The sequence below is a fragment of the Mobula hypostoma genome, chromosome 4 (assembly GCF_963921235.1).
Source record: "Mobula hypostoma chromosome 4, sMobHyp1.1, whole genome shotgun sequence".
Taxonomy (NCBI): domain Eukaryota; kingdom Metazoa; phylum Chordata; class Chondrichthyes; order Myliobatiformes; family Myliobatidae; genus Mobula; species Mobula hypostoma.
This window is the reverse complement of record NC_086100.1, coordinates 112,298,860-112,420,755: the sequence shown is the minus strand read 5'-3', so window position 1 is coordinate 112,420,755 and position 121,896 is coordinate 112,298,860. Positions and strand designations below refer to the sequence as shown.

Sequence of the window (121,896 nt, the reverse complement as noted above, 5' to 3'; positions counted from 1 at the left end):
TTTTCAGTAGACCCAGAGAAGTTAAAGCAGCTGTATTTGCACAGGGTTTCGGATATCACATGGTGAACCTGATTGCTTAAGGAGGCTCTGGCAGTATCTGCTGGCTAATTTTATCCACATTGCAAGAAAACTAATACAAAGGATGTCACAAGGGAAGTTTTGATATTTTTGTCAAAGTTAAAACAGAAAAAAAGTTAAAGCATATTTTGTCATAAATGGAGAAGGTTGACAGGTTCTAAAGTCAAATGTAGCATACTAGGAAAAAACAGGAACCTCAAACACAGTTTAAAGATTTTCCTACTCAGTGAACACAGCTGAAAAAGTTAACTACTGAAGTGAAAAATTTACTTTCATATTGGAAGGGATCACAGAATACACAACAGAAACTAAGGGTGTGTTAGAAATCACTGGAAGCCATATTTTGAATCCTTCAAGTGAAACACATTGATTGTGGGTCTGTCCATTTCATTCTGTTAATTAAGGCTGGCCATTATTAATTGTATTCCTAACCTGCATTTAAGACCTTTGGGAGCACTATTCAGAAAAGGCAGCAATTGATGGAATCACTGCCTTTCAGGAAATGCATATGTTACTACCATTTTGTAGTTACATTTTACCCCCATTTCTTAAACAAGAGACTTACTGTTGAATGTATTAGGAATCAAAAAATCATCTTGTGATTATCAGAACCAATTGGAACACCACCAAAGGATGATGTTTGAGGTGCCTAAACCTAAAAATTTTGAGATGGGACTTCAAAGGAGATTAATTTTGCTCTTTTTCCTTCAAGTTTTTAAAATTTGTCACAACCAGCCATGTAATTAAAAAAAAACTGACATGGAAAATGGTGTTGAAAGTATTCTGAGCCAAATTAAACAAAACACCACATTTCTACTGCCAAGATTTCCTGGTTCCACATAGTGGAAAGAAAAGGCTGAACTTAGGTTCAGAGTTGAGTGGTCCAGTCATCTGCTCTTCACTAATTAGATTTATGCTGGGACTAAGAGAACACACTTCGAATGATTTTAAAAAAATGTATAACATCAATTAAGGGTTAGGACAGTGACATTTTTCACTACAGCAGGAAGAATATTTCCTTGGAGGGGTGGCATCAGAAACCACGAGTCTTCAGAAGGTATTTATTAAACAGATTACTCATTTAGCTTGGTACCAAGAACCTTGGTGCAAATGACCAAACATTGATTTGTTCAATGTTTGCACGAACTATTTAATAATATGTGCAGTATTTAAATTATTAAAGTTGTTCAATAATAATAAATTATTTATAGAGAACTTTTCATACAGACAATGTAGTTCAAAGTGCTTTACAATGGAATAAGATGCAAACATGAAAATAAAAGACAAAGATGTTAGTTAAGAGCAAAGGTTAAATAAACAGGTTTTGGGCTGGCGTTTAAAAGTATCAACTGAGTCTGAATTCCTTATAGTTTTAGGTATTGAATTTCGACGTTTTGGTGCATAGTCCATAATTGAACAAAAGAATAACTACACTCATTCTATTTCTGGTGTTCCCACAACTGATGGATTCACTTTAAGGACTCTATATCGTTACTTCATGCTTTTGTTATTTATTGCTATTTATTTATATTTGTGTTTGCACCGTTCGTTGTTCATTGATCCTATTTACAGTTACTGTTCTGTAGATTAGCTAATTGTGTCTGCAAGAAAAATAATCTCAGGGTTGTATGTGGTGACATGCATGTACTCTGATAATAAATTTTACTTTGAACTTTATTTCAACAAATAGATAAATCTAGTCTATTTGATACAAAGACATGAGTTAGTTTTTCACCATCATTATGTGACAGACACAGACGTACCTTTACAATATTTCCTAAGTTGCTGCTCAGGTCACATTCATTATGTGGGATTTAAATTTCAGATCTGAATCCAGGAAAACACCCAGGCTTATTCCTTCTGATTGTACAAGGGGAGCCAAGTTCCCAAGTTTATCAATAAGTTTATCTCTTTTGGCTTTGGGACCAACCAAAAGTATTCCCCCATTTTAATTTTACTTCCCATTCTGATATGTCTATTCATGGCCTCCTCTACTGCTACGGTGAGGCCACACTCAGGTTGGAGGAGCAACACCTTATATTCTGTCTGGGTAGCCTCCAACCTGATGGCATGAACATCGATTTCTCGAACTTCACTTCATCTCTTTACCTGCCCATCACCTCCCTCTAATGCTTCTCCCCCTTCTCTTTCTTCCATAGCCTTCTGTTCTCTCCTATCAGATTTCCCCTTCTCCAGCCCTGTATCTCTCTCAATAAACAACTTCCCAAGATCTTTACTTCACCTCTCTCACCCTCCAGGTTTCACCTAGCACCAACTACCCTGTATTTCTTCCTCCCTTCCTACCACCTACTTGCTTTGATTTCTCATCTTTTTTTCTCTAGTTCTAATGAAGGGTCTCAGCCCGAAACATTGACTGTTTACTCTTTTCCATTGATGCTGTCTGGCCTGCTGAGTTCCTCCAGCATTTTGTGAGTGCTTTATTTTAGTTTTATCTTCATTTGGTTTTAGGAAATTATTGCTCATCTGGTTGTTTTTTTGCAGCCAGACCATAAGTCGGAGAAGATGGGGTGTTATCATCATCAGATTTAAACATGATAAACAATTGTGTGTCATCTGCCTAACTCTGGAAATCAAAGTCTATGCTCTCTAATGATGTCTTCTGAAGGGACAATGTATAAGGAAGAGAGTAGGAGCCAAGACAGCTTCCCTGAGCAACACCAAAAGACACATCAAATCTCTTAGAAAATTGGTCTCCAGACAGACAAATGAAAAAAACTAATTAAGGGCACAGCCAGAGAGGCCAACCCAGTTCTCAAGACAATCTGGAATGTTGTGGTCAATTGTGTCAAAGGCAGCACTTAGATCTAGGAGAATTAGAATCGAGACTCTACTGGCATCTGCACTGAGCTTAAGGCTGCTGACAATTTTGGTAACGGCGCGCACTGCTTGCTCTAAAACCTGACTGAAATTTTCTAGGAAATGTTGTTCTCATTCAGAAAGTCGGTTGAAAATGACTTTCTTAAGAATCTTGCCCAGGAAGGGAAGACTCCATATAGGCCTGTACCTCACTATCAAGGTTTGGATTTCAGGTTCACAATTGATTAGAACAATTCACTGGTTCACAAAACAAAACAAAGACAACTGCAACAATTGGTGGTGTATTTAAAAAGAGGCAGAGGCATACACTCCAAAAAGCTTACAAGTTCATTATTGCCATTAAGAGCAAGAAATATCTTTAAGAATAGTCACATTAAAAAACAGAATTTAAGTTTCTCTTTTTTTTGGACAGTGATCAAAGCACATTTTAAAGCAATTATACCTGTATATTTCACTCTAAATCCAACTTTACATTTATTTTGTCATTATTAATATATTAATTCATGAGTATATTATAATAAAGAGAATTTGATGTCACAATGCCCTTTTCAACGAGTGATCATTAGAATGAGTTAAGCAACAATATTTAGCTCTGCTGAAACTGGAACGATGGAAGGCAATTGAGCACAGAGTATTTCATCATCAGCAATGACTTTAGTAAGAATCTATACATGCTCTAAAGGATATTTAAGAGTGATGGAAATGATCAAATGTGAATATGCCAACAGTTCTGATGGACAAGGTTATAGAAATAAAAGTGCATTAAAATATCCTTGGGACGTAATGAACAAACTGCATTCAGATTCAGGTAACAGAATTTACAGCAAGTACCTGCAACATCCCAACAAGATCATGCTGGTATTTGGGTACAAACCAATTTTCCTCATAGTTTGCTACATCACACTCATCCTTCTGTTCCTGTCCTATACACATCTTTCACTACTTCCCCAAGCATTTATTGAAGTTTCTTTTCATGGGTTTTCCAAGCTGTAGCTTCCAGTGTTCTGCTGCATTACAGAATTGGTTTTACATTCATTTATTTCATACCCACTGTGATTTTTTTCCATCACACTTTGGGGAATGCAGAATATACATGAGGTTTAACACGGATACCCTTACAGGGCAGCTGCCTACATTCCAGAAGACAGTCAAGGTAAAAGGACCACCAACATGCCTAAAAAGCTGTAAATGTTTTGGAGGACTACATAAAGGACTTTGACTTACAGTTGATGAACAAAACATTTTTAGAATACAATTTCCTTACAAAATTCCCAGTTCTATATTTAACTTCTCAATAAACAAACTGAAGAACAAATTTTGTTTGGGAAATATCTTGTGCACATTGTAACATGCCAGAGATAAGGAATAGAATAATATTCTCAAGTACTCCAGGTCAGATTTTGCAGATGAAAGGTAAAAGCCTTTGTGTTAAACAAGGTGCCACCTTTTTAATTCCACAACTGTTCTCTACAGTACACTGGCATGATTTCTAATCCATTTCTTAAGCAAGATATACTAATGGCTTCTCTAAGTGAGAACGTTATTTTATATTAAGGACAGTTGTCTGTTGTGCTTCCTACTAGAAAAGGGCATATTTTAACATTATGTAATTGAATTTTCGCAGGACTCCTGCAGCCAGCACAAAAAAGTGGAAAATCAGAGTCATCTTTGAATCCATGTTTAAGGACAACAGCACAATATGTTAACCCATTAAACTATTAACCTTGGTGACTTTCTAGGCATAGTACATTTAATTACAATACTTAAAGTTCAGAAACTGAATACAAGATAAATTATAATATTGTGTGTTAGTTGCACAAGGCCAAGGCTGAATTGTTACCCTACTGATTCTGTACTAGGAGACCAAAATGGATTGCCAGCTTGTGGAATTCATAATTCTTGTGAATTCTATAAAACATGGATGAAGTTATTAGTAGTTATGCTTTAAAGTAAAACAATTCTAGCTAAATGTCTCCTGGTACCTGTCACATAATAACAAAAATCTCCTACTACCTTATCTATTTTATTAGATTAAAAAGTGTCAGAAGATGGAAAAAATCAATGGATTTAACAAAATGAAATATCTATAATTTGGAATATTGGAATGATCTTCATTGAAGAAAAAGTATAAAGCAAATTGGAGAAATAATACTTGAAATATTCAACAGATCAAGCAGCATCTACGGAGACGGAGGAACAAAGCTAGAACTTCAGGTTGATGACATTTCAGTAGTATTCTCCAGGCCACCATGTTGGATTGCTAGATCTGTTTCTTTCACCACGGAGATGTCTGAATGGCTGATTATTTCATTGTTTCAGATTTCTAACAACTACTGTATTTTGCTTTTTGATAGTTCGGAGAAATATCTGTGAACATTCAACCATGAATAATTTCCAATATAAAGAACAATAGAACATTAGAGAAGGCTTATTTTTGTAAACTAACGTAGCTGCTAAATAATAAGTTTAATCCAGTGTCACTGCTATTCCTTGTAAAACTACAGCAACAATGACTCCTAGCAATGAATACCTACCCACATGCATCATGTAGCTAGAAAGTTTCACCAAGTAAACCGTGTCACATTTCCCTTTACCACACACTTTAATCAACACCAAAGGTAATGGCTTAAAATTTTCATTCATAAGATGAAAGTTTACAAGAATTGCACTTAATTATAAATTGTATGTGCGAGCACAATACAAAGCAGCTATGTTGCTTTGCACTATGTCGAGTCAGAGCACTAGTTAACAAAAAACAAAAGTCCCATGAAAATCGAAAAACATTTTTATAGTGTCTTAAAATTTTGGTTTAAACCAATCCACGTTACCTGGCAAGGACACTATCTACCTTGCTGATTAGCATCTGTTGTTTTCACATCACTAGGAGAGAGTTCTAGAACTGGGTTTACAAAACCAGCATATTCAGAATTCCCATTATCATCCACCTCAGCACTGACAAAATCATTCTCCCATTCTAGTCCGGTTGAATCATCTGATGCAGACAAGGGATTGCTTCCAGGTCTATGAGTGCTGTGCCTCATGGCTGCTTGGAGAATATCTTCCTCTGTTCGAGAACGTTCTCTCATTGGAATCATTCTGTTAATTCCTTGAATCATTTACAAAAGGACACATACATTAGGTTTAACATATGGAGTAGTATAATACGACAATTAAGAACCAGTTTTGCTGTACAACAGTACATTGAGAATAATTTTCTACCATTTGTACAAATGGAAAAACTCAGTTTTAATATTTTATAAAATTAAAAAACCATCATCTATACACCACATAATCTGAAGCATCTAACATTAGCAGAGTAATAAAGACATTTAGAGAGTATAATCAAACAAGTGTATTTGGAGAAAGAAATAAAATATTAGGTTAGGTGATCAAACGCTTCGTCAAAGTTTAAAGAATAAGATAGGTTGGAGGGAAATGAGGAGATAATCCCCATTTATAGCTTCAGCATCTTTGGATGTGACTGCCAAAAAAGATGGGCTAAAGTAACCAGTGGTGCAGTGCAGACCAATATTAGAGCAAGGTAGTTGCTTAAAGGATTGCACGAGGGAGGAGCAAGGCCATGGGAGGATTTATTGGGTTGGAATTCTACATGGGCCAGATCAAACCTGTCCTCACATCCATCCTGCACATTTTAATTACTGAGGCCTTCAGGGTTAATGGACGTGGTTTGAATTCCCATTCTCCATTCCCTAATCCCAGTGGATCAACTTTATGATGACTAACATATCATTGAAGAGCTAAGAACATGAGCAGTAGGTTCTTTGAATGGATCAGCAGAACACTCCTTTCCTTCTTTTACTACCAGTCCTACTTTCTTTTACTACCAATTTCCATAAACCAGCAAATAAGACAATTAGGCAGGAGCTGGAGAGGGTCACAGAGTTACTCTAGCCTACCCTACCATTCAATAAGATCCTGATTCGTCTGTCCCATCTCATCTCCATGCCAGCTCCCTGGAGCCCTCAATTCACCAAACCTTCAAATATTTATCCATGTCCTCTTTATGACTGAGGAAAGCATGGGGGTGCAAATTCCTGGGTTTCACAACCCTCCGTGAGAAGAATTTTCTACTCAGTTCAGTTTTAATTTTGCAAGCATCTTCCACTTGTAATCTACCACCATCTGAAACTGTTTAGCGGCAATAAAATTTAACAATGCATGGTGTGGGCACAGTATAAATCAAGAACCTTGTCATCCAAAAGAGAATGGGTATGCACCCATTCTACAGGCAACACTTCCCTGTAATTAAGCTTTAACCTCAACTGGCAGTGGCATCTTCTATCCTGTTGCCTGGAGTTTATTTTACTTTTGGGTGGTACTGTGGCAAACAAAAAAACTTTTTATTTTAAAAAAGAAAGGTTAAAAAGAAATACCAAGCACTACAAAATGTTTTTAATTGTTTAAGATACTCCCAGACATTTAGTACCAGTAACTGCTTTGTTGGCAGGTAGCTTGGGGGCAATGTGGTGCCAGCTGCCATAGCCATTCTATGATTGTCTGTATTGAGGCTTTCCCTGTGCTGCAGCCTGTAGCATTATGTTGCTGGCATCAGTTTCCCAGTATGATCAAAGCTACTTGTGGAGAGAAAATACAAAACTGCCTGGCTCAGGGTAAACAGGCAGCAATTTCAGGCTGACAGAAGGTTTATCCTATTATTTAGCCCTTATGACAAAACTAAAAGAACAAAAATGATAAAATGAGAGGGTAGGCTCCTATCATGAATTAAACATAGAAACATAGAAAATAGGTGCAGGAGTAGGCCATTCGGCCCTTCGAGCCTGCACCGCCATTTATTATGATCATGGCTGATCATCCAACTCAGAACCCCGCCCCAGCCTTCCCTCCATACCCCCTGACCCCCGTAGCCACAAGGGCCATATCTAACTCCCTCTCAAATATAGCCAATGAACTGGCCTCAACTGTTTCCTGTGGCAGAGAATTCCACAGATTCACCACTCTCTGTGTGAAGAAGTTTTTCCTAATCTCGGTCCTAAAAGGCTTCCCCTCTATCCTCAAACTGTGGCCCCTCGTTTTGGACTTCCCCAACATCGGGAACAATCTTCCTGCATCTAGCCTGTCCAATCTCTTTAGGATCTTATACGTTTCAATCAGATCCCCCCTCAATCTTCTAAATTCCAACCAGTACAAGCCCAGTTCATCCAGTCTTTCTTCATATGAAAGTCCTGCCATCCCAGGAATCAATCTGGTGAACCTTCTTTGTACTCCCTCTATGGCAAGGATGTCTTTCCTCAGATTAGGGGACCAAAACTGCACACAATACTCCAGGTGTGGTCTCACCAAGGCCTTGTACAACTGCAGTAGTACCTCCCTGTTCCTGTACTCGAATCCTCTCGCTATAAATGCCAGCATACCATTCGCCTTTTTCACCGCCTGCTGTACCTGCATGCCCACTTTCAATGACTGGTGTATAATGACACCCAGGTCTCGTTGCACCTCCCCTTTTCTCAATCGGCCACCATTCAGGTAATAATCTGTTTTCCTATTTTTGCCACCAAAGTGGATAACTTCACATTTATCCACATTAAATTGCATCTGCCATGAATTTGCCCACTCACCCAACCTATCCAAGTCACCCTGCATCCTCTTAGCATCCTCCTCACAGCTAACACTGCCACCCAGCTTCGTGTCATCCGCAAACTTGGAGATGCTGCATTTAATTCCCTCATCCAAGTCATTAATATGTATTGTAAACAACTGGGGTCACAGCACTGAGCGTTGCGGTACCCCACTAATCACCGCCTGCCATTCTGAAAAGGTCCCGTTTATTCCCACTCTTTGCTTCCTGTCTGCTAACCAATTCTCCACCCACACCAATACCTTACCCCCAATACCGTGTGCTTTAAGTTTGCACACTAATCTCCTGTGTGGGACCTTGTCAAAAGCCTTTTGAAAATCCAAATATACCACATCCACTGGTTCTCCCCTATCCACTCTACTGGTTACATCCTCAAAAAATTCTATGAGATTCGTCAGACATGATTTTCCTTTCACAATTGTCACATTAATTCTATGAGATTCATCAGACATGATTTTCCTTTCACAATTGTCACATTAACAGCCAGAATTGGTATTATAATCGGTAAAAAAAAAATGTGAGGGTGTAGTGATAGAATTAACTTCACTTTTGTTAATTTCCAATTATTTTGGGGGAAAAAGCATTGCAAGGTCCATGGCATTTTAAGAATTGTTTCTTATTCTGAAACTAACTTGTAAAGCATTCTAACCAGGTCAGTGCACAAGGCAGCAATTATTACGTGGAACAGCAATAGCTTTTATTTCCCTTCCTTTATAATGACGTGCCTGCATAGAACACTAATTTAATGTAATTTTGTATAATGATGCAGACATTTTTATTATTTAGAAATAGAAGTACATGGTTAATTTGTTCTTTGATATAATTGGCAGTGTTTTCTCTCAAATTTTACAGCACAGATTTGATCAACGTGAAGATTTATGATCAACAAAGAACGATACTTGTGAAACTCTTCCATATGACAAATGTTTCACTCATTACATATGTACTGCTAAACTGCTTTGGCAACTGCTTTGAAGAGCAGAGTATCTATGATGGAGAGACGATAAGGTGAAATACCATCTTGTCCCAAGTTATATTGTAGGATTTTTGCTTATCATAACTCTGGAATCTCTTTCTGCCATGGTACTAACATGGCATTAGAAATGTTCCGGCTTGACCTGATGTATAAGCACACAGAATCTAGTGCAGCTGAATGAGATGGCAATGTAGTGAGGCAGGAACAGTGAAAGCTCTACTTCTCCTCAGGAAGTCTGAGACAATTCAGGAGAGAAGAAGAAAGAGAAGTATTTTCAATTTAAGGTCTCTCCAACAAGCTCACTATGAGGGAGAGTTGGTTAAAACCTGACACACCAGAGGATGAAGTGAAACACTAGTCCTCAGATACTGGCCACAACTATGTTTCTGGAAGTGTGGAATCACTGGCAATGCGCACTGCAGCTCAGGCAGTATGTCATTGTGATCACTCCAGAAGGGGAAAAAAAGCATTAAATTGCAACTTATTTTGCTATTGAAGGATTATGGCCTTTCATGAATGGAGTATATTAGTAGGGAGGCTTGAGCATAGTAGTAGCTGTCTTGGCAGAGTCAGGGTTGAATTCTAGGATGACATCCAGCAGGCACTCACATTGGATAGAAACTGGTAGCAGCCCAATTCCATGCAAATTCTGTTTTGGCAGGTATAAAATATTTGTGAATGTAGAACATGGATGCCTTGCTGTAACTTGGAGCGGTAGTGAATATATCACTGCACATTATCCTTTTATTGAAATTTGGAAAAAAATGTGTATTCTGCAATTGACACATTCCTTCCTCTCAAATTTCAAGTAATTTCTGGCCAGAATATGTATTGACGAGGAGTAAAAATGCATCAAGTTTTAATTTGGATAACAAGCTGCATTGTCTCCCTGCATTAGTTCCATCACAGGACTTTCACTGACAGGAAATGCACCTTAATCAGAGATTTTTTTTGCATGCACAACAATTAATCATTTTGGGTTCTCAAATCAGTGTTAATTCAGTGAAAGAAGATAAAGTTTAAAATCATAAAGATTATAAATTATCACATCGCATGGATATAAATGGGAAGGGGTGGAAACTTGTCTTCAGTCACCCATGGTGTCTGCTCAAGGTGGTAGTGGATGAGATTTCACTCCACTTTCAAGTCAGTTTCATTGAAGTAAATGGAACTGAACTTCACTCAACTGCCTGTTTCTGGAAAGTGTAGGGAATGTGTGGAGAGTGTTAAATGCTCTCCACCACCTTTTGGCACTGAGTGCCAGATTCTACTACTCCTTTGGTTAAAGGAGGTCTTGGATCTCCTTTCATCTGGCCATCAATTAATTTATAGCAATGGCATTTAGTTATTTTACCTTGTTGCTAAGTAGGTCTTCTATTCACCATCTCTCAGCCACAGTTAATACATTTCCATTAAATTTATACCCAAGACTTCTTAGTTCCAGTAAAAATAATTCTGAGCTAGACTGTCTCTCCTTATAAACAACATTTTCCGGTAACAGAAACATTGTCATAAATCTCCTGTTTTCTCCTTATTCTTATCACATACTTCCTGCAGTATGATTTTACCATGAATTCCGTTGTTTGATGTGTTCTTCCCAAATGCACTATTGCGCATATCCCTTGATTCAACTTCACTTTCTTCTTTTATGTTACTCCAATCAATCCACTGATGTCTTTCCGTAGCTCATAACTTTGTTCTTCATTATAGTTGTCAATGCCTATGTGATCTAGTCACTTATTTAGCTTCGAGATTTATAAAAAAGTGTAAAATATGATATGCTGTTCATATTTTAAAGGATGAGAACTTATGTAAGCTTAGACAAGTTTTATTACAACAAATTTTACTCAAATGTCAGATTCCCATCTTCTGCTTAGTGAACCACTTGAAGCTAAGAATAAAAGATTAACAAATCATAATAGCGTTACCTTCTTCATCCTCCCACTCGAGGTCTAGTGATGTACTGTCATCATTTGTTGATTTGGTTTTCGTTGTTAGGTCACAGCTGCTTTCAGTGTTTGGCGTTAGGAGAGTAGGCTCTGCAAAGACTCCTAGCATGAAGGCAAGAACAATTCTTAATGAATACACAAAGAATTGACTTTCAGAAATAGAGCTTCTTGGTCAACCTAAATACTATTCCACCCCTATGACACAAACATTATTCTATGTTTAAGTTTATTAAGGCAATAAACATGATGATTTTACAACCACTCTCTCCCCGAGAAAAGTGTTTTGTATTCCACAAAGCAAGCCTGTTCTCTATAAATGCTGGCTGACCTACAGAGCTTTACCAACACTCATTTGACATTTTGCCTGCTTAGTATGATGAGGTGCTCTTATAAGATGATATTAAGTAGCTTATTAATTTCCCTTAAAATTAAAGGAAAAGTTGTATTCTGATAAGAGTTTAGCTCTGTAATATAAAAAGGAAGATAGCGGATAGAGGTTTACAGGCTAAGATATGGTTTGCTGTTAGTAATCCTCAAGGGCCAGTTTTATTTCATAGTTTTTGGTGCGATTTTGCCATGTGCAACTATTTAACTATTTCCCAACACTGAAGCACCAAGTAAAAGGAAGGTATGTATGTTTAATTTTATAACACAGCTATAAATGTTTAATTTTAAATTCATACACTCTGTTGCCCCCTACGTCAATGATTTGATTTAAAGAGCAGTTCTTACACCATGCTTTGCGTCAAAATCGGGCACAATCATACGGTTGAAAACACATTTTAAGCCCAAAATGCTGCATTAATAAGATCTAAGCGGTTCTTGAACTCAACAGAAAATGTAATTTAAATCTATTCCAGTCGAATCATTCATACATCTTAACACCTATTAATATATACAACAGCATCCAAAATATTTGTGGTTGCAGTACAAATACTCCAGTATTCATTAGTACCATCAGTAAATAATTAAGACGAGATAGGTTTTCTACATCTATATCTGGCATAAAAATTCAAGCACTGAATATTGACACCATGCAATGAAGAGGGAAAGATGTCCTGGTTTGCCAGCAGAATATAGCATTCCAAGGTATCACCTTTCAGATGTTACTGAGCCTTTATGAACCTCAATGGGGGGGGGGGGAAACTATCACTCAAAGAGGAACAAGCTGTTATTCATATTTAACACTTTAATCACCATCACTAGACAAATACAGTAAATTTGCAAGAATTTTGTTGAATGTATAACAGAATCAGAGTAATACAGCATTGAAAAAGGCCCTTTGGCCCAATTGTCTATGCTAACCATGATGCCCACCAAACAGTTGGTCTATTTTTGGCCCATATCCCTCTATCCACATACGAGGGGGATTGATAAGTTCATGGCCTAAGGTAGGATGAGTCAATTTTAGAAAACCTAGCACATTTATTTTTCAATGCATTTACACACTTAGTCCAGCGGTTGTGGAGCATACGGATCCCTTCTTTGTAGGAGTCGGTGTTATACAGCTCTCGTTACATGCACGTGCAGTTCAACTCTGAGTGATAATGCAGAAAGTTTGAAGTTAATAACTCATCTCCTTCTACCTTAGGCCATGAACGTATCCATCACCCCTGCTGTGGACCACTTTCTGGAGGTCCAAGGCGCCGACTTCTATAAAGAAGGGATCCGTATGCTCCACGACCGCTGGACTAAGTGTGTAAATGTAGGAGGGGACTATGTTGAAAAATAAATGTGTTAGGTTTTCTAAAATTGACTCCTTCTACCTTAGGTCACAAACTTATCAATCACCCCTCGTACTTACCTCAATTGTTTGTAAAATGTTGTCAATCAACTACTTGTGGTAGCTCATTCCATGTATGCACCATCTTTGGTTGATGGAGTTGCCCGTCAGATTTCTTTCAAATCTTTCACCTCTCACCTTAAATTGAAGCCCTCCAGTTTTAATTCTCATTCCATGGGGGAAGAAAAACACTAGGTACATTCATTCCATCCATTCTCATGATATTAAGGTCATATCTTAATCTCCTAGTTTTCCAAGGAATAAAGTCCTACCCTGGCCATTCTCTCCATACAATACAGATCCTTAATTTGTGGCATCCTCGTAAATCTTCTTAGCACTCTTTCCAGCTTAATGATGTCTTTCCTTAAACAGGGTGACCAGAACTGTACACAATACATCGAGTGCAGTCTTACTAATATCTAGTACAACTGTGACATTGTGACATAGTGCCCTACACATATACTCAATGCCCTGATGTAGGCCAGTTTGCCAAACACTTTCTTCACTACCCTCTCTGTGATGTCACTTTCAATGAACTATGTACTTGTAACTCCCAGGTCCCTCTGCTCTGCAGCATTCCCCAGAGCCTGATGCTTCACTGTACAGTTGTACACTAGTCTGACTTTCCAAATGCAACACTTTATCCAAATTGAAAACCACTTGCAAATACACTCAGTCCTGAGATACCAAGCAAGGTCATTTGATTCCAAATTGATTATTCCAGAAAGTCTCTTTGGTGCTTTCCACTCCCTCCCCTCCCCTTTCCCTTCCCCCTTTCCCAACCACAAGTCCCCTCGCCCCACCCTCTTCCCAGTCTCAGTCCACAATAGAGACCCATATTAGAACCAGGGTTATCATCACTCTTGAAACTTGTTTTTTTTGCAGCAGCGGCACAATGCAATGCATAAATTACTACAGTACTGTGCAAATGTTTGGGGCACTCTAGCTATATAAATGTGCCTAAGACTTTTGCACAGGACTGTACCTCTAAACAGGGTTTCTCAACCCGGGTTCTGTGGAGCCCTAGGTTCAGTGAGAGGTCACTAGGAGCTCTGTGAGAGATCATGATAAAATAAACACCATTTTTTGAATTTCACATATTTAGCCCAGTTAACAATTTCAGTCTAGTATGACAGTCCGCAGTTGGACTGTGATTATTCTCAGTTTTTAAACGTGAGAGAGAAGAGGGCATTGGTAGTTGGTGAGTGCTGTATTGCACGGAGGAGAGGACGGTAGATTGATAATTGGTGAGTGCTGTATTACATGGAGGGGAAGACGGTAGGCTGATACTTGGTGAGCGATGTATTACATGGAGGGGAGAACAGTAGACTGATAATTGGTGAGCACTGTATTGCATGGTGAGGATGGTAGGCTGATAATTGGTGAGTGTTGTATTACACGGAGGGGAGGATAGTAGGCTGATGAGAGAGAGAAGTGTGTTTTCTGAGCATTGAATGGACTCGCCCAACTTGGGCTGTGAAGCCAGCCTCTCCCTCCCGAATTACCACCCCCAACTTCCCCTTATGCGCCACTGACTGACTTAGGGGAGCGAACAGTCTCTGCTGGTGGAGTAGAAAACTGGAGGGAAATTTTCATTCTAAAGACGGTCCAGTGTGGCGATTTTTGAAGAGGAGATGTGAGATGGAAGAGGAGGATTCCAGGCCTAGGCCAATGGACAATTCTAATAAGGTTAATGATGAAGAATTACAATCTTCTGAGTCATTTCACAGAAGAAGCACAACAATGGACACAAAGACAGTCCATTTTTTAAAATAAAACCAAAAAAGTTTATTTACACAACAAATGCACATGTAGCGTTCTCAGTAATATTAACTGTAATGTTAACTGTTAACTGCTAATTATAAAACGGCTTCTCTGAAGTGTTATAATGACCTGGCTTCTTTGTAAGATTAACTATGAGGTACTGTTCTCTGTAGCTGAAATGTTTGGGTTATAGTTAAAGATAACGGAGGAACTACCCAATGGAAGCTATGTTATTCTATCTGTATGTGTGGGAACCTGGGTCAGTGCACGGGCTTTTCGGGAGGAGAACCGAAGAGGAAGGACGTGCTGGACACGCTCTGGTCGACCACCATGGTTGGTCCCAGGCGGCGGGTCGAGGAGGTCGAATGGTGGAACGAAGACCTGTTAATTGAGCTCCAATGGTTGTGTACGAAGTGGTTGAACTCTGATAAGTTTGGCGCCTTTTACTTTCCTTTTATATTGTATCTCTGTTAACTACCTAGTTCCAGTAAAATATATAAAGTGTAATCTGTAAATCGTACATCGTGTGCTGTCTGATATTTGATGTGTGAGTTTGTACCAGGGTGCATTACACAGCAACTACGCAACTGTGAGACACGGTTTTGGCGGGCGGACGGGGTTTCCCCTAGACAAACACGAGCCGATAGCCCTGAGCCTTACACACAAAGTGCAAACATTAAGTATTTACAAGACAGTGAATAAATTCAAATTCAAATATGATTACCACTGTCTATGAAACAGTCAATTCCCTGGGGGGAGGTACTCCCACTGCATTTATTGTGATCACATGCTCTCTCTCCAAGGACAGCAGGCACGAACAAATGCTTAGAACAGTGGCAGGCAGTCCGCCCTGTCAGAGCACTCGAATTTCTGTCTCCTAGACCTGTGACTGGTCTTCTTGGCCAGGCCCAGGCGCAAGCCTACCTATAGATTCTCCTCGTGGCCCACCCCTCTTCCATACTGGGTGCCCGTATATAAGAAGCGCGGAGCTGAAATGCAACCAAAACCTGAGCAGCAGCCCCTTCAGATACCCAAACAGGGGCTGCAACCTCACACTCCATATAAGCAAGACAGACCGACTCCTCCCGACCACAGAATGGACAGGTGGATGGGTGTCAGTATCTGTTGTACTGTACTGCCTGTGCAACACCTTCCATCCCAGATCCCCAGTGTACAGGGAAAGGACTCCGTGCATAATGAGATTTCAGCTGGGGACCTCCTTCACTGCCAGATCGTAAAACAGACCGTCAAGGTGAGTCTGGTCAGCAGACGAAGGCAAGGAAGTGACAAGTGTGCAAGAGCAGCCCATACAAGAAACGCTTTGGAGTGTCATGGAAGGCACAGTGGGAATCCTCGCGAGACAACTCATGTTAAGTGAGACCCTCTCCCACGTGGCATCCTGAAGCCTGAATCTGACAATAAACTTCCAGCCCATCATGTGGTGGTGTAGCTAGAAACTCTCCGCTTCCCTGAGTCCCCTCGACACCCACCGTGATTGGATAGGGACCAGTCCCCCTCGCAGCTACAGTGCCATCCCCCACCAGCGCAGGAGCACCAGTCTGGGAGAGACTAGACCCATACCCTCAACAGCACTTGGCAAAAGCGAGGCAGTTCCCCAAGGTGACGTGACTAATGCTGCTGTGTCCCCGGCGGAGAAAGCGCGTTGCCAGTGCATGCAAGCTCGGAGGGTGGTCACTATACAGGTATCTCTGCAGGGTCATGAGGCGGAGAGCTGCCAGCTGGGTGCGTGCACACACCAATGACTGACCGCCCTCCGCCATCGGAACACTCAGGACTGTAGCCAAGACCCACTGCCTCCTGTTGCCCCAGAGGAAGTCTACCAGCCTCTTCTGGGTCCTGGAGACAAAAGCAGTGGGCGGGAATAAAGTAATCCACCAGTATCATATCTTTACAATGAAAGCTACTTATCAGTGGGTTTTACATGGACTGGTGATCCAAATTGTCCTATTTCATTGTGCCCAGTCTGTGGCAAACAACTTACAAGTGTAGCAATGGCTCCAGCAAAATAGAAAAAAAAGCAGTTAACTACAAATCATAGCCATATGACACACAACAGTGCTGATTATTTTAAAAGACTATTGGAATCTCAAAAAACTATTAAAACTTTTGAAAATAAAGTCACGTCAGTAAAAAGACTCAGGAAGCAAGTTATTTAGTAGCTGTAAGTCCAGCTCACGAGAATGTTTAAAAAATTGTGTGAAAACCTGGACAAAAAGCTCACTAACCTCCTGCCACATACAGAAATCCGCTGGCTTAGCAGAGGAAGAATTCTCTTTCTTTCTTTCTTTTTAAATCTTTTTATTGAGTAAGTATACAAAAAAGGTAAGCCATATAAACATTAATACAATGTTAAAGTATAATAAAATTCCAAAAGATAACAATACCAAAAAGAAAATACTACAAACAATGTAATTTAAGCATAAGAAACCAAGATAACATAATAGTATACTAGATTTTATATATATCAATGGAAAAAAAGAAAAAAAAAAACCCCAAAAAAAAACCCACCGTGCAACTAACTAAAAGCAAAGCAAAGCAATGGGCTAACTTGAAACCAAACAGAGTTAAACTTAAAATCACGTCCTCAATCCCGACCTCCATTAAAACAGTGAAAAAAAAAACAAGAAGGGTAAATATTACATTAAATGAAAATATCGAATAAAAGGTCCCCAAATCTGTTCAAATTTAAATGAAGAATCATAAAGGTTACTTCTAATTTTCTCCAGATTCAAACATAAAATCGTCTGAGAAAACCAAAAAAAGGTAGTTGGAGCATTAAGCTCTTTCCAATGTTGTAAAATACATCTTTTCGCCATTAAAGTAAGAAATGCAATCATTCTACGGGCTGAAGGGGAAAGATTACTAGAAATTTTAGGTAGTCCAAAGATAGCAGTAATAGGGTGAGGAGAGATATCTATATTTAATACCTTAGAAATAATATTGAAAATATCTCTCCAAAAAGTTTCCAAAGTAGGGCAAGACCAAAACATATGAGTTAAAGAGGCTATCTGCCCCGAACATCTATCACAGAAAGGATTAATATGCGAGTAAAAACGCGCTAACTTATCTTTGGACATATGTGCTCTATGCACCACTTTAAATTGAATTAGGGAATGTTTAGCACAAATAGAGGAAGTATTAACTAATTGTAAAATCTGCCCCCAATCATCCACAGAAATGGTAAGCCCCAATTCCTGTTCCCAATCTACCCTAATCTTATCAAATGGAGCTTTCCTGAGTTTCATAATAATATTATAAATCATAGCCGATGCACCTTTCTGACATGGATTAAGGTTAATTATCGAATCTAAAATATATATAGGAGGAAGCATTGGAAAGGAAGGAAGTATAGTACTTAGAAAATTTCTAACTTGTAAATATCTAAAAAAATGTATTCTTGATAGGTTATATTTATTAGATAATTGTTCAAAAGACATAAGGGAACCATCTAAAAATAAATCCAAAAACCGTAAAATACCCTTAGTCTTCCAAGTTTGAAAAGCGCGATCCGTAAAAGAGGGAGGAAAAAATATGTTACCTAAAATAGGAATCGCTAACCCGAATTGATTAAGATCAAAAAATTTTCTGAATTGAAACCAAATACGCAAAGCATATTTAACGATCGGGTTAGAGACCTGCTTAAGGCGTTTCGAATCAAAAGGAAGAGATGAACCTAAAATAGAACCAAGTGTATAACCCTGAACAGATTGTAATTCCAATGCTACCCATTTAGGAATAGATAGTATATCCCGGTCAAGTAACCAAAATTTCATATGTCGAATATTAATAGCCCAATAATAAAATCTAAAGTTAGGTAATGCTAAACCTCCATCTCTCTTAGCTTTCTGTAAATGTATTTTACCCAGTCTCGGATTCTTATTCTGCCAAATAAATGAAGAAATTTTAGAGTCGACTTTATCAAAAAAAGATTTAGGAACGAAAATTGGTAATGCCTGAAACACATATAAAAATTTTGGCAAAAAAAACATCTTAACTGCATTAATACGACCAATCAAAGTTAAATATAAAGGAAACCATTTAGATGAAAGTTGAGTAATATGGTCTATTAATGGTAAAAAGTTAGTCTTAAATAAATCTTTATGTTTACAAGTAATTTTAATCCCAAGATATGAAAGGTAATTATTAATCAATTTAAATGGAAATTTATAATATAAGGGAAGATGTTTATTAATCGGAAAAAGTTCACTCTTACTAAGATTTAATTTATAACCTGAGAAAAGACCAAATTGTGCTAATAACTCTAAAACAGCAGGAATAGATCTCTCAGGATTAGAAATATATAAAAGTAAATCATCAGCATAGAGTGATAATTTATGGGACTTTAATCCCCGAGTTATCCCAGTAATATTTGAAGATTCTCGAATAGCAATTGCAAGAGGTTCTAATGCAATATCAAATAATAGGGGACTAAGAGGACAGCCTTGTCGAGTACCACGAAAGAGAGGAAAAAAAGGTGAGTTTAAAGAGTTAGTACGAACCGAGGCTACAGGGGAGTGATATAACAGTTTAATCCAGGATATAAATTTCAAGCTAAAATTAAACATTTCAAGCACCTTAAATAAATAAGGCCATTCTACTCTATCAAAAGCTTTCTCGGCATCTAAAGAAATAACACACTCAGGAACATTTTGTGAGGGAGTATAAACGATATTTAACAATGTACGAATATTATAAAAAGAGTAACGACCTTTAATAAAACCCGTTTGGTTTTCCGAAATAATAGAAGGAAGTACTTTTTCTAGTCTATTTGCTAATAACTTAGAAAAAACTTTAGAATCAACATTTAATAAAGATATTGGTCTATAAGATGCACATTGAGCAGGGTCTTTATCCTTCTTTAGTATTAAAGAAATTGATGCTCTATTAAAAGATTCCGGAAGTTTACCAAGTTTCAAAGAAGCCTCAAAAACCTTATAGAGCCAAGGAATCAATAAAGAAGCAAAACATTTATAAAATTCAACGGTAAACCCATCAGGGCCAGGAGCTTTCCCCAGATTCATAGAAAAAATAACATTCTTAATCTCATCCATTGTAATGGAAGTATCTAATAAAGAAGACATATCCTGTGAAATCTGAGGGAAGTCTAACTTATCTAAAAAATCATTCATATATTTAGAATCTCGAGGAGACTCTGATTGATATAAAGAAGAATAAAAATCACAAAAGGTTTGATTAATCCCCACATGATCCAATATCAATCGATCATTTTGGTTATAAATCTGATTGATTTGAGATTTAACATAATTAGATTTCAATTGATTAGCCAGCAGCTTGCCAATTTTATCACTGTGAACATAAAAATCACTTCTTGTTTTCTTTAATTGGTTTACAATCGAGGACGAGAGTAGTAAACTGTGTTCCATTTGAAGTTCAGTTCTTTGTTTGTATAGCTCCTCAGAAGGAGCCATAACATATTTCTTATCAATTTCTTTAATCTTGTCCACAATTGCCATCTCCTCCTGCTTCTGTTTCTTCCTCAAAGCAACGGAATACGAAATAATCTGACCCCGAATATAGGCTTTAAAAGTGTCCCAAAGAGTGTTAACCGAAATATCTTCTGTATGGTTAATTATAAAAAAAAGCTCAATCTGTTCATTCATAAAATTAACAAAGTCCGAGTCCTGAAGCAACAGCGAATTAAAACGCCATTGTCTATTGTTTGGTATATTGGCCATAATTTTAATAGAAAGCTTAAGTGGAGCATGATCCGAAATGGTTATAGAATCATAATCACATTTAATCACTGAAGGAATGAGACGAGAATCAATAAAAAAATAATCAATTCTTGAATAGGAATGATGAACATGTGAAAAAAAGGAAAAATCTTTTTCCTGAGGATGCAGAAAACGCCAAATATCCGTCGACCCAGAATCAGAAAGGAAAAAATTAATCAAATTTGCAGATTTATTAGGTAAAGTCCGTAAAGGAGCCGAACGGTCCAAAGCTGGAGATAAACAGGTATTAAGATCTCCGCCCCAAATCAATGAAAACTCGTTCAAATTCGGAAACTGATCAAACAATGATTTATAAAATTCCGGACAATCCATATTAGGAGCATAAACATTAACCAAAACTACTTTTTTATTAAATAGTAAACCACTAACCAATAAAAATCTACCATTCGGATCAGAGATAATATCCTGTTGTATAAAAGTAACTGAGGAATCTATAAAAATAGAGACGCCTCGAATCTTAGCATTGGAGTTCGAATGAAATTGTTGTCCCTTCCAGAATTTGAAAAAACGTAGTCTGTCCCCCCTCCGCACATGGGTCTCTTGTAAAAATAAAATTTGTGCTTTAAGTCTCCGGAACACTTTAAAAACTTTTTTTCTTTTAATAGGATGATTAAGACCATTAGTATTCCAGGAGACAAAATTAATAATAGACTCCATAAATCCTAAAGTCAACCCACGACAAGGAGGATTGACAATAGGCGCGACCCACAAACCCGGAGAGGAAACAGAACATACAAAAGATACCGGGGAAAAGGACGCAACCAGTACTTCAATAATGTATATAGCCCAAAGAAAAACAAACTAAAACGTGAAGCCCCTCCCGCCACCCCCCAGCCCAAGACCCCAAGGCAAAATCTAAAGCAGACCCGCCAGAAAGAAGCAAGCGCTAAAACTACCCCCATGACTTCCGGTATACGCTCCCTAAAAAAAAGGTATAAATATGAAAAGGATCAGCTAATTGTAAAACAGTAAAAAAATAAGTAAAAAAAAGTTAACTCAATTAGAATACACACAGAACAGAACAAAAGCCGGAAAATATATATTAAAAAAAACCCACAATAAACCTCAAACTCATGAATAGACACAGCAACAAAAAAAAATAGGATTATTAACATAAAGTGATTATAAAAAGCAAAACAGAATAAAATTTAAACAAAAACTACAAAATTTAAGGCCGCACAGGAAATACGTAAGATGACAAAAGGGAAGTAACCACCCAGAATCCCCTGGGAAAAGAAAGAAATGACGCAGTTAAAAAGAAAGTTTAGTAGCCATATTAAGAAATCGAAAGTAAACTTTTCTGCCCAAATAGGGCACAGAAAAGTTAAAACCAACCAATTCACAGCCTCCGATCGACGGAGAAAATTAAAAAGAAAGCAATTAAGATGTTGGAGATGAAAGTTGATCCAGATAACTCTGGGCATCCGATGGAGAATCAAAAAAACGAAGGGCTCCATCTGACATGCGAATCCTTAGACGTGCAGGGTACAGCAGCGCTGGTCTTAAATCCATCTTATAGAATTCCGACATCCCGGATCTGTAACGGACCCGTTGGTCCCAGATTGGTTTACTGAAATCTTCCACGAATCGGAACTTAAGATCCGAAAAATCAATGAAACCTTTAGATCGAGCGAATCGAAACAGTCTCTCCTTGTCTTGAAAGTAATGAAAACGTAAGATAACATGCCTAGGTCTATCTGACCTAGACGAGTATGATGGGATTCTGTGAACACGATCCAGTAGCGGTGGTTGGTCAGGAAATACAGTAGGGAATGCATCTTTTAAAAGTTGGGAGAAATATTTCATGGGGTTGTTACCTTCAGCGGCTTCCCTCACGCCAATCATTCGTAAATTCTGCCGTCGCATTCTAGATTCCAAGTCAGAGTTTTTAAAAGTCAAAAAGTCAAGTTTCTTCTTCATTACATTAATTGTTTCTTCGATTTTCCCCATCTTAAGCTCACTTTGTTGCGCGAATTTTTGAAGATCAGATATAGCCGACTGATGTTCCGCAATACATGTTTGCATCTTATCAATTAAATCGACAATTTTCTGGAAATTAGTTGAGATTTCCGTATGAATCAGGTCTTTAACAGGGCCTGCAATTTCCGTACGAATCATCTCCCTAACAGAGGTTGAGATTTCCCTCTGAATTAACTCCGCTATCGCTTTCAAAGTCACCGGTGATTCAGTCGGAGGGAGATCCGTAGCTTTCGGTTTAACCGGAGGTTTACCATCCTTGCCGTCTTTCTCGTTCTTAGACATAGCAGATCTAAGTTCCATCCAGTTGTCGGAGAATTCAGTTTAATTCAAAGTATTGTAAGAGTTGATGCCTTAATGGTTAATTAAAGTATAGCTGACCATAGAGAAAAAAAAACTCAGAGGTAATGGAGCGAGTCAAGAACGCGACTTCACTCCATGAGCGCTACCGGAAGTCTCAGGAAGAATTCTCAACACGGTGTTTGAACTGAAAGGTGAATTACAGGAGTACTTTCAAGAAAATAGTAGGCCAAGATGAAGAATGGCTGCAGAAACTAACTTACTCGTCAAACATTTTTCATCATATGAAGCAATTGAACAAGTCTCTGCAACGCCCTGGAGAAAATGTTTTGACTTCAAGTGACATTGATTCTTGGATTTAAAAGGAAACTGAATCTTTGGAAAAATCATGCTGCAAAAGGAAATCTTGAAATGTCTCCACTGCTTGGGCTTGAGAGTGAGGAAGGATATCAAAAAGTCCCAAGTCTTATTGAAAATCACCTGCACTGCAGAACAAAATTGAACAGCACTTTTCCTCCCTTTCAACACAAGTGTATGACTGGGTGAGGGACCCTTTCTCTGAATCTCCTGCACAGCCTGAGAACTTGACTTTGAGAGATGAAGAACTTTGCGCACTGCACTCTTGATTGTGCATTCAAGATGAGATTTACTGACCTGCCCCGAACAAGTTCTGGCTATCTATGAATGAACTATTCTGTCATTCATAGGAAAGCAATGACCATTTTGCTGCAATTTACAATTTCTAACATGTGACAGCAAGCTTTTTCTTGTTTAACAAGCATCAAGAGCAAAGATAGAAATTGTCTCATTCCAGTTGAAGGTAAAATTTGTGTGCTTATCTCAAGTTCAACCCATAATTGAGAAATTTATTATGTTTGCCTTATGAGTTTTTAAAATTTATGGAAGAGAAAGAAAGAGCAATTTCAAGCAAGGTAAGCTAAGCTTAGCTATCTTTTTTTCAAGAAAGGTCAGCTAAAAATTCATTCTGTACTCAAAAGAACATCAACAATTATTATTATTATATCTACAACTTACTGATCACACTAACATACTGTGAGCTCAAGATATAATAATTTTTATGCAGGGGTTCCCCGAGACCTGAAAATTATTTCGAGGGTTCCTCCAGGGCAAAAAGGTTGAGAAAGGCTGCTCTAAATAATCTTTAATAGGACCTATTCACTTCCTTGCAACCCTTTTACTTTTAATGTAACCCTAAAACCTTCTGGAATTTTTCTTAACCCTGTCTGCGTGATTCATCTCTTACCCTCTTTTTGTGCTCCTGATTTCCCTCAAGTGTACTTTGTATTGACAGAGGGTTTCTCTTGTTCCCAATTGTCTAGACCAGGGCTTCCCAAACTCTTTTATGCCTTGGTCCCCTACCATTAACCGAGGGGTCTGTGGACCCCTGCATGGGAGCCCCTAGTCTAGACCCACATACAGTACACTTCCTTCTACTAACCTCAACATTGCTCATCAGTCAGGGTTCCCTAAATTTGCCAGCTTTTCCCTTCACCTGACAAGACTGGTTGCCTCCAGGATATTTGATATTACACCTTTAAAAGCCTCCCACTTGTCAGTCATCCCTTAACCAGCAAACATCCTCACACAATCAACCTCTGTCAGATCCCACTGAATGTCTCCACAATTGGTCCTGCCTCAGTTTAGAAACTTAATCTGTAGAGTTGTCCATACTAATTTAAAAACTAATAGAATCATGGTCACTGGACTCAACATGCAACCTAAATCACAGCAATTGAACTGGTTTTGCCTCGATACACTGATCTACTTTCAAGTTCAAATGCACATTTAGCCACAGGTAACTAAAATAATTATGCATTAAGAAAAGTATTTGGGAGAATATCTTGCCCTCATCTTCCATCAAGAAAACTTACTGTGTTGGTTCCGGAAAGCTTCCGACTGAGATTTTGCATGCTGCAGATATGTGTCAAAGTCTTCTCCTGTTTCACTGCACAAAGTAGGAGAAAAATTAACAATCCATTAGTCAAGTTCACCACCAGTTTTAAAGACTTTTAGGACTGATTTGAAAAATGACCTCAGTAGTAGTCATGCCAAGCACTGAAGCAAATCTGGAAAGTACAGTCAAACTCCTCATAATTAAATTTGGCTGATTGTCTGCAGTGTTGCCTGCACAACAATGTCATGTACAAGTGCTGTAGCATTCTGTTTCAGTAGCAGAATGCTAAACTTATATAGCATTTATGATCACTTCAATATTTCATTAAAACTAACATCAGTGATATGGTAACACAATGGGGCAGATGTTCTGCTGTTCAAATACAGTACTATTCGACCTTCCTTGGATCACTGCTGTTTCCAAATGGTCCTGGACATCTTCTGCTGAGATGTTGGCTCTCAATGAACTGGTCTGGTCAAATGCAGCAAGGTGGTGCACAACGGAAAAAGCCCTGGAAGAAAGCTATGCCCCCAATACGGTACTGATAGCCAGAAGTTCACCCAGAAGTCTTTTTAAAGTGGTCAATTAACACTAAGTGAATACGGCCAGTTAGGAACCCAAGTAAAAAAATTAATAAGTTAAAAAAACTTAGGGAGCCATACTTAAAAGTCAGGAAATACATTTAAACTAAATCAAATCAAATTAAAAGCTTTTTGAAGATAATTTCTCTTTTGAATAGGGTGACTGTACTGGTGCCAAGATACATGATCGGTGGGTAAGTTTCCCTTGGAAATCAATGGACATTCATACTCCAGTTGGACTCCTCATATGCCAGAGTAGGACACACAGCAGAACTGGTGGTACAGCAGATTTCTGCAAGTACAATAAAAGTGATGGAAGATCTTTCTCAATGTGTTACAAAAATATTTATCATTTAGAGATGGAATAATTGATAGCAGTTTCCATCACATCCTGCAGTAGGTGATGACAGCATTTATAGGATTCAGGTTGTCTGGGGCAGATATTGTCAGTCAAAGTAATGGCTGCCTTCACTATGGCAGCCTCACTTCTCAGAACTGCCATACCACTTGACCCTCAGCCCATTTCAACTAGGCCTCACGGACAGTTCACACCATTGCATGTGCAAATCATTGCTGAGCAGCTGGTGGAGTACTGCACAGGCCGAGTAGATGTCCCTTTGAGCACTCAGAGTGGGGAATGAAGAGTAATGCGACCACATCAGCTCTCTGCAGGGTACTGCTAACACAGTACCACTGTAACACACACAAAGTGCTGGAGGAACTCAGACAGGCAGCACCTATGGAAATGAATAACTAGTTGATGTTTCAGGCAGAGATCTTCCTTCAGGACTGGAAAGGAATGGGGAAGATGCTGGAATAAAAAGGTGGCGAGGGTGGGGGAGGGGAAGGAGGCTAGCTAGAAGGTGATAGATTAAGGCAGGTGGGTAGGAAAGGTAAAGGACTGGAGAGGAAGAATCTGATAGGAGAGGAGAATGGACCATAGGAGAAAGAGAAGGAGTAGGGGACCCAGGGGAAACTAATAGGCAGATAAGAAGAAGCCAGAATGGGGAAAAGAAGAGGGCAAGGGAAGGGACACTTTTTTTTAAACTGCAAGGAGAAATCGATATTGATGCAATCAGGTTGGAGGCTACCTAGACAGAATATAAGGTGTTGCTCCTCCACCTGAGGGGGGCTATGTCGTGGCACAAGAAGGGGCTATGGACCAATATGTCGGAATGGGAATAGGAATTAATATATTTGGCCATCAGGAAATTCTGTTTTTGGCAGATGGAGTCAGGGTGCTCAACTAAGCAGTCCCCCAATTTATGATGGACCTCACCAATATAGAGGAAGCCACATCAGGAGCACCTGATATATTAGACGACCCGCAGCAAATTTGCATGCAAAAAGGACTGGAAGGACTGTTCGGAGCTCTGAATGGCAGGGAGGGAGATTAGCGGGAGACACCAGTGCACAGTGAATAGAAGCATACTTCCTTTGGCCATACCAGAGTTAATTGCTATTGTCTGGGAGTAGTTCTTTACTCTTGGAAGCAACAGTGATAAAATATGAAAACACTTACCAACAGTATTTAAATATCCTGGCATCTCTTTTCACCAGAAAATCTGGTTAAGAATAATCAGTTAACATCATTGATCCAAAAAAAAGGATTTAGCGCTTTCCTGGCATATACAAAGAATAAATTCTTCTCAGGCTTCCGGGTAGGTACCAATTAAAATCGATATCTGTACCCGCTGGAAGCCCGAGAAGGGTTTATTCATCATTGACCAACTTTTTCTCTGAATGACTGCCTTGCCTTCTTTAGTTCCCAAAGGGCATCTGAAAAAGTTGAGCACAACATCATTCTAAGAAAATGAAGTCTATATAACAGAAGTTGGATCTCATGGATGTGCCAAACCTAGATGTTTCAGAAAAAAGGGAAAGAGAAAAGACCCTGGGAAATTCTGGAATCTGTAACCAAAAGATAAAGAGACAGATACTGCAATTAATAAAGATATTCATCGACTCACCTGTTGGAGCTACATGAAGAAGCAGGTTTTAAGTAGCTGGTATTAGGAAAAAGTTGGTGTTCATTACAATGGTTACTTTGACAGTAGGTCATAGATCTCAAAATACTATCATTCATAAATGGAGTATTGGAAAAATGTTTTATTTCAAATGGGTATTATCTTCATTTTGACACAATACAATAAAATATACACAAAACCAATTTAAACCAAAAAGCCTTGATAACTTCCTTGGGAGACTGATCATTTAGACATTATTGTTTTGAGGCTTTTTCAGATTTTTGGCTAGACACTGAGTAGTAAAAACTAAATTTGCTTGATTTTCTTCCAGCTTGGCAAATATGTGTACTTTGCAACAAGATAACAGGAAGAAACCTATCTTCCTTCAATATATATATACACAATATTGAAAAGTGCAATGGGCAAACTGATGCAACAAAAGATTGACAAATTATTGGGACCTGATGTTTCTGTCCCAAGCAGTAATTTTCAAAAGACTCCCGAAGCAAGAATTAATCTCTTTTTGGGTAAAGCACTAGACATTCCATTATTTACACTAGGAAAATAAAACCAATAATTGCAGGCCCTTTAGTTGAAGGTCAGTTGCGGTGACGGACAATCAGTTGAACAAAAGTTACTACTGAGCATCATCAGGAAGTTGCAAAAATTTTTAAATCACGTCCAATGAACTCAGATGAACCTTTTGAGATGATATCAAACAGGACAGATAAAAAAGTATCTAATGGAATTTGTGTGAACTTTGAGAAACTACTTAAAATTGCACAATGAAAGTGGAACTGAGAACAACCTTTACTGGAAGGCAAGAAACAGTGGGGAAAATGAATGTATTTCAATTGGCTGAAAGGTATTTCTTACATTAGTGCCTCGGCTTTTCCCTGACTACACCAAAGACTTGTTGATACCACTGAGTTTGGTAGAATTTCAAAAATGTGATGGGAATGGTGAATGAAATGAAAAAGGAGCACTGACTGATTGAATGGGTGGGGGAAAACTGGTTCAAACTGTAAAAGCACAGAAAATGAAAAATGACCACCGTCATTATATTAAGGATAAGGAGCGAAGACTTATGGATGAGCAGAGAGATTTAGGGGCCCCAAGCAGAGAAATCATAAGAGCAAGTGGATAGACAAAACAAATTCAGAAAGGATAATAGAATACTGATCTATTTCTCAAGGATACTGAAATACTACGATATTATGGTTGCTCAGAGTTCTATTCCGTTCACATGATGTATTCAGTTCCAGGCTCCCCACTTCAAAATATTTATACTGTTCTTGGAATGCATATATCCAACAGCAAAATAGTACCATAGACTAAAAATTCTGACTACTAGACTGGGGTTGTATTTCCTTGATTATTTATACTTTGAGAAGAATGCTGCTAAACCCTCCCAAACTCTCTTTTGAACTAGTAATTATTCTAATACTGGCACCGTTAATGCAGCTTTGTCTTAGCTCAGCCTTGATGGGTGCTTCAATGTACACACAATTACAGGAAGGAACAGATACTTCCGTTATTAATTCAAAAGTGTTGAAGCCAATTTTGAAACTGCTATCACTGTTGGCCAAGATTGGGCAACTCTCTAAAGATTGTTGTTTTTAAATAGCTCAGTTGCTCATTTTCCCAGCTGCCTGCACAACAGAAGGAGGACATACATGACACTGGAAAAGCTTTAATATTAAGGAAGTCTCACCCATTTTGCTGATCAGGGCTTGCAGCAGACTTGGTCTTTTGCTTCATCTTTTGCAGCCTTTGTTGCTGTGGAGGACAAAGACTAATCAGTACATCATCTTTGCAGGCAGAATACTATAGCTTGATTTGCAAACCGGAACCCAGAGGAACAGAAACAAAATATACAATCGTTTACATGTGATTTTACTAATCAATTTTTATTTGGAATAGATTAAATAATAGACAGTTATAAAGGGCACAGAAAAGGTCAAGAAAATTTGAAAGTTTCAAAACAAAATCATTAATTTTCATATTGCACCTTAGAATGAACATACTAAGTAATTCTTCACAGAATGATCCCAAACTTACACAACAACACACACAAAATGCTGGAGGAACTCAGCAGGCCAGGCAGCATCTATGGAAAAGAGTAAACAGTTGACGTTTCGGTCGCGACCCTTCATCAGGACTGGAAAGAAAGAGGAGAAGTCAGATCAAGGTGGGGGAGAGGGTGAAGTAAAGTGCTGGGAAGTTGACTGATGAAAGAGATAAAGGGCTGGAGAAGGAGCACCAGAGGGAGGTGATGGGCAGGTAGGGAGATAAGGTGAGAGAGGGAAACAGGAATGGGGAATGGTGATGGTGGTGGGGGGGGGGGGGGGAGGCAATTACCCAATTACCAGAAGTTCGAGAAATTGACGTTCATGTCATCAGTTTGGAGGCTACCCAGATGGAATATAAGGTGTTGCTCCTCCAACCTGAGCACGGCCTCATCACGGCAGTAGAGGAGGCCATGGACTGACATGTTGGAATGGGAATGGGAATTAGAATTGAAATGGGTGGTTACCAGGAGATCCCGGTTTTTCTGGCAGTCAGAGCATAGGTGCTGAGTGAAGTGGTCTCCCAATCTACGTCGAGTCTCAGCTATGTACAAGAGGCCTCAGTGGGAGCACAAATACAGTAGATGACCCCAACAAAGTCACAGATGAAGTGTCACCTCACTTGGAAGGGCCTTTCAGAGCCCTGTACGGTAGTGAGGGAGATGCAGAGGCAGCCGTGGCACTTGTTCCACTTGCAAGGACAAATACTAGCATGGAGCTCCGTGGGGAGGGATGAGTGGACAAGGGAGTTGTGAAGGAGTGATCCCTGTGGAAAGCGGTATGTGGGGGCGGGGCTGGGGAGGGAAAGATGTGCTCGTGGTGGGATGCTGTTGGACATGGCAGAAGATACAGAGAATTATGTGCTGGACAGGGAAGCTAGTGGGGCAGTAAGGGACACTCCCTCCATGACTTCCTTGTCCACTCAACTTCCCAGCTCTTTACTTTACTCCTTCCTCTTCTCCCTATTTTACCTATCACGTACCACCTTGTGCTTCTTTTTCTCCTTCCCCCCCACCCCCTTCTTACTCTGACTCCTCTTTCTTTCCTGTCCTGATGAAGGGTCTCGGCCCGAAACGTCGACTGTTTATTCACTTCCATAGATGTTGCCTGACCTACTGAGTTCCTCCAGCATTTTGTGTGTTGCTTTGGATTGCCACCATTGGGAGATTTTGTCGTGTTTGTAGCCCAAACTTAATCCAACCTTGCCTTTCTCTTCCTGCATATTACTGTTTTGCGGCTACTTCAGGAATTTATAGCTTCACTTACTCAGGAAACACATAGAGACAGCTTTATGCATCAATCAGAGGAATAAATAGACATAAAACATTGAAATTGTGTTAGTAGGTATTGAATTCTAACTTGCACTATAATCAAAAACATTGTCACTCAGCCCAACAGTGAGATAAGTGGTCAGAAAGTTAGTTGGATGGTAGAATTTAAGGATTTTAGGAGAGTGAGGTGGAAAGGTTAAAGGAAGAATTCTGGAACTTCGAGCCCAGAAGGTTAAAGGAATGTTTTTTTTATAAAGGGGTACAAGAGTGGAAGGTATACAAAGGGCCAGGATTAAAGGAATGCAGAGGTCACAGTCATTTGTAGGGCTGGATGATGTCGCAAGGAGAGGCAAAGCCATGGAGAAGTTTGAACACAAAGATGATACCTTTGTGATACAGGATGCCAACATAATACAGCAAATAACTATATACCAGTATTCTTTATCAGCTGTAATTCCACTTGTGTTACAGTATGTAACATCTAATTTATCATGAATAATGATTTTCAATATTAAGGACTGATTATCAGAAAGTCATGGGTGACGGCAAGACAATGGGTTAAAATAGAGACGGCAGAAAACGTGCATTTTTTTTGTGAACTCGAAGACAGAAACCTAGTGGGACAACATTGGAATGGTACGGAGATAGCAGAAGCATGAATGCGGATACCAGCATACATGAATTGCTGCAGTCAGAGTGCAGGAAGACCAACTTAATTGACAGGGAATATGGTGCAGTAAAGTTCAGTTCAAGGGCTGAACTTAAGAAGTCTGGTTCAGGTAAAATATCTCCAGGGAAGTTGAGTATAGGGTTAGGTTTAGTTGCTTCTTTAAATTTTTTTTTTTTAGGTTCATAAGGATGGTTTTGGGGACAGAGGGAAGAGCTAAGGGGTCAGGTTAGGTTATAGGGACAGGGATGTGGGGGAAATAGAGGTTGGGCCAGAGTCTGTCTCCACTCCACGTTCGATGGCCAGCAATGAGGATGTGCGTCATCCACAGTCGAATGTCAGATGCCAGGCCAGCACAGGATAGATGATGGACCCCCAGGTCAGCAAGCTGCCGGGTGGGTGCCGGAGTAAAAAATTCTGATTAACCATGGGAGTCACAAGTTTGAGGCCTAGTGTTCAAGGTCCCATCGTCTACAAGTGCAGAATTTGAGGGCTAGTACTTAGTGATTGATTCCAAAGATCAAGGCCCAAGGGTCAAATTGGAAGTCTGGATGGCGAAGCCTATTGGCCAGAGCCAACTCTACGAATCCATGAGGAAGTCGAAGACCAAAGCCTGCAGGCCTAAGTCTGAGTCCAATGGAGGCTTGCCATGGAGTTAAAGGACTGAATAGACATGGGTGGGAGGGAGAAACAAGGTTTGTTTCGCTGCCTATTATATTCTGTTGAGCATTGTGGGCGTGCTATGCTGGTACTGGAAAGCGTGGCAAAACTTGTGGGCTGCCCCCAGTACACCCTCTGATATGTTGGTTGTTAACACAAATGACACATTTCGCTGTATGTTTCAATGTACGCATCATAAGTAAAATTGAATCTTGAAGACTTGGTAGTCAGTGAACAAACAATAAATCTTTAATCTGTCCATTGCATAAACCGAGAAACTTGTAGCACATCTAGGACCGGATGTCCCAGATGTACCACACACTTTCAGTCAAGATGGGGCTGAGCTGTGATATCCGATGCAGTGACTCAGACTGTTTATTTCTGTCTTTAATGATTGTTTTGGGGGCAGCACAGGGAGTTAGTTGTCAGATCAACGTTTGGGGACAGGGATGAAAGAGAGGAAGAGGTCAGGGGCAGGAGCAGGTGTTCGAGTCAAAATGGCACCAAACTGCTATGTCTCATGTTGTGGCTCACACTTGGCTGCTTTTTTTAGGTTTGTACAGATGTTTTGGGGACAGCGCGGGGACTTAAGGGGTCAAGTTAGGGCTTATGAATAGGGATGAGTGAGAGTGAAGGGTCAGGGGCAAAAAACTGTTTCCTACGTCAAGGTCAGAACACTCAGTGGTCAAAGGTAAGGCCAGGCTGCAAGCACCGAAGATACCAGTGATCTCCCAAGCCACTGGGATTGGAGGTGTACGTGAGTCTGGACTTCAAGGCCCAAAGCGCTCCACAGACTAGCGTCAACAATGCCAGAGGTCAGTTGGTTGAGGTACAAAGTTCACATCTGACCTGTGAGTCCTGGAGTCAATACCAAAGGGCAAAGCCAAACTGTGAAGTGCACAGCTTGCTGAGGCTGGAGGTAGAGAAATGTTGAAGACCTCAATTGACAAGCTCAGAAGTACAGACCCCAGGCCCAATGCCTGCAAGTCTGAGGAGGCCAAGGATGGCCGGGGGGTGGTGCGGGGCAGGGCAGAGACTTGATTTGCTGCAGCGATTTGTTCTGTGGTTGTTGCTGGTTGTGTTCTGCTGAACATTGTGGAAATGCTTTCTTGGTGCCAAAATGTGTAGTAATAATTCCAGGCTGCCCCACCACATCTTTGGGTGTGTTGGTTGTTATTGCAAACAACACATTTCACTGTACATGTGATAAATGTACAGTAAGCAGCGGAGTGCACAAAGGAGAAAGCCATATTAGATCTACAGGAGCATTAAAGAGGCTGTGGAGCAGAAGTGGAAAGATTCTGTTGACTTAAATAGACAAGAAAAGAAACAGACAGAGACTAAATTTAATTGACTGAAAGCAGTTTCCCTTTGGAAGTTCAGTTCTTTTTCTCTGCTTCCAGTGCATTTCATTATTTGTAGCCTATTAAACTTCAAAATTATCCCCTTAGGTGATTTGCACAGAGGCCGAGAAATTCACTCACACATGAAAATAGACGCTAAAGTGAAGCTGCCTGTGGGATTTGTGCCATCTTTCCCAGGTTTTACTTACACTAGATTTTCACATGCACCCATTGCATAAATCTGTGCACGCGCGACGCCAGTCAATGTTTTCCCCATGATTGCACGAACTGCAATAAATTTTAGGAATTTGAATTCTGCTCATCAGTGAAACTGCCTTGGGCTAATTTATGATGGTATCTTAAAGTGGAGATGTTGACCGTCGACACAATTTGTAATGAAACACTCTCGTTCTCACTGATCATGGGGCCCAACGCACAAGTATTTAAAGATGAGGCATGGCACGTGGAGAGGATGTGACACAGCGCCACTTCCTCCTGAGAGCCCCACTGCCACAGAAACTCACTCAGCAAGTCTGATTCACTCCTTGTAATAATCAAACTGCTGAGTGCATTTGAAGCAGCAAAAAGCAGTTCCAGTACTCTTACAACATTAGCATTTAACCATGAAAAGTGCAGACCTGTATCACAAAAATCAGAACAAATCTAATTACTGCCTAATCTGCTTACTCTTAATTATCCAGGTATTTTTTTTCTATCAGGTGGCAATTATTCACCATGAAACTGCTCACCAATACCCAGCCTGGGTTTCATCATCAACAGTGGACTTTAGACTTCATTGGCTTGGTACAAAAATGAACTAAGGAGTCAAATGCCTGAACTAAGGCTAGAGTGAGCATCTGTGGTATGAAAACAATATTTGACTCAGTGTGGCATCATATACAAGTTGGTTGTGGTTGTCACAGATCAATCGACACAGCTCCAGAATGTGACCAGGCAGCATCTCTAGGAAGAGGTGCAGTCGACGTTTCAGGCCGAGACCCTTTGTCAGGACTAACTGAAGGAAGAGTGAGTAAGGGAGTAAGTGAGTAAGAGTGAGTGAAAATCCCTTACTCACTCTTCCTTCAGTTAGTCCTGACGAAGGGTCTCGGCCTGAAACGTCGACTGCACCTCTTCCTAGAGATGCTGCCTGGCCTGCTGCGTTCACCAGCAACTTTTATGTGTGTTGCCTGAATTTCCAGCATCTGCAGAATTCCTGTTGTTTCCAGAATGTGACTGCAGGACTTACTCAGGAAAGGCCCATCAGCTGCTTTCTGTGAGACGTGGGTATCCACCTGCAATTCCTCTGCAAATGCCTGAATACTGTCTTGCTGCTAAGTACAGGTCGACCTTCACTAATCCGGCACCACTGGGACCTGAGGAGTTCCGGATAAGTGAAAATGTCAAATTACAGAAGGATCACATTAAGCATAATCAGTGCCGGATTATCAAAGGAACCAGATTACAGGTAGTCGGATTAGAGAAGGTCGACTGTAGCAAGTAATATTGGTACCACAGAAGTGCCAAACAATGCTTAATTCAAAGAGGGGAAGATTTTAATTCACCCAACTTGCAAGAACATTATCATTGCCAATCAACATCCTGGGGGGTGTGGTGGGAGGTCATTAAAGACCAGGAACATATTTGAAGCAACTATAATTGGAGTTACGTGGGCAGGTCACAAGTAGAGCATGCTATACGAGTAGCTCATATCACCCCCCAAAGGCTATCCCAGATAAGATAACCCAGTTGATTGTTTTTTCTTGTGTTGGCCCTAACTGCCAAGGGTGACTTCCTTCACTGTAAGTGTGCAACCATTCAACAGCTTGGCTTGTAGATACTGGAGATGTACTATGTAGCAGGAGGACAGGCAGACACAGGAAAGACAAGATTGCTGCAAAATGCACCAATTATTGAGCATCCCTAACTGGCTCTGAGGTGTGAAGAGGGAACATCCTGACCAGCTACAACACCTGTGGTGCGAGAACTCCAACAACATTGTGGGGCAACCTCAAGAGTCAACGAGTGATCAAACTGAAAGGGAAAATGTATGTTCAGCAAAGGATGGTATGTGAGGTGGAGTCACCTTTGTAGGTGTTAAAATATCCAAGGAGACAGTTGCCCTGGTTTTCTTAAGCGGTTCAGAGCAAAGATTTTCCTTGTGATGCGGGTGGGGGGGGGGAGCATTAACAAATTGCTGCCAGTTATTTGGTGCAGTGTGGCACTAGGTATGCAGTGGACTACTATGAATGTGAGACCAGGTCAGAGCTGATTACTATCGGATTAGGTTAAGCTTCTTCAGCATTTTTAGAGCAATGATTTTCATCATCTCCACAAGCAGAAGTGTCCAGCTGGAGTAGTTCAGTCTGCAAGTGTCAGATCTCATCACCAATGCCTTTGAAAATTGTACCCGCTGGCTGTCTTGCTACAGGGTTGGATAGACGTCAGTGTAAGGCTTCTTAGGACACCAGGCCCTCTGCTCCTCCTCATTTGATTTCCACTGTGAAGAAGCTCTAGATTTAGGATCCACTCTTGCTTTTTTTCTCTCTCCTCCTTTGCTGGAGGTTAACTGACCCGTACTTAAGCACACATTCCACCGCCTGTCCCCAAAAGAGGTTTTCAGAAACAATCAGACTACAAAGGTTAGTGCTGCTGATTCCAACAAATTCTGCTGTGAATAACTACCATTCAAAGGGCAGGCCCTTTAACTAGCTCAGGTGATGAGTGTGTTCCCACTATATCGATATTTCATTTCCTATGCATAGCCACAACACACATTATCTGTATATAGATGAAACATAGAATAGCAGTAATTTGGAGTTGTCAGTAGGATGATATTTAGTTAATATTCCATTTTTATTTACATTTAACAATGACTTTTCAGATTTTACTCATTAATGACGTAAAAAGTTAACTAATATTCCATTAGGGTTTGAAGAACACCACCAGACTATGACTATTGAATGCATATGGAAGTGAAGGTATAATTGTGAGTGACAGTATGATCATGCTGCTGTAAATATTTAGTGTTTTGGTGCAGGTGCCACTATAAGTCACAGAAGACTTCTGCTATCCTATGATTCTCGTTTCATAACCTTGACATTGGCTGTAGTCCACACCTACCAATTCCCTCAGTTATGATCTGAACACAATAGAAAGAATGTAACCAGTTTTATGCTGCAATTAGAATTTTAATCTTTGGAATTGGATTAAAATTAAAGCTGTAACAAGGTTGGTTATGTTCTTTCTATTCAGTCCTGATCATAACACTGGATGTCAAGATTATCAATTAAAAATTATAGTTCAGTGACTTAAAGTGGCACCTGGATTATAACACAATTACATTTATGGCAGTACAAATATACCATCAATTTTTTTGTTGGTTCACTAGTACAGGTCTGTATTTTAAGTTCTTCAAATATTCTGACCAGTGGTGGAATGTCAGTGAAATGTTTGTCATTGTAGGTTAATACTTGATTACAATGCAAGTTGAGGCAAAATGGAAGTGACTGTATGCACGTTTGTACATCTACATCACTGAAAAACCTTTAAGTATTGTGGACTAGATATTTAAATCACCTAGCTCATGTTATTTCAAGTGTATGGAGCTGAAATGTAGCGCCTCTCGCATGATGAAGCATTCTGTTCAGATTTTGTGCATGTACCAATGATGTCAGTCTGTTTAATTCAATGCACGTTGATGACCTCCTATAAAGAAAGTAGGTTTTGCAGCTTTGGAGTTGTACATAACGATTAGAAATGAGCACAGCTAGTATTGTTCTGGTGCAATCTAAACAAGATGAGATCTTTGATCACCTTAAAAGCTTATTGTAAAGTGCAGATGTATTAAATATGGTCCAGCAACAAAATATGGGTAAAGGCTTTTTCAGCTGAGAAACCGAACAGGGGCTTCATGCCCTCACCTCCAACAGCTTTTTCTGCTTTGCTGCCCTGGCTGCTTCACGCTGTGCAGCATAAAATGCTTCTTCTTCTATCCTTAACTGTTCCTCTTGTGCAGCTAACTGCATATGAATGAAATAAAAAAAGGGTTAACAAAATGATAAACCTCTCTAGAAAGCACTTGAGCAGTAGTACAAATACAACGCAAAATACATAACATAACCAGAAATTAAAATGAAGGAATAAGACATTTTAATAAATTGGGGGGAAACAAAGTTAAACAAAACAATATCCTAAAATATTGTGAGATATAGCTCATGTCAATTCATAATGCACAAATACATGATTTTTTATTTAGATAAGAACATGGGGATCCATGAAAGAGCACCAATAATCAGATGCAAGATGCAGGCTGGCAGCTTAGGGGAAAGGTCAGAGGCTGAATGCATGAGGGGGAGAGAGAATGCTTTTGAACCCCTGGGGTAGGAAAGTTTCTGAGCCTGGAGGGTCTGAGTTCGATTTAATCAATGGCGGATCAAGTCCAGGGGAGATGATGGGGGTGGGGCAGAACAGAAAGGTCGTCAGGACAGGTGATGGCAACCAAGAGGTGCAAGTGATATCAAGATAAATAATATGATTTATCTTTGTGTCGTTCCAGTCCAGCAAAGCATTAGGTGTATTGTGAATGACCAGTGATTGACACTCCTCATAACAACATTATTTAATTCTCACGCAGTGCTCCGAAAGGAACTCTACAAAGGGGAAGATCCTTTTTTGATGTACATCAAACTGGGAAATTGTTACCATGTTCACTCCAGGATATGTCCATCTTCAATCGTGGAATGTTGAAAGGATGTGATTAAACTTATATGCAAATATGTTGCATTCCTGTTATTTGTTTCACTGGACCTTTTTTTGGCATTTATTTCAAGTATCTACTTGTGGAATAGTTCTTCCTAAACACCTTATTTATTTCTACCTTCCCAATTGTTTTTGCCAAATTATTTTAAATTTAAAAACAAGAGTTGATGTTTGGATCAATTTAATATTAATTGCCTCTGTGATTCAGAAACTTATTTGATCATTGGAATCTTTTTCATAGTGGGGTAAAAACAAACTTTTGCAACCAGTCTCATCGAACTTATCAAGTTTTAGCCTCACTTTATTATGCTGCACCCTCCCAATGTTCCCTTCCACAGTTCAGCAAAACTTTACGGAACTCCAGATGGACAAACCCCTTCTCATATACCACCATTCATTTTGTTTTGAAATCTTTCTCATTCAGTGTAACACAGTATTTTATTTGTTCTTTTCACAGCAGCAATTGAACAGATTTGTCCCCAAGTTCAATGTTTTAACAAATAATCGAACTATCCCTACCTTTTCTTCACCAGCGAGTCAATCACCCTCAAATTTGGCAGGAAATAGAACAGTTGGAAGTGAAACAACATTCACTGTAAATTTCAGGGTCACTCATTATGGCATTGGCTAACACAGGGGTCCCCAACCTTTTTTGCACCGCAGGCCGGCCGGCGGGGGCGGGGGCGTTCAAGTTTAACAGTGCGTGACAGAGAATGAGGAAAGGTGCAGCTGACTCATATCATTTCATATCGCCAAACCATGTTGTTTTCTCGCGGCCCAGTAGCACATCTTTGCGGCCTGGTGGTTGGCGGCTACTGGACTAACAGAGTCTTAATCATAGTGGCTTGCCTTCTAGCATTATTATCCTAACAGGGAACATGTAAAGTTGCATTTAAATATAAAACTAAATAACATCTTACACATTCCTAAATTATATATAATCATTTTAACTTCAATTAATCTAATAACTTCAAAAGATGTTACTGGGGGCAGCTTGCTGGTTGATCAGCAGGAGAACCAATATGCCCAATTTTCCATGGTTACACTCTTCACAATCTAAGTAAGTGGAAGATACCAGACTGCAGTTCATCATGTATTTCTACATTTAACAGAATTTGAATTGAGATTGTTCAACTCTTACAAAATATTAACAGTTATAAAGAAAATGTAAGGATAGAAAATGTTATGTCACAGAGCAATCTAGCATGGACTCACGCCAACAAGCCCTGAGCTCAAGTAAACCAAAGCTGAATTTCAGTAGAGTCCATGTCCTTCTCTAGCAATGAATGGATGGATGGATAATTCAATTTATTTCTTGTCAGGTCAACAAAACCTGGTCTCTCACTTACACTGACAGCAGACATTTCTCAATCAGTTTTAGAATGGTGCTGAAGGATGCACGTGGTTGCTATTCAGCTAACAAATTATACAAAGACAATTTGTTTTCCAATTAAAAGTAGGTAGGACCATTATTATGCCTTATATATTCCCTGGCTTTTATGCAAACTCCAATGTTTCTTGGCTTTAAAGTTCAAAGCAATGAAGAATGGTAAATGGAATATTAGAAAAGATCTGTTATGGATTAAATATACAGCTTACCATAGGTTCTAATACAAATTTTGGCATAAGTATTTTAAAATATATCAAAATTATAAATGTTATATATCTAAATACTCTAATTCCAAAGAGCAATCTAAATCATCTCTATTGTACCTCAGACTGAATCTGTGTGTCCACTGCCACTTGCTTCTGAGTAAGTGCATCATACTGCCTATCGTGAAGGATCTGAACTTCATCTTCACTAATTGGTCTGCAAAAATTGGAACAGCAAAAAATGTGTTGACTGACAGACAGAAACATTGTAGTTGTTGACAAGCAACACAACAAAAACAGAATGCTCATCATAATGTTTGTAAGATTGTGAGTGCATGAAGTTCTTCACTACAAACTCTACAAGCCTCATCCTCAGCCCCACCACCTCCCCCTCCCCTCCCCACAAACCTTTTCTCTTGCTTCCTTGTGACAGGATGTTAGGTTGATGTACTGTGGCTACCACAGAAATTGTTCCTCAAAACCCAACATACCTTATGGGGCCATCTTGACAACATAGGTGTGATGTGTGTAGGCAGCCACTGCCAAGAACCAGAATTTTATCACGTAATTCAGTGCAAAAAAAAATCTTTTTAAAAATTCCCCACAAAAGATTGTTGTTTTTTTTGTATGGACTACCTGACTACATTCTGGCACTATATTGCAGTACTCATTTAATGTCCTCTTCTTTTATGGTACCAACTCCTTACCTCTGGTTGGATCCTGGACTTTCAGTCTGTAAATAACAATTTAAAAAATTCATTAAAAATTCAGTGTTTAAGCAATTATTGGTCATTTTTTACAAGCAGCTTAAATGCTTATATACAAAAATTTTATCTCCACCAAAACACAAGTACCGTAAAGCTTGTAAAGACTTTACTGTGCAGCCTGTAGCATTAACACTTAGGCTGAGTGAAAACTAAAGGTATAAAAACATTTTTATTTATGAATTATTTTACATTAACTAAAGAAAAAATGTCATCCATTATTTTGAAACCTAAATTTATATAGTCCGAATTAACCTAATAACCATGTCATAATTGTACAGAAAAAGATCTTTAGAATGCATAGTTTTACATTCTATATTGTTAACACACCACAGTTGATACATCTATACCCTATTTAGGCATGAGAATGAGGGATTCAACATGCTAGTGAAGTTTACAAACAGCCCATTTCTTGGTCACCAATGATAGACAACCAGTAGAAACAATAATTAACCTATAGAAAAACTTGTTCGTATTATGTTAATTGATCATTATTTTGTTATTCAGGGTACCAAAAAATATTTGCCAATTATCAGAGACCTTCCTCATTTTATATGTATATTTGTAATTACAAATTGAATCAATGAAGGACAGAAGTAATTTTGAAATACAAATCCAAAACATTATCCATAATTAGCAAGATGCTTTAATACACAATTGGTATATTTCTGTTTAAAAAAGACAAACCCCAAACGATTTTCCCATTAAAAAGCACGAGGAACTTACGTTAGGAAATATGGATCACACTACCCCCACCCCCCCAACCTTGCTGATTCCCAAATCACAAAATTTGGCACAATGACAATAGAAGCTCCTTTGCCATTTCACAGGGTCAGATCTTTTGTCTGGCTTCTAGTAATAATCTCAGTTCTGCTGAAAACACATCCATGATACAGTTACACAATGATGGCCTGAAATACAGTTTGTCAGATTTCCCAAGAAAGCTGAAGCAAACCTACCTCATCACTCTCCACCAAATTCTCAAACTGTAAGGAAACAAGAGAGTGTAATTAATTTTGAATGAGTGTCATGTACCACTAAGTGATGCTTTTGCTGATATGTGCAACCCAATTGGAAAAGGGCATCAGACAAGAGAACGGTGAACGTAGAACGACTGAAAAGCTATGGGAGTTTCAGAAAAACATGCAAAAAAGTGTATTTTTGCAACCAATGTTCCTTCCTGATATTTGTGGCTTCAGATTCACTATGATTATAACTTTCACAAGTTTGGAATAGATGTTGTAAGCATTCACTGAAAGTAAGGATGTTACATACATTACACAATGCATTTCTCCATAACCACATCCCCAAAAAATAAATGGGGACATCTATCAAAGACTCTCCAATCTGCTGCTTTAGAATTTGTACAAGGTCTCTCAACAGTGACCTCTAGTGAAGGAAGTTATTACAAACAAGTGATTCTACAAATGCTAGAATTCCAGAGCAACACACAAAAGTGCTGGAGGAACTCAGGTCAGGCAGTATCAAAGGAGGGGAAAAAATGTCAACAGTTCAGACCAAGTCTCAGGATTTTATTACTTCACGTTGGGTACATCTTAAGTACAGGAAAGTGGCTGCTGCACAACTAAGTGCTTGAACCATGTTGATGGGGGTGGCCCCCGCTAATCTCATGGTCATAAAGACATTAATATTGTCTCTGCTGCTGGGGAATCATTCATAACTCTGCTACGATTCGGAGCCTTCATTTGAATCTCCAGGTGTAAATGGTGACAAAGGAGTACTTTGCAATTAAACTTACTTTGAACTTTGAAGATGAAATACAAGGGTAAACTAACAAATAATAAGAGTCCAAAAGTGTAAAAAAAATTTATAAAAGGCAAGAGAGAGGCAAGAGCGGGCATTGGAGTGGTTGAAAATGACATTGGAGAAGTAGTTATGGGAAACAGAAAAAGTTCACATCTATTTTTACAATGGAAGACACCAGCAACATGCCAGAAATTCAAGAGTCGGGGGAGAGATGAGTGCAGTGGCCATTACCAAGGAGGAATTGTTGGGGTAGCTGTGAGGCCTGAAGATGGATAGATCACCTAGACCAGATGGTTCAGAGTTTTGAAAGAGATAGCTGAAGAGACTGTGGAAGCATTTGTAGTGATTTTTCAAGAATCACTGGAGTCAGGGAAAGACCCAAAGGACAGTAAAATTGCTAAAATGACACTGCTATTTAAGGGAGAGAGGGTGGCAAAAAACAGGAACTTATAGGCTGGTGAGTCTGTGGTAGGTAAGAGTTTTGAGTCTGTTATTATGGATGAAGCTTCATAGTAAGAAGCACACAATAAAACAAGATCAGGTCTGCACAGTTTCATGAAGGGGAGATCTTGCCTGACAAATCTGTTATAATTCTTTGACAAGGAACAGGGTAGACAAAGGAGTATGAGTGGATATTATTTACTTGGAATTATGGAAAACTTTTTATAAGCTGCCACAAAATTAAGAGTACTGCTGAAGGGTCTCAGCCTGAAATGTTGACTGTACTCTTTTCCATAGATGCTACCTGGCCTGTTGAGTTGCTCCAGCATTTTGTGTGTGTTGCTTTGGATTTTCAGCATCAGCAGATTTTCTCTTGTTCTAGATAAGAGTCCATTGTGTTAAAGATAAGGTATTAGCTGGAGAGAAAATTGGTTGACTTGCAGGAAGACTTGGACAGGATGGAAGAGTAAGCAAAGAAGTGGCAGATGGAATACTGTGTGGGGGATTGTGGGGTGTGCACTTTTGTAGGAAGAATAAAGGTCTAGATTATTTTCTAAATGGGGAGAAAATTCAGAAATCAGAGGTGTAAAGGGGCTAGGAGTCCTACATAGGGATATCCCCAAGATTAATTTGCAGGATAAGTCACTAGTAAAGAAGACAAATGGTATGTTAGCATTAATTTCAACAGGACTAGGTTGTCTGTAATAAAGAATGTGCTGTCCCTGAGGAGGGTTCAGAGGTGGTTCACAATAACGGTCCCTGGAACGAAAGGTCTGTATTGTATTTTGTGGCATGTTTATTATGCTAACCTTTCACATGAGTTGGGGTGTGGTATGTATTAACTCTAAGTTGGTTTAGTCTACTTGAGAGGGGGGCAAGGCAGGAGTTGATATTTTTTGGTTGACAGCTAATTTAGTTCGTCTTCTTAGTTATGCTAATTGGGACGTTATTGGAACACCAACTAGATCGCTAACTTTGCTTAAATACACTAGTTTGACCACTAGCTTTATTACTTCACTAGTTTGAATGCCAGATTGCTAACCTAGTTTCATTAGTTTTTTTTTTGCAATAAGGTTGTTCATCTTTGCTGGCTTTGTAATAAAGGATCTAAAGTATCTGTTCTGACTTTGGAACTTCGTTATTTTAGAAGCATATCATACAGTATTGATCTCCCGGCTTAGTCTCTCAGGGCTTTTGGTTTGTTTTAAAGTGAACATAACATTTTGTCAACAAAAAACAGGTATACCAAATGAACATCAGATTATGGCAAAGGATTGCCTTGGACCCATTGGTGAAATTGGAATTGTAACACCGAGAACATCATGCTAGAAACAGGAACAGCTTGGGGCAAGAAACAACCTTGTGTTGATTTATGATGTGTATTTGTGGTTTGAACACTGTTGTGAATGGTCAATGCTGCCTGTTCATTGAGGACTATTGCTCGATTGTGTGGTGTTTGCTTGAGGGCATGTTCCATTATTTTATTGAAGCGCCGAAATATTTCAGTTGCCGTCATTCGTTTGAAGGCTGTTTACGCGATCTGGTTTAAGAGCTGAGGATGCCTGGACAGTGTGCTGCCTAAATTTATTGAATCGAGTATTGCCAATGCTGTGAGCAAACAAAGTTAATTGCAAGTGACACAATTCGAAAAAGTAATATGAGTGAATCGAAGCAAGGAACTGACATCAGCGACAGTCACATGGGGGCTGACAAAAGTGAAATTAAACTTACTTTGAAAGTTTTAGCGGGTAGAATTGAAAGTCTTCAAGAGGAATATAAAACAAATGTGAACAAAATTAAAGGCTTAAACCATCAATTAAGGATCTTATCGGAAATAAGGAAAATGCCTTACAATTTAATCTTGATGACTTGATTAATCTCTATGAAGCTGTTGCTAAGCAACATCACATACTGAACTCATTACCTCCCAAGGTTGAGCAAGAAAGACAAAGCCAGTGTTTTTCAAACATATGGCGGGAGGAGAAGATGGCGGCGCGACGCAGCGTGCGTAGCCTCTCCGGTGAAATAATATCGTATTTGTTAAATAGGGGCTGTGCATAATTCTGATTTAATGGAGACAGCCGTGATAGCACGGAGGAACATCTGGAGTAACTTCTGAAATGCCTGGTTCGCTGCTGCTGCTACTGTGCGATCGAGAATCTCCGGAGGGAAGGCCCCAAAATCCTCGGCTTTGCCTGCTGCTGGCGGCCGGGGCTGAGGTTGAAGCTTTCGGCAGAGATGGTGCTCGGTGTCGGCGGGCTGATCGGAGCTCGAAGTTTTTGGATGACTCAGAGTCGGACTGTGGTCGGGTATGGCAGGAAGAGTTTTCTTTCTTCTCCCGTCTACGTGAGAAGTTTCGAGAGACTTTGAACTTTTTTACCGTGATCATGGCCTGTTCTTCATCAAATTAAGGTATTGCTTGCACTGTTGTAACTATATGTTATAACTATATGGTTTTTGTCAGTTTTTCAGTCTTGGTCTGTCCTGTGTTTCTGTGATATCATACCGGAGGAATACTGTATCATTTCTTAATGCATGCATTACTAAATGACAATAAAAGAGGACTGCGTGTCCTCATAACCTAATCTAATCTGGTGCCTTAGTAGTGCACTCATAAAGGATATGAAATAATTGTTGACCCAAACATGTTGCATTGAAGGTCACGTTGCTCCAACAATTGAAAATGTGTCTCACTTTTCATCAGACAATGTTTCTCAAATTCCAAGGCATGTTTTTTGAATACGCATATTGTAGAGACCCAAAGGATGACGTAGATCTGTGTGCCAGTGTATCTAATGTCAGTGTTTGAAGTTCTGCTGTGGGCAGAACACCTTCTGTATCTGATACCTCCTCTGCACATAAATTAGAGGCTGATTTAGCTGCATTAGTGGCAAGCTAACAATTACTGAAGGACAACCATGCACTGGATGTGCAAGAGGAACAGCTATGGAAAAAGGAGCAGCAGTTTAAGTTGCAGGAAGAAATTGCTGCACAGGTGGCCAAATTTAATGTACTAAGAGCTTCAAGTGAGGCGAGTGCTAAAAGTACAGGATAGTCCAATGGTGGGAATTCTTATACTGAAGAGGCACAGAGAAAAACAACGACACTCAATGTCAGAGCTGATAATTAACAGGATCTCGGTTTTGAACTTGGATCAGCTTTGGCAGCAGCAGTTCAAGGCAGTCTTCCCTGAAGCAGTCAGGATGAACAATCTGATTTGTCAAGTGAAGATCACAAGTTCATAGAGATGGTTATAAATTCTGCAAAACTGGTGGATAGCCACTTTCAGATTAGTTCACCGTTGAGAAAGAAGGAGGGTTAACATGCCAAATAATGGGAAGATTGCTGAACAGCAGGTTCTAAATTGAAGGAAGAAGTTTAAGAAGGATTTGTCATTTCACACAGACTACACAGCTTTCATGAAGGATGTCATCTCCAAAGGTTATGCCAAAAGAGTGTCAGCAGAGGATCTGGAATGAAGTGAAGGGAAAATCTGGTCTCTACCATATCATGGTGTTTTTCACCCCAAAAAAGGGAAACGTGATGTTGTGTTTAACCATGGAGTAATTTTTCAAGGAATATCACAATGCTCAGCTTTTACAGGGACCATATCTTATCAGCTCACTGATTGAAATTCTAACCAGATTCAGAAAAGAACCAGTGGTGATCATAGCAGATATTGAATCAATGTTTCATATTGAATCAATGTTTCATCAGGTTAAAGTACCAGCAGAAGATGCTGATTTGCTGAGGTTTATCTGGTGGCTTGATGGTGGTCTCAACTAAGATATGGTGGGCTTTAGAATGGTAGCACATCTCTTTGGAGCAACTTCATCACCGAGCTGTGTGAATTCTGCTCTTAGAAAATGCACAGAAGACAATGAAGAACAGTTCATCCATGAGACGGTGGATAAGGTTTTGCACTGCTTCTGTTAATGATGCCTTGTGCCAGTGTCCTCTGAAGAAGTGGCATCTCTCTGTCATGACCCTGTATCTATTTGTGCTAAAGGTAGCTTTCAATTCACAAAGTGGTTAAGTAACAGACATAGTGCACTATGATATCAGAAGAGCAAAGAGCAAAAGACACAAAAGATTTGGATTTGGATCAAGATATAGCTTCAGTGGAGAGAGTATTGGGTGTGCAATGGTGCATTCAGTCTGATACTTTCAAATTTAAGATTATGATCCAAGATAGACCACTCATCAGAAGGGGAATCCTTTCTACAGTTAGATTCATCTATGAACGTCTAGGAATTCTGAGTCCAGTGGTGCTATCTGCTAAGATGATCCTACAAGATCTATGTAAGAAAGAGATTGGTTGGGATGACACTATACTAACATCAGTTGCTCATGCATGGACAAACTGGCTGGAAGAACTTCGCCAGCTGGAGGAGTTCAAAGTTGTTAGATGTTTGAAACCTGTGGATTTTGGAGAAATTGCTGCTGCACAATTATACCACTTTAAAGACACAAGTGAAGATGGCTATGGAGCAGTGACTTACCTATTTTTGCACAGCATGCCCTCTCAGGTGCACAGTGCTTTCATCATGGCAAAATCTAAGGATAGCTCCGTTGAAGTCAGTTTCCATCCCTTGTATGGAGCTCATTGCTGCTACAATGGCATGCCATATACACACTCTGTGGAGGAAGGATTGCACATGGCAGATCTACCTCTGAACAGTTGCTCCAGACGAACTCATGTTTACACTCATAGGAGCAGACTACTTTCGACCTTTTGAGGTGAAGAGGAGATGGAGTACAGTGAAGAGGTATGGGGTTACATTTACCTGTCTAGCTGTACGAGCTATTCACATTGAAGTGGCATCTTACTTAGACACAGATTCCATTGTTAATGCACTTAAGATGCTTTATAGCAAGACCAGGACAGGTTCATGAACTATGCTCTGATAATTCAACAAACTTTGTTGGAGTTGAGTGTGAGTTGCAAGAAGGAATTGAGAAGAGGAATCATTCATGGATCAGTGATGTCCTTCTTCAAAAAGGAATTAAGTGGATTTTTAACCCCTTGGCTGGTTTACAACATGGAGGAACATGGGAGAGATTGATTAGGTCTGTGCAAAAGGTCCTCAGCTTCTCCATGAAGCTGCAGAATCTTGACGAAATGTCAATTGTACTTTTTTCTATAAATGCTGCCTGGCCTGCTGAGTTCCTCCAGCATTTTGTGTGTGTTGCTTGTATTTCCAGCATCTGCACATTTACTCTTGTTTGTGTTATATTGCTAATATAGTTCTGTTAGATTTTAATCACTACAAGATTGCTTGGCTTTGCTGGTTTCGTAACAAAGGATCGAAGGTACTTTCTTCAACTTTGGAACTTAGCTAATTTAGAAGTGCATTATGCATGTCAATCTCCTGCCTTAGCCTTTCCGTGGTTTTGGTTTGTTTAAAGTAACCGATACAGGATGGGGGGGGGGGCGCGTGGGATTTCATTGAAATTTACCGGATACTGAAAGGCCAGGATACATTTGATATGGAGAGAATGTTTCCATTAATAGCGGAGTCCAGAATCATGGGCACCACCTTATAGTGAAGGACATCCCTTTAAAACTGAGATGAGGAAGAATTTCTTCAGCCAGAGGGTGATGAATCTGTGGAATTCACTGCCACAGAATGCTGTGGAGGTCAAGTCAATGGGTGTTTACAAAGTGGAGATTAATGGGCTTCTGACTTGTAAAGGGGTTACGCGTTACAGGGAGAAAGCAGGACATTGGGGTTGAAAAAAAATCTGTGAACCCTGAATGGCAGACCAGACTCGATGGGCGAAATGGCCTAATTCTGCTCCTATGAATTATGGTCTTATAATTACAAACTGAAATAAATATACTAAATGCCACAAAGAATCTCCCAACTGAAGGTCTTAAATCTAAAGAAAATCCTTGCTAGAATGAAGACTGTATTTGGTCCAGTTATTTTTTCACAGTTCAGTAATATGTGCTTTAACAGAAGTAATTTGTTTTTATGAGACCATGAGACACAAGTACAGATTCTGGTCCACCAATTGAATATGGTTGAGTTATTTTCGCTCATCCCCATTCTCCTGTCTTCCCCGTAACCTTTGACACCCTTACTAACCAAGAACCTGTCATCTCCGCTTTAAACATTACCAATCACATAGTCTGCACAGCTGTCTACAGCAGGGGTTCCAAACCTGGGGTCCATGGCAAAGAAAAGGTTGGGAACGCTGGTCTATAAGCGATGAATTTCAAAGATTCACCACACTCTGGCTAAAGAAATTTAGCCTAATCTCTGTTCTAAAGGAACACCCTTGCATTTCAAGGTTGTGCCATCTGACCCTAGATTACCTGATTTTCGGAAACATTCTCTCCACATTCACTCTATCCTAGGCCTTTCAATATTTCAAGGAGATTTCCCCTTCATTCTTCTAAACTCCAGCAAGTATAGGTCCAGAGCCATCAAACACTCACCACATATTTTTATGGTGATGGCACAGAAAACCATAATGTTACACCATGACACAAAGCTTTCATCCAGAAAGTGGATACATTCCAAAACCATTTATCTAAAGCACAGCCTCATGTTTAGACATGCAGCAAAGCAAACCAAAAGGTACAACAATGAACTGAATATTACTTATAACACAGTTATGGCATACTTATTGCTCCTAACAGCATTATTCACTCGTCATTCCCTCTCCTGGAGTAGTATTGATTATGCAGATGGTAATAAATCATTTTTGAACAGTATTTAAATATTCCACCAGAGCTCTCAGTCAAGAAAGGCCAATTACATACAACTAGGTGATGCGCAATAAACAACATTTCACATACCTCTATAGTAAAGTGCTCTCCAACAGAAGTTGTTCTAAAATACTTTGATCTGGGGAGGAAAATATGTTGTTAACGTTTACTTGAAAACTTCATGACATCTCAAAAAGCAAAAGCATAATGAAAAATGATCAAGAATACAAGAACAACAGACCTTATTCAAAGCTTTCAAGGTGACGACACACACTGTATGTTAGAAAGGCAGCAGAATACACACATTGTATTCTGATTGATGTCTTTCATTTATCAGGAAATAATTTCAGTTGTTTTCTATACTTACCAATAAATTAAAATGGAATCAGTTGGGTGGTAAAATCAAAAAATATATTTTCAGCCTTGATACTTCTAAGTATTGTTTTGAAGCTTTTCTTCACCAGAAATTTTTCTGCATAATTACCACGATCATTGGAAGGAAACTATCAACATTTTAACACCTCATCATGTTTTCAATATTACTTGTAACTTTGGAGTTCTTTTAATGAAGAACAATCATTTCACAGGAGAGCAATGAAGATAGGTAGTATAGTGGCTAGTGCAACGCTTTACAATGCAGGTGACCTGGGTTCAATTCCCGCCGTTGCCAGTAAGGAGTTTGTAGGTTCTCCCTGTGACCGCAAGGGCTTCCTCTAGGTATTCCGGTTTCCTCCCACAAAGATGTACCAGTTGGTCATTGTAAACTGTCCCATGATTAGGCTAGGATTAAATTGGGAGAGTTGCTGGGTGGCGTTCTTTCGAAGGGCCTATACTGCACTGTATATTAATAAACAAAGGTGAAAAAATTGGAGTTGAAAAAGATGGAGAGAATAGTGGAGGAAAGGGATGAAGATGATGAAATGCAGAGTGTTCAGAATTAGTTAGTTATGTTTTTCATCTGTTGCTGTACAACTTTCCCTGTAAAAGACCAACTCATTGTTCCTGCAAAACAGCAAATTTGTAATACATAAGCAAATTAAGAAGTCCTCATTGTAAATAATATTGAAAATGTCTCATTTTAGGTTTCGCTGCATTGATTTCCCACTCCTTCCATGGAGTAACTTCCTAAATAACTCTGTAGATTCCTCTATATTTTCCATATTGATACTGTGTGTGTGTGTATATATATATATATATATATATATATATATATATACACATACATACATACATACATACACACACAACCAGTGCTGATCCCAGTGAGATCAGCTGTGTTACTGAGCAGACAAATGAATGATTGGGAAAAGAGACAGGCCAATGATCACTCATTATCACTCATTATTACACATTGTCCCAGCCATGGCAATACTTATATCACAAGAAGATGGAGGCAATTTTCTCACTGTTACTCTGTATACAAAACCTAGTTCTTTCACCCTCTAACTACTCCCATTCACTCACTGGCCAGACACCCTTGTTTACAAATTATCCATACGGTCACCCAGTTTTCATTAGAAATCCCTGCTTTCAATTTATCAGAGACAGCCCCTACTCAATAAATCATGCAAAGGAATTACATTGCATGATGAGCAGATTTGAGCTTGCTCCCCTAATCCCAAATTCCCCTCAAATTTAATCCGTGCAAGGCCATTGCTGAGATATCTTAACAACTATTTTGTTAGATAGAATGAGATTCCCCACCCCCCAAAAAAAAGTGTTCTTTTCTTTCACCAAAGGAAAAACCAAAGCTTGGCATCAAGCAGAGTTTAGAAGGGAATTAGATTTAGTCAGTAGTTGTTCAAAAATGATTTCTTAGAAGTTGGAAATGCAGCATTAGCATTTTCAAATGTCTGCAAATTGAGAAAGAAGTCAGAGGGGAGGTTGTAAAAACAAATTATACAGTGTGCTTGCATAACGTTTACTATTTATTTGCATGAAGTCTGTGGTGATTTATTTCAGTATTTGAGATTTAACCTAAATGAGGCAGGAGTATTATCTGGTAAACTACAAAAGAAATGGTCTAAATTGATATAGCCAAAACAACATAAACCAGGTATAGTGGATTCTGGTTAATTGGGCCACTGGTTAATCGGGACAGCTGCTGATTAGGGCCAACTCTTAAAGAACAAACACAAACTGAGAAAATTGCCAGAATTCACTTCGTTTATTTGGGACACTATGCCACTTAATTGGGGAAAAAGAATGTCTTCTAACTACGTCAGTTGCGTGGCCGTTAGACACGACACCGTGTTTAGAGCGAACAGTTTTTAAGTAACATTACTTGCGAGTTTGTGTTCAAAAAGCAGTGATTTTTCTCACTGATAGCTGGCGAGTAATAAACAGGAAGAACTGTTTTGCTCGCTGAGGTTTCAAACACTCAAGCTTGGAGATGCTAGAAACAGCTGGAAGTTAAAATTATGATAAATTACAAAATAAATAATGCAGAAAAAAGAACAACAAGGTATTGCTTTTGGACTATTCAGAAATCTGATGGAGGGGAATGTGGGTCTTCAGGTTCCTGTACATCCTCCCAAGGGTAATAATGCGACGCAGGCATGTTGTGGATGGTGAGAATCCTTAGTGATCACGCTACCTTCCTGAGGCACTGTCTCTTGAGCGAGCCAGGGAACCAGTGAGATTGCATCTACGGTAGCCCTGTTGAGGTGGTGGATGAACTGCAGCAGGTCCAGGCCCTTGCTGAGGGAGGAGTTAACTCGAGCCATGACCAACCTCTCAAAGTACTTCTTTACAGCAGATGTGCTATCAGTTGATAGTCCCTGAAGCACCTTGCTACGTTCTTCCAGGGCACCAGTATGATTGCTGCCCTTTTGAAGCAGCGGGAGGTTGAAGATGAACTTTAACACTCCAGCCAGTTGGTTGACACAGGTTTTCAGCATCCTTCCAGGTACACCATCAGGGCCTGATGCTTTGCAAAAGTTCACCTTCTTGAAAGATGTTCTGGTGTAGGCCTCCAAGGCAGAGATCACAGAGTGCCGGATGCTGTAGGAATATGTACAAGTGTTCTGAACTGAAGTCCACGAAGAGAGTCTATCCACTGAACTTAGAGTCTGTGGATCGACTCTCTTTGTGGACCAGTTCAGTACGCTATTTGCTTGCGATTATTGTTTGTCCGATTTGTTTCTTTTTCTCTACACATTGGGTGTTTGACAGTCTTTTTTTTAAAATGGGTTCTTGTGGGTTTCTTTGTTTTGTGGCTGCCTGTTAGGAAACCGATCTCAAGCTTGTATAATATATACATACTTTGATAAAAAAAAATGTACTTTGAACTTTGAAGTGTAGTCTTAAGTCTGATTTATACTTCTGCGTTAACTGGACGCTGTAACCTACGCAAGTGCCCTGCACGCGTTCTGAGCATTTATACTTGTGTGTTGGTGTGTGTGCATCGCTCTGCAATTCGCGCACACACCTGCCCGTGCAAGGCTTCATGGTCATGGTAGTCTTTCTCGGGGTAAACAAGAAGCGAGCATCTTTTTTTCGTAAAAGCGAAATGTGTCCTCCATAATTTTTTTTAGATTATGAAGACACGCAGTCCTCTTTTATTGTCATTTAGTAATGCATGCGTTAAGAAATGATACATTATTTCCTCCGGTGTGATATCATAAAGCACAGGACAGACCAAGACTGAAAAAACTAACAAAACCACATAATTATAACATATAGTTACAACAGTGCAACAATACCATAACTTGATGAAGAAGTCCATGAGCACAGGAAAAAGTTCAGAGTCACTCAGATGTCCCACATCTCACGCAGACAGCAGAAGGAAGAAAAACTCTCCCTGCCATGCCCGACCACAGTCCGACTCTGAGTTGTCCGAAAACTTTGAGCCTCCGATCAGCTCTCTGACACCGAGTACCGAGCATCTATTCGAGCGATTTGACCTTAATCTCGGTCGCCAACAGCAGGCAAAGCCGGGGATTTTGAGGCCTTCCCTCCGGAAGATTCATGATCGCGCAGTAACGACAGCAGTGAACGGGCATTTCAGAAATTTCTCCAGATGTTCCTCTGTGCTTTCACATCTGTCTCCATCAAATCAGAATTGTCCACGGCCCCTATTTAATGGATACAATATCATTTTTCACCGGAGGGCTGTACTCTCTTCCCGCCTCCTAATTTCGGAAGTCTATAAAGCTTTATGGAAAGCATTGCAGCCAGAGTTCCTTCCCTGCCCTTCAGTCGCCCAATGGGAAGCTATTGCAGTGTAGGATAACATACGATGCTACCAAGCGGGCTAATCACAGTTCTTATGGTCTGCGTTGCCACGACGTGTGGTTATATTTTGGGAGAGGTGCGTGTCGCAGCAACGCAGGCTCTCGCATAGGATTCTGTGGCGGATTTGCGGCAACACAGTAGTTACAGCGACACGTTGACGCAGAAGTATAAATCAGGCTTAATTCTGCCTTCAAATCTTGCATAAAAGGCTTTGAACGCATGAGGGAGTGAAGCATACTGTGTAGGAGTGTCGACAAAAATTGACACGAGTTTAATTACTTATGTACACTTTATTAAACTCGCAAACAAATGGCGACATTGTACATATAAGAAAAAATCCCACCCCTAAAACGTAATAACGTACAACGTAACACGTAACACATATGGAAATCTTAACCCATAAAAGTCTGGGTGAATTCTGCCTAATGAAAGTAAGGAGTCCTTACAATTGCCATTCAGGGCCCTGTGTTACAATATTACCTGCAGTCCTCTCAGCACCATATTTCCTAAGGCAATGGAGATGTTCCCTAAACCTCCAGCTACTGCACTCACTCCCTGGATGATCTGGAGTCTCCAGTCTGTCAGCTCTCAAGATTGCTGGTTCTTTTAAACAACATGAAACAACATTATTTGTCTCAGTGTCTGTGTACAGTTCCTCTATAAATGAAGCTGTCCATACCTACATTACAGCAAAACCTCCCAGATAGTATTGAAACCTGGGCTGAAAAGTAGCAAGTAACATATTACTGGCACTGTGTAGCATGGATGACCATTTTTAACAACAGAGTAAAGCCACCTAAACCAGATATTTAGTGGGATTACACTCCAAGTCTACATCCTCAATATACTGGTGATCACCAGTGATCAGAACTCAACTTCGTCAACCACAAGAGTACTGAATGGATACTGTAGGAAGCAAACCATTCACTCATCCCTATAATCTATTCACTAACTATGAAGCATAAATGAAGAGCATGATAGAATATATTCCACCTACCTGGAAAAGGACAACACGGGAAAATTCTACACAATCCAAGGCAAAGGATCCTACTTGTCGCATGCCCAACCATCCTAAACATTCATTCCCTCCACCTTTACACTGTGCTTTCAGTGTGTAATATATAGCAAATGCACCAGTGTTATTCACCCCACCCAATCAACTCTATCCTCAAAAAGGACAAGGTGAACAATGCAATCTGCAGTTTACTTGACAAATTACATACTGTTTTCCTAAATCCTGGAACTCCTGTCCGATAATAGAAGTCCTTCACAAGGGGTTTGCAGTGCTTCACCATAAAACATAGGACCAGAGCTGGGCCATTTGGCCTATCAAAACTGCTGCCACTATCCCATCATGTCTAATTTATTATCCCTCTGAACCATTGTTCGCTCCAAGGTGTTTGCTACTAGTGCACAAAGGAATTTAAATTGTGCACAAAAGGTTGCCTCCCTCTACCTCGATTGACGCCCTGTTAAGTATATGTCATGATTGTATACAATCACATTTCCTTTTCCGATTTCTGATGCACATAGTGTTGACAACGTGGTGTTTGCGATGATTTGTCTGCAGATTTTAAAACAGGCTTATTTATACTGTTTTAATTGAAGATATTATTGATTCACTATTTCAAATTCCAAAGAAGCAGAGGGCACGAAGCACAAAAGGACTACTAGTTCATTTAAGGCAGAATGGCTGAATGGAACAGTAGAAACTGCTACGCTGAAAGCCCATGAGGTCAGGAATGTGCAGCTATGAGAAATTTACGTACTATACAGAAACTGGTATTACCTGCATGTATTGTTGCGATGCACAAGTTGTTGGAGAATTTGCAAGTGGGAAGAAGTGGAGTGATATTTGGAAACTTGACTTTTAAAGTGTCATTTAGCAAGCAAGTCACATATGGACGGTGTGCAAACGCTCCAGCGAGAAAATCCTTCATTACCCACTACAGGCCTGCTACGTATATTTTGTGAAACTGTAGATGAACGAGAATGAAAATGATCAAACCCAGAGGAGACCAAAGTTCTTAATGACAGTGTTTTGCTAGCTGTTAAAATGAATACCTCTATACATAAAATTCAGTGTGCATATGCTGTTGTCACTAGGCAAAAAAAATGCACAGCACAACTTTGTGCACACTGGTCATTACAAATTAGAGGAAACATTGCTCTCAACCACATTCACCTGCCTTCTCCCTGTAACCTTTGACACCCTGGCTAATCAAGAAACTATCTAACCAAGAACCCATCAGTCTCCATTTTAAATATACCCAATGATTTACCCTCCACAGCTGTCTGTGGCAATGAATTCCACAGATTCTCCACCTTCTGGTTAAAGAAGTTCTTCCCAACCTCTGTTCTAAAGGGATGTCCTCCTAATCTGAGGCTGCGCTCCCTAGTCCTAGACTTCCTCACATAGGAAACATCCTCTCCACATCCACTCTATCTAGGCCTTTCAATATTCAATAGGTTTCAATGACATAACCTCTCATTTTTCTAAACTCCACTGAGTACCCACAGGTTAACCCTTTCATCTCTGGGATCATTTTCATGAAACTCCTCTGGACACTCTCCGATGCTGGTACATCTTTTTTTAGACAGGAGGCTCAAAACTGTTCACAATACTCTCGGCGTGGTCTGACCAATGCCTACTTGCTTCTATATTCTAGTCCTTTCAAAATAAATACCAAAATTGTATTTGCCTTCCTTATCACCAACACAACCTGCAAGTTAACCTTTAAGGAATCTGCACAAGGACTCTCAAGTCCCTTTGCTCTTCTGATATGAATTTGCTCCCCATTTCGAAAATAATCTACGCCTTTATTCCTTCTACCCAAGGTCATGACCATACACTTCACTACACTACACTATATTCCATCTGCCACACCTTTGTCCATTTTCCTAATCTGATTCCTTCTGCAGCCTCCCTGCTTCCTCAACACCATCATTGTATTGTCCACAAACTTGGCCTCAAAGCCATCTATTCTGTCGTCCAAATTACTGATATATAACATGAAAAGAAGTGGTCCTAACACGGTCCCTGTGGAACACCACTAGTCACTGGCAGCCAAACAGAAAAGGATACCTTTATTCCCACACTTTGCCTCTTGCCAGTCAGCCAATCTTCTATCCATGCTGATCTCTTTCCTGTTATACCATGGACTCTTGTCTCGTTCAGCAACCTCGTGTGCAGCAGGTCTTCTGAAAATCCAAGTAAACAACATCCACTGACTCTCTTGGCTATCCTGCCTGTTATTTCCTCAAAGAATTCACTTGTCCTTACTGAGACCTCCCTAGCAACCTCTTGTCGAAAACTACTTTGCTGTAATTCTGGGTGGTGACGAGTATGGGGCCGGGGTGTAGAGGCAGTGTGATCTATGGCTTCATGGGCAAAGAACTTCGGGCCCCACTTTTCCCCAGATTGGCAAAAACAGAAGAGATCACTCCAGACTAGAACAAAAAGTGAGTTTTATTAAACAGCTCAATTATTTAAAATTTATTATTAAATATTACGAGATGTCATTGAAGGAATGTGTCTAAACTTTGATGTTATGTACATACTGTAAGGGTTCTGATATCCTGGTGTCAAGAGGCACTGTTTTTACACCTCTGTGGGACAGCTGCAGCTTTTCCTTGGGGCCAAATCAGAGGTTACTGCTGCACGGTATATCATTTCCGTACCAACTTTCTGAAAGAGCAATCCAGCTACTTCAATTCCCCCGCCCTCTCCACAGCCCTGAATATTAGGGTCATAGAGCAAAGAAACAGGCCCTTCCGCCCATCCAACCCATACTGAACTGTTATTCTGCGTCGTCCCATCAACCTGCAACCAGACCATAGCCCTGTCCACCACTTCCACTGACAGCTCGTTTCACACTCACACCACTTGCTGCCAAGTTTCACTTAAATATTTCACTCTTAACCTATAACCTCTAGTTCTAGTCTCACGTCAGTTCAAAAAGCCTGCATTTACCCTATCTATACTTCTCATAATTTTGTGTATCTCCCTTTTTAATATAACAACTGAAATTGCTCAACCACAACCTTGCAATGCATTGCAATCCCTGGCCATTTGCTGCTTAAGTTGATTTTCCTCATGTTACTCTTGGCCATTCTGTCAATCATTTTTAATTCCAGTACCACTTCTTGATCCTTCCAGCAATGCTTCCCCCTGCCCTGCTTCCTGCTAACCACATGGGCAATCTGTAAACTTTATCATGCAACAAAAAGCAGGGTGTCCAACAGATATTTGAGATGACCCGCTACCTTGAATTTCCAGGTGAAAATGAGCAAGCAGAAGTCAAAAATATTTGCCATATATTTCCAACAGTCAAGCTAAAGAAACTTTAAATATGTTTCGGGGTCACTTAGTAATAGGCCTTTCAAGAGCCACCTGCCATGAAAAAAACAACTATACGTCATTTAGTTCAAAATATTTCATTAAAATCTGAAGCTAAATTTAGTGAATTTAATTAAAATGTAGATTTGTTGCTGTCAATGCCAGCCTGCCAATCATTATATTATCAGATTTTCTCAAGCGTATGCTGAGTACATTGGAGTAGGAATGCAATTATAACAGAGCACAACTTCCTTCATCAAGCTTTCTTTTAAGTATTTACATGAAAATTATAGAAATGGCCTGTGCTATTTGAGTTTTGGTAAACTTAGAAAAGGAAGCAATTAAGCACTTGATTATCTGTGAATGTCAAACAAGAGAAAATCTGCGGATGCTGGAAATCCGAGCAACACATACAAAATGCTGGAGAAACTCAGCAGGCCAGGCAGCATCTATGGAAAAAAAGTACAGTCGATGTTTCAGACCACTGAAGGGTGTCCTGCTGAAGGGTTTCGGCCTGAAACGTCGACTGTACTTCTTTCTATAGATGCTGCCTGGCCTGCTGAATTCCTCCAGGATTTTGTGTTGTTACCTGTGTATGTCTGCAGCTAAAGGTTTCAGTCAAGGGCGTTCTACGCTACCAGGAACACTGCAGCCAATCCCACAACAAGCAGATCATTAAGTGCACCAACATTAAAGAGGTTAGTTGACAACTCTGTGGCCTTCACACACCAATATTACTGTAAGCAACCAAGGGGCCTATTGAACATAAAGAGATTGTGAATTGAAGGAAACAAAGTAAATGTTGACATGATGTATTTGAGAGGTTCAATTATCTATTTTTTTCTCTGAAACTCTGTAGTCAAGATTTACAAGTCAACATGTTAAAAAAAAGACATCCTGATCAGAAGCTGTGGGTTTGCAAGTCAGGCTTCTTGTCATCATGACATTTAACTTTAATAACGATGAACTGGTTCACTAAATTGACAAAATCATAGATTTAAACTGAATAGGAAAAAGATGGGTCACGTTCAAAAAAGTACACTTAAATGCAGTGAACTAATTATGGACCTATAACCTATTGAAATTGTACCAAAACAAAAGTTCAGTTGTCACAAGGCAAACAAGAAAGCAGTTAGTGACAAACTCTTGCATTTTGCAGTTTGTGGCTAAGGGTTAGTTAAAACTGTGGCTGCAAGGTCATGCACAAAAAAAGAGAATAGAGAACAACGTAGCTGGGGAGACAGCTTCTGTTAGCCAGAGGAGATACGCACCTTAAAGGACGGCCTGTCAGCCACCATGACGCACCAAGGTGGTGATTAGTCAGCAGAAAATACACATGGTCTGGTCAGTGGATTGACCAGTGAGACGGCTGTGAATGCCTGTTATTAAATTTGTGAGAGTTTTCAGAAGTTATGTCAGAATTGTTGCTAAATTACTGTAATCTCTAAGTTAAATTGATCACAGAATAAGATGTCATCATTAACTAAATCCCTGAGTTGGACACTAACCCTGCTCACAGGTAAACAGTTGATGGCTGTGATAGATCTTAATTACTGTCATCAGTATAATTCTAACCTTGCTCTTCCAAGCTCTGAAGAGGAAAAATCACTGCAATGTCACAAATCATACAAGAGAAAGTCTGCAGAAGCTGGAAATCCAAAGCAATACACACAAAATTCTGGAGGAACTCAGCAGGTCAGGCAGCATCTATGGAAATGAATAGATGGTTGACATTTCAGGCTGAGACCCTTCTTCAGCACAGTCCTGAAGAAGGGTCTTGGCCAAAACATCGAATGTTTATTCATTTCAAGAAAATGGAAATTATAGTCCAGTGAGATTTACTTCAGTGGTTGACAATTTGTTGGAGAAGATCCTGACAGGCAGAATTTATGAGCATTTGGAGAGACATAATCCTATTAGGGATAGTCAGCATGGGTTTGTTAAGATCAGGTTGTGCCTTCCGAACCTGATTGAATTTTTTGAAGATGTGACAAAACACATTGCTGAAGGTAGAGCAGTGGATGCAGTGTATATGGATTTCAGTAAGGCACTTGATAAGGTTCCCAGTGCAAGGCTCATTCAGAAAGTAAGGAGGCATGGGATCCAAGGAGACCTTGCTTTGTGGATCCGGAACTGGCTTGCCCACAGAAGGCAAAGAGGGTTGTAGATGGTTTGTATTCTGCATGGAGGACTGCGACAATGGTGTTCTGTAGGGATCTGTTCTGGGACCCATCCTCTTTGTAATTTTTATAACTGACATGGATGAGGAAATAGAAGGCTGGGTTTGTAAGTTTGTTGATGACACAAAGTTGGGGGTGTTGTGGATAGTCTGGAGGGTTGTCAGAGGTTACAGTGGGACATTGATAGGATGCAGAACTGGGCTGAGAAGTGCCAGATGGAGTTCAACCCAGACAAGTGTCAAGTGGTTCATTTTGGTAGGTCAAACTGAAGATAATATAATATTAATGGTAAGACTTTTGGCAGTATGGAGTATCAGCAAGACCTTAGGGTCTGTGTCTATAGGACACTCAAAGCTGCTGTACAGGTTGACAGTGTTATTAAGAAGGCATATGGTGTGATGGCCTTCATCAACCATGGGATTAAGTTCAAGAGCTGTGAGGTAATGTTAAAGATATAGAAGACCTCAGTTAGACCCCACTTGGAGTGCTGTGTTCAGTTCTGGTCACCTCACTACAGGAAGGATGTGGATGCTATAGAGAGAGTGCCAAGGTGATTTACAAGGACGTTTCCTGAACTGGTGAGCATGCCTTATGAGAATACGTTGAGTGTACTTGGCCTTCTCTCCTTGGAATGATGGAGGATGAGAGGTGACCTGATGGAGGTGTATAAGATGAGAGAAGCATTGATTGTGTGGATAGCCAGAGGCTTTTTCCCAGGGTTGAAATGGCTAACACGAGGGGGTATAGTTTTAAGGTGCTTGGAAGTAGGTATAAGGGGGATGTCAGAGGTAAGTTTTTCCACATAGAGAGTGGTGGGTGTGTGGAATGCACTGCCAGCGATGGTAGTAGAGGCGGATACAACAGGATCTTTTAGGAGACTCTGAGATAGGTACATGGAGCTCAGTAAAACAGAGGGCTATGCAGTAGGAAAATTCTAGGCAGTTTCTAGATTAGGTTACATGGTCAACACAACATTGTGGGCCGAAGGGCCAGTAATGTGCTGTAGATTTATATGTTGTACGTTCTATTTTCATAGATGCTAACTGACCTGCTGAGTTACTCCAGTATTTCGTGTGTGTTGCTTTGCAATGTCACAAATGGTGCTAACTGGTATGCAATGGGCAATGCAATTGTTCTGTATGTGCACTCCCAGAAGATGCTTGATTAATTACTACTTATTGGGTATGTTACAAAACTGGAAGTTTACCAAAAATGTTGTAACCCAACAAACACAACACTAACCTAGGAAGTGAAAGCACGAAACATCGACTAATGGCTATTTTTCAGACTGAAGTAGGTCATGAAGTTCCTCAAATTACTACTAGAATGATTGCCTTAAGTTTGGGGATGGGATGGGTGGGAAGGAGAGGAGTAAGAAGGCACACTGAATCACTTAAAACTTGCAAGTGATACAAACCTTGAAAGTAAAATTACTAAGAGGAAGATGGGAAGAGATCTCAAGGGTACATCGACAGATGAAATGCACGGCAAAAAGGTCTGGCGTGAAGAAAGAAATACTTTCTAATTGTGCAAATTTTAAAGTGGGTGTAATTAGAGACTAGGACGTTCTGGAGGGGCTGAAGAGAAGGGAGTTTACACATTTTATTGAATAGCAGAAAAAGTGAACAGAATAGTTAAACAACATAGAATTTTGCATTTTATAAAGTGAAGCAAAGTATCAAAATCATACTAAACCTATACAACTGACAAGTGTGACCCTGCTGGGAATTATTGCCCAAGAGCAATTCTGATTGAAACACACACCAGTCCTCATTGAGGGATCAGAATGGGAAAGGGTGAGCAGTTTTAAGTTCCTGGGTGTCAATATCTCTGAGGATCTAACTTGGGCCCAACATACTGATGCAGTTACAAAGAAGGCACGACAGTGGCTATATTTCATTAGCAGATTGAGGAGATTGGTATGTCATCAAAGACGCTTGCAAGTTTCTGCCGATGTACCGTGGAGATGATTCTAACTGGCTGCATCGTCATCCGGAATGGGGGAGGGAATGACTGTACAGGAACAAAAAAAGCTGCAGAAAGATGCAAACTTAGTCAGTTCCATCATAGCACCCAGGACATCTTCAATTAAAAAAAGGCGGCATCCATCATTAAGGACCCCCATTATTTAATACATGGTCTTTTGACATTGTTACCATCAGGGAGGACGAACAGGAGGCTGAAGGTACATACTCAATGACTCAGGAACAGTTTCTTCCCCTTTGCCATCTGATTTTTGAATGGACAGTGAACCCATGAACATTACCTCACTACTTTTTTTTTGCACTATTTAACTTAACTATTTAATATATACTTACTGCAATTCACACTTTTTATTATGTATTGCAATGTACCGCTGAATCAGAAACAACACATTTTATGACATATGCCAGTGATATGAAACCTGATTCTGAACAATAGGTAGCTTTAATAGCAAGCATAGCACTATGAGGTTCAAAAGTTGTATGTACATTACTGCTTAGGTGATTCAAAGTTGCAAGACTCATATTTAGTAATTCACTCAAATCATCCTTGCTGGTTATGACAAGTAATCATGATCTTTGCCCTAGGATTTTGTCAAGCTAGGACAAGATGCATGGAATCAGCACCACGCTGATCAATTAAGCTGTGATTCAGCATAAGCTGGTTTAAAAAGGCAACCTCCACAGAAATTGGAAACTAATGTCATACCTGAGTCAAAAATTGTGTTGAACTGAGGAAATTGTTGGAAAAAAAGGAAAGAGGAAGTATCATCTTCCTCACTCCCACCAGGGGGAAAAAAATCCCTAATCAAAAGAGTTGACATGCCATTCAATCACATTATAGCAATGACCAAGGATTGAAAGTAAAATACCTTTTACAGTCTGGAACTCCAAGACAGCAAAACATGTTTTACTTTTAGATCCCAGTAAAATGAAGGGTTCCAATAATATAATATGCACAACACTTAACACACGATTCATTTTATGCCATCATGTAGCCTTGTGTGACCTTTCTCTGAAAGGACAGAAGCAGAAAAGTTCATCATTCTCTTTAGGTTTACTTTCATGTCTCATCCAAATCAATTATAAATTATGAATCTGTCAGAATCACTCTTGGAGGATATCCTGGAAGCTGCTATCACATTGTTTGCAAGAACACTACCAATGCACCACAAGTTATTGAACATTAACTTTCCGATGCTATTAATGATAGGCATTAATTATTTCACTCACAACACCTTAATGAATTTTTAAACATCAGCGAACAAACACTCACTTAAAAGGCACTGATCTGGATTAAAATCACGAACTAAAAGATATAAAAGAAAATAAACAGCTGCTGCTCCTCCTAAACTTTATCAGGGGAATATACTGTAGGGCAAAAGGAGAAAGTAATTTTAAACAGTCTAATTAAATAATTGAAACATCCAGAGAATGTGAGGAGAAACAAAATGAGTAACACTTCAGTATGGAAATAGTGAAGCTATAATGTTACTGCCATTTGCTACTTTTATTACATAAATATCCGGAAGATCAGAAAATCCAAGGAGGTGAAACTGGTTATCCACAGTAGACCACTGGGCCAATGCCAGTGGTATAAATCACTCATCGGCAATTCCTTGCACACAATGCTGTAATATTGCTTCCATTGTCCATAACAAACTCAGGTTTCTGATTTACCACTAAATGTTGGCATAATCCTGATGAAAAGTCTCGACCCAAAACATCGATTGTCCTTCACAGACGCTGTCTGACTCACTAAATTTCTTCATTGCCTTTGTGTTGGTGCAGACTTCCAACATCTGCATCTCGTGTCTCAATTTCATGTCCCTAAAGCTTTTCAATACTCAGAGCCAAGTGTTAAGAATTAATTGGAAATTCATGCATATTGCCATAAATTATCTGTAATAATTGAATTCAATTGACTATTTTTTACACCTTCCACATACATGAGGGAGTGAAAATTTTTACGTTACGGCTCTGTCTAAATGTGCAATGTATAGTAATTTGTAGTAAGTAGTATATACAACATTACAGTCAATATAACATAGTAATGCAATTGTATCGGCATGAATTAATCAGCCTGATGGCCTGTTGGTCCTGGCTTTAATTTCCCAGATGGTAGCAGCTGGAACAGTTTGTAGTTTGGGTGACTCAGATCCCCAGTGATCCTCCAGGCCCTTTTTAAGCAGGCCCTGTCACTGTAAATGTCCTGAATCATGGAAGTTCACATCTACAGATGCGCTGGGCTGTCTGCACCATTCTCTGTAGAGTCCTGCGATTGAGGGAAGTACAGTTCCCATACCAGGCAGTGATGCAGCCAGTCAGAATACTCCCAATTGTGCCCCTGTAGAAAGTCCTTAGGATTTGGGGACTCATGCCAAACTCCTTCAACCATCTGAGGTGAAAGAGGCACTGTTGTGTTTTTTTCACTGCACAGCCTGTATGTACAGACCACGTGAGATCCTAGGTGATGTGTATGCTGAGGAACTTGAAGCTCTCAACCCTGGAACCATTGACGTCAATCGGGGTTAGCTTGTCTCCATTCCTCCTGTAGTCCACAACCAGCTCCTTTGTTTTTGCAACATTGTGGGAAGGGTTGTTCTCTTGACACCACTGCGTAAGGATGATGACTTCCTCTCTGTAGGCTGCCTCGTTATTATTTGAGATAAAACCAATCAATGTAGTATCGTTAGAAATTTAATTAGCAGATTAGAACTGTGGGTGGCAACACAGTCATGGGTATACAGGAAGTAAAGGAGGGGGTTTAGGACACAGCCTTGAGGGGTTCCTGTGTTGAGAATCAGAGGGGCAGAGGTGAGGGAGCCCACTCTTACCACCTACTGGTGATCTGACAGTAAGTCCAGATCAAGCTACACAAGGCAGGGTGAAGGCTGAGGTCTCTGAGCTTCTTGTCAAGCCTGGAGGGAATTATGATGTTGAATGCTTAACTCTAGTCCAAGAACAACATTCTCACATAAGCATCATTTTTCTCCAGATATGTAAGGACAGTGCACAGAGCTGTGGCTATTGCGTCATCTGTTGTGTTGTGTCGGTAGGCGAACTGTAGAGGGTTCAGTGTGGGTGGTAGCATTCAGTCCTTGACCAGCCTCTCAAAGCATTTGCTTATTATTGAGGTGAGTGCGACAGGACACCAGTTGTTCAGATATGTTACCTTGGGCTTTTTAAGTACAGGAACAATGGTTGTTTTTAGAAAAGTAAGTCTTAATTAAGGACAAGAGAATATAGGTGGTAGACTTGAATTTAGGCACCAGAATGAAATATTATCAAAAAGTACGATTGAGTAGCAGCTTAATAGTGCATATAAAATAGTGCAAGCGGAGGTTCTTTGCCTTCCATCACAACATGACAGAGGGGCCATGAGTGATACAGTATTTATCTTTCTATAAATAGCACTCGGTGCCATCATTCTAGTCGAGGTTGGGAATGCAGACATTTTTCCAACATAACATGCTGAAGCAAAAAAAACTGAAAGAACTTTTTAAAATAGACCAACATTTTATTTTAAAGTGAATGATGCACTCAATTTTATTGTGTAGAAAATATAAGATCCAGTTAGAAATGAACATATTTGAATGTTGGAGGTGGTGTGGTGAACAACTGCTGGGCTGATTTCCAGTTTTAGGAATCTGGCATAAAAGGAAAATTTAAAGAACACTCTTGGGCTTTGCAGCTTGTAATAGAAGCACTGGAGTGAATGGCTAACAACAAATTGATATTACTCTTGGAAATTTTTATGCAATTGGCCTAAGAGGGTCATCTACATTAAAACTGAGTTAACTTCCCCAGAACAAAAAATTAATTTCTGAATTATAACTTCTGGGAATGCAACTAAAATAGCAAAAATAAAGATGATGCCATTAAAGATAGTGAGGAGATCTCATTAAAATGTACAAAATTCTGATAAGGCTTGATATAGTGGATATAGGAATGGATAAAAACATCATCTATTACAATCTAGCATCTGCAATCCAAGTTCACAGTCTTGGGATATGGGGCTACTTGACTGGTACAGGAAGTGTTTCACTGGAAGAAAGTTGGATTGACCATGAAGGTAGATTAGTCATCTATACCAGATGGACGACAACTCAGGGTTCTGAAATATGTAGCTGAAGAGATTGTGGAGGCATTAGTTACGATTTTTCAAGAATCACTAGATTCTGGAATGGTTCCAGAGGACCGCAAAATTGCTAATGTCACTCCACTCTTCAAGAAGGGAAGGAGGCAGAGAAAAGGAAATTATAGGCCAGTTAGATTGACTTCAGTGGTTGGGAAGATGCTGGGAGTCCTTTATTAAGGATTAGGTTTCAAGATACTTGGATACATAGGATAAAATTGACCACAATTAGCATGGTTTCCCGAAGAGGAAATTTTTGCTTGACTGATCTGTTGGAATTCTTTAAGGAAATAACAGGCAGGATAGACAAAAGAGGGTCTGCAGATGTTCTTTATTTGGATCTTCAGAAGACTTGTGACAAAGTGCCATATACTTAACAAGGCTCCTTAACATGATAAGAGCCCATGGCACTACAGGAAAGAGACAAGCATGGATTGAAGATTGGCTGACTGTCAGCAGGCAAAGAGTGGGAAAAGGGGGGGGGCCTTTTCTGGTTGGCTGCTGATGACTAGAGGTGTTCCGCAGGGAGTAGTGTTGGGATCACTGCTTTTTACGTCATATGACAATGGTGGAATTTCTGGCTTTGAGGCCTGGTTTGCAGACAATAAGAAGATAGGCGAAGAAGTAGATAGTGTTGAGGAAGCAGGGAGTCTGTCCATTCTCCTGATCTGTGTAAGCTCTTCAGCAAAGTAGCAGATGGAATATAGCAAAGGGAACTGTATCCACTTCAGTCGAAGGAAAAAAGGCACAGACTATTTTCTAAATGGGGGAAAAAAATCAAAAATCAAAGACCTGGACCCATTGCATTTGCCTATCGCTACAATAAATCAACGGCAGACACAATCTCAATGGCTCTCCACATGGGTTTAGACCACCTGCACACCACAAACACCTATGTCAGGATGCTGTTCATCAGTTATAGCTCAGCATTTAATACCATCATTCCCACAAGCCTGATTGAGAAGTTGCAGGACCTGGGCCTCTGTACCTCTCTCTGCAATTGGATCCTCAACTTCCTAACCAGAAGACCACAATCTGTGCGGACTGGTGATAACATATTCTCCTTGCTGATGATCAACACTGGTGCACCTCAGGGGTGTGTGCTTAGCCCACTGCTCTACTCTCTGTATACACATGACTGTGTGACTAGGCATAGCTCAAATACCATCTACAAATTTGCTGATGATACAAATCATTGTTGGTAGAATCTCAGGTGGTGACAAGAGGGTGTACAGGAGTGAGATATGCCAACTAGTGGAGTGGTGCCGCAGCAACAATGTCAGTAAGACGAAAGTGCTGGTTGTGGACTTCAGGAAGGATAAGACGAAGGAACACATACCAATCCTCAGAGGGATCAGAAATGGAGAGAGTGAGCAGCTTCAAGTTCCTGGGTGTCAAGATCTCTGAGGATCTAACCTGGTCCCAACATGTCGACACAGTTATAAAGAGGGCAAGACAGCAGGTATACTTTATTCGGAGTTTGAACAGATTTGGCACGTTAACAAATACACTCAAAAACTTCTATAATTGTACCCGTCTGGCATTGGGCGGAAAGTGGGGGGTGGGGGGGCTACTGCACAGGACCAAAAGAAACTGCAGAGGGTTGTAAATCTAGTCAGCTCCATCTTGGGTACTAGCCTTCAAAATACCCAGGACATCTTCATGGAACGGTGTCTCAGAAAGGCAGCATCCATTATTAAGGACCTCCAGCACCCAGGGCATGCCCTTTTCTCACTGTTATCATCAGGTAGGAGGTACAGAAGCCTGAAGGCACACACTCAATGATTCAGGAACAGCTTCTTCCCCTCTGCCATCCAATTCCTAAATGGACAATGAATCCTTGGACACTACCTCACTTTTTTAAATATACAGTATTTGTTTTTTGCACTCTTAAAAAATCTATTCAATATACATATACTGTAATTGATTTACTTGTTTATTTATCATTTTTATTTTTTTTCTCTTCTAGATTATGTATTGCATTGAACTGCTGCTGCTAAGTTAACAGATTTCACATCACATTCTGGTGATAATAAACCTGATTCTGATTCTGAGATGAAAAGGGACTTGAGAGTCCTTGTGCAGGATTCCCTAAAGGTTAACTTACATGTTGAGTCAGCAGTAAGGATGACAACTGCAATGCTAGCATTCATTTTGAGAGGACCAGAATATAAAGGCAAGGGTGCAATGTTGAGGCTTTCTAAGGCATTGGTCAGAACGCATTTGAGTATTGTGAGCAGATTTGGGCTCCTTATCTAAAAGATGTGATAGCATTCGAGAATTTCCAGAGGAGGTACACAAGAATGAAAGGGTTAATGTACGAGGAGCATCTGATGGCACTGGGCTTTACATGCTGGAGTTTAGAAGAATGAGGGGGTCTCATGGAAATCTGTCGAATATTGAAAAGCCTCGAAAGAATGGATGCGGAGAGAACATTTCCTATAGTGAGGGAGTCTCGGTCCAGAGGGCACAGCCTCAGAATAGGGGGACATCCATTTAGAGCAGAGATGAGAAGGAATTTTTTTAGCTAGGGTGTGGCAAATCTGTGGAATTCTTTGCTACAGACAACCTGTGAAGGCCAAGTCATGGGTATAATTAAAGTGGAGGTTCATAGGTTCTTGATTAGTTAAAGTGTCAAAGATTATAGGGAGAAGGCAAGAGAATGGGGTTAAGAGGGATAATGGATCAGGCATGACGGAATGGTGGAGTAGATTCAGAAGAGAATTAGGTCATTCAGGGCAAAGTCTTATGTCTAAGTCCCATAATGGTTGTTTCCATTTGAATTTACAAATGAATGCCTAATACATCTAATAGTATAGCTGCATATTTTAACTTATGAATAAGTGCAAAACTAATGATAAATGACAGCTCAGCTGAGGAAGCAATTATCTGACAGGCTGAGCCAAAAAGTATAATATTCTGGGTTACACTAGATTAACTTTTTCCAGTACGCTCTAAAAATACACTCTAATTTCTCACTGTTCATACTGTGTTGCAAACAAATCAGAGCCTCAGTCATGCTGGATAGGAGGTGCTAATTACTTCTCAGATACATTTTTATTTAGACAAACAAACTGTTTTCTAACAGGGGAAACTTGAAAATCTCAAGTAAAACTGCCTAGGGTGGGGAAATTAAAAAAAAAATCTGCAAATGTATTATTAACATGAAAAACATTCAAAGACATATTTAATGTTCAATAGTCATGAGGGATTTCAATATACAGGTAGACTGGGAAAATCAGATTGGTGCTGGATCCCAAGAGAGGGAATTTGTAGAATGGCAGCAAGATGGCTTTTTAGAGCAGCTTGTGGTTGAGCCCACTAGGGAAAAGGACAATTCTGGATTGGGGGTTGTGTAACGAACAAGATTTGAGTAGGGATCTCAAGGTAAAGGAACCCTTGGGAGACAATGATCATACTATAATTCACCCTGCAGTTTGAAAGGGAGAAAATAAATCCAGATATATCAGCATTACAATGCAGTGAAGGGAATTACAGAGGCATGACAGGGCAGCTGGCTGAAGTTGATTTGAAGGGGACACTAGCAGGGCTGACATCAGAACTGCAATGGCTTGAGTTTCTGGGGGAAATTCAGAAGGTGCAGAATAGATACATCCCAAAGATGAAGGAGTATTCTATAAGGGAGGAAGAGGCAACTGGGGGTGACAAGGGAAGTCAAAGAAAGCATAAAAACAAAAGTGAGGGCATATAACAAAAAAATTATGGTAAGTTAGAGAGTTGGAAAGCTCTTAAAAACCAACAGAAGGCAACTAAAAAAAAGGAGAGAAAAAATGAAATATGAAGATAAGCTAGCCAAAGTATCAAAGAGGATACAAAAAGTTTTTTTTTTCTAGATATATAAAGAGCAAAAGAGAAGCTAGAGTAAATATTAGACAGCTGGAAAATGTCACTGGAGGGGAAGTAATTGGGGCAGGGACAAAGAAATTGTGGATGAACTTAAGTATTTTGTGTCAGTCTTCACTGTGGAAGACACTAGCAGTATGTCAGAAATTTGAGTGTGTCGGGGGCAGAAGAAAGTGTAGTTGCTATCACAAGGAGAAGGTGCTTAGGAAGCTGAAAGGTCTAAAAGGTAGATAAGTCACCTGTACCATATGGACTATACCCCAGGATTCTGAAGGAGGTAGCTGAAGAGATTGCAGTGGCATTAGTAATTATCTTCAAGAATCACTAGATACTGGAATGGTACTGGAGGAATGGAAATCTGCAAATGTCACTCCATTCTTTAAGAAGGGACAGAGGCAGAAGAAACAAAATTATAGGCTAGTCAGCTTGACTACAGCAATTGGGAAGGCATTGAATTTCATTATTGAGAATGATGTTTTGGGGTACTTAAAGTCAGTCAAAAATCAGCATGGTTTCCTTAAGGGGAAATCTTGCTTGATAAATTTACTGGAATTCTTTGAGAAAATAACAGGCAGGATAGACAAAGGAGAGTCAGTGGATGTTGTTTACATTGGATTTTCAAAAGGGCTTTGATAAAGCGCTGCACAGGAGGTGACCGATCAAGATAACAACCTGTGGTATTACAGGAAAGATACTAGCATGGATAGAAAATTAGCCATTTGACAGGAGGCAAAGAGTGAAAATAAGGGAAGCCTCCTCTGTTTGCCTGCTTGAGATGAGTGGTGTTTCACAGGGGTCAGTACTGGGACTGTTTCTTTTCATGTTATATGTCAATGATTTGGATGACGGAACTAAAGGCTTTGTGGCCAAGTCAGGTAGCAGGGAGTCTGCAGAAAGACTTGGAACGATTTGGAGAATGGACAGAGAAGTCGCAGGTGGGATATAGTGTACGGAACTATATGATCGTGTACTTCAATACAAGAAATAAAGGCAGAGAATATTTTCTAAATGGGGAGAAAATTCAAAAATTAGGAGGTGCAAAGGGACTTGGGAGTCCTCGTGCAGGATTCTCTAAAGGTTATTTTGTAGGTTGGGTCAGTGGTAAGGAAGGCAAATACGATGTTAGCATTCATTTCAAAAGGACTAGAATATAAGAGCAAGGAAGTGATTCTGAGGCTTTATAAGGCGCTTGGGAATATTGTGAGAAGCTCTGAGCTCATTACCCAAGAAAAAGATGTGCTGAGATTGCAGAACGTCCAGAGGAAGTTTACGAGAATGATTCTGGGAAAGGGTCAACATATGAGGAGCATTTTATGGCTCTGAGCCTGTACTCGATGGAGTTTAGAAGAATGTGGGGGGATCTCATTGAAATCTATTGAATATTGAAAGGCCTAGACAGAGTGAATGTGGAGGAGGATGTTTCCCATAGTGGGTGGGTCTTGGACCAGGGAGCACAGCCTCAGAATAGAGGGATGTTCATTTCGAACAGAGATGAAAAGGAATTTCTTTAGCTAGTGGGTGATGAATCTATGTAACTCATTGCCACAAATGGCTGTGGAGGCCAAGACATTGAGTACATTTAAAACAGAGGTTGACAAGTTCTTGATTTAGTCGAGACATTAGAGGTTACAGGGAAAAGACAGGAGAATGGTATTAAGAGGGATAATAAATCAGCCATGATGGCTTGGCTGAGCAGATTCAATGGGCCAAGTGGCTTAATTCTGCTCCTATGTCATATGGCCTTATGATTTATGAATTGCTGAAAGCTGCCAGACGATTTGCCTTCCTTGCCCACTTGCTACCTAGAAACTGCACCTAAATTAACCATCCTGAGTGTCATAAGGTTGCTGCAATCACTCTCAGTTAATCGTGCCACAAAAAGACAAGACTTTAATAGTTCAAGGACCTTTTAAAATAATATTACAATTAATAAAGACTGGCAATTATCCTAGCCAAGCTTCAAAGTGAATAATTTAAATTGTGCAGTTTCCAATCACTCAGTGAACGAAAAGCATTCAAAAACCGGATTTAAAAATAATGAAGTTTTACTTTCCATTTGCTACTTTTTGAAAAGCAAACTGTTCCTACAATCTTTCCTTCCCTTTATTTTTCTTTGATTGACTTATTCAAATTCACCCCCCCCCTCAATTTTTGCACCATTTGTCAATCCTCTGGCCAAAGCAGTAACTGTTGATTCCAAAACTTCCTTTCAGATAAACATTTTCAGCTGTTGACATGCACAATTTGCATGTGTAATACCATTCAATAAAGAAGAAATATTCCATAAGCCACTTCAGGTTGTCTCATCATTCAAGGAATAAATCAGTATGTGGATACTATGTAGATTCTCTATATTTATTGTATTTCTTAATAAATAAGAAAATAACTTTTCAGAAAAAGATCTTATATCATTGAGAAAAAAAATGACTGTCATAGCAGCAAGATCAATAGATCACCAAGGCCTGCACATCCATTGAATGCCTGGGTTTGCTCCCGTACTGAAGTGGTTTCTCTTTTTTCAGATTTGCTGTACAGACCCCTCGGTTAATGGGTCCATGGCGTTAAAGAAGGTTGGGAATCCCTGATCTTCATGGCCGTCTTGACCGATTTGTTGAGGCTGCTACTGTGCCATAACTCCTGCAACTATTTTTGCTTCCACAGTATTAATTTATGGAACTAAATTAGTAAGGTTACAATGGAAGTGACTGAGTCAAATTGGTACCAACGACATAGGCAGGAAAAGGGAGGAGGTCCTGAAAGCAGACTACAGGGGGTTAGTAAAGAAGTTGAGAAGCAGGATGAAAAAGGCAGTCATCTCGGAATTACTGCCTGAGCCACGTGACAGTGAGTACAGGAATAGAGTGAGGTGGAGGATAAATGCCTGGCTGAGGGACTGGAGCAGGGCGCAGGGATTCAGATTTCTGGATCATTGGGACCTATTTTGGGGCAGGAGTGACCTGTTTAAAAAAAAGGAAGGGTTGCACTTGAATCCCAGGGGGACCAATATCCTGGTGGGGAGGTTTGCTTAGGCTTTGGGGAGAGTTTAAACTAGGATTGCTAGGACTGGGGAAGAGGTGGTTGGCTCACAAATAGAGAAAACTTGGAGACAGTGCAAGAGGGAGGATAGGCAGATGATAGAGAAGGGACACGCTCAGACCGATGGCTTGAGATGTATCTACTTTCATGCAAGGAGTATTGTGTACAAAGCGGATGAGCTTAGAGTGTGAATCAGTACTTGGAACTTTGATGTTGTGGCCATTACAGAGACTTGGATGGCTCAGGGGCAGGAATGGTTACTTTGAGTGCCAGGCTTTAGATATTTCAGAGGACAGGGAAGGAGGCAAAAGAGGTAGGGGAGTGGTACTGTTGATCAGAGAAGAAGGAAGACATGGAGGGGTTGTCTACAGGGTCCCTGTGGGTACAAGATAGGAACAGGAAGGGGTCAATAACTCTACTGGGTGCTTTTTTATAGACCACCCAATAGTAATAGGGACATCGAGGAGCAGACAGGGAGACAGATTCTGGTAAGTTGTAATAATAACAGGGTTGTCGCGATGGGAAATTTTAATTTCCAAAATATCGATTGACATGTCCCTAGAGTGAGGGGTTTAGATGGGGTGGAGATTGTTAGGTGTGTTCAAGAAGGCTTCTTGACACAATACGTATTTGAGCCTACAAGAGGAGAGCCCTTACTTGATCTGGTATTGGGAAACGAACCTGGTCAGGTATCAGATCTCTCTGTGGGAGAGCATTTTGGAGATAGCGATCACAATTCTATCTCCTTTATCATAGCATTGGAGAGGGATAGGAATAGACAAGTTAGGAAAACATTTAATTAGAGTAAGGGGAAATATGAGGCTATCAGGCAGGAACTTGGAAGCACAAATTGGGAACTGATGTTCTCAGGGAAACATATGGAAGAAATGTGGCAAATGTTCCGGGGATATTTGTGTGAAGTTCTGCATTGGTACATTCCAATGAGACAGGGAAGGATGGTAGGGTACAAGAACCGTGGTGTACAAAGGCTGTTGTAAATCTAGACAAGAAGAAAAGATGAGCTTATGAAAAGTTCAAAAAGACTAGGTAATCATAGAGATCTAGAAGATTATGAGGCTAGCAGGAAAGGAGTTTAAGAAAGAAATTAGGAGAGCCAGATGGGGCCATGAGGAGGCCTTGGCAGACAGGATTAAGGAAAACCCCAAGGCATTCTACGAGTATGTGACGAGTAAGCGGATAAGACAAGAGAGAATAGGACCAATTAAGTGTGACAGTGGACAAGTGTGTATGGAACTACAGGAGATAGGAGATGTACTTAATGAGTACTTTGCTTCAGTATTCACTACAGAAAAGGATCTTGGCGATTGTAGGGACGACTTACAGCGGGCTGAAAAGCTTGAGCATGTAGATATGAAGAAAGAGGAAGTGCTAGAGATTTTGGAAGGCATCAAGTTGGATAAGTCACCGGGACCGGATGAGATCTACCCCAGGCTACTGTGGGAGGTGAGGGAGGAGATTGCTGAGCCTCTGGCGATGATCCTCGCATCATCAATGGGGACGGGAAAGGTTCTGGAGGATTGGAGGGTTGCGGATGTTGTTCCATTATTCAAGAAAGGGAGTAGAGATAGCCCAGGAAATTATAGACCAGTGAGTCTTACTTCATTGGTTGGTAAGTTGATGGAGAAGATTCTGAGAGGCAGGATTTATGAACATTTGGGGAGGCATAATATGATTAGGAATAGTCAGCATGGCTTTGCCAAAGGCAGGTCGTGTCTTACAAGCCTGATTGAATTCTTTGAGGATGTACAGCAGTAGATGTAGTGTATATGGATTTCAGCAAGGCATTTGATACAGTACCCCAGGCAAGGCTTATTGAGAAAGTAAGGAGGCATGGAATCCAAGGGGACGTTGCTTTGCGGATCCAGAACTGGCTTGCCCACAGAAGGCAAACAGTGGTTGTAGAAGGGTCATATTCTGCATGGAGGTTGGTCACCAGTGGTGTGCCTCATGAATCTGTTCTGGGACCCACTCTCTTCATAATTTTTATAATTGACCTGGGTAAGGAAGTGGAGAGATGGGTTAGTAACTTTGCTGATGACACAAAGGTTGGAGGTGTTGTGGATAGCGTGGACGGCTGTCAGAGGTTACAGCGGGACATTGATAGGATGCAAAACTGGGCTGAGAAGTGGCAGATGAAGTTCAACCCAGATAAGTGTGAGGTGGTTCATTTTGGTAGGTCAAATATGATGACAGAATATAGTATTAATGGTAAGACTCTTGGCAGTGTGAAGGATCAGAAGGATCTCGGGGTCTGAGTCCAAAGGGCACTCAAAGCTGCTGTGCTGGTTGACTCTGTGGTTAAGACAGCATAGACGCGTTGGCATTCATCAATCATAAGATTGAGTTTAGGAGACGAGAGGAAATGTTGCAGCTATATAGGACCCTGGTCAGACCCCACTTGGAGTACTGTGCTCAGTTCTGGTTGCCTCACTACAGGAAGGATGTGGAAACCACAGAAAGGGTGCAGAGGAGATCTACAAGGATGTTGCCTGGATTGGGGAGCATGCCTTATGAGAATAAGTTCAGTGAACTCGGCCTTTTCTCCTTGGAGTGACAGAGGATGAGAGGTGACCTTATAGAGGTGTATAAGATGACAACAGCCATTGATTGTGTGGATAATCAGAGGCCTTTGCCTTTTTCCCAGGGCTGAAATGACTAGCACGAGAGGACACAATTTTAAGGTGCTTGGAAGTAGGTACAGAGGAGATATCAGGGGTAAGTTTTTTTTTTACGCAGAGAGTGATGTGTGTGGGGAATGGGCTGCCGCCGGCGATGGTGGTGGAGGTGGATACGATAGGGTCTTTTGAGAGACTCCTGAACAGGTACATGGAGCTCAGAAAAATAGAGGTCTATCGGTAACTCTAGGTTATTTCTAAGGTAAGGCCATGTTTGGCTCAGCTTTGTGGGCCAAAGGGCCTGCATTGTGCTGTAGGTTTTCTATGTTTCTAAAACCAATATCACCTTTCTCTACACTACCAATTTTGAGAAAAGTTAGGAAAGTAGACCTTCATTAAACTAGATGCAAAGGCAAACCCTTATCTTAACAAGCATTTCATTAGCTGGATTTTGTTAAACAGACAAATTGGCCTTACCAACAATTTCCCCATGTATTGAATTTCTGCTGAGTCACATACTGTCTGGGCTGAGGCACAGGATTAATAACGTGGCCTCTAGTTTTCCCTGTTGTGGGCATCTGTGAGAGAGCGATAATACACATGTTGCGAGGGAATAAACACAAGTCCACAAAGATGCTAGTTCCGTATCCTTCTGTTTCTCAGTCTCCTTCATTTGCGCTCTGTAAACACGCAGTCTTGCTCATGAGCACTACACATGCCTTCCTTAAGTGGCACACACAAAGGCACCTGTTGCTCTTTCAAATACTTCTGCTGTGCTTGGAAGCTAAGCAACAGGGTTCTCTTAACACACTGGGATGGGAATATAAATGTAAATGTAGTTAAAGTAGCTGATTTATTACAAGAGCAGGTCTTCTTTCCAGCGCAGTGTTCTGCACCAGTCAAGAAAGCGTAATTTCCAAACCATTCCAATTATTCAAGTTTATTGTCAAGTGCACAAGTACAGTGGCTACAGTACAACTAAAAATTTGCTCACAGCAGCATCACAGCACACTGAATACAAATATCATACAGTACAAAAGAAAGAAAAGGCTATGCACACAAAAGAGATGAGTGCCAAAGAAAGAAAGACACAAAGACCAGTTCATGGTACTGCAAGAGGTGGTTGCCAGGATTCTGGTGCTGGGGGGTTGGGATTGTGCACGCAGGGTCAAGAGCCTGCTGATTGTAGGACGGTATCTCTTTCTGAACCTGGTGTGGGACTCAAAGTTTCTATATTCCTACTTGATGCTAGGAGTGAAAAGAGGGCATGACCAGGATGGTGGACTTCCTTGATGACAGGTGTCACCTTCTTGAGACAGCACCTCCTGCAGATGCTGTCATTAGTGCTGAGGGCGGTGCCAGTGATGGACCAGGTTGCATTAGTGCCGAGGTCGGTGCCAGTGACTGACCAGGTTGCATTAGTGCCGAGGGCGGTGCCAGTGACTGACCAGGTTGCATTAGTGCTGAGGGCGGTGCCAGTGACTGACCAGGTTGCATTAGTGCCGGGGGCGGTGCCAGTGATGGACCAGGTTGCATTAGTGCCGAGGGCGGTGCCAGTGACTGACCAGGTTGCATTAGTGCCGAGGGCGGTGCCAGTGAGGATCAGGATGCATTAGTGCCGAGGGCCCCAGGCTGCATTAGTGCGGAGGGCGGTGCCAGTGATGGACCAGGTTGCATTAGTGCAGAGGGCCGTTCCAGTGACGGACCAGGTTGCATTCATGACTGTCTGCAGCCTCTTGCACTCCTTAGGCTTCTGAGAAACTGCAGGCTCTGGCGCATCTTTTTCGTGATTACACTAAGCCCCAAACAGGTCATCTGACCCTAATCAACATGAATACAAAACTCTTTCCATCCACTTTAAAAGGAGTATGCCGTTGGGGTGGGGGGGGGGGAGAGAGGGAGGCACAGTAGTGTAGTGGTTAGCACAACCCTTTACAGTACAGGTGGCCCGGGTTCAATACCGCCACTGCCTATAAGGAGTTTGTACGTTCTCCTTGTGACCACATGGGTTTCCTCTGGGTGGTCCAGTTCTCTCCACCCCACAACCACAGTCCAAAGATGTACTGGTTGGTAGTTTAAGTGGTCATTGTAAATTGTTCCAGGATTAAACTAGGAGACTGCTGGGTGAGGCCACTCGAAGGGTCGGAAGGGCCTATTGTATGCTGGATCCCAATTAATTAATTAAACTGCTTCTTGGTTGAGACTTCAACCCTTTACAAAGAATACACAAGGTCTTAACAATTATGCACCATATGCAGTTGTATTATCAGGACATCCTGCAGTGCATTAGGTCTGTTCCTGAACATGCTTACATTTACCACATGCAAGGGTGACACTCTCCTCTTTTTGTCCATTTCTCATTAATTTCTAAGTTTTGCATCCAGCAAAACCAATCTGCAATTGCAATAACACTATGGATTATGTTATTCCCCACGCCCCCCCCCCGCAATCCCCAATGTCAATTGGCTTATTTCATTTTGCATCAGTTAAAACATGAAACTTGCTTGGCAAAGACACAATGATCTGTTTCTCTGCAATAGCAGAAGCTGACCAGCCCAGATCATTAATTTTACTGCCATTCTATCTGCCTGTCTTCTCGGGTTCCAGTTACTCACTCATGATGGCAAGGACACAAAATGGCAGTGTGATTTGCCAGTTTACTTAAACTTCTTGATCAATCAGCATATTTCTTTTCTGTAACAAACCCTAGAAACTATTCTTACAGCACAGTTCTCTCAACACTGTATCCATTACTTAAATTAGTTTCAATAATGCATGTAGCTCCTGAAACAGAGTCACAGATCTCATGCAACGAAATGTATAAATTTCATTAAAACTGTAATGCAAACTGAAAACTTAGGACATCTCTATTCCTCCCTTTTCTTCCTCATATCTTTACACACATCTACCCCACAGAGGTCCAGGCACTCAAATATTTTTAAATAATGTTGCACAAAAACAAAACAGATGTTTAATGCATCACCTATTTCAGGTCTGAACAAAGTCATCATCAACTAAGTCTCAAAATCCCTTGGGCCCCTTTTCAGGTTTTACTCTTTGATCCACGACTTATTAGTATTTTTTCTGAAATACTATTTCCAACAATTTACCCAAGAATAAAATTTACTACAGTTTATATTGGTCTTTGGATGGAATTGAGATATTATTACTATAAAGTCTTCAGCAAGAATCTTTGTGCCCAGCACACTATGAGTCTCAAAGGACAAGCTCACTCATGCACTAATTGAATTATATTGGCTCCAGATCCAACAAGTTCCCAGATGAAAAACTCTTATCACTGTGTGCAGACCAGTCCATGACTCTTGCCCCTTCGTAGCTCTGACTGCTATCACCCTAAGACTGCCATATCCTTCAATTCTGGTCTCCTGCCTGCCTTTTAATATCATCATCAATCTACCATCTGTGCTCCTACCTTCAGCTACAAAGACCCTGTGTTGTAGCATTCCCTTCCCAAAACTCTTCTCCCAATCTTCCTTTACAACCTAAACACAAGAGATTCTACAGATGTTGCAAATCCAGAAAAACACACACAAAATGCTGGAGGAACTCAGCAGCCAGGCAGCATCTACGGGAATGAATAAACAGTGAACATTTTGGGCTGAGACCCTTCATCAGGATTGGAAAAGAAGGGGGATGACGCTAGAATAAAAAGATGGTGGGAGGAGAAGGTCAAGCTAGAAGATGACAGGTAAAGCCAGGTGGGTGGGGGAGGGGGAAGAAGAAGCTGGGAGGTGATTGGTGGAAAAGGCAAAGGGCTGAAGAAGAAGGAATCCGACAGGAATGGAGAGTGGACGATGGGAGAAAGGCAAGGGAAAGGGCACTGGGGAGGTGAAAGGCAAGTAAGAAGAGGTAAGAGAGAAGGAAGAGAGAAAATGATATCTGTGTCATAAGGTTGGAGGCTACCTAGACGGAATGTGATGTTCTTCCTCCACCCTGAGTGGCTTCATCACAGCACAAGAGCAGGCCAGGTGAGGACGGGAATGGGGAGAGAAATTAAAATGGTTGGCTACAGGGAAACGCTGCTTGTTGCAGATGGAGTGGAGGTGCTTGACAAAGAGGTCCTCAATTTATGTCACATCTACCAATGTAGGGAAGACTGCATTGGGAGCACCATATATAGTAGACCAGGGGTCCCCAACATTTTTTGCACTGCGGACCGGTTTAATATTGATAATATTCTTGCGGACCGGCTGACGGGGAGGCGGGGGGGGAGGATGTTGGGATGCCAACGGACAAGAGTGGCAGTCAAGTACGTCATGTTTACTCGAGAAAGACTACCATGACCATGAAGTCTTGTGCAGGCACCAGTGCACATGCGTGTACGTGCTGATTTTTTTCCTACAACTCGTTTTTGCCGATTCTGTTCCGGGGGGGGGGGGTGTTAATCACGACCGGAATATAGGTGATAAATGGCTAATGCACTCAATTTCGTTTCTAAAAGGGTTTATCTAACGAATTTAATATTAAAAGCGCATATTTTCCTCGCATGAATATAATAGAAGAACTGAAAACTTGCCTGGCCAGTAGAAGTGGTAGAGGCAGGTTCGATATTATCATTTAAAGAAAAATTGGGTAGGTATATGGACAGGAAAAGAATGGAGGGTTATGGGCTGAGTGCAGATCGGAGGGACGAGGTGAGAGTAGCGTTTGGCACGGACTGGAAGGCCAGAGATCGCCTGTTTCCGTGCTGTAATTGTTATATGGTTATATAAGTAAGTCAATAGCATCATAACATTTTAAGTAATGTTTGGATATTAAATACACAGCACATATTTTCCCCGTATGAACATATAAAATCATTGCAACACACCAATATCGCTGAATCAGTGGGAGCCCTGGGCTTGTTTCCCTGCAACAAGACGGTCCCATCGAGGGGTGATGGGAGACAGCGATACTCGAAGGGGGTTCTTATGTCCAGTCTATTCCACAATTTAGTTTTCGTTGCATTTATTGCAGAGATATGTTGGAAATGGAAGCAACGTTTTCAGTGCTTTCGTGGATATCTCAGGATATTTAGCCTTGACTTTGATCCGGAATGCCGGCAGAGCTGTTATGTCAAACATACTTTTCAGCCCGCCGTCATTTGCAAGCTCGAGGAGGTGATCTCCTTCCTGCGCTGACATGGATAACGCGCGCGTAATGACCTCGCGTGCATTCAAGTTCAACAGTAGCCGTGACAGGGAATGAGGAAAGGTGCAGCTGACTCTTATTGCCAAATCATAGTGTTTCCTCGCAGCCCGGTAGCACATACTTTGCGGCCCGGTACTGGTCCACAGCCCAGTGGTTGGGGACCCCTGTAGTAGATGACCCCAGCAGATTCACAGGTAAAGTGTTGCCTCACCTGAAAGGACTGTTTGGGGCCCTGAATGGAAGTGAAGGAGGTGGTGAATGGGCAGGTGTAGCATTTCTGCTGCTTGCATGGATACGTGCCAGGAGAGACGAATCAACAAGGGAATCATGGAAGGAGTGATCCTTGCAGGAAGGAGAGAGTGGGGGGGATGTAAAGATGTGTTTGGGGTCAGATCCCGTAGAAGGTGGTGGAAATTTTAGAGAATTATGTATTAGATGCAGAGGCTCATGGGGTGGTAGGTGAGGACAAGAGGAATTCTATTCCCATTAAGAAGGGGTGAGAACTGAAAACTTGTTGAATGCTTTAGGTTTCATGAGTAAAATCAAAAGAACGGGGAATCCATTTCAACTTGTGGGGCTAAACTGAAGAGATTGATCAAGCATTGGCAGTTCAGTGATGGGCATAATAATGCACCGAGAGATCATTTAGTTTGTGGAATCTTACAAGACAGCATTCTAAAAGAGATCCTAACTGAAGCATAACTCACATTTAAAAGAGCAGTTGAAACCACTCTATTAACGGAAACCATAGCCAGAGATGTAATTGTGTTGTAGTTAGGAATGAAAATGAACATGAAAAAAATTGCAATGTCTAAACAGAAACCTGCCTGGCCAAACAAATTGTGTTACCTTCGTGGCAAGGGTTCACATACACCAGACTAATGCAAGTTTAAAGGCAAAGCTTGCATAAAATGCAACAAAGTTTAAGATGGCAATACTGAAGATGTGCAACAGCTTATTGGAAATCATAAGGCAAGAGAATCGACTAAAAACACTGTGTATAACATCTTTTCTGAAGGAAATTGTGGTGGAAGACAGTGAGGAGGCAGGTGGAGGCAAGACTGCTTCAGGGATGAGCTGTGCTGGGCCATTGCGAGGTGTAACATGTTCAAGCCGGGGTAGCAGACAGAGTTTGCCTCGCTATGGGAGATGGAGTGAGCGATTTGGAGAAGAGTTGATGCAGAAGAGTTTCAATGCTCATCTACTTGACCTAGGTGCAAAGATGGATCACTCCAAACACTGAGCAGATTTGGTGAGATCAAGAACAGCTTCAGACTGGGCGGCCCGGGTATGTCGCTGTGCCTAGATTCAGATTCTGGAGTATGGCACAGCTCGGTGCTTGGACAATTTAAATATCGGCCCAGATAGATTGAAAGCCAAAGTATCGGGCTGATTTCACTTGCTCACCCGCGTATGTTTATTCCTTCCTCAGCGTCAAGTCTGTGAACTGATCTGACTGCTGTGCGTTTCTACCCCCCCCCCCTCCCGGGTGTGATGAACTGGGGACCGAGGCATGGGCCTACTCCGGTTACTATGGGAGCAGATCTGAGGCTCAGTCTAGTTCGGGATACTGCTGGCTTGCTTCTATTGTTTGAATGATGTGTGTTTTTTTTTCCTGTCTTGCTCTGCACAGTGGATTTTGGTCCTTTTTTAAAAAAATTGGGTTATTCAGATTTCTTGCTTTGTGGCTGCCTGTAAGCAGACAAATTTCAGGATGTATAATTTATACATTTGAATCTTTGAAAGTAGGACACATACAAAGAGCATATTGAGCAGACAAAAATAAATGGAATGCACAGGGAAGATAAGAAGAAAAGTTGCACTAATCTGTATATAGTTGATGAAAAATCTGATGATGAGAGTGACACAGGACTGGGTGTCTTGAGGTTAACAATGTGAAAGCCAACAAGAGACAAGCAATATGGCTTAAACGAGAAGTGAATGGAAAATAAATTAAAATGGAATTGTACGATGGTTCAGCTATTTCAGTCATTCCGCAAAATGAGTTTGAATGGCATTTCAAAGATACTGAACTGAAGCCTGCAGAAATCCAACGAATAATTTATACTGGAGAGAAGATAACTCCTGTGGGAATGGCATTTATAAAAGTGAAATACAACAACAAGCCACATTGGGCTTTTATGTGGTAAAACAGGAGGACCAACATTGCGGGGATGTGATTGGCTGAGCCAACTACAACTTGATTGGAGATCCATTCACAGTTTGCAAGCCACATCCCTACAATAGAGTCAACTGAAAGCAAATGAAATAAGGTGCTGGATTTCGCCACAGCAGTGTTCAAGGACGGCATTGAAAAGAATAAAACATATCAAGGGTAAAATGGTGTTAAATGAAAATACTGCACCCAGGTTTTACAAACCCCCATCCGCTCCTTAGACTATGAAGACACGCAGTCCTCTTTTATTGTCATTTAGTAATGCATGCATTAAGAAATGATACAATATTTCCTCCAGTGTGATATCACAAAACACAGGACAGACCAAGACTGAAAAAAACTGACAAAACCACATAATTATAACATATAGCTACGATAGTGCAACAATACCATAACTTGATAAAGAAGTCCATGAGCACAGTAAAAAGTTCAAAGTCTCTCAAATGTCCCACATCTCACCCAGACAGGAGAAGGAAGAAAAACTCTCCCTGCCATGCCCGACCACAATCTGTCCCCGAGTCATCCGAAAACTTCGAGCCTCCAAATCAATTCTCCGACACCGACTACTGAGTGCCATCTCTGTCCAAATGATTCGACCTCAATCTCGGTCGCCAACAGCGGGCAAAGCCGGGGATTTTGAGACCTTCCCTCCGGAAGATTCCCGACCGCGCAGTAACAGCAGCAGCGAACCAGCGTTTCAAAAGTTTCTCCAGATGTTCCTCTGTGCTTTCACGTCCATCTCCATCAAATCAGAATTGTCCACAGCCCCTACTTAACAGATACTATATCATTTTTCACTGGAGGGCTGCGCACGCGTGGTGCGCTGCTCCCTCCTCCCGCCGAATACCATCCGTGATAAAGTAGCCAGTGAGCTGGATCGCATGGAGGTTGAAGGAATTCTTTCCAAGGTTGAGTGGAGCCCCATGGACAATGCCAGTGGTCCCAGTAGCCAAGAAGAATGGGTCTGTCAGGATCTGTAGGGATTTTAATGTCACCATCAACCCAGTCCTGAAAGTAGATCAATATCCTCTGCCCAGAATAGAGGATATCCCAAGGCCAAAAGATGTGTCACAGCTGCAGATCCTTTTAGGATTTGTCAGTTACTATAACAATTTCCTGTCAAACCTGGCTACTGTGCTACTGCTCTTGAACTCATTACCACTCATCAGGAAGAAATGGCAAATGGACAAAGCAGTGCAAGGTGGCTTTCCAAAAGGCAAAGGAAATGGTGACGCCAGACACTGCACTCACACATTATAATCCACATCATCCAGTAAAGTTTGCCTGTGACATCTCACCTCATGGTCTCGGTGCATTCATGTCATGTTATGAGTGATGGAAGTCATGTTATGAGTGATGGAAGTGTACACCGCATAGCCTTTGCATCACGTTCCCTTACTGCTACACAGAAAAATTATGCACAGTTTGACAGAGAGATTTTGAGTTTGATTTGGGATGCAAAACATTTCAACCAGTACTTATATGAGAGAGAGCTTACCCTCGCTACTGATCATCAATAACTCTTCTCAGGTGTTCCAGAACACTTAGTCAGTGACAATGGACCACAGCATGCTGTGGAACAGTTTCAGTCATTCTTGAAATGAATGGATTAAGGCATTACATCTGCACCGTACCACCCAGCTCTAAATGGCTTGGTTGAAAGGTTTGTCTAGAGGCTAAAGAACGTACTGTGAGCAATGAGAGCAGAACACACTACAATGACATGGAATCTGAAGCTTGCCAATTTCCTCTCTGCACATTCTACAATCAAAAACTCATGCTTGGATCTCCTCAAACCCAATCTCAGGGGGAGTATGCAGGACAATCAGCTGAGACAAATTGAGGGCTCCTCAAGGAGATTTGATGTTTCGCTCCTGGACAAGCAGTCCTGGCGAGGGACTACAGACATGATCAAACGTGGGTACTGGAAAGATTAAGGGTAGAGCTGGACCACTCTCCTACACAGTGGAGTTTGCATCTGATGTCATCAGGAGACAACACATCGATCAGCTGAGGAAAGCAGAGTCAGCTGTTGGAGAAATAAATATGGCTAGAGCAGTTAGAACCACTTCCTGCAGTCCCAAAGTCAACTGCTACAACCACCATGGAGAAGGCCCCAGAAACTGAGATGTTTTCATACTAGGGTTGCCAACTTTCCCGTATTTGCTGGGACATCCCATACATTGGGCTAAATTGGTTTGACCCACACGGGACTGCCCTTGTCCCGTATTTCCCCCGCTAAGGTAGAGCATTCCTATGAAACCATTCGTAAGCCGAAATGGTGTAAAGTGAAGAAGCAATTACCATTAATTTATATGGGAAAAATTTTTGAGCGTTCTCAGACCCAAAAAATAATCTACCAAATCATACCAAGTAACACATAAAACTTAAAATAACATTAACATATAGTAAAAGCAGGAATGATATGATAAATACACAGCTTATATAAAGTAGAAGTAATGTATGTACAGTGTAGCTTCACTTAACAGAATCTGGAAGTTTAAGCCAAAACCGATCTGTAGAAAAAAAATCAGCACAGACATGCATGCGCACACAGGTATCCGCGCAAGGCTTCATGGTCATGGTAGTCTTTCTCGGGGTAAACACAAGTGTCCCGTATTTGACTGCTACTTTTGTCCCTTATTTGGGAGTAAGAAAGTTGGCAACCCTATTTCATAGCCACGTCTCAGCTACCAAGCACAGTGATCTCTTTTGTCAGGAAAGACACTATCAGAATCAGGTTTAATATCACTGACATATGCCATGAAATTTGTTAAATAGTTAAATTAAATAGAATTAAAGGAAGTACTGAGGTGGTGTTCATGGGTTCAATATCTATTCAGATCTGGGATGGCAGAGGGATAAAAGCTGTTTCTGAAACTTTGAATGTGTGCCTTCAGCCTTCTGTACCTCCTCCCTAATGGCAGCAATGAGAAGAGAACATGTCCTGGGTGGTGGGGATGTGTAATGATGGATGCTGTTTTTTTGAGGCACTGCTCCTTGCAAGTGTCCTGGATACTACCAAGGCTAGTGACCAAAATGGAGCTAAGTTTACAACTCTCTGCAGCTTATTTCGATCCTGTGCAGTAACCCTCCCCTCCCCCATACCAGATGGTGATGCAGCCAGTTTAAATGCTCTCCATCATCCATCTGTAGAAATCTGAGTGGTTTTGGTGATATACCAAATCAAACTCTGAATGAAGTATAGCTGCTGTCTTGCCTTCTTTGTAACAGCATCAATACTTTGGGTCCAGGATAGACCCTCAGAGATCTTGACACCCAGGAACTTGAAATTGCTCACTCTCTCCACTTCTGATCCATCTATGAGGACTGGTGTGTGTTCCTTCATTTTACCCTTTCTGAACTACACAATCAGTTCATTGGTCTTACTGATACTGAGTTTTGACCACTCAACTAGCTGGTATATCCTGCTCCTGTACACTCTTGCATCACCAAGTTCTCTTTGTAAAGAGAACTGAGCAGTGGGCTAAGCACATATCCCTGTGGAGCGCCAGTGTTAATTGTCAGAGAGTTGGAGATGTTATTTCTGATCTGCACAGATTGTGATCTTCCGATGTCCAGTGTTCTAAGCAGTTGTAAAAGCTCACTCAGTGCTTGTAATTGCTTCTCTATCAGTAATACAGCCTGTGAGATCACAAGATCCTTTTCATTCTCTGCACCCAAAGTAATTCTAAGGACAACTTGATTAATGGCCAAGTTAATTTTGTTCCCATAACAAAAAGATTTCAAAATCATAAAGTGAAATAATTGTGTTTTTTGAATTAAGTACCATTAATTTTAAAATGCAGCATTCTTCTTTTTTTACAGTTGTAAAATTGTTATTGAAATAAATGGGTTCATGACCCCACACCAAGTCAAACAGACTGCAGGATCCACAAGCATGTTCCCCAGCAGGTACCTGGCAGGGTCTCAACAACTTCAAAGTTTTAGTATTTGGAAAACGTGGGTTGAAACCCTGAACTTGGTTGTTATTGCAGACAGGTTTTGTTCCATTATTGGTTTACACGTTAGAGAGTCTGAGAAGCTGCAGGAAATGACTCACCTCCGGACAGAAAAAACTCTTTCCACCATCAGGGAATCCCATGTTGTGAATGTGTTTGAATTTTCACTGCTTACTTGGTTGAATGCAGCTCCAAGACAAAGGTACCCATCATTACAGATGGTACCATCCACCAAGTGGACTGCACTTACTCCCAAATGTTATCTCAACAGCAGCTCCCCAAACTCATTACCTCATCACCAAAAGAGTCAAGGAATATCATACACCACCACCTACAGATACCCTTCCAAGATGTACATCATGCACTGTTACTGGGTCAAAATGCTAAAACACTACCCAATAACACCGTGAAAGTACCTTTGCCAGTAATTCAAAGTCACAACCAACCTTTGTCTTCTCAAGGGCAACAAACTCTAGCTTTGCCAATGTCTGGAGCTCACTGCTTTTCCTATTGTCATTGAATGCATTATCTTTAACAACACACACAAAATGCTGGAGGAACTCAGCAGGTCAGGCGGCATCTATGGAAGTGAACAGATAATTGATGTTTCAGGCCAAGACCCTTCTTCAGGACTGAGAACAAATGAAGATGCCAGAATAAAAAGGTGGGGGGATGAAAAGGAGATCAGCTGGACGGTGATAGGTGAAGCCAGGCATGTAGGCAATTTCAAGGGCTGGAGAAGAAGGAACCTGATAGAAGAGGAGAGTGGATCATAGGAGAAAGGAAGGAAGAGGGAACCTGGGAGAACTAATAGGCAAGTGAGAAAAGGTAAAATATCAGCGTGGGGAATGGGGGGAGAGGTGGGAGGGGGAAAATATTTTTTACTGGAAGGAGTATCAAGTTAGAGGCTAACCAGACGGAATATAAGGTACTGCTCCTCCACTCTGTGGATAACCTCATTGTGACAAAAGAGGCAGCCGTGGACTGACATGTCAGAGCAGAAATAGGAATTGGAATTAAAATGTTTGGCCACCAGGAAGTCCCACTTGTAGTGGATGGAGCGGAGTTGCTCGACTACGCGCTCCCCAAATTACATTGGGTCCCACCAGTGTACAGGAGGCTGCATCAGGAGCACCGGGAGCTAGAAGACCCCAGCAAATTCACAGGTGAAGTGTTGCCTCTCCTGGAAAGACTGTCTGGGGCCATAACTGAGGTAAGGGAGGTGGTGTATGGGCAGGTGTATCACTTAGGCCACTCACAGGGATAAGTGCCAGGAGGGTGATGATTGAGGGAGGGAATTGTGGGGGGAGCAATCCCTGCAAAAACTGGGGGGGGGGGAGGGGGGGAAGGTTAAGATACGTTAGGTATCTTCATACCCAATTGAATTAAATACGCATTTTATATAAATTAGAAACTTGGCCTTGGCCCCAAGCACTCACTTCCTGATTTTCTAACCACTTTCTATAACTACACTGATTCCTACATTTTGTTTAAAAAACATGCAGCTTCTGGATTCAATGTCATTTTATACACTAGATTCCTATGAACTCTATTTAATTCTTTCTTGGAAGGCAGATTACAAAGTTCAGTGCTTACCACCAATTACTCACAAGTCAGCTGACTGTTGAGATGCTAAATTAAAATAGAAAATGCTAATAATACTCAGTATCAGGCAGCATTGGTCAACAACGAACCTATTTGTGAAGAAGAATCAATGAGCCATTAACTTTGTTTCTCTTTCTCCACAAATGTTGTTCATCTTCCAGCTCATTCACACCTTGGGTTTGGTATTCATTCCTGGGCTGAGTTTCTCACTGTGCCAGACTTCATAGCAATTCTTAACACTGCCCCAACATACTCGTTACTCCAACTCTAGCCTCGTCTAAAGAGGTAATACAAGAAGAAGCAGGAGTAAGATCTGACCACTTCCATATGCTCATTGACCAAAATCTATCTATTTTGGCCTTGATTTAGCCTATTGCTGCCTGGGTGGAGAATTTCAAAGATAAAAGAAATTCCTTCTTATCTTAATCTTAAATTCATAAGGACTCATTCAGAAACAATGCTTCTTAATTCATTTTTCCACAAAACACCTTCTTGGTGTCTACCTTATCAAAGCCCCTCAAAATATTACGATCATACAGCACAATAAATTCTCGTTGGCTCCCCCTTCCATGTCAGCCATTCATACTAGTCTTCAACACTTGATCAATAACTTTCCATGCCTAACAATTTCTTGTTTTAAGCACTGCTTAAATGTTGTAAGAATCTCTGTCTCCACCACCCTCTCAGGCAGTGCATTCCAAAATCCAACCACTCCCTGGGTGGAAAAATATGTTCCTTGTATCCTCTCTACACCTCTTACTGCTTCCCTTAAATGTATACCCCCGATTATAAGTACCTCAATTATGAAGGAATACACCTCAATCAGATTTCCCCTCAGCCTTCTCCAACTACAGAAAACAAACCTGGACTCTCCTTATAACCAAGACACTTCATTCCAGGCAATACCCTGGTAAACCTCCTCCACACTCTCTGCAGAGCAATCGTGTCCTTTCTATACCGTGCCAAAACTGCACACATTATAAACATAGACAACCAATGTTTTATAAAGCTGCGCCACAACTTCCCTGTGCTTTATTCTATGCCTTTGCTAATGAATGAAGCATCCCGTAAGCCTTCTTTACCAGCTCTGAAACTTTTCGATGATTTTAAGTTCCCTGGCCCCCACTGCTTTATTTTCACCATGGATGTCCAGTCCCTATATACTTCCATTCCCCATCAATAAGGTCTCAAAGCTCTCCACTTCTTTTTGGATTCCAGACCTAGCCAGTTCCCCTCTACCACCACTCTGCTCCGTCTAGCGGAATTAGTCCTTACTCTTAATAACTTCTCCTTTGGCTCCTCTCACTTCCTCCAAACTAAAGGTGTAGCTATGGGCACCCGTATGGGTCCTAGCTATGCCTGCCTTTTTGTTGGCTTTGTGGAACAACCTATTTTCCAAACCTATTCTGGTATCTGTCCCCCACTTTTCCTTCGCTACATCGACGACTGCATTGACGCTGCTTCCTGCACGCATGCTGAGCTCGTTGACTTCATTAACTTTGCCTCCAACTTTCACCCTGCCCTCAAGTTTACCTGGTCCATTTCCGACACCTCCCTCCCCTTTCTAGATCTTTCTGTCTCTATCTATGGAGACAGCTTGTCTACTGATGTCTACTATAAGCCTACTGACTCTCACAGCTATCTGGACTATTCCTCTTCTCACCCTGTCTCTTGCAAAAATGCCATCCCCTTCTCGCAATTCCTCTGTCTCCACCGCATCTGCTCTCAGGATGAGGCTTTTCATTCCAGGACGAAGGAGTTGTCCTCTTTTTTTTTAAAGAAAGGGGCTTCCCTTCCTCCACCAACTCTGCTGTCAAATGCATCTCCCCGCATTTCACGCACATCTGCTCTCACTCCATCCTCCCGCCACCCCACTAGGAATAGGGTTCCCCTGGTCCTCACTTACCACCCCACCAGCCTCTGGGTCCAACATGCAATTCTTCGTAACTTCTGCCACCTCCAACGGGATCCCACCACTAAGCACATCTTTCCCTACCCCCCAATCTCTCTGCTTTCCACAGGGATCGCTCCCTATGCGACTCCCTTGTCCATTTATACCCCCCATCCTTCCCCACCGATCTCCCTCATGGCACTTATCCTTGTAAGCGGAACAAGTGCTACACATGCCCTTACACTTCCTCCCTCGTTACCATTCAGGGCCCCAGACAGTTCTTCCAGGTGAGGCGACACTTCACCTGTGAGTCGGCTGGGAAGATATACCGCGTCTGGTGCTCCCGATACGGCCTTCTATATATTGGCAAGACCCGACACAGACTGGGAGATCGTTTCGCTGAACACCTAGGCTCTGTCCGCCAGAAAAAGCAGGATCTCCCAGTGGCCACACATTTTAACTCCACATCCCATTCCCATTCTGATATGTCAATCCACGGCCTCCTCTACTGTAAAGATGAAGCCACACTCAGGTTGGAGGAACAACACCTTATATTCTGTCTGGGTAGCCTCCAACCTGATGGCATGAACACTGACTTCTCAAACTTCCGCTAATGCCCCACCTCTCCCCAACCCCATCTGTTATTTATTTATATACACACATTCTTTTTTTCTCTCTCCTTTTTCTCCCTCTATCCCCCTCACTATACCCCTTGCCCATCCTCTGGTTTTTCCCCCTCCCCCTTTTCTTTCTCCCTGGGCCTCCTGTCCCATGATCCTCTCATATCCCCTTTGCCTATCACCTGTCCAGCTCTTGGCTCCATCCCTCCCCCTCCTGTCTTCTCCGATCATTTTGGATCTCCCCCTCCCCCTCCCACTTTCAAATCTCTTACTAGCTCTTCTTTCAGTTAATCCTGACGAAGGGTCTCGGCCCAAAACGTCGACTGTACCTCTTCCTAGAGATGCTGCCTGGCCTGCTGCGTTCACCAGCAACTTTTGCGAGCCTTCTTTACCATGCTATTTTCTTGTGCTTAATCTTTAGGGTTCTGGACTTTTATACCTTGCTGTCCCTGTTCCTCAGTACTCCTTACGATCCTACCATTCACCACTTTAGATGCACCATGATTAAATTTTATTCAAAACAGCTCTGCTCAACTTACCACCAGATGATATCTTTCAGTAGCCTGTGACTATCCTCCTCGTCATCCGCAATACCACCAACTTTTGTTACCCACAAATTTACTTCTCATTCTTCTATTTGCCTCAGCAAATAGACCCTGACATTCCTCAGAAGATAAACCCTTTTAATCCCAGGAATTAACCTTTTCTGAAATGCATTAAGTACATCTTGCTTCAATAAGGAAACCAAAACTTAAGCCTCCTTAGGCCTCCTTATGGATACCCACCAATACTCCATATTGCTGTATTAAGACCTGGCTAATTTAATACAACAGTCTTTTGTTCAATATGACCAACAATCCATTTACCTTCATCATTATTTGTTACACCTGTAATGTTGACATGTACAAGGTTACCTGGCTCCTTCAGTGTAGAAAATGGTGCTCTATCTAAACATTATTCCACATTTCTATTCCTCTTACCAAAAAATGGATAATCTCACGTTTGCTCTTTTCCCCCCAGTCTACTAATTTTTTGCCCATTTACTTAACCCAGTCTCTTATGCAACCTCCTATTTTCACCCACTTGAGTTCATCCAAAACTTTACCGCCCATCTGTTACCTCACATCAGTTATCATCTAACCCAGGCATTCTGAACCCGGAGTCCACAGAACCCTTGTCATCAACTGCACGGCATAAAAACGTTGGGAACTCCTGATCTAAACAATATTTGTCCTACTAAGCTGCAATGACTCCCAACTTGGCAACACCTTCATTTTTAAAATTCTCAACATTCACAAATGCTTTCCACTTCACACTTTCTAATTTTCGGTAACCCTACAAAATCCAAAATCCTCCACTTTGCTTCTGCAATAAATGATATCTTATTAGTCCCAACATTAACATGTCTTGTCTCTACGCTTTTTACTCTTTAGGAACCTCCATGAAATCTCATTGACAATCTTAGGATCATCTGTCCTAATACATTCTTACACTGCCTGATAGTAAATTTGATCTGGTGGAACTCCTGTGAAGAACCTTTGGAAATTTCATTATATTAAAATTTGGTACATTAGTGTGAGTGCTTTTCATATAGAACTTTACTATATCTGTTCTAAATTCTTAAAACTAAGTTGAATGCTATTGTCCCAAGAATTATGCCTTCCAAAAATATTTTTTCCCGGAGCTTCTAACATCTGAAGAATTTAACCTTATTTACATATATAAACATATCCAAATAGCTCCATTGCCATAGCCATCACCACCAAAAAGGCAAAGGTTACTGGGCAGCATCTTCCACAGATTTATTAATTAATATATAGAAGTTACTTGAAAACAAACCAAAACTGCTCTGAGACTAAGCACGGGGGCTGACACTGCATGAGGTGCTCCAAATAACTAAGTTCCAAAGTTCAAAAGAGTACATTCGATCCTTTACTAAGAATCTAGCAAAGGTGAACAATCTTGCAGTGATTTAAAAAAACTAACAAAACTAAAACTAGCAATATAACCAAATAAATAGCTAATAACGATATAACAGTCTAAGCATTAGCAGTAAACAACAAAGCTATTGGCTGCTTCCAACTTTAACCAGACTAGAGTGAACTCAGACAAATACATAGTTATACTCACTTGCTTCTACCACACCCCAACCCACGTGACAGATTACCATAATAAATCTGCCACAAAATAAAATACAGACAGAAAATAGATACTTAGTTCCTACAAATTATCATTTCTGTTGGAGATATTCCGTCAGCCATGTGGTTAAGGCGTCGGTCTAGTGATCTGAAGGTCGCTAGTTTGAGCCTCAGCTGAGGCAGCGTGTTGTGTCCTTGAGTAAGGCACTTAACCACACATTGCTCTGCGACGACACCGGTGCCGAGCTGTATCGGCCCTAGTGTCCTTCCCTTGGACAATATCAGTGGCATGGAGAGAGGAGACCTGCAGCATGGGCAACTGCCAGTCTTCCATACAACCTTGCCCAGGCCTGTCCCTGGAAACCTTCCAAGGCGCAAATCCATGGTCTCATGAGACCAACGGATGCCTATTCCATCAGATTACTTATTAGAATCAAAAACTAAACTACTGAAGGAACCCGGTGGTCAGGAAGCACCTGGCGGGGAAATGATGTGGTTTACATTTCAAGTAGTAACTACCTGAAGCGTCAAACACGCCTTTGCCTCTACAGATGCTGCCTGACCTGTCAGGTTTCTTCAACAATTTATTTATTGCTTCAACATTTGCGGTTTCTTTTGTTTCCATTAGAAAAGTTGTCACTATCGATCATCTTATTTCATATACTCAATAACCTATTGGTCACATGAGCAATAAAATGTCACAGATCAGGTGGTTCACTTAGGTTCTGATCATTACACAAGGTTGATTTTGCACTGAACAATCAGAAAAAAAATACACTAGATTATTGGCTCCTGCAGAACCATTGAACTGATGAACATAAAACTGTCCAAAGGAGGTGGTATTGTAATAGGATTCTTTATTTATTTATGAATTGATGTGGGAAATGGCTATGGGAAAATAAATTGGTAAGTCCATATTGCCAGTATCCAGAATGACATGAACAGACACTGAGTTAATCGAGCTAGAACATTGGGGTATTCTTTCTAATACAAGATAGTTGATTACATCAAGAGAAATTTTCCAAGACTACAGCTTGGAATTACCAGGGACATCTCCAAGGACACAAGTGCAGCATCAAAGTGGTTGAATTTTGGAGAAGCTTGCGTTGCAGACATATGTTTCTGGCAAGCCTACCTGCTCCTGTGAGCTGATAGAGTACTGCATACCTCCTCTCTCCCTAACCACCAGTGATCAGCAAACTGAGGTCAGGAAATACATCAGCAGGTGTAGGCTTGGAACAAGAAAACTGAGATTGACAGTGAGCAGCACTGAGACAGCAGTGCAAGAATGGGTGCGAGTTTCCACTTAAAACTTAAAAATCCTAGGAGTAATTTTGTGGAAGCATAATTTGCATAGATACTGGTCCACTATGAAATTAATTTAAGATCATTCCTTATGAAGCTTAGATGGAAGAGAAGTTGGGTGTGAGTCCTTGAAAGCTTCCTGTACTGTGGCCCCTGTGGGTACCTGGGAGACCATATTTTGCACAGTTATATTTATCCGTGAAGAGGAGGGTTCTATCTAGGCATGTCAACACTAGAAGGCAGTTTTATTTGCAGTTAACTGATGATGCGCCAAATGCTTAACTTCAACTTGAATGCAAGTTCTGAGCACACAAAGTGTACATTTAACAATAAATACAGACCCTATAAACAACAGCTAGTATGAGCCTTCAGCATTCACAAAAGGTGAAAATGAATCAGACCTGTTGTTAGATGAACACGTTTGAAAATCTCAGTGATTACAGTGGTTATACAATGTCAGATCATTACTCTGAACTTTATAGATCCAACAGGGTCAAATTAAATAATCGAACCATTGTCGTTATAGATGACCAACAAATTAAGTAAAATAAAAGATGCAAATTCAAACTTTTTGTTGCCATTTAGTCATCAACTTTCTTTTTAAAAGGATGGACCATATTAAAGCTTGGCAAATAACACATTTCATCCTTATAGTGTACCAACAACTGCAAAATGTTCTATATTCTCTTGAAAATAGTCTGCAACAAATTACATAGCAACTTCACAAAGTGCAGGACTTTTACAATTAAAATTATGAATTTTAAATTAAATTAGAGGTCATGCAACTTGTTTCTAAGCATTTCTAAGTGTTAATTTTAAATATTCGATGTTCTCTTTGACTTTACTCTTTTGCATATTTCTAGTCAGGTTCTTTGTGAAAAGCGACATCACGACGGATTGAAACGGAGCTCCAATTAAATGAGGGGAGTGGTTAAGGGAGGGACCCTGTGCTGATCCCAACAAATAACAAAGATTCAGCACTACAGAAGGACCTTCAGCAGATTTTATTTTGCAAACAATAGTTAAAGTAGCAGCACACCTTTTAGTCTTACACAATAAACTACAGAAAAACGAGCTTGCGCGGAACAGTTTAACCATTAAACTACCGTGCTTACACTGGCTTGGTGTTTATTTTTGAACTTGAATAAAACCCAAAAGATGAATGTACAACACTCTGAACAATGACAAAACGACTCACCCTCCACCACACTGGATCCTGTTGGCCTCCTTCCTGAACAACCTCATGCACCGAGCCCAGCAGTTCCCCATGGCACATGCTCGTCGGTCACCAACAAGACACTGGGCTAAAAAGAAGAGCAAACCCGGGTCCATAGGACAAGTCCATCCACCCAGGAATTACAAGTGCGAGGCATTGAAATAAAGTCAGCACCACAGGGAACCAGACAGCGGCTGCAGCACGATCCCCATCACCAGCTCTCGCAGCTTCTTCCGGCAGGCGCGGGTCACGTCGGTAACCCCGCCCATCCTGCTGTTCCAGCCCCCACCACCACAGTCTTCAGGGCGCTGTAGCTGGCGACAGCTGGGACCAAGCCCCGCCCTTCCACTGGTGGCGGCTCCGAACAAGCCCGGCCCTCCCTCTGGTGGCGGCGAGTCGTAATGACAAGTCCTCCCACCTCACAGATTTCCATAGTTATGCAATTTTTAAGAGCAGGTAATTGGCATTTTTCTTTGCTTTCAGAATTTGACCATAATGTCATTCATTACAGTTCTAAATAATGTATAGATAAGGTAAGAGAAGATTGCTAACCAAAGCAAGGTTGAGCAATGAGCTGTATACTGGTGTTGCAAGGGCTGAGAGAATATATTGCAGTGTTTGGAGCAATATTCTTGAGTGGACCTTAGCCTGTGCTGATAAGCTCTCACCTGAATAGAACTGACACAAGTACATTTGCAGATGTTGGAAATCCAAGCAACACATACAAAATGCTGGAGGAACTCAGTAGGCCAGGCAGCATTTATGGAAAAGAGTAAACAGACGACGTTTTGGGCTGAGACCCTTCAACAGGACTCTGAATAGAACTGAGCTGGTTAGCTTTAACTGCAAGCTGGGAAGCTTCAAAACAGAGATATGCACTTTATCTAAACCTAACAACAACAAGGCACACTGACATTGCTTACACATGGTGTGACATCATTTATGTTCTAAATCATATGACTTCTCTTCATACTGCATACACCACACTACTTTCTTTGAATAAAGTGTGTGAAAATTTGTTACACACATACATAGTCATTACTAGACAACGGGGTGACCCATTGGGGCACCCTTTGAGAGAAGGGTAGTGCAGTCTGATGTGACCAGAATGAACATTAAATTTTCCTGAATGCTATTGGTATCGCTTTGCTTTGGAAACTGTAGTAGAAAACCTCAGTTTATTAAAGAAGAACGATGCGTAGCAAAGCAAATATAGCTGCTCCTGATTTAACGAAGGTCACTTTTGATAGCATCATTTCTGGTTTATCTGCCACCCTTGTGCCTCTCGTTGTCATTCTGGAGACGTGCAGTCCTTTCATCCCCTGTCTCTTCATCTCTTCTGCTGTTTGTTGTTTGTCTCTGATCCTGGAGACGTGCATGCCTCTCCTCCTCTGTCTCTTCTTTTCTCATCTTTTTTTGGCCTGACTCTTTGATCCTGGAGTCTTGCGGCCCTGGCCTCATCCGATTCTTGTTCTCTCCCTCTCCTTGCCGCTTCCCGATGACGTTTGGCGTCATCTCTTGACCATAATGTCCCCTTCCCTTTCCACGCGGCATAATTAGGCTGACAACAGGAATTCTGCAGATGCTGGAAATTCAAGCAACGCACATAAAAGTTGCTGGTGAACGCAGCAGGCCAGGCAGCATCTCTAGGAAGAGGTGCAGTCGACGTTTCAGGCTGAGACCCTTCGTTAGAGATGCTGCCTGGCCTGCTGCGTTCACCAGCAACTTTTATAATTAGGCTGACCATTTTTTTTACCCTAATGCTGGACAGAAGATATGAAGCAGTAACACCAAATGATGCTGATTATTCTTGATGATGTGGTTGGTGCTCTTCTAAATATATGTGATATAGTCCCCGCTGTCCTTTGTCTGCAGCAAAGGGTTTTATGGGTGTCTCAAAGTACGTCATTACAATAAGATTTACTTATCTCTTATTGATGGGTGGCAGTTAGATCTGTCCCAATCCTGCACATGCTGATGGTGATTAGCAGAATGTGACCGCTCAAAATAGAGCTGCCCTGCCCTTTTGCTCTGGTAGGTGTCGCTATTGAAGCTGGGCATGCGCATGCATCGGGCTGTCGCGTCCCGATTTCCATGATGGCGGATTGGCTCTTGGGTTGAAAGGGAGCCTGTTGATTTTGGCGAGTGAGCAATTTTATATGAATATATAACCCTGAACTTTGCCTGCATTCTGTAAGTTAGCGCATTTTAATTCAATTTAGCCAAAAAAGTGCCGCTGTAATGCACTGCTTGCGCTAATTGGAGGTCACAAACAGACAAACAGACAAACAGAGCATGAGAGTTTTCGTAGTATATAGATGATTCTCTGTTGACTGGCTTCCTCAATTTATTTGTTCTCAGCTTTGTCCTTGGCCCCGACATTGTAGTTATTTATTGAGATAGAGCACGAAATAGGCCGTTTGACACGCACACCCAGCAACCCCTCGCCTAATCCTAGCCTAATCACGGGACAATTTATGATGGCTAATTAACCTGTCAACCAATTTGTCTTTGGACTGTGGGAGGAAACCGGAGCATCCAGAGGAAACCCGTACGGTCACAGGGAGACTGTACAGGCAGCGGCAGGAATTGAACCCAGGTCACCTGTACTGCGAATTGTTGTGCTTACCACTAACCACTATGCTACCATGCTGCCTTAAAACATTGCAGAACTCATTGCTGTCCCATGATTTTTCAGAATCAGCTGACATAAGGACTAGAATCATCATGACACCTCACTTAAGTTTCTTCAAATATGTCTCTTGCTGTGATTTCCCGATCAATACGGACAATCTAATTCTGTGTTTGATATGCACTATATACTTGTATGAACAACAGACTCAGACTACTTTATCGAGGTCCCATTGCTGTACCTCTCACATTTGCTAAGTGGTTTAGCAGTTCCCACTCTTTCATTTGGTAGAAATTACTATTTTTCACCTTGGAACATAGAACATAGACAAGTACAGCACAGCACAGCACAGGAAAAGTGCTGTACTTGCCCATGTTCTCCGTTCCAAGGTGAAAAATTGGCCCACAATGTTGACCCAATCCAGTTAAAAAGTAAATCAAATCCCACCTCCCCCCAAAAATTCCCTCCTACCTACACAATGTCCATATCCCTTCATCTTCCTCACATTTATGTGCCTATCTAAACATCTCTTAAAAGCCTCTCATGTATTTGCCTCTACCATCATACCAGGCAGTGCATTCCAGGCATCCACCACTCTCTGAGTAAAAAAACTTACCCCTCACATCCCCTTTGAACCTACCCCTTCTCACCTTCAATGCATGTCCTCTACTATTACACATTTCCATCCTGGGAAACAGATTCTCCCTGTGTACTCTTCCTAAGCCTCTCATAATCTTATAAACCTCTATCAGATCTCCCCTCAGTCTCTGCTGCTCCAGAGAAAACAACCCAAGTTTGTCCAGCCTCTCATGATAGCACATGCTTTCTAAACCAGGCAGCTCCTGGTAAACCTCTTCTGCACACTCTCCAAAGTCTCAACATCCTTCTTATTAATGGGACAAACAGAACTGTATGCAATACTCCAGATGTGGCCTGAACAGAGTTTTATAAAGTTGCAATATAACCTGTTGACTTTTGCAATCAATGCCTCAGCTAATAAACGCAAGCTTTCCATCAGCCTTCTTAACCACCTTATCAACCTGTGTAGCCACTTTCAATCAGCTATGAACTTGGATCCCAAGATCTCTCTGCTCAGCAACTTTGTGCAACACTTCACATTTTTCTGGGTTAAACTCCATCTGCCATTTTTCTGTCCATATCTGCCACTGATCTATATCATGCTGTATTATTTGCCAGTCTTCTACACAACTCCACCAATCTTGGTATAATTCACAAACTTACTAACCCACCCATCTACATTTTCATCCAGATCATTTACGTACATCACAAACAGTAGAGGTCCCAGCACAGATCCCTGTGGAACTCCAGTAATTACCGACCTCCAGCTCAAATGAGTCTCTTCAACCACTACCCTCTGTCTTCTGTGCGCAAGCCAACTCTGAATCCAAACAGCCAATTTGCCGCAGATCCCATGCATCTTAATCTTCTCGATTAGACTCCCATGAGGGATTTTGTCAAATGCCTTACTAAAATCCAGGTAAATAACATCCACTACCCTACCCTCATCAATCTCTCTCGTCACGTTGTCAAAAAACTCAATCAAGTTGGTAAGACACGACATTCTACACACAAAGCCATGCTGGCTCTCCCTAATGAGGCCATAGTTCTCCAAATGCTCATGTACCCTATCCCTAAGAATTTCCTCCAGCAATTTCCCTACAATTGACATGAGACCCACTGGTCTACAGTTCCTAGGATTTTCCCTTGATCCCTTCTTAAATGGAAGTACAACATCAGCCACTTGCCAGTCCTGCAAGACCTCGCCTGTGGCGAGAGGGGACACAAAGATATTGGTCAAGGGCCCAGCAATCTCGTCTCTTGCCTCCTTCAATAACCTGGGGTAAATCCCATCAGGCCCCGGGGACAATGTTTAATACTCATTCAGAGGCTCAACACTTCCTCCTCTGTGACCACTAAATATTGTAACATATTTATACACTCAGCGCTGACCTCTTGGTCCTCCATATTATTTTCCTTGCTAAATTATGAAGCAAAGTACTCTTTAAGTACCTCAGTCACATTCTCTGCATCCAAACAAATGTTCTCTCCTTTATCCTTGAGTTATCCAACCCTCTCCCTAGTTATAGAACATAGAACATAGAATAGTACAGCACAGTACAGGCCCCTCGGCCCACAATGTTGTGCTGACCCTTAAACCCTGCCTCCCATATAACCCACCAACTTAAATTCCTCCATATACCTGTCCAGTAGTCTCTTAAACTTCACTAGTGTATCTGCCTTCACCAATGACTCAGGCAGTGCATTCCACGCACCAACCACTCTCTGAGTAAAAAACCTTCCTCTAATATTCCCTTTGAACTTCCCACCCCTTACCTTAAAGCCATGTCCTCTTGTATTGAGCAGTGGTGCCGTGGGGAAGAGGCGCTGGCTGTCCACTCTATCTATTCCTCTTAATATGTTGTATACATCTATCATATCTCCTCTTATCCTCCTTCTCTCTGAAGAGTAAAGCCCTAGCTCCCTTAATCTCTGATCATAATGCATACTTTCTAAACCAGGCAGCATCCTGTTAAATCTCCTTTGTACCCTTTCCAATGCTTCCACATCCTTCCTATAGTGAGGCGACCAGAACTGGACACAGTACTCCGAGTGTGGCCTAACCAGAGTTTTATAGAGCTGCATCATTACATCGTGACTCTTAAACTCTATCCCTTGACTTATGAAAGGTAACACCCCATAAGCTTTCTTAGCTACCCTAACTACCTGTGAGGCAACTTTCAGAGATCTGTGGACATGTACCCCGAGATCACTCTGCTCCTCCACACTACCAAGTATCCTGCCATTTACTTTGTACTCTGCCTTGGAGTTTGTCCTTCCAAAGTGTACCACCTCACACTTCTCCAGGTTGAACTCCATCTGCCACTTCTCAGCCCACTTCTGCATCCTATCAATGTCTCTCTGCAATCTTCGACAATCCTCTACTAGCATCAAGTAGGAATATAGAAACTTCGAGTCCCACACCAGGTTCAGAAAGAGATACCGTCCTACAATCAGCAGGCTCTTGACCCTGCATGCACAATCCCAACCCCCCAGCACCAGAATCCTGGCAACCACCTCTTGCAGTACCATGAACTGGTCTTTGTGTTTTTCTTTCTTTGGCACTCATCTCTTTTGTGTGCATAGCCTTTTCTTTCTTTTGTACTGTATGATATTTGTATTCAGTGTGCTGTGATGCTGCTGTGAGCAAATTTTTAGTTGTACTGTAGCCACTGTACTTGTGCACTTGACAATAAACTTGAATAATTGGAATGGTTTGGAAATTACGCTTTCTTGACTGGTGCAGAACACTGCGCTGGAAAGAAGACCTGCTCTTGTAATAAATCAGCTACTTTAACTACATTTACATTTATATTCCCATCCCAGTGTGTTAAGAGAACCCTGTTGCTTAGCTTCCAAGCACAGCAGAAGTATTTGAAAGAGCAACAGGTGCCTTTGTGTGTGCCACTTAAGGAAGGCATGTGTAGTGCTCATGAGCAAGACTGCGTGTTTACAGAGCGCAAATGAAGGAGACTGAGAAACAGAAGGATACGGAACTAGCATCTTTGTGGACTTGTGTTTATTCCCTCGCAACATGTGTATTATCGCTCTCTCACAGATGCCCACAACAGGGAAAACTAGAGGCCACGTTATTAATCCTGTGCCTCAGCCCAGACAGTATGTGGCTCAGCAGCAATTCAATACATGGGGAAATTGTTGGTAAGGCCAATTTGTCTGTTTAACAAAATCCAGCTAATGAAATGCTGGTTAAGATAAGGGTTTGCCTTTGCATCTAGTTTAATGAAGGTCTACTTTCCTAACTTTTCTCAAAATTGGTAGTGTAGGGAAAGGTGATATTGGCTTTAGAAACATAGAAAACCTACAGCACAATGCAGGCCCTTCGGCCCACAAAGCTGTGCCAAACATGGCCTTACCTTAGAAATGACCTAGGGTTACCGATAGACCTCTATTTTTCTGAGCTCCATGTACCTGCTCAGGAGTCTCTCAAAAGACCCTATCGTATCCACCTCCACCACCGTCGCCAGCGGCAGCCCATTCCCCGCACTCATCACTCTCTGCATAAGAAATTTACCCCTGACATCTCCACTATACCTACTTCTAAGTACCTTAAAACTGTGCCCTCTCGTGCTAGCCATTTCAGCCCTGGGAAAAAGCCCCTGACTATCCAATGCCTCTCATCATTTTATACACCTCTATCAGGTCACCTCTCAACCTTCATCACTCCAAGGGAAAAAGGCCGAGTTCACTCAACCTATTCTCATAAGGTGTGCTCCCCAATCCAGGCAACATCCTTGTAAATCTCCTCCGCACCCTTTCTATGGTTTCCACATCCTTCCTGTAGTGAGGTGACCAGAAATGAGCACAGTACTCCAAGTGGGGTCTGACCAGGGTCCTATATAGTTGTAACATTACCTCTCAGTTCTTAATCTCAATCCCACAGTTGATGAAGGCCACCCTATGACTTCTTAACCACAAAGTCAACCTGTGCAGCAGCTTTGAGTGTCCTATGGACTCGGACCCCAAGATTTCTCTGATCCTCCACAGTCCCAAGAGTCTTACCATTAATACTATATTCTGCCATCATATTTAACCTACCAAAATGAACCACCTCATACTTGTCTGGGTTGAACTCCATCTGCCACTTCTCAACCCAGTTTTGCACCCTGTCATTGTCTCTCTGCAATCTTTGACAATCCTCTACACTATCTACAACACCACCAACCTTTGTGTCGTCTGCAAAATTGCCAACCCACCCTTCTACCCCCACATCCAGGTCTTTAATAAAAATCACGAAAAGTAGAGGTCCCAGGACTGATCCTTGTGGGACACCACTAGTCACAACCCTCCAATCCGAATGTATTCCCTCCACCATGACCCTCTGCTTTCTGCAGGCAAGCCAATTCTGAATCCACCTGGCCAAACTTCCCTGGATCCCATGCCTTCTGACTTTCTGAATAAGCCTACCGTGTGGAACTTTATCAAATGCCTTACTAAAATCCATGTAGATCCCATCCACTGCACTACCCTTATTTATATGCCTGGTCACCACCTCAAAGAACTCTATCAGGCTTGGTAGACATGATCTGCCCTTCACAAAGCCATGCTGACTGTCCCTGATCAGACCATGATTGTCTAAATGCCCATAGATCCTACCTCTAAGAATCTTTTCCAACAGCTTTCCCACAACAGACGTAAGGCTCACTGGTCTATAATTACCCAGACTATCCCTACTACCTTTATTGAACAAGGGGACAACATTCGCTTCCCTCCAATCCTCCGGTACTATTCCTGTGGACAACGAGGACATAAAGATCCTAGCCAGAGGCTCAGCAATCTCTGCTCTTGCCTCGTGGAGCAGGCTGGGGAATATTCCGTCAGGCCCCGGGGACTTATCCATCCTAATGTATTTTAACAGCTCCAACACCTCCTCTCCCTTAATATCAACATGCTCCAGAATACCAACCTCACTCATATTGTCCTCACTGTCATCAAGTTCCCTCCCATTTATGAATACCGAAGAGAAGTATTCATTGAGAACATTGGTCACTTCCACAGCCTCCAGGCACATCTTCCCACCTTTATCTCTAATTGGTCCTACCTTCACTCCTGTTATCATTTTGTTCTTCACATAATTGAAGAATGCCATGGGGTTTTCCTTTACCCTACTCACCAAGGCCTTCTCATGCTCCCTTCTTGCTCTTCTCAGCCCCTTCTTAAGCTCCTTTCTTGCTACCCTATATTCCTCAATAGACCCATCTGATCCTTGCTTCCTAACCCTCATATATGCTGCCTTCTTCCACCTGACTAGATTTTCTACCGTACTTGTCACCCATGGTTTCTTCACCCTACCATTCTTTATCTTCCTCACTGGGACAAACTTATCCCTAACAACCTGCAAGAGATCCCTAAACATCAACCACATGTCTATAGTACATTTCCCTGCAAAAACCATCCCAATTCACACCCACAATTTGCCCTTCCCCAATTAAAAATTTTCCCGTCTTCTCTGATTCTATCCTTTCCCATGATAATGCTAAAGGCCAGGGAGTGGTGGTCACTATCCCCCAGATGCTCACCCAGTGAGAGATCTGTGACCTGACCCGGTTCGTTACCCAATACTAGATCTAGTATGGCATTCCTCCTGGTCGGCCTGTCCACATACTGTGACAGGAATCCATCCTAGACACACTTAACAAACTCTGCCCCATCTAAACCTTTGGAACTAATCAGGTGGCAATCAATATTAGGGAAGTTAAAGTCACCCATGATAACAACCCTGTTATTTTCGTACCTTTCCAAAATCTGCTTCCCAATCTGCTCCTCGGTATCTCGGTCTATAGAATATTTCCAATAGAGTAACTGCTCCCTTCCTGTTCATGACTTCCACCCATACTGACTCGAAAGAGGATCCTGCTACATTACCCACCCTTTCTGTAGCTGTAATAGTATCCCTGACCAGTAATGCCACCCCTCCTCTCCTTTTTCCGCCCTCTCTATCCCTTTTAAAGCACTGAAATCCAGGAATATTGAGAATCCATTCCTGCCCTGGTGCCAGCCAAGTCTCCGTAATGGCCACTACATCATAATTCCTTCTTTTCTTTTTAAATCTTTTTATTAATTTTTCAAAATTACGAACTCAATAACAAAGTTGGTACACAGAGATTGGAAAAATGTTCATCAACATATATAAAATGAATTTTAAGTAACATAGATCTAAAAGACTTCCAAACTCATAATGAGATTAAACGTTAAAAAAGAAATAAAAGGAAAATATATATATAAACATAAAAAAACCCCAAAAGAAAAAAAAGAAAGAAAAACCCTAAGAAAAAAAAACAAAACAGGGCTAGACCAACAGCTTATATCAGATATGTTCAATAATGTCGTTAACTCTGCTCCTCTCCTCATATAATTTAAGCTTAGAAAAAAGATTCGGAAAGGTCAGATTACATCATATGAAAATGTTGCATAAAAGGTTTCCAAGTTTCTTCAAATTTAACCGAAGGGTCAAAAATATCACTTCTAATTTTTTCCAAATTTAAACTTAATATGGTTTGAGAAAGCCATTGGAATGTAGTTGGAGGATTAGTTTCCTTCCAGTTCAACAAAATAGATCTTCTTGCCATTAAAGTAACAAAAGCTATCATTCGACAGGCTGAAGAAGACAAAGATCTATGTTCTACCATTGGCAATCCAAAGATTGCCGTAATAGGATGGGGTTTTAAATCGAAGCATAGAACTGTTGAAATAATATCAAAAATGTCTTTCCAATATTTTTCCAAAAGTGGACAGGACCAAAACATAATTCCATGTATGTATCCAGGCTCTCAGTTCATTACCTTTGTTCCTGATGCTTTTTGCATTGAAGTACACACATTTTAGCCCTTCTACCTTCCTACCTTTACACCATTTATTCTGCTTCTCTTTCCTCAAAGCCTCTTTATATGTTAGATCTGGCTTTACTCCATGCACTATACTTGCAGTTCTTGCATGACCTTTATCCTCCTCCACCTCACTATCTGCTCTAATACTCTGGTTCCCCTCCCCCTGCAAATATAGTTTAAACCCCCCGGAGCAGCACTAGCAAACCTTCCCTCTTGTTCTTGTTGTATGTACAAAATGCCTTGGGATTCACCTTAGTCCTACCTGCCAATGACTTTTCATGCCCCCCACCCCCCTCCCGGCTTTCCTCATTCCCTTCTTTAACTCTTTTTGGCTTCTTTATAATCCTCATGGGCTCCGTTTGATCCTGACTTCCGAAGCTTTACATACTTTTCCTTGTTATTCTTGACTAAGTTCATCACTTCTCTGGGCATCCAATGTTCTCTCATCTTTCCACCTCTGCCCTTCCTTCTAATGGGAATGTATATTTCCTGTACTCCGTGCAATTGATCTTTAGACACCTTCCACACGTCTGATGTGGACTTGTCAGAAAAAAAATGTTCCCAATTAACTCTTCTTAGTTCCTACCTAATGCCCTTGTAATTTGCCCTACTAGAATTTAAAACTCCCCTGCAAAACTATCCTTATCTATAACTATCCTGAAAGTTAAAGAGTTGTCACTGCTCCCTAACTGCTCACCCACTGAAAGGTCAGACACCTGGCCAGGCCCGACACCTGGCCAGGCCCATTACCTAACACCAGGTCCAGTACACCCCCTCCTCTAATTGGACTATCCACATATTGATTTAAGAAACCCTTCTGGATACACTATACAAATTCTGCCCCATTTAAACCCCTTGCACGAAGAAGGTCCTAATTTATATTAGGAAAGTTGAAATGACCCATAACAAGAACCCTATTATTTTCATATATTTTCTTAACCTGAATACATATCTATTTCTCACTGGCCCAGAGGTCATTGGGCAGTGGGGGGAGGGGTCTGTAGTACAATCACATCAGTGTGATTTACACTCTTCCTGTTCCTGAGTTCCACCCAGCGTCTGATCCTCCCTTATGTCTCCCAGCTGTGATATTGTCCCTGATTAGTAGTGCAACTCTCCCTCCTTTCACACCTTCTCTATGTTTTCTAAAACTTTGAAAACCTGGTACATTAATCACCCATTTCTTCCCCTCTCTCAACCAATTTTCAGTAATGGCTACAACATCATAGTTCCATGTACTGATCCACAGTCGAAGTTCATTACCCTTAATCATAATACTCCTGGAATTAAAAGAACACACTCCATACCTGTTATTTTGACCTTACCTTTCAACACTTTCCCTAACATCTCCCTTTCAGTCCAATCCATCCCTTACTGGCCTGGGGGGAGGGTCCAATACTCAACCCCTGCAAAACTAGTTTAAACCCTCCCGAGGAGCATTAACAAACCTCCTAGCCAGGATATTGGTTCCTGTCCAGTTCAGGTGCAACCTGTCTCTCTTGTGTGAGTCACCCTTTTCCCAGAGAAGGTTCCAATGGTCCAAGGACTTGAAACCCTGCCGACCTGCACCATCTCCTCAGCCACTCAGTCATCCGTACTATTACCCCATTCCTACCTGCAGCAGCCTGTGGCACCGAGAGTAATCCGAAGGTTACTTCTTTGGAGGCAACACACAAAAAATGCTGGAGGAACTCAGCAGGCCAGGCAGCATCTATGGAAAAAAGTACAGTCGACGTTTCAGGCTGAAACCCTTCGGCAGGACGGGAGAGAAAAATCTGAGGAGTAGATTTAAAAGGTGGGGGGAGGGGAAAGAGAAACGCAGGTGATAGGTGAAACCGGGAGGGGGAGGGTGAAGTAAAGAGCTGGAAGCTGATTGGTGAAAGAGACAGAAGGCTGTGGAAGAAAGAAAAAGGGGGGAGGACCACCGGGGGGGGCAAGGAGATAAGGTGAGAGAGGGAAAAGGGGATGGGAGATGGTGAAGAGGGGCATTACTAAAAGTTTGAGAAACCAATGTTCATGCCATCAGGTTGGAGGCTACCCAAACGGAATATAAGATGTTATTCCCCCAACCTAAGTGTGGCCTCATCATGACAGTGGAGGAAGCCGCGGATGGACATATCTGAATGGGAATGGGAAGTGGATTTAAAATGGGTGGCCACTGAGAGATCTGGCTTGTTCTGGCGGATGGAGCGTAGATGCTTGGTGAAGCGGTCTGCCAATCTACGTCAGGTCTCACTGATATACAGGAGGCCACACTGGGAACACTGAACACAGTAAATGACCCCAAGAGACTCACAGTTGAAGTGTCGCCTCACCTGGAAGGACTGATTAGGGCCCTGAATAGTAGTGAGGGAGGAGGTGTTGGGGCAGGTGTAGCACTTGTTCTGCTTGCAAGGATAAGTGCCAGGGAGGGAGATCAGTGAGGAGGGATGAATGGACAAGGGAGTGGAGTAGGGAGTGATCCCTGTGGTGGGGAGGAGGGAAAGTTTCACCAGGTGGTGGGATCTCATTGGAGATGGTGGAAGTTATGAAGAATTATGTGCTTTACTCGGAAGCTAGTGGGGTGGTAGGGAAGTTATGAAATATGCAGCGTGGGACTAGTGGACATTGTTTGTAGGCACATACTTACTGCGCTGAAGGTCCTATTTCTATGATCTATGAAAATGAAACAACCACACATAGCAACAATCCATTTTTATTCTGCAATAGTAATTTCTGCTACCACTTGAATCTCCAAAGTCTAACTTAGAGTCATGGGGTAAAGACCCTTTGACCTAGTTCATCAATTCTGGTAAAAACGTTCATCAAAGCCCACATTTGGCCCACATCCCTCTTAACCTTCCCTATCTACGTGCCTGTCTAAATATCTTTTAAATGTTGTAATTGTACCTGCCTCAGCCACTTCCTCTGGCAGCTCATTCCATGTACATATCACCCTCTGTCTGAGGAAGTTGCCCCTCAGGTCCCATTTAAATCTTTTCCTTGTCACCTTGAGCTCATTGCTTCTGAACTCCTTCCCCTGGGGAAAAACTGTTTGAATTCACTCTTTAGATGCCCCTCATACTTTAGACACCTCTGTAAGGTCACCAGTCGGTTTCCTACTATCCAAGGAATAAAGACCTAGACTACTTTTCTTCTCCCTATAACTCTGGCTCTCCAGTCATGGTGACATTCTCAAGATCATTTTTTTTCACCTTTTGCAGATTAATGATATCTTTCTTTTAACAATATGACTAAAACTGTACACAATACTCCAAGTACAGCCTCACCAAGGTCTTACACAATTGCAACATAACATACCAACTCCAAATACCACTGGCTATTCCTCAGCCCACTTACTGAGTTGATTAAGATCTTCATGCAAGTTTTGATAACTTTCTTTATTCTCTATGATACCGCCTATTTTAGAGTCATCAGCTACTTACAACCATGCCTTATACATTCTCATCTAAATAAGTTATTTAAGTGACAAACAACAGTGGGCCCAGCACCGATCCTTGTGACACACCACTAATCACAGGCCTCCAGTCCGAGAGAAGCAACTTTCCACCATCACTTTTTGTTTCCTACCAACAAGCCAACTCTGTATCCACTTAGTTAGGTCTCCCTGGATAGCATGCAATCTAATCTTCCACACTAGCCTTCCATAGCATCAGTGGTTAGGAACAAGGAGGAATTGTCAAGTGAAGCAAAGGAGCACTTACAGGACTTCTTTGAGTCAGGGGACTAGACATTATTCATGATTCATCTTCAACTATGAATGAATATGACAAAGTTGTCACCAACTTCATCAAGACCTGTGTGGATGCGAGTGTGCCTCTGAGGACATACCTGGACCATAAACCATGGATGAACCAGGATATTCACAGTCTGCCGAGGGCAAGATCTGTGGCTTCAAGACTGGTGATCTGGAACTAAACAAGAAGTCCAGGTATGACCTACTGAAGACGATTTTAAGGGCAAAAAGTAGAGTTCCAAATGAAGTTAAAGACAGAAGTGGATGCACGTCGGCTCTGGCAGGGTTTGTAGGCTATTACCTCCTACAAAGTGAAACCTGACATCATGTGATGCTTCTCTCCCAGATGAACTCAATGCCTCTTCTGCTTGCTATGAAAGGGAGAATAAAACTACACCTGTGTGATCTGTGCAGCATCCAGTGACCATGTGACCTCTGCCTCAGAGGCTGATGTTACAATCTCTTCTGGGAGGTGAACCCTTGCAAGGCATTGGACCCTGCTGGTGTACTGTACCTGGCAGGGCAATGGAAACCTGTGCCAACCAACTGATGAGAGTGTTCAAGGACATCTTCAATCTTTCACTGCTGCAGTCAGTGCTTCAAAAGGGCGAAAATCATACCAGCACCCGAGAAGAGCAGAGTGAGCTGCCTCAATGACTATCAACCAGTTGCACTCACATCTACAGTGATGAAGTGCTTTGAGAGGTTGGTCATGGCCAGAATCAACTCCTGCCTAAGCAAGGACCTTGACCCACTGCAATTTGCCTGCCTCCACAATAGGTCTCCAGCAGAAACAATCTCACTGGCTCTCCACTCCACCTTGGATCACCTGGACAATAGCAATATCTACATCAGGTTGCTGTTTGTTGATTATAGCTCAGCATTCAACACCATTATCCCCTCAAGGTCTAATTAACACACTCCAAAACCTGGGTGTCTGTACCTCCCTCTGCAACTGGATCCTTGACTTCTTCATTAAGTTACCACAGTCAGTGAAGATTGGAAGTAACATCTCCTCCTTGACGACAAGCAACACTGGCACACCTCAAGGATGTGTGCTTAGCCCACTGCTCTACTCTCTCTACAGCCATGTCTGTGTGGCTAGGCACAGTTCAAATGCCTTCTATAAATTTCCCAGTGACACAACTATTGTTGGCAGAATTTCTGATCTTGGTGATGAGCCGTACTGGAGTGAGATCGATCAGCTGGTTGAGTGGTGCTGTAACAACAACCTGGCACTCAATGTCAGTAAGACTAGGAATTGATTGTGGACTTCAAGAAGGGGAAGTCGAGGGAACACACACCAGTCCTCATTGAGGGATCAACAGTGGAAAGGGAGGGAGAGCAGTTTCAAATTCTTGAGCATCAACATCTCTGAATATCTATCCTGGGCCCAACATATTGATGCAGTTACAAAGAAGGCTCAACAGTGGCTATGTTCCTTCAGGAGTTTAAAGAGACTTGGTATGATACCAAAGGCTCTCGTAAGTTTCTATGGATACACCATGGAGAGCGTTCTAACTGGCAGCATCTGGTATCGAGGGGGAGCTGCATAGGATCGGAAGAAGTTGCAGACTCAGCCAGTTCCATCATGGGCACTATCCTCCCCAGCTTTGAGGACATCTTGAAAAAGTGATACCTCAAAAGGGCAGCATCCATTGTTAAGAACCCCTCACCCAGGCCATGCCCTCTTCTCATTGCTACCATTTCGCAGAAGGTACAGGGGTCTCAACGTTTTAAGAACAACTTCTTCCCCTGCACCGTCAGATTGCAGATTAGACAATGAACCCTTGTGTTGTGTATTTAATACTTCAGTAATATTTGAGTAGTCTTGTACATATATTGGTTGATTATGCATTCTTCGAGTCCTATAAAAGTACAGCACTGAAACAGGCCCTTCTGCCCATCTAGTCTGTGCAGAACCATTTAAACTGCCTACTCCCTTCAACCTGCACCGGCACTATAGCCCTCCATACCCCTACCATCCATGTAGCACTCCGATCCAAACTTCTCAAGCTCACACACATCACTTGTGCTGAAGCTTATTCCACATTCTCAGGACCCTCATGTTCCCCTTAAACCTGTCACCTTTCTCTCTTAACCCAACCTCCATGGAAAAAGCCTGTTTGCATTTACTCTATCCATACCTCTCATAATTTTATAAGTTAGAGTTGAAGTCTGTCCCGAGCCTTGTGGCCCATCAGGCCGGTGCTTATGCCGGTTTCTGTGGCGTGAAGCGACTGAGAGTACGAGACTCCCCCCCGGATAGGACGCCAGTCTATCGCGAGGTTAACCCCCAGCATTTGCCGGTACCCATTTTCAGCTGGGTGGACTGGAGCAGTGTGTGGTTAAGTGCCTTGCTCAAAGACACAACACGCTGCTCTGGCCGAGACTCGAGCCCACGACCTTCAGATCGTGAGCCCAACGCCCTAACCACTTGACCACATGCCACATAATTTTATATATTTTTATCAAATCTCCTCATGCTCTTCTAAATTCCAAGGAATAAAGTCCTAACCTATTCAGTCTTTCCTTATAACTCTGGTCCTCCAGACATGGCAAAATTCTTGTAAATTTTCTTTGTACTCTTTCAACTTTATTAACATCATTTCTGTAGGTAGGTGACCAAGTTGGCACTTCTTGTTCATTTAAATAATTTATTATGGGTTACATGTATAAATACATAAATTGTATATGTTGTGACACAACCATGTGATAGTGCGCTTGCCTCTCTTGAAGTAAAGATGAAATAAGACTCACACATTTTGGACTCCCATGTCTTCCTTTGAATTAGTTTTGAAGCATTCCTGTTGTAATATTTAAACAAAATTATTAAATTACCATCCTAATAGTTTCCGTTCCAGGAAGAAACATGGGAATAAAAATAAGCCAAATGGTCCATCAAATTCATCCCACTCTTCAGTCAGATCCTAGATGATGAGTTCAATTCCATTTTAATTAATCTGCCGTTCACTTCTGGTGTAAGCCATATTGCTACTCTATTGTTTGTTTTCACATTGAAAAACTCAAGGCTACTCAACCCTGTGTCACTCTCATCACTATCAGATTTTTCATCAAGAACATGCAGGTTAGTGCTCTTTTTGAAACTGGTCTTTGTATATGTCCTACTTCGTTGCATTTCCTACATGTTTCCTTTTACACCTGCTGAGTTGAGTTTCTCTCCATACCTTGTGGCACACCAGGTGGTAACTTTGCTGTTTCTTTAGCTTTCGTCTTTTTTTTATGAGGCTGAGTTGCTAGCTTGACACTCAACCCAGCATGGATGGAAAGTGTGTAAGCAGCCGGTCGGATTCAAACCTGGGAGCATTCACCTCATGCCACTACACCGCCGGCTGGCTAATTAAACCTGCATTGGTCTGGTGTATGTGAGCCTGTCATTTGTTTGGCCATGCAGGTTTCTGTTTAGACATTGCAATTTTGTTCACTCTCACTTTTATTCCTGACTGCAACTCAATTGTGTCTCTGTCTGCAGTTTCCATTGAAACAACGATTTCAACTGCTCTTTTAAATGTGAGCTGTGATTTAGTTAGGAGCCATTTTTGAATGCTTTTTTGTAAGATTCCACAAATTAAGTGATCTTTCAGTGCATCATTAAGCCCAGTACTGAAATGACAATGCTCAGAACATCACTTCAATTTAGCGACACACTTTGAAAATAGACACCCCTTTCTTTTGATTCCACTTAAACCTAAAGTATTCTGTAATGAACATGGTTTTGGTTTGAAATTTTACTGCATTATTTTCACAATATCAGCAAAGCTCATTTCGGCTGTTTTTGGTTGGAGCAGTCAAATTTCTAAGCAAACTTTATGTCTTTAAATACAATGCACTCAGCAAAATTGGTACTTGTTTCTCACTGACTATTCTATTTGCTTTAAAATACTGCTCAATCTATTCAGAAAACAAAATCTAGTTATCTGTTGTGTAATCAAATGCATCAGTCTTTCCAATGTAGCCAGCTATTTCTTCTCTTGTTTTAAATTTACAAATTATTATTATCACCCAGTACTCACTGCTTATACACCCATGAATTGTTCCATTTTCTGCCTTTTGTTTTTAAACTTAACTGTGTCTGTCTCCTTTTCTGAAGAAGCACGTACTGTGCTGTGTTTTTTCATTCAATCATTTCTCATTGTGCTTTTTTCAAGTTTGAATGTCCCGCTGCACTTCAACAGGTTGGTAGTCAACTTGGGTTTGTTTAAAACTTCCTCTTTGCCACTGTTATGTTTTGTAACTCCAAAAGATTAAACTAATTGAAAGGAAAAGATGGGAGTCCAAAATGTGAGTCTAACTTCGAGTTTACTTTGAGTAAGACCCGCATATATCGTGTAGTATTGTCATGACATATATAATTCACTTACTTTTACATTTAACCCATAATGAATTATGAAAATGAACATGACTGCTTAGGCAAACAATATATTTACAATACTACACAAATATTACCAAAATATTAAATATTAAATTAATGCGCCACTTGAACACAAGTCGGGGGCTGATCACCCCCGGCTGGGTCGACCAGGCGAGGGTGTCTGACGATTAAAGATCCGAAACACCTTATGACCCCAGGTTCATCACTGAAGACATGTCCAAGTAGCATCAGAAGGTGTATTCTACAAATACACAACAATCATAGAATAATGAATTATTAGAGATTCCTAAGTCAAACAATTTCTACAATGCTGGAGCCCAACTCCATTTCTTGTTCTTTGTGTGAAGCTTATTCAGCAGTTTTAGATCCATCAATAAATCAGACAAAAATCATAAATAATAGTAAATCATTTTTTTGAAAAGATGCAACATTGCTATTTTCAAGAACCCTTGGCCTTTAAGATTGTATTGACCTTATGTTTAATAGATTTCTGTTTGTTATCATCTATCTTCAGAGTGAAATCTTTTTCCCATGCTGAACTGGAAAACTATTGATGTAGATTTGTCTGTGTAGATTTCATTGTAGGTAAATAACCTGGGAAATATTCCTGATTGCCCTTTTCCACATTGAGCTCTATATAAACTTGCAAAATTCAAGTGCTATTAAAAGTGTGGATCCCATCAAATCCTTGTAAGCTGGTAACAGATATTTTGTTCATTGCTCCATTAAGGCGACTTTGCAGTGGCCCCCATCAATTTGATGTTTTATCTGCTGTACTTCTAAAGTTGCTCAGTCGCTATGAGTGACTGACCAAAATGCAATAATTTCTAATTTTTAAATGCCCACTTTTACTTAACTCTTGGATGAGAGAAGTATGGAGGGCTATGGTCTGGATGCAGCTAGATTGGACTAAGTAGAAGACCAGGTTGGTAGGGACTAGATGCACTGCAAGGCCTGTTTCTGTTCTGTAGTTCTCTATGACTCTTCAGGAAGTGAGGCACATTTTTGTAGGTATGACCACATCTGGGCAAATGACTGAGATATATATCCATGAGAATGTTGAGTATGTCCTTCAACTTTGACTTGCAATCAATTTTTACTCCACAGAGTTGGACATTTCATATGGTCTGTCACAACTATAACTAACTTGAGGTTCAGATCATCATTGTGCTTTAGGTATTGTATTTGCTCCAAGACCTTCCAAATGTGCTTTTTATCAAGGCTGGGGGACAAAGCTGGTTTCATATGTGCCCTTCCCATCAACAGAAAACTGTTGCATCTGTGTGGAACTTCATCTTTGACTGTAGACTAACGTCTATATTTATACTTAAAAAGGTAAGAGCCCATTGAATTGACTTTATTTCTTACATCCTTCTCATACATGAGGAGTAACAATCTTCATGTTACGTCATCATCTAAATGTGCAATGTGCAATCATAGTAACTTATAATAATTTATAATAAATAGAACAGTCAATGTAATATAGAGTACACTCAAATCAGCGTGAGTTCATCAGTCTGAAGGCCTGGTGGAAGAAGCTGTTCCGGAGCCTGTTGGTCCTGACTTTTATGCTGCGGTACCACTTCCTGGATGGTAGCTGCTGGTTGTGGTTGGGATAGCTTGGGTCCCCAATGATCCTATGGGCCCTTTTCACACACCTGTCCCTGCAAATGTCCTGAATCATGGGAAGTTCACAACTACAGATGTGGTGGGCTGTCCGCACCACTCTCTGCAGAGTCCTGTGATTAAGAGAGGTACAGTTTCCATACCAGGCAGTGATGCAGCCAGTCAAGATGCTCTCAATTGTGTCCCTGTAGAAGGTTGTTCGGATTTTGGGGCCCCCACCAAACTTCCTCAACAGTCTGAGGTGAAAGAGGCACTGCTGTGCCTTTTTCACAACACAGCTGGTGCGTACAGAGCACGTGAGGTCCTCGGTGATGTGGATGCCGAGGAACTTGAAGCTGTTTACCCTCTCAACTCCAGATCCATTGATGTCAATAGGTGTGAGCCTGTCTCCATTCCTTCTGTAATCCACAACCAGCTCCTTTGTTTTTGCGACATTGAGGGAGAGGTTGTTTTCTTGACACCACTGTGTCAGAGAGATGACTTCTTCCCTGCAGGCCACCTCGTTATTGTTTGAGATAAGGCCAATCAATGTAGTGTTGTTGGCAAATTTAGTTAGCAGATTGGAGCTATGGGTGTTGATACAGGGAAGATTACAGGAAAGATACTAGCATCGATAGAGCATACTGCAAGCCACTCTAGCTGTTTGCTCCTTCTGCAGTGACTCATCAGTACCAGTTACTTAAGAAGTTTTGATGTTAGATACCATTCTGCTGCTTTAACTTTGCCACCTGTGAGTCCTCCTGGAGTTCGTCGGTGAGTGCAATGTACTGTACCTGTGATACTTTGGAAATCCACAACTCTTTTTCTGTTGTTGGTCCCTATCAGGCACCCCTGTTTAAAGGGGTGTGGGAGGGCTGTGTTCCTGGAAAACAGTTTGTATCACCATTTTTCCATAACACAAAGGCATGCCATCTGTGCATCTTAAACACGAAAGATTCCGCATTTGCTGGAGATCTTGAACAACACAGACAAAATGCTGGAGGAGCTCAGCAAGTCAGGCAGCTTCTGTGGAGGGTTGACCTTGATAAAGTTTCTTGGCCTGAAACATCAACGGTTTATACCCCTTCACAGATGGTGAGATGGATATGTGAATTTTGTAAGGACAAATTTCCATAACCAAAACAGTCACAACACAGGGGGTTGCCTGTACTTCAAAGTACCTTTATTGCCTAATCTAATGAATTTTTGGGTGTACCTATGCTTGCAAAGCTGGTAGACTAACTATGAGGACACAGGGACATTAAACCAAGGGTGTGTATATTTTCCTTATTCCTCTAGCATGTCACAGAAGCATGTGGTATTTATGTCGACACACACAAAATGCTGGAGGAACTCAGCAGGCCAGGCAGCACCAATAGACAAAACTGCAGTTGACGTTTCAGGCTGAAAGGTTTTGGCCCAAAACGTCGACTGTACTCTTCTCCATAGATGCTGCCTGGTCTTCTGAGTTCCTTCAGCATTTTGTGTGTGTTGCTGAATTTTCCAGCATCTGCAGACTTTCTCTTGTTTGTAGTATTTGTTGTAGCGTGGATGAAATCACTGGAGAGGCAGTCACTGGTAGATACAAAGCAGCTTCTTTATTCGACACATCAAGGTACAGCAGGCATCACACGGACGAGACACTTTCGGTAGAAAGGTCTGCTAGCCCAATGTGGGCTCGATATTTATATGCTAAACACAAAGGCAATCGCTACTTAAAAAGTTATAGACAATGCATAGACAATACTTCCTTTTGAAGCTACATACAAACATCATACCTCCTAATTTCATCTCTTCCTTCCAACGCCAACATGTCTGGGTTGGTATCCACAGCCTTTAGGAATGCAAGTTAAATCCACAATACATTTATTAGGCATTTTACGTGCTAACATAGAAGGCAATTCATATCTATGAAGTATAGATAATACTGTCTTCGAAACTACCTATAAACTTCACACTTCCATCTGCAGCGTCTGGCTAGTATCCTGATAGTCACAGCTTTTAGGAAATGCATTATTGTGAACACAATCCACAGTACTTTGTCAAATAGAAGTCTGGTGGCCAGAGTCATTTAAGTGTAAATAAATCATCTACCCAAAAACTCACTCTAACAGTCCCTCCCCTTGGCCCTCCTGGACAAAAAATTAAATTTTTACCAGGAAAGGCCAATCTAGGAGGATCTGCTCAAATAGGGCAGCAAAAAATGCCCTGTCTCGAAATTTGCCCCAATTTTATGCACCTTGATATCTATCCTAGCATTCCCTAATCGCTACCTACCAAATGTTAAGCAGAGAGGCTGTTCCAAGTCTTTAGAAATGCGGCTCCTATCGGCTCTTTCCCTGCAGGCTGACTGCAGCTTAAGCACATTCCTTTGTCTTCAGCCCTTTATCCTCTGGTCACTGAAATTCTCCTTCCAGGAGCACCCACAGGCTCTCTCATCGATGTACAGGAAGGGGTTGGGGTGGCCTCCATGTAAACATCTGCAAGGACCTCTCCCCAGTGGCACCCCCTTCCAAACTGTCCGGTCGATCACTGGCCCAACTGCTGAAAAGGGCCCAGCTCCTCAGACTCGGGGTGACTGCTTCCAGATGCCGTGTGCAGTCTGAAATGCCATCGAAGTGGTGGAACTTGCCATTTCCGCTTTAACTCAAAAATCTGTCCCCGTCTATTTCACAATAATTTCTATACTATGCTATAAAATTAATTATCTACCTTCAGCAACCCGCCTTCTTTACAGAACACCATCATCATCACACTTTAGCAGGCTATTCATGGTTTTCCAACACGTTCTCGTGTTTTCTGCCACGTTCGGCGTTTTCTGCCTTTGCGTTTCCTCCAGCTATGTTTTCATCAGCTGTGGTCAGGTCTGGAATGGCTGGCTGGTGTTCCTCTCTTAGGTTCTCTGTAATTACGTGGTTACTGGGTACACTTAGTTCCCCCACCCTGTCTGTGGGTGCAACAAGAGGGTGAGTTGTATGCTTTAACCTGAGTCCAGTGTTTCCACTGGCTGCCTCGCTGAGTCTGTACACAGACACACCTGTCATTGATTAAGAGTATCGTCTGTAGTCCTATCTACTTGGGGGCAAACCCTGGCCTTCCCGGCAGCATCCTCACCATAACTTGGTCGCCGGGCTGTGGAAGGACTATCCCCTTTCCCTCTGGCTCTGTCTGGTCAGTGATTCCCCGCTCTTGTTTCGCTCAGTCCTTCAACACTTTAAGTTGGTTACAAAGGTTTTTCACATATTGGGTCATTCTATCCCTGTAAGCCCCAGGCTCCCCGCAACCCGTAATTACCCCATAGGGGGGTCGCATTGCTCGCCCCATCAATAATCCATGAGGGCTGAGACCCAATGTGCAGTTCGGGGTTGCGCGCAATCTCATCAGGATTCCTGGTAATACATCCACCCATGTCTTTCCTGTCTCAGCTATATAGCTTTGACTAATGCATTCTTGATTGTTCAGTTCATCCTTTCTACCATCCCTGAACTCTGGGGGTGGTCGGGTGCGTGGAACCGCTGTCGAATCCCTAGCAGTCGGCACATTTCCTTCATCACCTTCCCCATGAAATGTGCTCCCTGATCTGAATCCACCTGAACTGGGGTTCCCCACCTTGGGAGGATTTCCTGAACTGGGATCTATGCAGCGGTGTGGGCGGTGCAGTCCCTTGATGGGAAAGCCTCTACCCACCGGGTGAAGTGATCCATAATTACTAGACAAACAACAGGAATTCTGCAGATGCTGGAAATTCAAACAACACACATCAAAGTTGCTGGTGAACGCAGCAGGCCAGGCAGCATCTCTAGGAAGAGGTACAGTCAACGTTTCGGGCCGAGACCCTTCGTCAGGACTAACTGAAGGAAGAGTTAGTAAGAGATTTGAAAGTGGGAGGGGGAGGGGGAGATCCAAAATGATAAGAGAAGACAGGAGGGGGAGGGATGGAGCCAAGAGCTGGACAGGTGATTGGCAAAAGGGATATGAGAGGATCATGGGACAGGAGGCCCAGGGAGAAAGACAAGGGGGGGAACCCAGAGGATGGGCAAGGGGTATAGTCAGAGGGACAGAGGGAGAAAAAGGAGAGTGAGAGAAAGAATGTGTGTATAAAAATAAATAATGGATGGGGTACGAGGGGGAGGTGGGGCATTAGCGGAAGTTTGAGAAGTCAATGTTCATGCCATCAGGTTGGAGGCTCCCCAGACGGAATATAAGGTGTTGTTCCTCCAACCTGAGTGTGCTTCATCTTTACAGTAGAGGAGGCCATGGATAGACATATCAGAATGGGAATGGGATGTGGAATTAAAATGTGTGGCCACCGGGAGATCCTGCTTTCTCTGGCGGACAGAGCGTAGGTGTTCAGCAAAGCGGTCTCCCAGTCTGCGTCGGGTCTGTGTCGGCCTCCTGTCTTCTCCTATCATTTTGGATCTCCCCCTCCCCCTCCCACTTTCAAATCTCTTACTAACTCTTCTTTCAGATAGTCCTGACAAAGGGTCTCGGCCTGTAACGTCGACTGTACCTCTTCCTAGAGATACTGCCTGGCCTGCTGCGCTCACCAGCAACTTTGATGTGTGTTGCATAATTACTAGACAGTAGCTTTTCCCCCTGCTTTTTGGCAGGGGCCCTGTGAAGTCTATCTGGATGTTTTCCCAGGGTCCCCTTGGCCGAGGCTGATTTGCCAGCTGTAGCTTTCTGCCCTTACCAGGGTTATGCTGGGCACAAATGATACAATAGTGGCAGAATTTCTCAACATCTCCGCCCGTCCCTGGCCACCACCAGTCCTGCCGGAGGGTTGTGATCATGCTCTGCCTTCCCTGATGCATCACCCCATGATATAACTTCAGTAGTATCGGTCTAATACGGGGTGGGGCCACCTTGACTCTTTCCTCCCCATGTGTCCAGCACCCATCTGGTCCCTCCTTTGCTCCTTTTCTCCTCCATTTTTCCTTCTCTTCTGTCTCTAACCTCTTCATATAATTTTACTAAGCTGGCTTCTGTCGTTTCCTCCTGCACACTTGCAATTTCAATTGCCTCTTGTTCCCCTGCTGCTTTATTCACAGTAATGTCTGCCCTTAGAGGATCTGGGAAAACTTTATGTTCTGGAGTGGCAGCAGTCTCTCTGAGTATCCCCTGGTGTTCTTGTTCCGTCACTATACCCTGAACAGTGGTCAGTGTGTCAGTTTGTATAGGGTCCTGCTTATGGGGTTTATACAGACCCTCCTCTATTTTAATTGGGTTTATCTTTACTCGACCACAATCTTACTTGTGTGTAGCCCACGCTGCTGGGAACTGCTGACAAGGTAACCCATGGACCCCATCCGGGCTGCAGTCTCTGGTGATCGGGGCAGCTGCGACTATGCATGGGCCGAATTCAGACTGAGAAAACAAGATGGTTCAAGACTGGGAAATATGCTTGATAAAGGACATGCAAAGATTGTCCAAGAAAATAGTGAGTATATGAGAGCAGTGGTTGAGTCTCTAGCAAGGACAGACAGTGAATGACACAGTGGAATTTCTAACTCCAATGAGACCCTACCGCGATGCATTTATAGATTCATACAAACTAATCTGCACATCACTGACTCTACCTGTGACATCTGCCTCATGCAAACGGAGTTTCTCTTGCCTCAGAGGCCTCAAAAACTACCTAAGGAATAGCAGTGGCGATGCTCGGAACAGCAACTTGGCCCTGTTGGCCATAAACAGCCGGAGTGACCAAAGCACTTGACATCCAGAAAAACAATGATGCTTTCACCACCAATCACAACAGACAGATTGTGCTTCCCTGAAAACTTCAATGGTGAGTGCAGTCGATTTTTAAAAAAATTTGGTACAAGACTAATGCTGATTATAATTATTATTTTGTGGTTGATCCCCAATAGTCCTTATGTTTCCTGCAAATCCTAAAATATTACATTTACTGGTATTAAGCCTATTGGTTTTGCTTAGACTTCCAAGCAGCGATTCTGTTGGTCTTTGTTTTAAATTCAGTAGCCGAATTAATTGAGGTATTGCATGGTCAGAGTATGATTTGTCCAACTCCTGGTAAAGCCTTGCATCTGTTGTT

The 121,896-nt window shown here is 41.4% G+C and overlaps 1 protein-coding gene across 2 annotated transcripts; it reads right to left on the bottom strand.

The window, feature by feature from the left end:
- Window positions 1–921: 921 nt before the first annotated feature.
- ap1ar (adaptor related protein complex 1 associated regulatory protein) lies at window positions 922–96,287 on the bottom strand. Of its 2 annotated transcripts, XM_063046365.1 has the most exons (10): window positions 96,031–96,287; window positions 49,664–49,712; window positions 41,607–41,633; window positions 40,591–40,616; window positions 40,004–40,100; window positions 37,453–37,551; window positions 29,237–29,301; window positions 24,952–25,025; window positions 11,438–11,560; window positions 925–6,022 (listed from the first exon to the last, which is right to left on the bottom strand). In XM_063046365.1, exons 1-10 carry the CDS (start codon window positions 96,162–96,164, stop codon window positions 5,757–5,759), a joined length of 960 nt encoding a protein of 319 aa, XP_062902435.1. In that variant the 5' UTR covers window positions 96,165–96,287; the 3' UTR covers window positions 925–5,756. The 2 variants fall into 2 exon arrangements, with proteins under 2 accessions (XP_062902436.1, XP_062902435.1); XM_063046366.1 differs by lacking the exon at window positions 37,453–37,551 and having other exon boundaries at window positions 922–6,022.
- Between the last annotated feature and the right edge of the window lie 25,609 nt (window positions 96,288–121,896).

Excerpts from the sequence above, each read along its gene's own strand:
- ap1ar (XM_063046365.1), bottom strand. The coding sequence starts at position 96,164 with ATGGACCCGGGTTTGCTCTTCTTTTTAGCCCAGTGTCTTGTTGGTGAC. Across the intron at positions 11,561-24,951 it reads AGCTTTCCGGAACCAACACA|GAGTCTTTGCAGAGCCTACT; the intron begins GTAAGTTTTCTT and ends CCTTCATGCTAG. Across the intron at positions 6,023-11,437 it reads CGAGTGGGAGGATGAAGAAG|GAATTAACAGAATGATTCCA; the intron begins GTAACGCTATTA and ends AAATGATTCAAG.